The 123189-nt window shown below is 36.8% G+C and overlaps 11 protein-coding genes, 1 long non-coding RNA gene and 2 pseudogenes across 14 annotated transcripts; 8 read left to right on the forward strand and 6 right to left on the reverse strand.

Moving 5' to 3' along the window:
* Window positions 1-384: 384 nt before the first annotated feature.
* Window positions 385-5264, forward strand: LOC137740133 (DEAD-box ATP-dependent RNA helicase 24-like). The gene is made up of 6 exons (XM_068479946.1): window positions 385-1239; window positions 1413-2641; window positions 3790-3829; window positions 3972-4386; window positions 4478-4627; window positions 4921-5264. The coding sequence occupies exons 1-5, from the start codon at window positions 627-629 to the stop codon at window positions 4527-4529; spliced, it is 2349 nt and encodes a 782-aa protein (XP_068336047.1). The 5' UTR covers window positions 385-626; the 3' UTR covers window positions 4530-4627; window positions 4921-5264.
* Window positions 5265-6402: 1138 nt separating this feature from the next.
* On the forward strand, window positions 6403-7227 carry LOC137739262 (uncharacterized). Its single transcript, XR_011069088.1, has 2 exons — window positions 6403-6821; window positions 6998-7227. It is a non-coding gene; the product is annotated as an uncharacterized lncRNA (long non-coding RNA).
* A 155-nt stretch (window positions 7228-7382) lies between these two features.
* On the reverse strand, window positions 7383-16958 carry LOC137739261 (uncharacterized). 2 transcript variants are annotated; one of them, XR_011069087.1, is made up of 7 exons: window positions 16805-16958; window positions 15287-15558; window positions 14552-15200; window positions 14262-14461; window positions 13434-13678; window positions 11180-12907; window positions 7383-8339 (listed from the first exon to the last, which is right to left on the reverse strand). XR_011069087.1 is itself a non-coding variant. In XM_068478816.1 (6 exons), the coding sequence occupies exons 2-6, from the start codon at window positions 15556-15558 to the stop codon at window positions 11349-11351; spliced, it is 2925 nt and encodes a 974-aa protein (XP_068334917.1). In that variant the 5' UTR covers window positions 16805-16958; the 3' UTR covers window positions 11087-11348. The 2 variants fall into 2 exon arrangements, 1 of the variants encoding a protein (XP_068334917.1); XM_068478816.1 differs by lacking the exon at window positions 7383-8339 and having other exon boundaries at window positions 11087-12907.
* A 966-nt stretch (window positions 16959-17924) lies between these two features.
* LOC137741053 (transcription termination factor MTEF18, mitochondrial) lies at window positions 17925-19770 on the reverse strand. The gene has a single exon (XM_068480859.1). The coding sequence runs from the start codon at window positions 19768-19770 to the stop codon at window positions 17989-17991; it is 1782 nt and encodes a 593-aa protein (XP_068336960.1). The 3' UTR covers window positions 17925-17988.
* A 270-nt stretch (window positions 19771-20040) lies between these two features.
* Window positions 20041-22553, forward strand: LOC137741054 (uncharacterized). Of its 2 annotated transcripts, XM_068480861.1 has the most exons (3): window positions 20041-21322; window positions 21453-21516; window positions 22315-22553. In XM_068480861.1, exon 1 carries the CDS (start codon window positions 20049-20051, stop codon window positions 21255-21257), a length of 1209 nt encoding a protein of 402 aa, XP_068336962.1. In that variant the 5' UTR covers window positions 20041-20048; the 3' UTR covers window positions 21258-21322; window positions 21453-21516; window positions 22315-22553. The 2 variants fall into 2 exon arrangements, with proteins under 2 accessions (XP_068336962.1, XP_068336961.1); XM_068480860.1 differs by having other exon boundaries at window positions 20041-21516.
* A 130-nt stretch (window positions 22554-22683) lies between these two features.
* Window positions 22684-24911, reverse strand: LOC137741055 (beta-carotene isomerase D27, chloroplastic). Its single transcript, XM_068480863.1, has 6 exons — window positions 24783-24911; window positions 24432-24632; window positions 23896-24087; window positions 23722-23802; window positions 23497-23565; window positions 22684-23410 (listed from the first exon to the last, which is right to left on the reverse strand). The coding sequence occupies exons 1-6, from the start codon at window positions 24909-24911 to the stop codon at window positions 23273-23275; spliced, it is 810 nt and encodes a 269-aa protein (XP_068336964.1). The 3' UTR covers window positions 22684-23272.
* A 929-nt stretch (window positions 24912-25840) lies between these two features.
* LOC137740262 (pentatricopeptide repeat-containing protein At1g02370, mitochondrial) lies at window positions 25841-28068 on the forward strand. Its single transcript, XM_068480110.1, has 2 exons — window positions 25841-26209; window positions 26551-28068. Exons 1-2 carry the CDS (start codon window positions 25925-25927, stop codon window positions 27820-27822), a joined length of 1557 nt encoding a protein of 518 aa, XP_068336211.1. The 5' UTR covers window positions 25841-25924; the 3' UTR covers window positions 27823-28068.
* A 387-nt stretch (window positions 28069-28455) lies between these two features.
* Window positions 28456-31457, forward strand: LOC137740780 (phosphoacetylglucosamine mutase-like; annotated as a pseudogene).
* A 258-nt stretch (window positions 31458-31715) lies between these two features.
* LOC137740362 (uncharacterized) lies at window positions 31716-33857 on the reverse strand. Its single transcript, XM_068480232.1, has 3 exons — window positions 33720-33857; window positions 32653-33045; window positions 31716-31901 (listed from the first exon to the last, which is right to left on the reverse strand). The coding sequence occupies exons 2-3, from the start codon at window positions 32973-32975 to the stop codon at window positions 31892-31894; spliced, it is 333 nt and encodes a 110-aa protein (XP_068336333.1). The 5' UTR covers window positions 32976-33045; window positions 33720-33857; the 3' UTR covers window positions 31716-31891.
* A 1143-nt stretch (window positions 33858-35000) lies between these two features.
* LOC137740956 (uncharacterized) lies at window positions 35001-48918 on the forward strand. Its single transcript, XM_068480760.1, has 27 exons — window positions 35001-35247; window positions 35336-35401; window positions 35490-35576; window positions 35779-35835; window positions 35942-36006; window positions 36108-36277; window positions 36577-36638; window positions 36937-37020; window positions 37277-37436; window positions 38114-38229; window positions 39121-39249; window positions 39827-39898; window positions 40074-40169; window positions 40242-40319; window positions 40882-41010; window positions 41484-41660; window positions 41823-42026; window positions 42138-42251; window positions 42354-42601; window positions 42838-42883; window positions 42975-43223; window positions 43849-44079; window positions 46394-46485; window positions 47137-47365; window positions 47512-47865; window positions 48137-48210; window positions 48326-48918. The coding sequence occupies exons 1-27, from the start codon at window positions 35134-35136 to the stop codon at window positions 48429-48431; spliced, it is 3609 nt and encodes a 1202-aa protein (XP_068336861.1). The 5' UTR covers window positions 35001-35133; the 3' UTR covers window positions 48432-48918.
* A 348-nt stretch (window positions 48919-49266) lies between these two features.
* On the reverse strand, window positions 49267-53133 carry LOC137740957 (pentatricopeptide repeat-containing protein GUN1, chloroplastic). Its single transcript, XM_068480761.1, has 4 exons — window positions 51010-53133; window positions 50101-50317; window positions 49789-49973; window positions 49267-49704 (listed from the first exon to the last, which is right to left on the reverse strand). Exons 1-4 carry the CDS (start codon window positions 52947-52949, stop codon window positions 49440-49442), a joined length of 2607 nt encoding a protein of 868 aa, XP_068336862.1. The 5' UTR covers window positions 52950-53133; the 3' UTR covers window positions 49267-49439.
* Window positions 53134-57253: 4120 nt separating this feature from the next.
* LOC137739020 (7-deoxyloganetin glucosyltransferase-like) lies at window positions 57254-59172 on the reverse strand (annotated as a pseudogene).
* Window positions 59173-72459: 13287 nt separating this feature from the next.
* Window positions 72460-76668, forward strand: LOC137739622 (uncharacterized). Its single transcript, XM_068479258.1, has 5 exons — window positions 72460-72750; window positions 72857-72973; window positions 73360-73394; window positions 74745-74845; window positions 76230-76668. The coding sequence occupies exons 1-5, from the start codon at window positions 72572-72574 to the stop codon at window positions 76311-76313; spliced, it is 516 nt and encodes a 171-aa protein (XP_068335359.1). The 5' UTR covers window positions 72460-72571; the 3' UTR covers window positions 76314-76668.
* A 2329-nt stretch (window positions 76669-78997) lies between these two features.
* On the forward strand, window positions 78998-82479 carry LOC137739748 (stachyose synthase-like). The gene is made up of 4 exons (XM_068479438.1): window positions 78998-80912; window positions 81019-81196; window positions 81306-81673; window positions 81765-82479. The coding sequence occupies exons 1-4, from the start codon at window positions 79437-79439 to the stop codon at window positions 82338-82340; spliced, it is 2598 nt and encodes an 865-aa protein (XP_068335539.1). The 5' UTR covers window positions 78998-79436; the 3' UTR covers window positions 82341-82479.
* Window positions 82480-123189: the final 40710 nt, after the last annotated feature.

Genomic DNA, 123189 nt, shown 5'->3' on the forward strand with positions numbered 1-123189 from the left:
AGCTAAAATTTTGGCTCCACCACTACACATAATGCTTACATTTTTATGGTACGAATTTTTGCATGTGCTTGAGGATTTAGTTTGTAATTAAGTGCATAGTTCTACATTTTTCTTTACATATCAAAATTAAAAAAAATATAATCCCAAAAAGAAAAGATTGGAAAAACAATAATTGAATATTATTATTCATTTTCTAAAAATTTCATTGCGCATTCTTTGTAAATGTAATTTTTTTTTTTAAAATAAAAAGTTTGGAGTGTAGTGCGTGCGCTTGAAATTTCTATTTCCGTTTGCTACAAACTGGGCCTACCCAACATAGCCCAACGACATAAAAGAACCCAAAGAGAGAGGGGATCCAATCAGCACCCGACCCGAACTATCCCACGGCATCCGGTCCCTCCCAAATCTCATTTGATAATCGGCGGCCGTTGCCTCCCTCCGCCTCACTACTTCTCCTTACACCCGCTCTCTTCCCTCCTTTTATCTCCTCACTGCTCAAACCCCCAACCGATTCCAAACCCTACACGTTAGGGTTTATCAATTTCAATCTCTCTCTCTCTCTCTTTTTCTGAAAAATTCAATTTAGGGTTTTCGTCACTGTAACAGAAGCTGACCAATTTCCAAAGATGTCGAAGAGAAAATTCGGATTCGAAGGCTTTGGCATAAACAAGCAATCCACCTTCGATTTCGAGCGGTCACAGCAAGCCCCTCAGCGGCTCTACGTCCCTCCGTCGTCTCGCGGCGGAAACAGCCACGACAACTTCGAAGACACCGACCTCGACAACATTGATTACGACGACAACGATGGTTCCAATGATCCCGGGAATGACAACAGCCACGGCGACGGTGGCGGCGGTGATGAGGAAGTAGATCCTCTGGATGCTTTCATGGAGGGGATTCACGAGGAGGTGAGGTCAGCTCCGCCGCCGAAGCAGAAAGAGAAAGCCGAGAAGTACAAGGACGATGAGGAGGAGGATCACATGGAGAGTTTTCTGAGGGCTAAGAAGGACGTGATGCTTACGCTGGCATCGGATGCTTTACACGCCGGATATGACTCCGACGAGGAGGTATATGCGGCCGCCAAGGCCGTCGATGCCGGGTTGTTGGAGTACGATTCGGATGATAATCCCATTGTTCTTGACAAGAGGAAGATCGAGCCAATTCCAGCTCTCGATCATAGTTCAATCGACTACGAGCCTTTTAATAAGGATTTTTACGAGGAGAAAGAGTCGATTTCAGGTAAATTCCATTCAACCAACTGAGAATTTTGTTTTGGTTTTTCTGAATTTAGTTGAAATGCGTAGCAAAATATTTAAATTTGAGTGAGAGAGAACATAGATTGGTAGAAGTTCTTAAGGAGATATTTGATTTGGAAGACGAAAGTTAACTGATGTTTTGTTTTCGTTCTTTAGGGATGAGTGAGGAGGATGTTTTTGAGTACAAGAAGAGCTTGGCCATCCGTGCGTCGGGTTTTGATGTGCCGAGGCCAGTCAAGACATTTGAAGACTCTGGATTTTCTTCACAGCTCATGACTGCCATAAAAAAACAAGACTATGTAAAGCCGACACCAATACAGTGCCAAGCTCTACCCATAGTTCTTTCCGGGAGAGATATCATTGGTATTGCGAAAACTGGTTCTGGAAAGACGGCTGCTTTTGTCCTTCCAATGATTGTCCACATTATGGATCAGCCGGAACTTCAAAAAGAAGAGGGTCCTATTGGAGTGATATGTGCACCTACTAGAGAGCTGGCGCACCAAATATACTTAGAGTCCAAGAAATTTGCTAAATCACATGGGATACGTGTCTCTGCTGTATATGGTGGAATGTCTAAGCTTGATCAGTTCAAAGAACTTAAGGCAGGATGTGAAATAGTTGTTGCTACTCCCGGGAGATTAATAGACATGCTTAAAATGAAGGCACTGACAATGATAAGGGCAACTTACCTAGTACTTGATGAGGCTGATCGGATGTTTGACCTTGGGTTTGAGCCTCAAATTAGGTCTATTGTTGGTCAGATTCGACCAGACCGACAGACATTGCTCTTTTCTGCAACAATGCCTCGTAAAGTTGAAAAGTTGGCTAGGGAGATTCTCTCTGATCCTATAAGAGTTACAGTGGGTGAGGTGGGAATGGCCAATGAGGATATCACTCAGGTTGTTCATGTAATTCCTTCTGATGCTGAGAAGTTGCCCTGGCTTCTTGAGAAGTTACCTGGAATGATTGATGAGGGTGATGTTTTAGTGTTTGCTTCGAAAAAAGCTGCAGTGGATGAGATTGAGTCACAGCTTGCTCAGAAAGGTTTTAAAGTCACAGCTCTGCATGGTGACAAGGACCAGGCATCTCGGATGGATATTTTGCAAAAATTTAAATCTGGCATTTACCATGTTCTTGTTGCAACTGATGTTGCTGCCCGTGGTCTTGACATCAAGTCAATTAAGTCAGTTGTGAACTTTGATATTGCAAAAGACATGGACATGCACGTCCATCGAATTGGTAGAACAGGTCGTGCTGGTGATAAGGATGGCACTGCATACACTCTTATTACACAGAAAGAGGCACGTTTTGCTGGTGAGTTGGTTAATAGCTTGGTTGCTGCTGGTCAGATTGTTTCGACGGAGCTCATGGACCTTGCGATGAAGGTAATTTTGCACTACTATTAACAATTTTTTGTGGTTTATATAGCGAGTTTATGCATGCATCCAACTATGTTAATGCCTTCTTGTTTTAGAGATGTTGGTTATAAGTTATAACTTAACCATAGTTTTGTAATCCTATAACTTAACCAAGTTATTAATATGGCCTCTGGTAAAATGTTCTCTTTATGCAATCTGGACAAAAACATCTACAGGTGTTTGCCTCACAAATAAACTACATTACATTCAATATATAGGTGCATAGGTTGCTTCTGATTTATAGTGCACTTTGAGAGGCCAAGATGGATTTGATGAACCATTTGGTCTTCAAGGCCATATTTAGAAAAGCTTCAGTATGTCCTGCAATTACAGGGATCTTGAGATCTTTGACTTAATAATGTCAAGATAGTCAATTTCTGGAAAAGCACTTAGTTTGGATAGAGTAACTAGACGGTTTTTAGTAGTCCCATCTCTACTTCAGACCATGGTCTGCATAGCAAAGGAGTTGTTGGGGTGTATTTTGGCTTGTTGTGTTGTGGATTGATTCATAGAGATGAATTGAAAGATGAAGCTCGGTCTGGGGACTTAATAGTTTTTTATGTATTATAAAGCACTTTGGTCCTCAAAATACTTGCTCGCATTCTGGTCTGCCTATATGTCACTTGAGGCCAACTAATTTGCATTTGACAACTAAGAGATAATTGCATTTTGAGTACTAAATCACAATTACCAGGCATGAACCTTTAGTAAATTGTCACCTATTTTCCTTTGCGCCAATTTATTTCATAGGCATAAATGCACAGGTTATCATGATAGATGGTTGCGCATGCAAATGTTAGAAGTTTGACACTACAAGAGCCGCTCATGCATCGCTTCTTCAATCTTGTTTCTTTAATGCTTGCTTGCTTGCTACCTGTAGCTTTTGTGTTTCGTATCCATAAAAAAAATACACTGCAATACTTTTTGTATTTTTCTCTTTAATTGGTTTCTGTCTCCTACATGGTGGTGCATCTTGATAGTTATTTTGGGTGTATCTCGTTTGTGGAACTTTTGTTTCTCTCCTTTACTATGTTTCTTGTTTGATAGCTTTAGATGTTAGATTTCAGATCTTACATGCTTTATTTCTTAGTGGGATTTACCTTGTTTATTATCAGGATGGGAGATTCAGGTCCAAACGTGATTCAAGAAAAGGAGGTATAATGTCTGATCATATTAAAATTTCTATCGTTTGCAAGATAAGGATAGTAACTTTTACTGGATATTTGAAGGAGGTTCATTGCATATTAAATTAGTCTTTTCTAGAATTTCACATAATGATATTATATGGATTCTGCAGGTGGAAAGAAAGGTAGAGGGAGGGGAGGCAGTGGCGGCGGTGGTCGAGGTGTGCGTGGGGTGGATTTTGGTCTGGGAATTGGATATAATACGGAGTCCAATAATTCTTCATCGCATACCGTTGCTAGTCGATCTGCTACAGTAACTCCTGTGAGGACAGGAATGATGTCACAGTTCAAGACTAAATTCGTTGCTGCTTCATCCAACTCTCCAAGTCAAGCTTCAGGTAACAGCTATAGTGCACCCAGCAGACCAGCATTACGAGGATTTGTATCTGGTGGTTCAATTGGTGGGGATGTATATAGAACTCAGGCAACCAGTACAATTGCTCCTGCTCTTACCCCGGCTCCTACATCAGTGGTAAACGTATCTTCTCAGAACTCTGGAGTAAATGCAAGTCAGAAGCCCTCTGAAAGGTTAATAAAGGTTCTTCTTAATTAGAATTTTTAATGTCTTTTAATGCTTTTGATTGGTGCTGATCAGTTTCATTTGTTGTGTCTGTAGCAGTTCTAGAGATAAACCTAGAGAAAGGCGGAGGCGGTCTGGTTGGGACTGTTAATCATACAGTTGAACCACACCACTCTCACATGTATGAGAAGTTTTGTTTTTGATGTAGAAGATCCAAGTCCTGATATGCCTGTATTATTGTTGATCTTGGTAAGTTTATTTATTTTGTTTTAGTTGGGTTCCGAATTATGTATGCCTGTATTTTTTATTCCCTTTGTAGAAATCGGCTTTGGCAGCTTGATCAATCAATTTGGTCAATTTCTTTCTCACTGTGTTACCAAGTTAAAAGCACAGCAAACAATTTACTGAACTTAATTGGCTTGCTGCACAAATAATGAACGATCTACAATAGCTTGATCAGCCTGTCCCGTTCGTGTGTACTGATTTATAGCAAACCTCTGCAAGATTAGTCATGCCTCCTTTTCGTTTTCATGCTGTTGCAGATGGAGAAAGTTACTTGTCCTGAAATTAGAAGTTAAAAAGGACAGATAAGAGTGTTCCAGATCAAGACCTCAAGTGGTGTATACAAACGATATTCGATGTTTCCCCAAAATTTTAATTTCAAAGTAGGGAGGTTGTTGAGTGGGAAGAAGGTGAGTAGATATTACTTTTCTCTGTTAGAGTTAATTCGTTACTTGGCGTCACAATTCCCGTATGACATTTTCTTTGATAGTTCCTTACCACTGAGAGCCTCTTCATCGACTAGCTTTGGAGGTTGTAGTCTATGTTGGATGTTTTACAGATTTGTAATTTATAAGGCTTGGTTGTTGTTGTTGTTTTCGTTCTACCGCGTGGCTGCATTTTTCTACCAAAACACTCCTCTCCTCGTCCAAAAACCAACAAATCAAAGGTTTCAAGTGGAGCAGAGGTCACTCACCGAGCTATGAAGGCCAGTGTCGTCCGTAATTCTTACCAAATCAAAAGCGTGCGTGAGGCCGTCACGTAGTTGAACTTGTAGCTAGACGTACAAACATAGCATTTGTATGATCAAAGCCAAAGGAACGTATAACTGTGTATATATGTGTTGAGAGTATCAAATTATAAGTGTGCAAATGGGATTATGGTTCTTTTCCCTCTTCTTTTCGTCCCCTTTCATCCCTTTCTCTTACATTCTCTATTTTGTCTTTCTCTTACATTCTCTATTTTGTCTTTCTCTTTTTATAAAAAATTAATGTCAAATGTTAACTGTGACCGTTCAAATCGAAGAGGAGATAAGGGAAGGGAAAAAAAGAGGAGAGAATCCTATTCTGTGCAAATGGCATAACTCTTCAGCAACACAAGGAACGTGACATGTTATCCATCAAATTTCTGTACTTGATCCCATTCCATAAAAAACATAGTGGTCCATAGGAGACGTCCAAAATTCAATCCCTCTATTGGGTCTGCTCAAGTAGAGGTAGAGGTCGAGGTAAAGGTCTCGCCACAAATTTTCCTCCATGCCCATGACTTGATACGTAGTGGGCCCCTTGGTTGCACAGTTAGGCAGGTCTAAATGAATCCGGATCTTCGATGATTTCGGAAATTCATTAATCTTCCGTTTATTATATATTGCACGATCAGAAATTATTTTAAATATTTTTATTTAAAATTAAACACAAATAATATTTAACAAAAATTGATCGCACAATATACGATAAACGAATACGATTCACGAATTCCTAGAATCTTCATAAAAAAGATCTAGAGAGGGATCCAGATCCTGAGTCTAGGGTTCAATTGATCCGGCCCATTGAAATTTGATCTAACGGTTACAACAAACAAGAATCCCGTTAAAAGTTATAATCATGGTAATCATTAGATCAAATTTTAATAAGCCGGATTAATTGATCCATATGCTCAAGATCCTTAAATTCGGAGATAATCTGAATCCTCTATAGAGGATCCTGTTGGGTCATAAATCACCAATTAATTTTGGATCTAAATCCAACAGCTCAAAAATAAACCAAACCGACCCAAGTCACCCTTCCATTACTCCATCTCACTCACATCTCTCTCTCTTTTCTCTGTGATTCTGGCGAAGACAAGCATTTGAAGAAGAAGAGGAGGAGGACCCAAATGATCCAATTCTCACATCTGAAAATCTATAACAAACAAATCTGAACACCACCATATCCGATCAAACACTCCAATATTCCAATTATCTCGCCCTTTCTCGGTGATTTTCCGATGCACACCGCCTCCTACCTCCCTCTTCGGCCTCGAGGCGATCTCATGGTCTCTCATCTACCGCACCAACTCCTACAAGTCCCTCCGCTCCTCCATCGACAAAGCCGCCAAGAAGCTCGAGACCATGAAGACTGACTCCTCCTCTTCCGCCGCCACCACCACCACGGCGCTTAAATGGGTGACTTGGGGCTGCCCGGAGCTTCCCAGAATCCTCGTTCAGAAGCACTTTCGCCTTAGACAGGCCGCCACACTCGCACCCCCGTTATTTTTTTTTGAAAATTTGAAGTTTGATTGAAAATTGGAAATGGGTTTTTGAAGGTTGATCGAAAAGTTGTTGCTTGATTTCTGTTACAGGTTCGAAGATAATCATGTTCTCGTCAAGCTGTTGAAGCACATGAGCGCCCACTCAAAAGGGTAACTGATATTTGTCTTACATTTCATATTTTTTTTGGGGTTTTTATGTATGATTTCGTTCGGGAAATTAAATTGATAGCTTGTGTAATGAAGACTAAAAAATATAGAACAATTTGTAAGAGCTCAATGTTACCAAGACAATAATTTATCATAAGAACAATACTTAGCTACTCGAGGATGAGTTGGAATTCCTACTCAAAACGGTTCGTGTTCGAATCACAAAGTTTTGTGTTTATGATCATAACCGTTAATAGTATGAATAACTATGTTAAGATCTTATTTACAAAAAATGATTTAAAAATAAGGTCATTTAGCCAACTATTCTATTAATTACATAGACGGTTCGTAATACATTACCAATTCCATTTATTTGTTTTTTATACAGTTTGAAGATTAAATGACCTTAGTTTTAATTGATTTTGTATAGCCAATCTTTATAGTGATTTATAATATGAACGTCTTGATCATAAACACAGCGAACAGTTTTGAGTAGGTCCACAACTCAAACAAACAGCTGCAACCAAAATTTTCCCATCTTGCAGATTTGCTATTGCATTAGCTCAATCTCCATGGATAACTTTTTCTTAGCCAGAAAAAAGTTTTTCTCCTTGTGATAGTTTCTCTTATAGCTACTATGTAATATAATTTCTCTACAATAATAATAATAATGATAATAACCTTTTGTCAAACCTAGATCTTCAACATCATAAAAAAAAAGGTTTGCATTTTGTGACTTGACTGTTCATCAAAAGCTATACAAAAGCTAAAGTTGATGTATAAGTAGCACAAGATGGGTCCAAAGATTATAAGTCAATTTCCAATCTAAAAAGGTTTGCATTCTGTGACTTGACTTGACTGTTAATCTACATCGTACAACAACCCAAAGAATTGTTATACACATCAGAATCGAAGTTTACAGTTAGTATATCAAGATTGAGATGACAATGCAGATTATAACGTTTATCGATGATGACATCGGTAAAACAGTTATCACGGGGAATGATACTGAGCTCCAAAAACTTACTAAAGGTTGCCGATTCAAAATCCTCCACATTTTGTTCCCCGTGTCAACCGTTTTGTCGATGCCATCTCCGATGAATGTTATGTTCGGCATGGTCGTCTCAATCTTGATGTACTCCCTGTAAATGGCGGCTTTGATGTGTATGATTTTTCTTGCAGTCCTACTACGGCGCATATTGGACATGGTAGTCAGAGCCTTGGAAATTGACTTGTAATCTCTAGACCGGTCTTGTGGTACTTCTACATCAACTTTTGGTCTCGACTGCAAAAGCTTTCTGTTAGGAAATGGAAATCTTCTTTTATGATATTGATGATCTAGGGTTGACAAATGGTGGCACACTTGAGGTTGAGGGTATGTGGTTTAGCTTCTGTATGGTGCAGCGACTCTATAAGAATTGTACTGCAGCATGAATAGAACAGAAAAGAAGACAAGATAATATGCACTGAACTCCATGGTTTGAACTTTGAGCTATGATCTTCAGAGGGCCAATGGGGATGCTTTTTTTAGACCATAACTTGCCTTATGTAGAGCTTACGTGCGTTTAGGTAGTTTTGAGCTCTTACAAAATGTTTTATATTTTTTAGCCTTCACGTATTGAGAAGATATTTTTGTGTTTGATTATTGCATGGAAGAAGAAATGAACTAGAGTTTTGTACAGAAAGTCCTGATTTTTATTGTTCTTTTGGAATGAAGAAAGGGATGCAAAAACAAAAGGGTGACGTGGAATCACAATTTTAAGGCCTAGAGTAAATTGCAACAAAGGTCCCTCAACTTTAATCAAATTGGAGCAATGGTCCCCCGACTAAAAATATATTACCATTGGTCTCTCAACTCATCAAAACGTGTAATTATGGTCTTTTCGTCAACTTCATCAGAATTTTATCAAAATGAGTTATGTTGGAATGATAATTGCTACAATTGAGTTAAAGTTGAGGACTATTTCTCTAATTGACTTAAAGTTGAGAGACCATTTCTCCAGTTGGATTAAAGTTGAGGGACCATTGGTAATGAATTTTTAGTTGAGGGGTCATTTTTAGTTTGAGGGACCATTGCCCCAATTGAGTTAAAGTTGAGGGATCATTGCTACAATTTACTATATCACCTATTAATTGGCCCTTCTAGTTCCATATTAGTTCACCCTCCCACTTTCTTCCAGACCGATAATTGGGTTTTTCCTTTCCCAGTTATTAGTCTCTTACAGGAAGACCAAATCAATAGCTTGGATTTGAATATGAAAGTCAGGAATTTTCATCAACAATTGCTGGGATAGAATGACTCTCTCTAATGTGGTTGATCAAGATGCTGTTAATAAAATCTGTAGTATTCCGCTGCCCATTGCCCAGCAAGAAGACCGACTCTTTGTTTTGGGGCCTCAATGCTAATGGTAAATTCACTGTTAAATCAGCAACATGGATTCAAAATAATAACATTACTCATGCTTTGAACTCTTGAGTTGCTTAAAAAAATGTGGAATCTCAACATCCCAAACAAAGTTAACTTTGACGGTTCTGTAATTAACAACCATCATGCTGCTGCTGGCCTTGTTGTGAGGGTTGAAAATGACACCCGTATTCTTGTTGGAGCAAGGAGCTTGGGAGAAAACACCATCAATGTTGCGGAATGTGTTGGTCTGGGAGATGTGCATTGGATGGCTAGATCCTGGGGTTTCAGAAAAATCCAAATTGAGGGCGACTTGAAGCTTGTGATTGACTCTATTCTTGGTCGTTGCTCGATTCCTTGGAGATTAAAAATCATTATTGCAGATATCAAGATCTTGGCTAGCTGGTTTGAGGACATCTCTTGAAGCCATATCTTTAGGGAGGTCAACTTTTTGGCGGATGCAACCACAGATGTGGGTTTTAGATTTTGGCAACCTTCATGTGTGGGATAGAACTATTCCTAGTGTTGCTCATGGAGCACTCCTATGTGATTGTATGCAAATTGGATATACCCTCGTGGTCATTCTCTTTAATTTTATTGCCTTTTCTTTCAAAAAAAGGAAAGGAAAAAAAAAAAAAAAAAGCTTGAAATGAATTTGTGCCTGTCTGCGGGGCCAGGGCAGGTTTTCTTGGTTCAAAGTTAAAAGTTTTCGAAAGAGAAACATGCACAATCACGATTGCGGGATCACATCATATAGCAATGTTGTGTTGCATGTGATCATTTGGTTTAGTGATATTCAGTCTTCATTTCTTTAGAAGATATCTTTGTTTTATATTCGATCTTTTGCTCGATTTTTCTCTCCTATAATTTGCTTAACTCCTTATATCGAATGAGGATCCTGAAGATCCTACAATCACGTTCGTTTATCGTACATCATACGGTCAGTTTTTGTCAGGTACTATTTATATTCAATTTTAAATAAAAAAATTTACAATGATTTTTTATCGCATGATGAATGATAAACAAATGTAATTAGAGGATTTTCAAAATCTTCACAAAGATGATCTGAAAAGTATCCTCATTCCCTTATATCCACACGACATCTCATTGATTCTTGAAATCCCAATAGAGGCAGTCAGGCACTAAATTCTGTGTGTTATTATTAGCGCTCTTTTAGGTGGGGTCGCTCAGATAACGAGAACATTTCACTATATACGAGTTTTTAACTTTTTAGTGCATTGGAGATGATTTAAATTGGACAGCGATTCAAATTAGAAAATGGCAAAAAGCAACACAAGTATGAAGTTTCACAAGTGCAATAATTGATCAATTCATACCAACATTTATACTTTCATTGTTTTCAACATAGAACTGAGATTTTCTTCATGGATTTAGTTACAATAATTCACAAGTCACGTGCAATTAATTGATGACTAATAAGTGTTCGAGAAATGTTAACAAGACTGTCAAAAGTGGGACTTTCCAATGACACCTCATATCATATTGCCCAATCAAAATGTCCTCTTTTTTCCTCTTCCATTTCCTTCCTCTGTCTATTGCATTGGCACAATAAATCAGGTGAGTGAACAAAATTTCGACAAGTTCGAGAGAGAGAGAGAGAGAGAGAGAGAGAGAGCTTAATGCTTGCATTGGCTCAAGAAATCAGATCAGTGAACAAAATTTCTACAATGGATCCATATGCACACAAAGAAAAGCCTTACAGTTATTTGAATCGCCGATATTTTAGCTCCTTTGTTGGACGCCATACTTGTGAAAAGGCCTCAGAAGTATCCATTGAAACGTTTCCCTAAGCACAAGTATATATTGATGCCATTAACAGCTAGCTGCTTCATCACCTCATCGCTGCTGTGAATGCTTTCAGAGCCCTTCTTACACTTCACTCTTAGTAAGACGAGGTTCAGCAAATGAAGATGGGTTCTCAGAAGATCCAGTTCCAGTATCTCCATTCTCAATGGGCAGTTGTTCCTCGTTGTACCTCGATCTTGACGAGCATTTAATCAGTGCTTCTGGTTGTACAACCATCATATTGCCAACTGCTTTTGAGTCCTGACTACAATCAGAATCATTTACCAAGTTCTCACAAGGCCCGTCAATACTGGCAGCGTCATCAGCGGAGGATGGGTGATTACTCGTGCTTCCATTCTTGTTTTCAGTTTCCATTCTATCACTTTCTGAAATGACACCTGGAACTTCAGCCACTTCGACCACTTGTGATTCAACAGGCATAGATGCAGATGGAGCAGTCTTTGTATACACAGTATTGTCCTCAGATGTCTTGCAAATAACAGCGGGTTCAATATCGTGGCTGTGGTGATCATCAGGATGAGTTACTGTGCATTGCTCCACAAACTCCATTGTTGAGGAAGGGATATTCATGTCCTCATCCATCGTATTTTCTTGGCTATTTCTATTTAAGATGTCATCCTCAAATCCGGTTGGATTAGTGCGGGCATCATCAGCAGAAGGCAGGTCTTCAGGCTCTCTGTTAAACAATGACCTCTGTCTGCTTTCGGGGAAGACACTGCTAGACACAACCTCGTCAACAGAATGCAACCCGGGTGGGGAAATGCAGATGGATGACGGGTCGACATCCATCTCATCGCCAGTAATTTCTTCTCCATAACTCTCATTACATATGTCATCTCCACGTGCTACCAAATTACTAGATTCAGTAGCCACCTTACCCTTGGTTCTCTCAGCAGCTACATCTCCATCCCCACAGTTATTCTCATTTAGACATAATACTTCCTCATTTATTGGATCCTCATTTACTAATTCTTGATCTCGATTGGCAAAAAATGCCACATCCATTGCGGTATCGTTGCTTTCCAAATTAACTAGTCCACTTAATTGCTTCTGTACAAATACTGCTAAAGAAACAGCATGATCACGAATCAAAGAATCATGAGGTGGGCAGTGCAGCATGTCAATCAAGGCCTTGTGGTACTGCAAAAGGCTGATAGATGGCGTAGACGACCTTTTCCGGCAAACATTAATAACTTTGAGTATATGTTCACACAGGTTGCCCATTTCTGCCCAACGGCAGTTGCAAATACCGAACTGAGAACCAGGGTTCCAAACAACATAAACCCTGTCTTGGTCGAGCTCGTCAATAACTTTTGCACGTGTACCTTCTATGACAATATCGCGGTCAGGAATCTTCAAAGCCTTACGCCAAGATGTTAAACCACTCGCCCACTCATCTTTCCAATATCGTGCAAAATCATCCTTCTCAGAATATTCATCAAGCCAGAAGTAGGAATGCACTTTTGTACCCAGCTTATCAACCAACCAATCAACTCGTTTGTACACGCTAGGTTTCTTCTCGTTCAATAACCGAAGCTTTAGTTGGTTGTGGTAGAACTCCATTGCCGCAGAGGTTTCCTGGCTAGCAAGAGGAAGATTTTGTAGTGCAGAGATCCACATCCCTAAGTCAAAAGACATTTTTCTTGTATGAGTTATTCAAGATAAAAAGAGAAATGGTTCCTATTTAAAGAGAAGGGGGTGAATGAAAACGAAAAACGCCACTATCTCCAAGACCAAGTTTTATCTTGATCCGACACAATACACTGATCTTCTGCCACATAAAGGTTGCCTTAAATTCGGTAGCCCAATTGTTAACATAACCTATTCCCATCTATGCAGAGAAATATATCGCATGCAAAGCATTCGCGTATCAGCATACGAAGATACCATTACACAAACACATATACGTGAACATCCACACATTTATACACTTATATTGTAGAATTTATGAGCATACTGTTTGGGTGCATATGTTGACCTGTATGTATGCAACACACAATCAAATCAATCTTATGCATAACAATTGGCAGGTTAGGTCTTAAGAGATACATACATAGGCACAGATGTAGATTTGTAAAGATAAGAACCAATTAAAGGGCACTTGTTGCTTCGTATCATAAGGCTCTACTAAATATGATAGTGACTTACCAGTTCTAGGATACCAGGTTGCCTTAAAGTAATCCATAAAATCTGATTCATCAAGAAAATCTTCTATGAAGTCCTCAAACAAACGCTCGGTTCCTCGTTGTTGACAGATGTTATCCATTGCCTGATGAAGCCTTCTTGATATTGTAGCTCGCATCTCATTGTCCACACAGTTCTTTACTAAGTTTTTATGCCATGCATGACGGACCCGCCAAAAGCTTATCAACACTGAACACTGGAATACATCCCTGAGTAGAATGAAAAAACAATATTTACTTATCAATTCATGCATGTATTAATCCATTAATAACAAGAAGGAGAAATACTACTATGAATCAAGTCCAACTGCCTTGCTCCATGTCAGATAGTTGACTGTAATGTCACTAGCCCAAACCCCAAAATGGCATGGCATAAAATTGGATATCAAAACAAAGAAAAAGAATGATTTATTTTCCGGCCTTCAGCATTGATTTTAAACATCTGTTGGCATTCACAAGACTCTGTTGAATTAGATTACAAGTTGTAAAAACCATGCACAACAAATCACTCAATACTGATGCATAAACTAGATAGTCTGGCCCGATCAAGAGGAATGGCATTAATTTGAAGGAGAGCGACCCACCCGCTTAGCATAATAAAAATACAATTGGATATTTTATTTATAAGTAAACAACTGAAATCGAATATATTGCAATAGGTTAATCAGTAATCATGTAGTTGCTTCACATTGCCACTTCTGTAGGAAATAACCTACGGACTGTTTGCTACCAAACAAAACATTAGTGACTAAAATTGTCAGTATGAAGTTTGGACGAGAACTGAGCAACCAACCTGATGGTGAGCACATCAGCTAGAGGATCATCCACTATGAAACCAGCTAACTTCCATGCAGGATCTTTCGTTTGAACTCTATTGCAAAGAGCTCTCATCCATTTATGGGCATTGGAACTTTCAAACTTTGGAGCCACTATCCACGCTATCGGAATGGCCTTGTTGTCTTCATTAAATACAAGGAGACTATGCACGGGATACTAAATAATGTTGCAACATGAACACATTCAGTTTCTCATTATTATTAACAATTGTAGTTAATAATAAAAGGTTAAACATACTAAACGGACCTTCAATTTGGTTGTTCCGAACCTTGAATCAGAAGCTATAAGGCTGCGATTGCCGAAGCGAATCATCTGTTGCAACTGCCACTCTGTTTGAATGCCCAAAGTGAAAGGGTCCACATCAGAGAAATCCTCATAGAAGAAAACATGACTCTGATGGTTTTCTACCCACAAGCTAATACTAACCACATCATCAGCATCCAATTCATATATAGAACGTCGAATGACCCTCTCCTGCCTCCGAACATACCTATGGGTTAAAAGGTCATCACGATTAGATGGACCACCCTGTTTCTCTACTGATTCATTGTGTCTCTGCATTATAGTCTCCACGGACACCCCCACGTATAACAAAGATTGCACACGAAGACGTAGATCCTCAGAGATATAAGGGGCAAACATAGCACGTGTTCCAGCAGCCATCTTATCTTGGGGGCCATGGCAGGGCGCTCCTTTCCTATCTACATGCTTATCCTGATTATATATAATAAGTGCCACTGAGGGTTCAGCAATTAATCGTTTCACAATAAAGTGACAGGTACAACCTCTCTTGGTGTTCGGTCGACCAGCATTTTTCTTCTTTGGGATATTAATCCTGCTGGGTCGTACAAGCCCACCCTTCCTATGGTCATCAGGACCAAAGGAACACCAATATCTACACATTTGAAAAAAGATAGTTTAGGCTGATAGAATACAGGAATGCTGACTAAAATGGACACGGGGAGAGAAATTGGAACTTACAGAATATATTCAAGAATACCATCAACCTTTGGTTTGTAAGGCGTTTTTGGCTGCCGCCGCCGCCTCGCTTCAACATGAAATTTTGTTGGACATTCTTTACTAGAGGATTCACCCCTCAGAAAATCGTCAACTCGAGGAAATGGAATTAGAGCAACTCGATCTTTCTTGTCCCGCCAACCTTCCACCTTTGACCACACAAGATCAGAAGATGAAAACTCCAGTGCAGGTGGACTCTGTACAGGAAGGGACAGAATCTCATCCCATCTAGCCATCTACAATGAATAAACAGAAATGAAAAATTTAATAAAAACAATAATTCAATGGTCATTTTAGCAGAACACTCTAGACCAAAATCCGGATGTTAACCTTGATAGCCCTACTCTATAAGAAACTACTACTTAGGCCTTGTATTATGAATTCAGCTCAACTGAAGTAAAACAACATGGTCAAACTTATACGAATTGGCTGTTCAAATCCTATGCAAAACTCATGTCAATATAGTTTAACAACAGGCCTTCCCAACTTGAACATGTGCTTAACTGCTTATTGCCGTAGTTTTCATTCTAGTATCACTATCCAATTCCTTCAAGCTATCCTCAGTTAAACTCATCTCTAATTTCCCAAATACACATTTAACCCCTATTATCTGTTCCTCTTTGTAACTACACATCCAAGTTGACATAAATACTTCACACTGAGGTAAATAACAAATAATCCATGTGCACTGGCAAAACCGGGATTTCAATTTTGGCTGCAGTGAAACTTGGACTAAACTTTGGTGCTTCCTAAGCTAAAAAGTTTGTCAAATTTTGGCAACAATCCTTGTATTTCTTTGAAAATTTTCAAATTAAAATCGAAAATTTGCAGCAGCCACTTAAAGATCAAATATATAATGCGCTAAACCAAAATATAGAAAAAATTGCATATACATATTCACGATAATTACAGCCTCCATATCAAATTGCAACGAATCCTGAACATAACAACTCTAAATTCAACAAAATCACTGTCGCAGTTTGAATTTTAAACAAATTCCTAAAAATCACACCAAACCCTTCTCTATTCGTTGCATAAAAGGTTTTTCAAATCGAAAAACTGAACAAAAATGGCGGATTTTGCAGCTGGTTTCGTACAGTCGCACAATAACAGTAACATAGGTCCTTTTTGGCCTGAGGAGGACCAAAAAATGTCAAAAACTTCAAATGCGACAACAAGAAAACAAACAAACAAACAAAAAAGAAGAAACAATTTAATCCATGCAATACATTTCCTTCCCAACAACAAGCTCAAAACTTCAGCAAACAATTTAATTTATTTCTTCTGTTTTCAGAACTTCTCAGAGATCACACAGTCGAAAACACAAAATTAAAGGGGGAAAAACAAAAGAATTCTTTGAGTTTTCTGATATGTATTTAGTTGAGCTATATCGATTTACAGACACAAGTATGTATGTATATGTGTATATATATATGTATGTATATTTATATATTAAGGGGTAGAAGTTAGGGTTAGGGTTACCTGGTAAGAGAAGGGCAATAGGGAGAAGGAGCTTGCGCACTTGTGGTGTCTGCGGAGATTGGAGACGGAGAGAGAAGCAAGGACTGAACCCCCAAAAACCCTTTCGTCGTGTATTTTTCTTTTTCTTTTTCTACTTGTTGCTATTTTATCCAACTTCGCAGTATTTGCAAAAAAGGCCAACTATTCTTGAAAAACCTTTAGACAGACAAACACTTTATCCTTTTTAGTAAATAAGCTCATAATACTCGTATAATACACTTACGTATGTATTTAAAAACAAATTTCTTTGTATACATCTGTCATTCATACGGCCAAATACATGTAAGTGTGTACTTTCCACGTTGAAATAAAAATATTTTTCATACATTTTTTTAACACTTGCGCTTGGTACATGAGACATTTTCTAGAGCATTTTTGCTCATCATTCTAAACTTTGGTGTATGTTCACCGTACACCTAATCATGTGATATGTGTCATTTCACTTAACCTTGGTTATCTTTTTCAAAATTAAAAAGGTAACATTTAATAAGAAAGTTAATTAGAGTTAATTGAAAAGATACATGATAAATTATTAGGTGTATAATAAGCATACACCATAATTATGATGGTGAGCAAAAATGCTTCTGACATTTTTGCTGGATTTGCGAGTTTCGATACATCGGCCACTTAACTCAATAAAGTTATTGACTCAAGATCTCATCCAGCACTGATGACCTGGTCTTAATAAGTTTATCAGTGCTGGATAAGGAACGATGGGTTAACATTAAACAATCCCTAAAAATGTGGCCCAGTCGTAAGCCCTGCAATGTTAATTAGTAATATGATCTTGAGTAGTCTTCTTCACGTGAGAATTGCATTGCAGCTTTGGTTTTCTGTGGATTCAGAAATGGCGTATTTTATGGTACCGTTTTCCACAAGTTGGGATTCCAAAGCTTTACTCACTTTTCACTAGACGGACTCCTTGGGTTTAAATACAAAAATTAAAAAGAAAAATAAAACAAAAGAGGAAACCATCGCTTTGTGATACTTTTGTAACCGGGAAAGCTAGAATCAGTGCTACTATACATTCTGCACATCGCTTTGTGATATGCATTGAATAGGAAGGGTGGGAAAATTGAGGTTGAAGTGGAACCATTTCATCTATTAACTTGCTTGTTTTCTCCAACCACAAACTCTAGTCAATGTCACAGATGTCTCCAAGTACCTAAATATTTTCTGTACGAGAAACGCTCGAACCAGTGTTTCGGCGCAGCTGGATGAATTCCAGAAACCCGCGCTACAAATGTCTTCTCGCTGGTAGCAATCATGGTGGCAATAGAGTAGCTTTCAAAATGCAAACCTTTCTTCTCTTTGAGCCACACATAAAATCTATATCTGGGCATGATCCGGTTCTCCAAGTTGAAACAAAGAAATGATGGAAAAGTATTGAGGTACTCCAAAGAAGATTTCATTTCCTCACTAAGAAAGCTTACTTTTGCTTCTAGAAATTCTGGACTCTGATTCAAGATCTTCGGTTTCATTCTTATCATTGAACAAAGCCGTGAGAATTCAATGCCCGTCGAAAGAAGGATATCAAACCGCTTTTGTAACTCGCTGCTTCTGCCATGCAACTGGGATAAGCACATTAGCGTCAAAGGGTTCTCTCCAAACCCGATTCTATGCATGAAATCCAGTTTTCCCATTGTATGAATGGGAGTCGTCGTAGATTGGATCCTCTCCAATCCTTCACTAAATTCTTTCGCGATGCCTTCATCGAAGTCACTGATAACGTAATTAGCTAACAATTTATGTTCATTCTTAATCTTAGTGAAGAACCATTGATGAAGATCCAGAGCCCTTACTAAATGTGGTAAATTAGCCATTCTATTCTTTCCCATCACATGAGGGTACCTTTCACTCACCACCTCCAATTCTTTCGCGTTCAATCCAAAATGTTTCAGCAACCCCAATGCTGATATCTCCGGCGTTTCCAGGTCAAGGTTCAAAACCTCCGGACTTTGAAGAAGCAGCAACCCGACATCTTCCATCCTAACACCAAATTTATGAAAGTAGTTTGATTTCTGCAACAAAACCTCTTCCGAGCATTCAAGAAAAATGTCTTTCTTCCTCCCCATCAATTCCCCTACCTTCCCTTTCTTGCAACCCAAATCGTAAAACACACGAACTTTCTTACAAACACCATACCAAGCATCCACATTTCCCTCAACACAATTTTCCAAATTAAAATCCACAAGAACCCTTTTCAAATCAACAAGCAAATCCGCAGTATCACTGCCCGGCTCGCCCTCCAGCAGCAGCAAATGAGGGAAAGCCAAGCACATACCCACAACAGAATGGTTGCTGAACCCACATTTCTTCAACCTAGTAAGCCTAGCTTTCAACACCTCTGAACTCTCACTAAAAATCGAATTCTCCTCCTCATACAACTTCCCTATCATATTCCAAGGAAACCCAAACCCGGAAAGTAGCGAAGCAACATCCAAAAGGGTCGGATCCTCAGAGAAAAAGTACTTGTCGGGAGGCAAAAAGTCACGAACTTGACTGTAATGTATGCCTATGCTTTCAAAGAAAAACTCAAATTCGTTGATGGGGTGGTACCTGAGGAACCTCTCGAAGCGGTTGGAGAAACTCGGGGTCGAAAATTTGATCTGCTTGATGAGATTGGCGAGGGAGAAGGGGGAGTTTCTGCTGATGTGCTCGGCGGAGGGGAAGGACAAGCAGCGGGTGGCGTGGAGGTAGTCGGTGAGGACCTGCTGGGCTTGGCTGATGGCTTCGGACTTGTACCTTGGGGGGACATTGGGGAGCTTCGGGAGCCTTGCGGCGGCTGAGGCGGCGGCGGCGGCTGTTGCGGCGGAGAAATGGTGGGAAAGGAGGAGGGCGTAGAGGCATTTGGGCAGGGGCATGCTCTCACTCCTTCTAAAGGGCAAAACATGTAATTTCGTATTCGGCTTGGTTTTACATCCCATCCCTTCCGTTACTTAAGGCCGCCCCCAACTCCAAATGCCTACATTCCTAGTTCCTACCACCCTAGAACCCATACGCGGGTCCGAGTCCGCCCAATCGCCGTCCTGAAGCGCCGCCGTGAGGACGAGTTTGCTGCGGTGTGTGTAACACTCTCCGTTTCGTTTCGTTTCCTTCTCAAGCTCACGAGGTTTTCTATTCCATCTATTTTCCTAATTACTGCTTGTTGAATTCCTGATTCATTGAAAAATCAAAGAGACCACCAAACCTCTGAAACTCCGCAATGCTTACACATCTTAAATTTCGCCACATTCTCTGTACAGTTCAATCCAGCAGGCCAGAAACCCTAATCTCTTTTACCCAATTGGTTAGATATTGTCATTTTCAATTGAAAACGGGTTTCAATTCTTCGAATCCTTCCTCATGTTTGGCACCAAAGAAAATTTCTGAAAACAGTGTTGCAATTTTCTGGGATTTGGATACCAGACCACCCAAATCAGTCTCACCGTACAAAGCCGCCGTCAAGCTCAAGACTGCGGCTTCATCTCTCGGGATTGTCCGGCATATGATAGCGTATGCGAATCGAAATGCGTTGAATTATGTTCCACAAGTTGTTTGGGAAAGGAAAGAGAGGAATAGGGTTGTGATTAGGGATGGTGAGTCGAATACATGTCCGGTTTGTGGGAGAAGATTTTATACCAATGAGAAGCTTATGAATCATTTTAAGCAGATTCATGAGACGGAACATGTGAAGAGGTTGAATCAGATTGAGTCTGCTAGAGGGAGTAGGAGAGTGAAGTTGGTGGGTAAGTATTCCATGAAGATGGAGAAGTATAAGAATGCTGCAAGGGATGTTTTGACAACCAAGGTGGGGCGTGGTTTAGCGGATGAGGTGGAGCAGGCAGGGTTTTGGATTCGGAGTGTGTTGGATAAGCCACAGGGGGTGAAAGTCGCATTGAGACATCACATTGTGGACATGATGGATCACAGGAGATTTGACTGTTTGATGCTTGTGTCGGATGATTCGGATTTTGTGGATGTTGTGATGGAGGCAAAGTTGAGATGTCTGAAGACGGTTGTTGTGGGGGATTTTGGCGATGGGGCTCTGAAGAGGGCTGCGGATTCTGGTTTTTCTTGGAATGAAATTTTGATTGGGAAGGCTAAAAAGGAGGCAGTGTCAGTTGTGGGGAAATGGAAAGACCGTGATGTGTTGAAGAGATTGGAATGGACATACAAGTCAGATGAGGATCAAAGTTTGCATAAATGGAATGATGAGGTTTATGGTGAAAGCGAGAGATTGGAGTGGACATACAAGACAGATGTGGATCAGAGTTTGCATAAATGGAATGATGAGGTTTATGGTGAAAGTGAGGATGACGATATCGAACGTTTTGTTGGTGAGGCGAATGACAATTTGGGGAAGGATGATACTTGCAGTTGGTGGGAGCTTGACTCTGATTCCGAGGCCATTTCATCACAATCATCCCGATGACACACGACTCCTTGTGAAACCTGGTCGACTATCATGTATTCTACTGAGTTTGTGGTTTTGGTCAGGCACGTTCAGTTACCTATTCTTGGCTAGTGTATGCCCTATTTCAAGACATAGTGAATTGTGTGCCTGGATTATCAGTTTCTGTAAGTAAATTTTAAAAAAATTAGTGCCCAATTGGTTTGTGTTTTGTAGGTTCATGATGGGAAAGGTGAGGAAAAAGCATAGGCAAATTCTGTTTTGTGGTAGTACTCAACAGGTATATTCATCTTTTACTTTATTATTTTAACTTTCTTACCCGTTCGTTTTAAAAATCATCTAAGAGTCAGCAAGGAAAATGTTGTGTTATAGCTACTTTAGCATGGATTCGAGATGAAGTGATGGATTGTTGTAGTTATTCATCATGTGATAAGAGTTGTGATAAAAAAAAAAACAGAAATTTTGGAAGAAACATTCTATGAAATGCTGCCTAGAAAGAACAATCATAAGGATTTGACGTAAGATAGGAGTGTCGGCTGTCGACTACCTGATGCCCTCCCCCTCCTCCTTTATCCGGGCTTGGGACCGGCAATGTAAGATAAACTTACACAGGCGGAGTTGCTGCCTAGAAAGAAATGCAGACAAATATGTAAATAGTTCTACTTTAAATTATTTAATAGTTAATACATTGCTGCAAGAGTGTTTGCATTGCAGTTGGTGGTATTAGGTCCGCCGATATACAGGTAAAGCGTATATGATATTGTGATAATATTATTTTTACATATTTCAAAAGAAAACGAATAAGTTAATTAATTGTTGCAATGCAATCTAACTAGGAAAAACAGTTATTTCTGAAATTGGCGTAAAAATTATAATATTTGTAAACTACATTTTCATTCCGACCAAAAACTTTATTTCTTAAAAGGATTTGATCCTTTACCTCTCAATGAAAATTTTTATGATATAGTAATGCTATTTTTTCAATCTGGTTGCTTGTTCGAGAAACAAGCATGCTCGAACTTTTACTTTTAACAATGTATAAACTTCTCATTTTCATGAATCTTTGGGTGCGTACCAGGTGGCACAGGTAGTGCAGAGGGTTGATGAGCATATATTCTCAGCTGGTACAACAGCCTGGTGCTCAACAGCCATCGTGGGTTCCCTTTTGTTTACAGTTATTGTAGATTTAAGTATTGATATGCCTGTATTATGTTGATCTTCGTAAGTTAAGTTTTATTTTCGGCTTCCTAATTGTGTATGTTTGTACTTGTTATTCCCCCTACTGCTAGAAAGATGAATCAATTTGGTTAATTTCTTTCTCCATGGTGTATTTAAGTTGAAAAAGGTGATAATTTAGGAAGCTGATTGACCTGCTGCAGAAAGTGGATGATCTTTTATACTAGTGAAACTTTTTGTATGATACCATGCAGCAAACCTCTGCTTCTTTTGCTTGCCAAATCTTGATTTCAAATAAAATGGCTTCAGTTAAACTCGGTGTCAGATTAGTCATGCCTCCTCTTCGTTTTCATGCTGTTGCAGATCGAACGGTATTCGATGTGTGCCCAAGGTTCCATTTTTTTTCTTTCCAAAAAAGATAGGTTGCAGAATACATATTGTTCATTTCTCTGTACAACCCTTATGTCACAATTTAGGTCTGATAACATTGTAAATTTATGTCGGGCAAACAGAAAAACGCATTCTCGTTCATTCACCTCTCTCTACCCAGTATACGCTCGCTTATGACAATTTATTTGGTTGTTTCCTTGCCACCACATTGAGAGAGAGCGCTGAACTCGACTTCATTTGAAGGCTTTACAGAATTTGTAGTCCCTGTCGGATGTTATACAGAATTTGCAGTACCTGTTTTCTAGTTTGATTACCATCAAGGATCGATCGTTGTGTCGGACTCATTGTTATTTACAGCAGACTTTTGAACATACAAAAAGACCTGCACAAAGAGTTGGTTATGACAATGACCGTTCCCTTCGAATCTAGTATTTTGATGTCACCTGTAGCAAAGCGAATGCTGCAGTCATTCATGCCTTGGGACATTTCTCGACGTTAATGGTTCTGGCGATTTCTCTCCGTCGAGTGGCGTTAGGGCAGATTTCCAAGCAGGGTTCTTTGAGAGTGGCATCATCTTCAGGAAGTGGGGGGAGGACACCGAATTTAAACTGCCGTATTCAACTTCAGTCGGGTCAATTGCAGGACAATCAATGTGGAAATGAGTAGAGCTGTAGAAGAGGTCTCGGGGTTTTACCTGGCAGCTGTAATCGACGAAGTTCGGCTCCATCACTAACGGAACGCCCATATAATCTTTGATGAAAGCCTGTAGCAACCGTTTTTATGGATTTCGAACCAATCAGTTACTACTTAGTTTCTATGAAAAAGAATACTTTGTATTTCTCGTAGAAGCGGCCGTGAACAGGCTGTTACTGTCTACTTCGACAGTCCAGTATTTACTCGAAAAAAAAGAGTTACTGACCTGAGTGGGAAGCTTGCAAGTATTCAGACAGATACCGACGCATTTGCTTTCTTCCAAGTACTTGCATTTCTCTACAAACACCTGCATCAACGGCGGACCCTCCCATCCATTACGACAACCATTATCCGACCTCAGAAGGGAATAATGAAAGAATAAGACAGCGAACTCACTCACCCCACTGTTCCATGAAGTCCCGTCTGGTAAGTCGACTGAGTTTACTGTGCAAGGACCCATAAGCCATTGACAAGTAATTGCAGTCACCCTTGCAACCATGATGGCAGCTACTTTTCCTCCTTGTAAAGGTGCTACCAGCAACTTATAAAGGTCTAACAGTAACGGCGGGAACAAGGATCTCAATATTCTTACCTGCCATTTCAGCACAAAGCACATACATAACACTCGCTTATGGGATCATCCAGTCATTTGACGAAAATACTTGGCTCCTTACATCTAAGTGAATAATTTGTCGGTGTGAGGGTCACACCTCGCAACATATCAGCTATGTCAGCCCCCCATAGTATAACACGTGGGTTAATAGCTACATCTGACAGTGTCAGTTTTTTATTTTCTCCCTAACAAGTTACTTCACGTTACGTCGGTATATGTTTCAGTTTGTGATTTGCAGGTAAGGAATCGAGCAACGTTCTTTGTTAATTTGGGGATGACACTTACGCAAGGATATAGAAAGAGAGAAAGAGAGTAGCGAGTACCGCAGCTTCTTTAGCGTGAGAATTGGTTGGACTTGTGAGCATAAGCCGATTCGCCACATCAATGAGTCCGTCGTATCCGGGCTTTTCGGAATCCCATCCAACTTCCTCAGCCATTTTGCTTCTAAACACTTTGAGGAACAATTCATCCATCACTCCAAGCTTCTGCTGCTTCTCCCGGAATTGGGATTGTGGCTCTTTTATCTGAAAAAACCGAAAACCGAAAATTGTGGATTAGGATTCAGCTACTTTTGATATTAACTTCCACAACTGCGAGCGCTGGATTGCGCTGATGGATAAATTTTGTTTTTCAACTCACTGCATTCCGAGTTCAGTAACTAGTATTCTTCTTACCAAAGAGGATGAGACCCAAAAGCGTTGGTTTCGGAGCAGCTGAGTTTTGGGTTGGGATTGAAACTGTGGTGGCGGAGATGAGCGTGAGAAAATGGTGGTCGGAGGGCCAACAACAGCCGAAGCCTTCATTTTTTTGTGGAATCTCACCTAATACTCTGTATCATCGGAAGCATGGACCTTATTTGAAAGGCCAAATTGCACTTACAGTCCTCCTAGTTTGTTCAAATTTTCAATTTTTGATCGCGTAGTTTTTTTCTTGCACTTTGGCCCAAATAGAACTTTTGTTGCATTTTCTTATTTGATGGACTAGATTAAACATGATAACACGATTGAATACAAAAGTGAAGATCCAAGAAAAGAATATACAAGAACAAAAGTGAAAATATGAGTAAACTATATGGACTTTGTTGTAAAATTGTGAGAATGAATGCCCTCATGCTTTAAGTGAGGAAGACTTGAGAACAGTAATGTATTTGTTATTATGTGATGTTTTCAAAAAGAGCAATTGTTTCACTTTTTGGTTTATCACAAATGTGGCTCTATATAAAGAGCACTTCGTGAGTGATTACAATACACAGTAAAAGAAAAGAAGTGAAAACAATAATATCAGTATCCTCTTCCACTTTTTACCTGCAATCCTTTTATGTTATAGCTACAAAACTAAACAGTGTGATATTTTACACCCGCTTCTCTTCTGTCCCTAATAAAGGTTATCTCTCTAACTTTTACTTATTTATAATAGACTTCAGAATAATTCAATTTATTTCAAATTGTCCCACCAAAAAGGATTAGTGACTAAATAATGATCAATTTTTGACATTTTGATTGCTTAATTGATTGAAATCAAATGCGGACAACATAACAATATATAGTAACAAAATAATGGTAATATAACAACTACATGATAAAAACCGATAGTTTGGACAAATAAATGTCAATTTCGAGACAAAAATAAAAAATTATCAATTGAGCCGGTCCGGGCCTCAACCCATCATCCAGCCCAGTTTAATTAGTAATAGACAGTGATTTAAAACTAACTGTTCGAAATCCGCAATTCCCATTCGGATGAGAAAGCATATCAACGTTAAACCCTAACAAAACCCCTTTGGCTTTGAGAGACATAAAAATCGACTCCGACGAAAATGAATCTGAACCGTTCGATATCCACCGGAACGTGGCTGGTGAGGAAGCTTTGCACGGCGGTTGAGGCTGCTACGGTGGCGGAGGCTGCGACGGCGGCGAAAACGGGTCAGCATGGAAATCCCAATAGGCTGTATCGGAGGTTATCGGCTTTGGGAGCGACCGGAGAAAGCGTGGCCAAGACGTTAAACCAGTACGTTATGGAGGGCAAAATGGTCAGGAAGTTTGAGCTCGAGAAATGCATCAAGGAGCTCCGCAAATACCGCAAGTACCAGCATGCCCTCGAGGTTACGCCCATTTCCACTTCTACCCTTCCGCTTTCTTGTTTGCTCCTTTTTATCTCGAAATTTTCAATTGCAGACAATGTGAATCTATATAATAGAATTTTAGTGGCCGCTTGAAAACCATTTCGTTTTTAATTTTTATTTTAGACGTATGGAGAAAATAAGAAACGAGGGGAGTCGAGATGTAGAAGAAATGTCTTGGGAAACTAAAAACGAAATGGTTATCAAACAGATTCGTAGTTTTTTAGAGTGCAATTTGATCCAATTGCATTGCTTATTTGTTCATAGATTTCAAGGTAGTCTGTAGTAGCATGTTCGATTTTTGATTCGGTTTGTTAGTGCAGATAATGGAATGGATGGAGTTTAGGAAAATGAATTACTCAAAAGCTGACCATGCCATACGCGTGGATCTTATGTCCAAAGTCAAAGGGATAGGAGCCGCTGAGGATTACTTCAGCGGCCTACCAGAATCTTCAAAGGACCGATTCACTTACGGTGCACTTTTGAACTGTTATTGCAAGGCACTGATGGAAGAAAAGGCATTGGCACATTTTGAGACGATGGATGAGTTGAACTTTGCTTCCTCTACTTTGGTCTTTAACAATCTCATGTCTCTGCATATGAGGAAGCAGAATCCAGAGAAAGTGGATCCTTTAGTGCAAGAAATGAAGAAGAGAAACCTGCCTCTGGACACGTTTACTTATAATATATGGATGCAGAGCTATGCGGCCTTGAATGATTTTGAAGGAGTAAAAAGAGTCCTGGCTGAAATGGAAACACAAGACGAAGAGAAATGCAGTTGGTCAACATATAGTAACCTGGCTGCCATCTATGTAAAGGCAGAACTTTTTGACAAGGCAGAGCAAGCCCTTAAAAAGTCGGAAGAAATGATGAAACCCCTGAAACAACGCGAGCCGTACCATTTTTTGATTAGCCTTTATGCCTGCACTTCTAATCTAGGCGAGGTGAAAAGGGTATGGAAAACGCTTAAGAAATCTTTCCCCGCAACAAACAATATAAGCTATCTTGTAATGCTTCAGGCCCTTTGTAAGCTAAACGATATTGAGGGGTTGAAAGAATTGTTTGAGGAATGGGAGTCCATTTGCTTTAGTTATGATATGAGGTTGGCAAATGTTGCTATACGCGGGTACCTCAGTCAGGGCATGCATGAAGAAGCAGAATTGGTCTTTACAAATGCCTGTAAGAAGACTAAAGGGTCTTTCATGAAGGCTCGGGAAATGCTTATGGTTCATGCCTTGAACACCCGTAAGGTGGATTTGGCTGTTAGCCATTTGGAAGCTGCTGTTTCGGAAAGCAAGAATGAGGAATGGCATCCATTCCCAGATACCAGAATTGCATTTCTCAAGTATTTTGAGGAAGAGAAAATTGTTGATGGTGCTGAGAAATTTTGCCAGATTCTGAAGCGTCTAGGTTGTCTCGGTTGCAATGAGTATTATTTGCTGCTTAAGACTTACATAGCTGCAGGAAAGTCGGATCCTGAGATGCGTCACAGATTGATGGAAGATCATATTGAAATAAGCCCCGAGCTTGAGAATCTGCTTGAAAAGGTTTCCGCAAGTGAATTGACTGCGGAGAGCAGGCCCCTAGAATTTTGACACACTATTCAGTACTTGAACTTGTATAAGGGGATCTTTCGAGCTTTCAGTATTTTCAGGTTGATGCAACCTGTATTGTATCGATATGCAAGTATGCAGGCATAGATTTTTCTGTTTATGGTATCAAACATTTATTGCACTTCAATGCACATGCTTGTCATTGACTCTGAGAATTGGAACGTACGTTTTTAATCCCATACTTGTATTACATTCTGCCTGTACAGATATATTCAAATTCGTTATAGATGAACGCCTCTTTCTTTTTCATCCGTTGTGTAATATCATTGTCTGAATGTAATCTTACCCGTGTAGTTACATGACACGCATTTGGCATTGGGGGAGATAACTGTGATGGTAGAACTTCGTGGAACTTTGTTGATTAGGTTTTGGTTGTTCATAGTAACAGGCATCGTTGTGCAGGTAGGTCTTTTTTCCAGAGAACTGAGGAACAGATCCATTGCTACATAGATTAGTGGCAACGATCATATGAATATCGCCAACTACCACTACTTCGAAAACAAAACCCAGTTAAGTGATTGTAAAGATGTTGCTGAGACACGAAAAACAAAAGGCTCCTAGAACTGTTTGTTTTAGTAAAAATGTAAATTTCGAACAACATTGTTTCGTGGTGCTATGCAAGCCAACTACATCTTCTGCGACCGCTCACAAGAATGTGCTTCAGAACAATGGTGGCAAGAGCAAGTCTGCAAGCTGAAGATCTCAAATTCCCGACAAGAACATGTATGATATATTTCCTTCGTCTTCGCTTAGCTGGCATCGATTCCCATTGTTCCTCTCTGAGATGAGCAAGTTCAACTGCCTCGCAAAATAGTTCTGCTACTGGCTTCTGGCTGCATATAAATAAAATGCAACTAAGCACACGGCAAATTATCACTACATAGCAAAATAGAAAGAAAAGATGGTCATCGTAAAGTGGCAGGAGGTTGTGAACTAACCTCCCTCTAACAAAACCAGTGGTGACGAAGCCTATTGGTGAACGGTGAGTTTTTCTAAGAACAGTGTTCTCTGGTATTTGGAGTTCCCACTTACCAGAAGGTTGCTCTGCACAGTAAGATGCCACAGCAGATTGAGGCAGTTGAAGTCCACCATCGAAACCCTCTGACCTGCAAGACACACATGAAGCTTTTTTTTCAAAATTATTGGTCTGTAGAATGAATATTATTCTGAAATACGTGTAAACATCTTTCAAAAATAGCCACAAAATTTAAAGTCACTCCCAAGATTAAAACTTTCAACGGTTACAAAATTTCACGTCACTCCCAATATCTCTGGTCGAAGCTGCTAAACAGATATCTTCTCTATAATCATTGTGTAGCATGCAGTTTCTAAAATATTTTTTCACTACTATTTGGTTAGCATTTGTTCTATTGCAGGGAATCAGTTCAATTATAGGATCAGTTGCCCATGACTTGGGAATTATAACTACACCGCAGCTGCATTGGATGGTTCGTGCTAGAAATAAGGGTTTGCGAGTATCAGACATTGATTACTTCAAACAGCTATCAAGTTCGTTTAGGTTAGTTAGAGATAGAGGTTTGTTTTATGAGTTCATATGCTCTAAAAAGGAAAAAAAATTCATATTTTGTTTGAGTGGCTTCTATTTGTGTGGTTGGTTAGGTGCTTGCCTGCTTGGTAGATTTGATTCGCAGTGAATTTCATGCCATCCTATTTTGTTTGAATACGCGCTTTGTGTGGTTGGTTAGGTGCTTGGTAGATTTGATTCCTGGTGGAAATCATGCCTGCAGCATGGATGACAAGTTGGTTGTGGATGGGGCAAATGGTGTTGGTGGAGAAAAACTCGAAATCTTGTAAACGATGTTGAATGGATTGGCTATTGAGATTCGGAAATGTGGAAAAGAAGGAGGTGTACTGAATGAAGTAGTTGGTGCAGGTTATGTGCAGAAAGAGAAGGTTGCTCCTTGTAGTTTTGGTTCACAGGATGTTGGGATAAGGTCAGCCGTCCTTTGATTATAAGACGAATCATTTACTTTAAGTAGCTTGTTTGAAATGTCTGCATCACAGACATACTGTAAAATACATAAATTGCATTAATGTCGTAGATGGGAGAAAATCTATGAATTTTGGTGATTGATTTGTTATTATTATCTTGTTTGATTTATAGTACATCTTGGACGGCATTAATGATGTTTGTCATAATGGCATAACTAGTAGGAAGTTTACTGCTTTTAAGAACCTTGAACTTTTATCTGATTTAACTAGTTGGACTGCTTACAATGGATACAAATGATCGTTAGATCGGAAATAAGTTTGATGTAAAATGTTTCTTTAAATGATAAGAGGAGGGGATTAAGTATTTGTATGGTTCTAGCTTTTGAGGTGAGCTAGTTTAGATGATGACACTGATCGGCTTGTGTATTTTATTGTACGATCTGGAAGTAGCAACAAGATTGAACTCGTTGATGGGGACAAGATTTCATCTTTCTTTGCCATATTCATCAAGGAGCAACTAAGCATTTTGAATAAGGAAGTAGATGTGAATGGAATAACGGTTATCAATGTCGCCTTGGATCGCACAAACAGCTTATGCGAATGGAGCATCCACAGTCAGATTATCCCAAACAGTTAGGTCTAGATGGTCACTTTTACTCGTACAGGAGTGAAATACTTGCATGAGAAAGCTGCAGAGTATGATAATCGGGATTTACTTTGAGGCAAATGGCCATGGCACCATCTTGTTCTCAGAACATTACTTATCCTGGCTGGAGGCTAGGGCTGCTGAGATTTCTCGTGTAGCTAAAGGTCACGCAAGGCGTTTTATTTTGTTGGGGTCAAAAAAACCAGGCAGTATTTATTTTATGCACGAGTGCCGACTTGATTTTCCATTACCGATCTAAATGAAGTATATGATCGTTTCTTTCAGGTTCAGAACAGCATAAGGCTGCTTTGAGGCTCTTGGCTGTTAGTGAATTGATTAACCAGGCTGTTGGGGATGCGTTGAGCGGAGATCTCTTGTCGAGGCTAGTCTGAAAGATAGGGGCTGGTCAATACAGAGGTGGAATGAGCTCTATCAGGATCTTCCCAGTAGGCAGCTTAAGGCAAGTGTCCTTGGCCTTCTTCTATGTTACGGACTGTTTATTCTATTTGTAATTGTTTTTGTAGCATTCTTAAGTTTTATAATGATACTCGATTCAGAAACTAATTCTTCCCCTTCTTAATTACTAGGCCAAGGTTGTCGATAGAGCTGCTGTTGTTACAGCAAATGCAGAAACCGTGGCCGTGACAACCCCCCGGCATTCAAGAAGCCATCGATGCTGAAACTGGTAGGCATCATAAGTGGCCCCGTTGATTCAAAGCGATAATTGGCATGTTTTACATTTCAGAACTAGATGTCTGGTAATTGTTTGTTGCACAAGAAAATTGCCTTTTTCCTAACTTTACTGGTATATAATTCACAAATTTTTTTTTTGAGGATTTTCTTTGTTCCCATTTATATTGCAGTTAAATACCGTAGATGCCAATGTTTTATACGACCATCAGGTACTGAAGATGTTATATGTGTATATGCAGAGGCATTCACAGACAGTGCAGCAGACAGTCCAGCCAGCTCTATTGCAAAACTAGTAGACCAGTTTCTTGGGTTTGGTAGCTCATAGGTATCGAAAGTGATGGAATTATCATATCGTCAATGTTTACGACAGCTTACAGGGTGTTGTGGACGTGGTGGACCTTGGAATAAATTAGGGGCAGACGACGAGAAGCAGAAGCGTGAAACATTGAATTTTTCTTTACATTGTTTCTGTTCTTATTTTCCATTTGGCAGTCTGTTAACACATCAGTCACATAAGTAAATGTACAATTTTAAAAATTGAGCATTCTCGCAATCGACTTGTAGCTGATGTGATGAAGAGCGATGAAAAATTGATGCATTTGGAATAACATTTCTCAAATGTAACACGACGGTCTTAAAAAAAAATCCGAATAAATTATTCTCGTCTGTAAAACTAGAGTGGTGGTGGAAGCTGCCAAGCAGTAAGATGAAATTCCAGAACAAAAAGAAGACCATCCAAAATCAGCTCGAACGGTGTTCTCACAGGCCTCTGCAAAAAATAAATTCAGAACATGAGAAGAGGTAATAAAGAAAATACTTAAGAATCCAAAACAAGAAAGACATCGTATGAGTTAATAGTCACATAAGAAGGAAGTTTGAAAGACAAACTAGGTAAGCAACAAGTGTAAAAATAAGAACAAAAAAACCTCCATCGACAACATTATAACCTTGTGAACAGATGGCCCTTGTTTGGTTTGGGCCGTAGATCCTTGTCTACATTCGGAAATCTAGAAATCTAGTAATAACCAAACAGAAAGTAGGAGAATTTAATAAAATTTTCTCTTCCCTTTCAGTTTAACCATTGGTGAAGCAAACAAAACAAACAAATGGTTGAGTAAATTTCAAAGTTGTTTTTCGCTTTGGAAGGGTAGTCAACAAACTACAAGAAGAAACTAAGCACTCAAGTAAAAGTTGTCTTTCCAAGGCATAATCTCAAACACTTGAACTGCAAAACAAACTACAAGCTGGGAAAAGGCTTAAATACAGTAAAACCTTCCATTATTCTTAATCGTGGAGTGTAAACCTACAATAAACGCCCTAATCTCTATTCCAGCTATTGCAACTCACTTCACCCAATTACTAATCAATAATTCACGTTGATAATGGGCAAATAAAGCGATGGTAGCATATTGGTTTTGTCGTAAAATTTATGCATAAATCATAATCCAGCAATCCAATCACTGATCAATAAATTTCAATGAGAGCAAACAAAGGAAGTTTGTGGTTGTGAAACTGGGTACCTGACTTTCTTGAGGAGGACGGCCTTGAGCTTGCGAGCAAGGTCTTGAGACCGGAGCTTCTGCTCGAGATTCTTGCGAGCCAAGATTCGTTTCTCAGAGTATTTGAGGTGGTGGGTTTGCTCCCGCTTTATCATCCTCTCAATCCCACTCGACGTCATCTTCCTCTGCATAACCGTCAGGGCCCACTCCAGGTTCCCGTTCATCACCTTCACCCGAATCCCTCTCAATTGCTCATGACGATGGTACCCCAACTGACTCACTGACTCCATGCCCTGACTGGACCGTTTCAACACATTCCACGCACTCCTTGCTACCGCATTCATTGCTTCTCTTTCTCTGTGCTTCCTGAGAATTTGACTGAACTCTAATAACACTACCAGCTAATAATATTGTCTGAAATATTAATCAACACATAACACATTTCAGTTCGGCATGTAAATTATAATCAGCCACAACATTAATCAACACATTCATCAATCAGCAAATAATATATAAAGGGCACATTTCAGAATCCATAACAAGCTATCGGATTCAAGTTTCGACATATTCATTATTTCACACAATCTCTCCACAATTCAGTTCACGGTGTCACACGTTTCATTCCCACAATTGAAATTTGAAGCTAACCTCAAGCAAATGTCAAAAACCCAAATAAAATATAAATCACAAATTGGAAACCCTAATTGTTAATGCAACAGTAAACGTGATACAGATAGGGATATCAATGCAAAATGCATGAAAATCAAATATCCAATGCCAAAACAAATGAGAAATGTGCAAACTCCACCTCTTGAATTGCCATTGAAACCTCCAAAAGTAGAAGATTAAAAGTTTGATCAGATTATTACGACCAAACACCCCAAATTGCACATATTTTTGCACAAATAACAATTTACATCTTCTTTTTCTTCTTTTTCTTCTTCTTCTTCTTCTTCTTCTAATACAAAGATGATAAGACTTCTAGCAGCCAAAAATCTCCAGTGTCTGCCTAACTCCAATATATAACAAACGTAATCCCAAATAGAAAACCCTAATTTCAAAAACCAAGAACCAAATATGAATCTTACCTTGAATTAGGCTGGAAGTGGAGTCGATTTACGCTTCAGGGAGGTCCGATTTCGATGTGGAACTGTGGAAGTGGGACTGGTGTTGAGTGGTTGTGGAAGACGTAGGAGAGAGAGTTATGATGGTGGTCGACGGCAAGATGAATATAGAGGTGGTGGCGGGGAGTGCGAATTTTGGAGGTTGAATTTGAAGTGGGGGATATGTGAATGTGAGAGAAAGTTGCAGAGAGATGGGAGGCGCTTGTCGTCGAGAGTCTTGACAGATGGGTTGGGCCTTTTGACAGCTCATTGATGGGTTGGGCCTCCGTCAGTCTTGACAAATCTTTAGTGGTGTGTAAAAGCAAATCCACCCCCATTAAGAGATTAAGAGATGGTAACTTTAGTGCTGTAAGAGCAATTCCACCCCCATTAAGAGATGGCAAGGTAAGTCTGGCTTATGTCAACGAGCAAAATTGACGTCAGCATAATGTTATTCATATTCTTTAATTTTTTTTTTGTATGTTTGGTGCGTGCATTGGATGCCCAATGTGGAGAGAGAGTAGACATAAACTGCATCAGTGGGTTTCGCTGTAGCAGCTGCAACCAAAAAGCCTAACGCCTGTTGTCACCCACTAACGTGCATGGAGCTCCTTTGAATTTTATTTATTTTTTATTGTATTTTTAATTCAACTACTAAAAAAGCTTTATTATAATTATTTATTTATAACAAGTTCATAAAAAGGGTCAGGTTGTTTCTTTTGAATTTGTACTATTTTGCACTTATTTAATTCAAATTTCTTTTTACTCTTTAAAATTTGTAAGAAGGGAGGAGATTCTTATTATTACGAATGTTTCACCAAATTTCCTTTTTTTTTTTTTATTCTTTTCACTAGCTTTTTAGCACATACATATTGATGAATATGTTGTTCCAAACAAACGTATACTGATAAATATGCGGTTCCAACAATTAGTTTAATATATTAAACTCAAAAATTGAAATTGCCAAGACAAATTTTCCGACCCAATACAAGAGTTTGATTGCCATAAAAGTGGAATCAAACTTAATTTTTGGGCTACTTGTGAATGGCCTTACAAATAGGTGGTGTTAAGTTCCACTCTTGTTAACAATTTCAATGTCAACCATTACTAGCTCGTTGTGTTGGGTTTAAGTCAAATCTCCTTAAAAAAAGAAAAAAGAAAAAGAAAAAGAAAAAGAAAAAGAAAAAGAAAAAGAAAAAGAAGTCACTGTACTGATACTCGAGTCTCGACTCTCCAATCTCTTGCAGACTGATTCGGAAGCTCTCTCTCTCTCTGTTGTTTTAAATGATGGATCATATAAACTAGGCAGATCTGCGTCGTTGCTTTCAGAGAAACACATCTTTTTCTCGGCCCTCGCAAATATCTCAACTACACAACACACGCACACGACGGAGGCCAAATGGCCATCAAAGACCACGCCTCACCCTTACTCTTCTTTTTCTTCTTCCTCGCAATCTCTTCCCTCTCCACCACTTTCGCCGATTCAGTCCACGGCTGCGGCGGTTTCGTCGAGGTAAATAACTTCATCTTTTTCACTGTTTGAGTTAATGGGTTTTACCCTTTTACTTGATCGACTAAGGAATCGCACTGTAAACTTGCAGGCTCGCTCTTCTCTGATCAAGGCCAGGAAGCCCACCGATGCTAAATTGGATTTTTCTGACATCACGGTAAAACAAATTTTACTGAGTTTTCGTCACTAATGCAAATCCAGATACAAGATATCGAACGAGTTGCAAATTGATTTTGGGATTTTAGGTTGAGCTTCGGACAGTTGATGGGTTTTTGAAGGATAGCACTCAATGTGCTCCCAATGGTTACTACTTCATTCCCGTATATGACAAGGTGTTATTTCTTCTTCTTTTTCGAGGCTTTGGATTTCGCTGCATCTTTTCATTTCACATGCTCTCATGCTTCAGTGGTGATTTGTGTTGTTTTTAAAATTATCGGAGTTGATCACGAAAAGCCACACACTTGATGTTTCTTACTTGACTGAAACGTTCTGTTGTTTGTTCAATGCTTCTCGTTGCCGTTATTGATAATGCAGGGTTCTTTTGTTATTAAAATTAACGGCCCAGAGGGATGGTCATGGAACCCAGACAAGGTTTATTAATTTTTCTTTTCTCTGTCTTTCGATCTATTCCTATATGTGGTTCGTTGACTCAAAATTTGCGCTTGTCCTGAAATCTGATAACAGTAGTGTTTTCTAGGTTCCTGTTATTGTTGATGATTCCGGCTGCAATGGCAGTCAAGATATTAACTTTCGGTTTACAGGGTGTGTTCTTTTGCTCTTATTTGAGTTTGCATGATCTTATAAGCATTTCTGTCCTTCCTTTGGGCTTTTGGTATAAACTACCTTGTGGTATATGTGGGTAGGTTCTCCTTGTCTGGTAGAGTAGTGGGAGCGGTTGGTGGAGGGAGTTGTTCCGTTCAAAATGGAGGTCCTCCAAATATTGAAGTTGAACTTTTGTCTGATACTGGTGGTGTTGTTTCTTCTGTTATAACATCACCAGGGGGGAGTTACTTGTTCAAAAATATTATTCCAGGTACAAAACTTGAGCTTTTGTCTATATTACAATTCATAAATCCTTTCAATATATCACATACTTTTCAAAACAGATTATAATTTGATTATGTTTCCCATATGTCCTGTACACTTCAACAGTTGTGATTATATGTTTCCTTTGTGAAACTGCAATTTTCATCATGCATTATTTTGTATATCATGATTTGGTTTCCAAGACCGATTTTATGAATGAAAGATTTCCTTGTATTTGTCTCTCTCATTTAGTGCACTTTTCAGCAGATGAATAACTTTGTTATCAAATATCCGTCTTGTGTGCAGGAAAATATGAATTACGTGCTTTGCACCCTGACTTGAAAGTTGAAATAAGAGGTTCAACAAAGGTTCATTTATTATTCTTTCTTCTGCCATAATTGTTTTACTTTTCTTTTGGACTTGTGTGTTGTGTTTATCTCCCATTGAATTTCTCTTGCCCTTTCTTGCCAAATATGAGTATGTCATCTTATATTAGGTTACTTGGTTTTATAAAATTATAACATGTTACTGGTTTCATAAGATTATAATAATTACATGGTTTTGTAAGATTATCTTACATAGTTTCTTAAGATTATGTTATGTTACCATTGATAAGCCTTTACAAATTTATATGACACTCATGTGGAAATTATATACTTCTTGCAGGTGAATTTGGGGTTCGGAAATGACGTAGTGGATGACATTTTCTTTGTCCCTGGGTATGATATTCGTGGATTTGTTGTTTCTCAGGTAAGAATGTTACTTTAGAGATGACAATTGTTCATCATACATTTTGCTTTGTCTACAAGTCCCTATCTTAAATATGTGCAATTAATGAATTGAGAAATCTATCCATCAGTACAAGAGTTGGATTGCTTTATTTATAGTTGTTTTCTTCTAATTGATGTTGGTTCCCCTAATGTGGTGGTGGTCAGGTGAAATTGGACTTCTAGTTTGTCTACTTAGATTGTAGACTGATTTCTTTGTTTCTTCTTGTTTGGGATAGGGAAATCCAATATTGGGAGTTCACGTTTATTTATACTCAGATGACGTCTTAGAGGTAGATTGTCCCCAAGGTTCTGGAACTTCTTCTGGGATGAGGAAGACACTGTGCCATGCTGTATCTGATGCTCATGGGATGTTCATGTTTAAATCAATACCTTGTGGTAATTGTATACGTTTGCTATTTATTTGGTTTATTTTAGGCAGTTTCATTACACTTTTTCCCCAATATATGTCCTCTTTGTTTTATAACTTCTGCTTATTTATGCTTTATGTATTATTTAAAGTTTGATTGTTTGCGGTAGATGTTCCATTGAGATGTTTAACTGATCAGTGCATTTTAAATCATATAAGATTGTATACTTTTAGAGTTTGTGGTCAACAAACTATATAGAAGCTGCATTTGGGATTTCTTTTAATACTAAGTGATCAATGTTATACTGGTATTCTTTTAGTACATAGTTAAATGCTTGCAACTATTGCAGAAAACCACGATTTTGTTTTCCTTGGAAAACCTAACAGAAAAATCTGGTTGGCGGACAAAATGACACCTCTTACCCTCTAAAAGTTAAAAGAAAGGGGTAGTGGGTGCAGACAAAGAACAGAACATTTATATTCAGACAAATGTTTATATGATCTTTTTCGCTAACCACTGTCTTGCTACCTTATGTCGTATATGTAGTCACAAATCTTAATTATCGTGCCACCTTATTTTGTTAATGAAGTTTCAAGATTCATCTGGTTTGAAGCCCTCTTGCTTGGAAAATGCTCATCATATGCATCTCACTTTTTACTGCCTTCAAATTGAACCTAGTGCTCAGTTTCATTGAATCATTGGCAGGAACGTATGAGCTCATACCTTATTACAAGGGGGAAAACACAGTATTTGATGTTTCACCTCCTGTCATGTCTGTAACTGTTGAGCATCAACATGTGACAGTTCCTCAGAAGTTCCAGGTAAGATGTATAGCGGTCTGCAAGGTCAAAATTCAGACATTTGGTGTTTTAATATTTGTTGCACAATTTGTCTTCCCGAGATACTTCTGTTTTTTTCTACGGGCCTGTTTGGTTCACGTATTACGAGCTTGGGAATGGCTATGTAATTTCCCAATTGTGGAAAGTGCACTCATGGGAATTCTAATCATGTCACATGGGCTTCAAACTCCCATGAAGGGGGAAGTTGAAACCCTTGGGCCCCCTTGGGTTTGCTTCTCACTTGCCCTGTGAAAGCATTTATTGCTCTCTCATCCCTAAATTACCCTCATTATTAACTACAACTACAACTTTGTCTCTAAATATTCGAGGTGTTTCTTTTTCTTTAATAAGGTATTATTGGGAAGTAGGAAAAACTTTAATTCGTATTACTATAAAAACCAAACATTGGAATGGAAATAAAATGTATTTCCTTGTTACCATTTCCCTGCATTTTCAAGTAAAGGATTGGAATCATTTCATTCCCAACCTATTAGGAATATGTATGGGAAGTGTCCAAATAACTCATTCCGTGAACCAAACAGGCCCTTATAGTATACAAGATTAAACTGTATATAACCAACCACTCTAAGTCATTTAGCCTCATTTGGTTCGGGTTAAATCTATTGATTGGCTGCCCATCCATCAATGTGAAACTGTCATATTGCAATTATGTATACCTGTATAAAGTTATAGTAAAAATATGTTATTCACACTGATTCAATTAGATTAGACAATTGGAAGCCCCTTCATCCCTTTGAAAATGTTATCTAATTTATTTGTGTATGCTGACATTAGTTATTCTTGTGTTGTGTTTGGATTTATATTTGACAGTTTCATCTTTTTGTTTTGTTTTGTTTTTGTTTTTGTGTGTAGGTCACTGGATTTTCTGTTGGGGGACGAGTTGTGGATGGAAATGATGAAGGCATTGAAGGTGTTAAAATTAAAGTTGATGGTCATGAAAGGTCCATCACTGACAAACAAGGATATTACAAGCTTGACCAGGTATGCATCTACCTTTTTCCCTCCCTGTTAGCTTCCTTTGTTACACAATAAAATAATGAAAACGCTCAAAAGCTCACGGCTGATAATTTTATTGAAAATTCCTGGCATTTAGCTCAACAAATGGCCAATATTTGGCATTTTTACCTTCACCAAAGGAACGGCTGATAGTGCCTTGGAGTTTGCTATTAGCTGTTCCTTAAACAATTATGCGAGATGGGGGAAACACAATCTTACTTCCCTAAGCCTCCACAAAGAAACAAACTACATTTTAGCTTCACCCAAACACATGATCTGCCAATGGAAAGAAAGGCACGTATTCAGTCTTCTCGTTTGAACCATATTGCAATTTGCAAGTGATGGCCTTACTATGATCAATTGTCGAGGATAGAATGTGTACCTTGGGTAGTCTGTATCCTTTCAAATCAAAGGAGCAGGATAAAATTAGAAAGAGAGAGTTGCACTCAACCTCCTTGCAAAAGATTTACAAGTCCATCCCTGATGGTTCTAAACTAGACAGCATACTATTGTTATTGTTATCGGTAATGAATTTAGGTTACTTAGCTGTTGAATGTTGCAGATTACTTCCAATCGCTATGCAATAGAAGCCACAAAGGAGCATTACAAGTTCAGCAGTTTGAAGGACTATTTGGTATATTTTATGAGAACCTGTTTCTGAACTTTTACATTGAGTCTATAACAAGGTTACCATCTTATGTGTTATTAGAAGCTACAATGTTTAGTATTCTGCGTTTAACTAGGCGGTTTCCATCATTATGAATTGTGCTCCGTTATATTTTTCTTTCTTACTTTGCTTGCTGATCCAGGTATTACCAAATATGGCTTCAGTAATGGATATTAAAGCAGTTTCCTATGATGTCTGTGGTGTGGTTCAGATGGTTAGTGCTGGTTACAAAGCAAAGGTAAAGATCACATTCCCTATGTTCTTCTTTCTATGTTATATGCAGGAATAATATTTTCATATTTAAATTTAGGTTGCTCTGACTCGTGGCCCTGAAAATGTCAAACCGCAAGTGAAACAGACTGATGGAAGTGGAAATTTCTGCTTCGAGGTATGTTAGTTTGGTGTGCAATAAGGAGGTGGTCTTTATTTCCGGGCGTGTCTAGAAACAAGTAGTATTTTCTGATATTGAGATGGTTGAGAGTATGATAGAGAATGGGTAACTGGCCCAGTTCTCAATGATTGAAGCCAGAATTAATTACTCTGTGCTCCTTTTAATTTAATTTATACATGTTTGATACTGCAAGTGTGAAACTTACTACATTTGTGAAGTGATGCAAAGTTGTTTGTTCAATGAACTGACATGTTCCTGTTTTAGAATCCAGTTCTGATCCTAGGATTGCTTGTACCGCATTAGAATTTTCGATAAAGAAAAGTTCTTTGAACTAACTTAGTCTTTGTATGATGAGGTGGAGAAGGACAACTTCTTTATTTTTTGTGTAAGCAGTTATCAACATAGTAAATTTATTGTGTGCTGTAATTTTCTTTTTTTTTTTTTGGTTGCCTATTGTAGGTGGGTTTTCAGCCATGCATTCATTGGTTTATGTGTTGTGGATCCAAACTTAACCCCTTTTGCCTATGCAATTTACATCTTCTTTGCCTTTTATGCCCAGGTCCTACCTGGTGAATATCGTTTATCTGCTATATCAGCTACCCCTGACAGTGCTTCTGGCCTAATGTTTTTGCCGTCTTATATCGATGTTGCTGTCAAAGGTCCATTATTGAACGTCAAGTTTTCTCAGGTGACTTTTCTTAAATGATACGGATATTTGTTTTTCCATAAAATATAACTTTTTTCTTTGGGAATTTTTATCGGCACTCCATAAGTCTAATTGTGCACTGCAAACTTTCTATAGTCAGAAGGAAAAATGCTTTTATGAGGAGTGCACAATTAGATTTTTGGAGTGCCAATAATAGTTCCCTTTTCCTTTTTATTCTTATTTTTCATCTTTGAGTCTTCAATGCTTGTGCATACTTATATGCACTAAAAGCTGCGTTCTAACATGAATATAATACCTTTTCATATAAGTTCAGATTGATTTGGTTGGTCTAGTTATTCATTTGATTTATTACCGCATATGAGATGGACACAAAATTGCATCTTTCATCAACATAAAATCAGAAGTATTCTACATTGTGCTTGCTTACGTTAGTTATGCAATTTCTTACTATTTTTTCTTTTTTTTCTTTTTCTCTCTTTTTGTCATTAATTAAGGCATTGGTCAATGTACGTGGAACTGTAACCTGCAAGGAGAAGTGTGGCACATCTGTTTCTGTTATCCTTGTTGGTTTAGCTGGTAAACGTAATGAAGAGAAGAGGACAATTAATTTGACTGATGAGAGTAGTGAATTTCACTTCGAAAATGTCATCCCAGGGAAATACAGATTTGAGGTACAGTTATTCATCTCTGCCCATTGCATTTTATTGAATTATTCTGTGTTGCAGAATGTTGTTATGATACGATACAAAAAGTTTTAATGTCAGAATTAGCATTCATTTGGTATAATTGCTATTAATATGCTTATTTTCTTTGGATGTATGTTGTTACCTTAGGTCAAGCACAATTCAGAAGAACCCACAGCTGTAGAAGATAATTGGTGCTGGGAGAAAAGTTCCATTGATGTGGATGTTGGTGTGGAAGATGTAAAAGGAATTGAATTTGTTCAAAAAGGTTACTGGCTCAATGTCGTTTCCACCCATGATGTAGATGCTTTTATGATTCAGCCAGATGGTTCTTCCATTAATTTGAAAATTAAGGTTTGTTCTGTTATTTAATAAGCCTCCCGGTGATCTAAAGATTCTAAACTAAGATGCATATGCACCAGCATCTGAGTTCTTTTTTTTTTTCCTCCTCTGTGTGAATTGCAGAAAGGTTCCCAGAATGTATGTGTAGAATATCCTGGAGTGCATGAACTTCATTTTGTCAACTCTTGTATTTTCTTTGGGAGCTCATCAATTAAGACTGATACTTTAAACCCATTGGTATGGTGTTATCTTCCCTTTTGTGTTTTTTTTTTCACCACTTGTAGTGATCTTGCTTGAGTAAAATCTCCTTCCCCTCAAATCTTTTATTTATTTTTGCAGCCTATTTATCTGAAAGGAGAAAAGTATCTTGTCAAAGGACAAATCAGTGTTTCATCAAGCTCATTTGAGGGTGTCAGCGAGGTACCTGAGAATTTCATTGTGGATATTCTGAATGCCGGGGGCAGTATTATAGATGAGACCACAGCTAGGCTCACTTCCAGTGGAAATGATCAGAGTGCTGTAGTGTATGAATATTCTGCATGGGCCAATCGCGGAGAAAGACTTACCTTTGTTCCTAAGGATCCAAGGTTCATGGTTAATTGTTTCTCTTTATAACTAATCAGTCATGGCTCTTGCACATCTCAAATGTTTAGATGTGTCTACTACGAAATGTCTTTTGGTTTCTTATGCGCACTGAATTGTTACTCTATCCTTTTAAGATTTACTCTCTGTTGCAAAGAAAACTTGGTGTAGTACTGCATTTGTGTTACTGTTTGCTTTTACTTCATTTTTTGCTTCTGACTTGAGCTGTGATGTTTTGCAGAACTGATGAGACGAGGAAGATATTGTTTTATCCCAGACAACATGATGTATGTATTGGGTTTGGATTTTTCCAACTGAAGAAATGAAAGTCCATTATTTTTTTTATCGAAGATTAATCTTGCAACTTTTCTCCATCAGATCTTAATTTCAAATGATGGCTGCCAAGCTTCAATCCCTCCATTCTCTGGTCGATTGGGTTTATATATTACAGGATCAGTCTCTCCCCCTATTTCTGAAGTTCATATTAAGATTCTTGCTGCTGGGGATAGCCACATTGCTCAACTTAAGGACGGTGAAATAGTACTGGAGACTACCACGGGAATGGATGGCGCTTTTGTTGGGGGACCTTTATATGATGACATAACATACCATGTTGAGGCTTCAAAGGTTTGGAACATCTACTAAAACCTTAATTTACTTTCTGCAGTAAAGTGTCCAGCATTGTGTACTTTTTTTTAACCGTCTTGAAGGTGATACATTTGAATATTGTTGACTTGATAATTGTTGTTTGCTCTTTTTGGATTTTAGGTGGTGGTTTGTAAAATTTGTTTGGAATTTACAAGGATTAAAACGTGCTACATAGGAGGCCAAGAAAATCTAGTAAAGCAATTTAAAAGATATATAATTCAGATAGTACAAATCTTGGAGACCTTGCACTTTAATTCTCTTTGTCTTGAGATTGTCAGTATAAACCTCCCCAGGAAAACTTGTGATTCTCCAACCTTTTAAATTTTTGACATATTTGTGCATACTCTTACATCTTTTTGTTTTTCTCAATACGGATAAATTAAATGAAGAACAAAGGAGAGGTTGATATCTTTGTTCCATCGTTAAGATTCTCTCTTCCTGGCTTGTTACCCCGCACGCTTAAGATGGTCATAGTACATAGATAATACATATCAATGATTAAGAGAGGAATGAACTAAGATTATTTTCACTTGTGAACTGAGTACAAGAAATACGTGAAACTGCAATTCCTTGCTATCAACCTAATGTCTTCCATTTTGTGCAGCCTGGGTATCATTTAAAACAAGTTGGGCCTCATTCCTTTTCTTGTCAGAAGCTGGGCCAAATTTCTGTAAATATTCATTCTAAAGATGATGCTAAAGAGACTATTCCTTCAGTGTTATTATCTTTGAGTGGCGATGATGGCTACAGAAACAACTTGGTATCTGGAGCTGGTGGAGCATTCCTATTTAACAACTTATTTCCAGGGACATTCTATCTCCGTCCTCTGCTAAAGGTACCCTTCGAGGATATACATTCTGAATGCAAGATTCCTATTATCTTCCAGGATATACATGCTAATAATTCTCCTTTTCTTCCTATTCTGCCTTCTCTTTCTTTAATCTCCTTGTTTTCAATCTTCATAATGCATGAGTTAAGTATGCATTAGGATGTTACAAGGCGTGTTCAACAATCATCAATCATGTTACTAAAAAAATTTATGTTATTTTTGTCTTATATTTATGGTTGGTGACGTTGGTCACAAAACTAGTCACACTTGCATTGCTTACCTTTGCTTAGAAATAGAGTCTGACAAGAAAACTCAGTTCCACCATGCACCTTGCTAAAATAACATTGGAATTAAAATGACTGTAAAGCTAGTTTAGGCAAAAGTCCGTAGGATATATTATTGTTTTTACATTTTAAAGTACAATGACATTTTTCTCATTTTTATCTTTTGACTAGTCTAAAGAACAATGATATTTGTTCAGTTGAAGTTTACTGTATGTATCTTAAAGATTCTGTATAAATACATACATATAAATATATATATACATACATATAAATATATATATACATACATATAAATATATATATATATATATATATATATATATATATAATACAGTCACCTATGTTGTGTGTATGTGTATCTGACATATAATTCCTAAGGACTATGATGTTTTTGTAACACACACACTGGCAAGACATGTATACATCTTATTTATTTGTGTCATAATGTTAGGGTTCTGTACAAAGTTATATTATTTCAAAGATACCATCAAAAGAGAAATAAAAACTTGTTTATATCTACTTTCAAGAGTCAGTTTTTCTTTCAGGTACCCGTACCACATGCAATGGGTTTATAAACTTGTTATGGCTTTGACATTTGCAATTGAGAGTTTTGTTTATATAATTTACAAGCTAGTTAGCTCTATTTTTCTCATATTATGTTAGTGCTGTTATGCCTCGTTTGATGTTTAGGATTGGCATGGCTTGGACAACTCACTAAATTTAATGAATGTTTTATGGAAATATGGATGCCAGCTTGCATATTTTGTCCAAGTGAAGATAGAAGATGGAAAAATCATAATGAAAACTTATCCCTCCTAATCCCCAAAAAATGGTAGGATTGAGAGGGACCAATTTTCTTCATGACTTTTTCCATCTTCTACGTTCACTTGGACCAAACTTTGCAAGTTGACATCCATATTTTTATTCAACATGCATTGAATCTAGTGGATTATCGAAGCCAAGCCAATCCTAGACATCAAACGAGCCCTTATAGTGTAAGTTTGTCTTCATATAGAGAAAATCCTTGGCTGGCGATTGTAGATTGATCATAATACAAAAGAGGCTAAATATCCAAAATGGTCCATGAGATTTGCATAATCAATAGAAATGGTCCTTAAGATTCAAAATCAATAGAATGGTCCCTGAGATTGTCCACCATCCATGATTTTGGTCATTCCGTTAAAAACTCTTTGGGCAATTTTCAAAGTTTCGTAACCCAATCGATTCTTAACCAAATTCGACCCATAATATATCAAAATGAAGATAGGAAAGTGTAGAACAAGATTATACATATTTGGAAGCCCAATGGTTGCCGGAGATGACCGGAAAATAGCCTGAAAGGTGATTGGTTCGCGGGAAAACTGGAAAACTCGCCGGAAACTGGGTTAACTTTAAACATTCATAACTTCTTAAATACTTAAAGAAATTGAGTGATTCAAAAACGAAAATCATACTTCTCGATGAGACGAAGATAATAGTACCTTTCGAGTTAGCCACTTTCGAGCCGTTTTCTGGCCAAACCACGACTATTTAGCTGTCGAGAAAGGTATCATTATCTTCGTCTCATCGAGAAATATGATTTTCGTTTTTGAATCACTCAATTTCGTTGAGTATTGAAGAAGTTATGAACGTTTAAAGTTTACCCAGTTTCCGGCGAGGTTTCCAGTTTTCCCGCGAACCAGTCACCTTTTAGGCTATTTTCCGGCCATCTCCGGCAACCATTGGGCTTCCAAATAGGTATAATCTTGTTTTACACTTTTCTATCTTAGTTTTGATATATTATGGGTCGAATTTGGTTAAGACGAAGCTTTGAAAAATGCCCAAAGAGTTTTTAACGGAAGAACCAAAATCATGGATGGTGGACAATCTCAGGGACCATTTCTATTGATTATGCAAATCTCAGGGACCATTTTGGATATTTAGCCTACAAAAGATGGAACTACGGACAGGCCCCCTAAAGACCCCGATGAGTTATCTATATGCTAAGGCTATAATTAATCACTCCACCTAACAAGTGAATTTTTGACGTCCTATAGGAGTTTGCCTTTTCTCCTCCAGCACTGGCGATAGATCTTGGTTCTGGGGAGTCTAAAGAAGCTATTTTCTTGGCTACTCGAGTGGCTTACAGGTTTTCCATTAGTCTTCTCTTGTATTTGATTTGCATAATTTTTTTTATTTTAAATGTGATCCATGTACAAAGTTTATTTTTATTATTGCTGTTGCACATATAAATGTTGACAAACCATTTTCTCTTTCATATTTAGAATTTTGAACTCCATGTTTATTACAATTTGGAATTTATAAATTTGAAGTAATTAAGGATTTTGTTGGATCTGTGGATTAAACTATTTCCAGATTGTAGCAATTTTATCCACGGATTTCTCCTTTGCCAAGAATTGATAAAATTGATTTGAAACATGATATAATTCTTGTGCAGTACAACTTGCCTGATTGATTTTGCTTTTCTTCCCTTTTAAGTCATCATTGTTTGCTTTTGGTAATTATCTTAATACGAGTTTATGCTACTGTGATTTTGACTTTTAATCAGTTTTCTTTTTCTTTTTCCAAAATAACTTTAATCCATATTATATACATCGCAGCATATTTATCTGTGCATGCATGGTCCAAGTTTTGAAGTCTTTAAAACCAAACCTGTTTCATTTATACTGATGATAGTACTTTAGAATTTGTATCAGTGCAACCATGTGGAAACATACAGATTTGATATTCATTTATGCTTCTTTCTGTGAGATACTAAGTTGGTTTATACCCTTTCCAGTGCTATGGGTGTTGTTACTCTATTGTCTGGCCAACCAAAAGAAGGCGTGTTGGTTGAGGCCAGATCAGAATCAAAAGGCTATTACGGGGAAACAGTGACTGATTCATCTGGAAGTTATCGTTTGAGAGGACTTCTTCCTGACACAACCTATGTAATCAAAGTAGTGAAAAGGGATGGTTTGGGTAGTGCTAAAATTGAGCGTGCATCACCAGAATCTGTTCCCATCAAGGTTAGCAGCTAGAAATTTTTTGCAGTATAGTAGAACGAACTTCCTTGGAGTGGAAAGATCAGTCCAGTATTTAGAAATTAAGTCTTTGATAATGTTGCTTCCCATCCATGTGTATGTATTTATTCACGGTTTTGGTAATTTTGTAGGTTGGACACGAGGATATCAAAGGATTAGATTTTCTGGTTTTTGAACAGCCAGACACAACTGTTTTAAGTTGCCATGTTGAAGGAAAGAGAATAGAGGAACTGCATCCGCACCTACTGGTGGAAATCAAATCATCTAGTGATCTTTCTATGGAGTCCGTCTTCCCTCTTCCGCTTTCCAACTTTTTCCAAGTGAAGGACTTACCCAAGGGTAAGCACCTTCTGCAGCTTCGTTCTAGTCTTCCGTCAAGCAGCCATAACTTTGAATCCGAGGTTATTGAGGTTGATTTAGAGCAGAATACTCGTATACATGTTGGCCCCCTCAGATATGTATTTGAGGAGGATCACCACAAGCAGGTTTGTTCTACTTCTCTTTCCAATTGTTCTTTAACAATCTTGTAAGAGTGCAATGCCTTAAAGTTATACACCCCTTCCCTTATTTTCTTAAATCATATAAACATAGATGCTTCTAATTTATGGTACTTTCTGGAACGGCATATCACCTATTGTGGTGCTTACTTTTATTTAGGATGGTTCAATTTTTTGCATGTGAGGCTATGAATTGAGTTTAGAGTTAGGCTAACGAAATATTAATTTGTTTCTCCTCTTCCACTTCCATGACCTACAGGAGTTGACTCCGGCGCCAGTTTTCCCTCTTATAGTTGGCGTCTCAGTGATTGCTCTGTTTGCCACCATTCCAAGGTATTTGTTATATTATTTTCTTCCAACTACATCTGCTGCTTACTGGTTCTGGAACTTTTTGTCCTCGTGAACAAGCTGTAATTGTTGTCTACTTTTGTTATGCCTCACCTTGAAGCTTGAAGGACTTATACCAATCCACAGTGGGAATACCAACACCCGGATTCACTACAACTGCAAAGAGGGAAGTGCGGAAAACTGTTTTGAGAAAGAAGACTTACTGAATATCTGTTTGTGCCTAATAGAAATGCACCTCGGGTAATATCTAACATTGAATCGGATAATGCCCTTGCTGTGTGGAGGTTGAAGATGAGCTTAGCCTAGGAAAAGAGCTTAGAAAATTAGAGCCACTCGCTGTATTTCTCCTCGCGTCATGTAGGCAGGTACGGTTGTGTGATATAAATTTTGTATTTCTCATAGCAAAAACTTCCACCACGGTTGAGGTCCTTCATGACCAAATTTTTGGTCTAGGGTTCATGACCTAATTTTTGGTCTTGAATTTTAAGATGACTAATCTTGCACTTAACGGAAATTAGTGACATACAGGATGATTCATAAGGGTAGGATTGAGTTGGGGGGCCTGAAAGGTCTCACATTTCTTGACAACAGGGATGTGTATGTATGTTATGAACCTACATATCTTAACAACAGATTATGTAATGTTTATTGTTTTCAAATCACGATTAGACATCGTAGTACTTTTTATTGACATTATCGTTGTTCTCATTTATCTTGAAGTTCCAAGTGTTCGATTTTAAGAACACAATCAAATTTATAATTGTATTGTATGCGACTCTCCATCGTGTATAACTTGATCAGTCTTTCGACCACCTTGCTTGATTCCCAGGTTAAAACCACTAACCCTTGAGAAGAAACAAACGAAAACTTCGTTCTTTGGTGAATAGGGGAAAAATTTGCATACCGAAATTTTACTCTTTTTCTTTGTGCTGCATTGGTAATTGTTTGCGGATTTTTTAGACCACTCGTATGGCTTAAAACTTCTAGGACTTGCAATTTATAATTCTTTCACCAAAAAGCCTACAACCGCTACTGCAGAAATACACTGCAAAGTTCCAAATTCGGATTGAGAAAAGGGAGCATCAACCTTGTCCCAAATAGCTGATGAGAGAAAGCGCCGTCTAAAATGCTATGCTAGAACTAATCATACAAATATATTACATTTCGTTAACATGTTTACAAGAATACAAAAAATTTGCATATGTTACAAACAACTACAAGGCTAGCGCTTGAAAATTGGAGATTTGGTCCAAATGTGCACCTTTTGGGTAAGTCCTGTCATCGTGAAGAACGAGCACCTCCAGTGTCCCAGATTCTTTTAACCAGGCAGCAGCCACAGAGCCCGTCGATATAAACCTACCCAAGTTACACTTGGCAACGTGAAAGGGTGCACCCATGCTAGTAAGAAGTGCCTCAATAGCTCGTCGTAAGGTACTGTCACCTACTACTTTGCTGTGCTTCCCCCATCCTGTTAGAATGCTGCAGGGAGTCCGACAAATAAACTCAAGATTCTAACAAATATTATGCAAACAGTGACTTGTTTGATGAGAAAAAAATGCAAACCTTAACAGGTTCGGTAATTGTTGGCCTTTAAACACTATAGTGCGTATATTGAGCAACCATGCATGAACCATTGCCCGGGCAGCCCCAGGAGACATTAGATGCAAATCTAAGCACGAATCAGACCACACACTTTCCCATACATTTCGGCGTTTCCCTTCAAGCACAACCAGTTGTGCCCCTTGTTTCTATTAAAATACACGTTGATAAAAATGAAAAAACTTAATATGGGGAAAAAAAAATTTAGACCTTGAATTGTTTGGGGTAAGGGAAAAACATGTTACACCTGAAAAGGTGGCATCTTCTAAAACTTACCTGTCCGAAGTGCCATAGCATGTCGGTCAGAGCATTATAGAATGCAGATGCAGTCGAAGAGTCCATCTGCTTAACTTCATCAAACAGAGACTGAGCTTTAACCCATACATTATCCCGGTAACCCATAAGAAGTCCGTGGGCAACCCCATAAACTTGATTATCAAACAACCGGAGTTCCTCCAATAACATTGAAGCATCGTCAAATGAATTACAACGGCTGCATTGAAAAGCCAATGAAACCGAGATTAACCATATATTCTGGGATGCTATTGGACTATGTTTACATTAAAAACATAAGATTAGGGGAATGCAACGGAGATTAAAGAATCCACATCGTACTCAACATTAGATATCCTAATCAAAGCAACTGATCATTGACATTGTAGCATAATAACCTCAATGACACTACAATGAATAGTGGTTGTTTTTCACCTTCCACGAGTTGAAACGAAGTGAAGTAGGTAGAGTTTCCTTTGCTTGATTTGCTTCTTTTCTGGACTAACAACTTACTATGAGTAAACAGTCCTTAAAACATACGTCTACAATTGTTGTGTTTGAAAGGTTCCACTCTGCCTATATCAGTGCATATATTTAAGAAACCTCCAGTGCATATAATTCTTAACTGTATCATAGCCATAAATTTTACTTCGCGTACTCTCATGTTCTTGACATGCCTCACAACCCACAGAGCTCAACTGCTCCGTAGAGAAAATGAAAGAAAACTCTTGAGAAGCATGACCCAGTATGTAAGGCATACACCATAAGAAACCGAGACTGAAACACTTATGAAATATGTAAGGTACAAATAAATCTAAATTGCTAGTAATGCACAGTTTAAAAATTGACTTTAACAGATCTTCAAGCAACAAGGTCCTCAATATACCATATATGAAAGGTAAAGAGATGTACCTGCACGCATTTAAAATGGCAGAAAATGTGACAACATTCGGCTTGATGTCTAGCTCATGCATCTTCTGAAAGATTCCCAAAATGCACAAGATTTCTTGTCTAACCTTCCTATCTTTTATCGCATAACCTGCTTTCTCAGCTGCAAGTTGCCCAAACATCTTCATAAATCTGTTATCCTCCCTATCTCCCACCTGAATTTCAAAGACCTTCCTTTCAGAAACTGTAGATGAAGATCCGGTCTGTATCACAATGCCTCCTGGAGCAGCATCTTCTGCACATTCTGTAGCTGCTGACCGACCAAAGGCATCAATTATTGAATTATAAGTGACAACATTAGGTCGAATCCCTTCCTTGGTCATCTCATCAAGCAACGAAAGAGCAGATTCCACCAGTCCATTTTTGCACAAAGCATTGATAAGTTCACTATAAAGCACAACATCAGCCTTCAACCCTGCATGCTTAAACTCTCTAAAAACCTTCATGACCTCTGCATACAAACCACCTTTTGAATACAGATCAATCAATGTTGAATAAGTTAATATGTTTGGTGATACATGTTCTTCTATCATCTCATTGTACATTCTTTTAACTTCATCATACTTCCCTTGCTTCCCATACCCACCAAGAAGTGCATTATAAGACACAACATCCTTTGCAATCCCAACACTCTCCATCTCCTTGCAAACATTCAAAGCGTCCTCAAACCTACCAAGCTTCCCATATAGTGAAAGCAATGTGTTATATAGAACTCTGTCCAGACTGATGGCCAAAAACTTCATTTCATTAAATAAACTGAGTGCACCTTCTAATCTACCAGCCTTAGCATATCCATCGATAATAGTACTATAAGTAACCACATTGGGCAAAATATTCTTTGAAGGCATCTCTGACATCATCTGATATGCCAAATCCATCTGCCCACCTTTACAAATCGCATCTAGAAGCGTATTGTACGTGTAAATATCCTGATCAATCCCTCTATCCACCATCTCACGAAATAGGTTTCGAGCTGCCTCCCACAATCCCCCTCGACTACAAACCGCAAGGAGTGAATTATAAGTAATTCGATCTGGCTGAACCCCAATTCGCAGCATCTCATTGAAAATCTCCACTACCCTCTTAAATTCCACTCCCCCTTTTCCACACGCATCAATTACCGCATTGTAAGTAACCAAATTCGGTTTCAAGCCCGCATCTTTCATTGACTCGAGAACTCTTATAGCCTCCTCACAATACCCACTTCGCCCATAAGCACTAATCAACGCAGAATACGTATAAACGGTCTTTCCGTAGCCCTCATCAACAGCAGTTTGAAACACATTCTTAGCAAGCTCAACCTTTCCTAACCTACCAAGAGTACTAATCATAGAACTAGCTAATTTCCCCTGCTCAGTTCTCCTCCTCTCCCTCCTCACCGCAAACTCGAAACATCGAATTGCCTTCCAACACTCACCCCTATTCCCAAGCTCTCTTAGCAAAAACGTGTAATCATCAGACCCACAAAGCCTAGTCTCAAAACTAAGCAAAACATCATCAAGCGCCAGATTATTCTTACCGTATTGGACGGCGTGGTGCAGGGCCTCCTCTGCCAGCGCCGAGTGGCGGGAGCCCACGGTGGTCTTGGGGCGGCCCAGGTGCATTTTGGAGACGAATCGGGTGGAGCGGCGGCCCGAGAAGGCGGTGACAAGATCAGATTTTGGAGGAGGGAGAGAAGAGAGGGATGAAAAGGAGGAGGTGGGGGCGGGAAGCGGCGGCCTTGGGGCGGAGCGCGGTGGTTGGGAGGGTAAAGGCAGAGGCTTTGGGAGGGAAACTTGTTGGGTCGTCCATTGATTGGGTTGGCGGGAGTTGCGCTGAGATTTTAGGCGCTGGTTTTGGGGGTATTGGTGGCTCTGGTAAGGCTTAGTCGCCGTGATTGAGCAATGCGGCGGCGTTGAAGCCATTTTTGATATGTAAAGAGAGAGAGAGAGAGAGAGAGAGAGAGAGAGATGAATATACTGAGGAGGGTGAGAGAAAGAGAGAGATTTTCCTAATGGAGGTTTAGGTAGAGTTTGGTGAGGGAGAGGAAAAAAAGAAAGAGGGAGGAGGTGAGGAGGAAGGCATTTGGATGGATATGGCGGAGATAACAGAGAGAGAAAGCGAAAGGGTTTTAGAGATTGAGTGACAGTGACAGCTTACGCGTATGCGGTAAATACTACGTAGAGTAGACTAATCAGCTGACTCTCTCTCTCTCTCTGTCCCCTTTTTTTCCAATCCTTCAAAACAAAAAGTTAATCTTCACCTTTTTTCCATTTTTTTCTTTTCTTTTTATAGTAAAAAAAATGAAAAAGAAAATATTATATTTCTTGAATAAGGGATGAACCAATCATTAGGATACCCATCCTTCTAACCCGGTTTTAATTTTTCGAAAGGACCCTTATCATATCTCTTCCACCAATTCATGTTAATCAACAAAATTTGATCTTTGAAATTTGATCCAACAGCTAAAAATAGGAGGTTCCTTTAAAAGTTAAAACATGAGGCTTCTTTAAAAATTATAATAATTTTAGCCGTTAGATCAAATTTTAAGGGCCCAGATTGGTTGATTGATTGGATTTGGTGGAAGAGATCCGGAGAGGATCCCTTTCCTTAATTTTTAGGTTTTAAGTATTTCAAAAAATTTCACCCAACTTTTTTAAAATTAAACATTTGTCAAGTTACCAACGCTATGTGATGACGTTATAAATATTAAGTGATGATGTTGCTAGCACTAAATGATGAGATGAACAAATTCTAAAGCTTGTTTTAATTAATCATTTTCTTTGGAGCTCAAAATTCCCAATCGACTCCTTTTAGTCAAGTTAAACCGTAAATTTGTTTGGCTATGTGTCCATTTGGAGATTCCAAGCTCCATAATTGAGAGTTAAATTCCATTTTAATATTTGTCCATGTCATCACTTAACGCTAGTGATGACATGCCCCCTATCCCAATGTTCGGAGGACAGCGAGATGGCCACGTGCTGGCCGACACCCGAGGTGGCATAAGCCATTTAATGAATGCATATGCCAAGAACATGAGATAACATGCATATTAATTTTGCTTGAACTACATAATATAATAGTATTCGGCCATCCATAAAATGATAATGATAATGCATGACATGTTCAAAGCATATATCTAATTTAGAATACAAGCGGAAGGTGCTATTACAAATAAAGTCAAAGCAGAGAGGATGGCATGATATCATTGGTAGGGGAACGCCTCGTAGCTCGGATCGTATGCCTCGTTCCTATGTCATGAGGGGGGCACAAAAACAAACATGAGTGGACCAAATTGATATATATATATATATATATATATATATATATATAATACTGAAACAGTTATTCATCAACGTACTAACCCCCAAAGTTTATGAACACTCATATAGCATAATAAGTAATAGGTTTTCCGAAAACCCTAGTATGCCATAAAATCTTTCATAAAACATATGTCATATAATGTGCTAAATAGTAGTATCATGTATCAGTGTCATACGGCCGAAGCCACCAACCTATGCCCAGCTGAAACCAATATAAGTATCTCCCGGTTGAAGCCACCAACCTATGCTCGGCCGAAGCTAATATAAGTATCGTCGCCCATAGGCAAAACAATGACCACTAGATATGCACAAAAACATTGAATATAATCTTTCCAATATAAGTACATATATCTCAAAAACATCTTCACAGTATATAGTCATCCATCATATATACCACAAAGAGTGTGTAAAAACATGTTCATAAATAGCATATATTCATCCATCATATATACTACCAAGAACATAAATTCGATAAAGTATGGTATTCTAAAATATTCTCAGTTAAGCATGATAATCATAAAGTGTATATCTAATTTACTCATAAAACGCAACCATTAAATCATATTTTTCATATATGCATTTCTATTAGTAAAATATGCATTTTAGAAGGGGTCCACTCACAGATACTCCGTCGTGGAAGAGTCGTGCGAATTAGGAAGAACGGAATTGCCTCTAATGATTGCACTTAAGCACATAAAGGTTCCAATTAATAAAACTCTACCATAACGATTGAATTTCGGAAAGTGGATGTCATAAATGGATTCAGGATGTCGAAAAACATAAGAGGGGACTTCAGGTACCCCCCCCCGGAGGCTCCGATAGCCACATACCTCTGTGGGTTGCTCGAAAGTTGGCCAGAAAAGTAGCTAGAGCCGCCGTGGACGGCTCCATGGCAGCGCGTGTGCTCCACGCGTCGACATGGGCAACCTTTCATGCGCAACCCAAGCGTAGCCTGGGTTATGGGTTGTATTAGGTTTGGGCTTGGGCATGGGGTTCTGGGCTGAGGCTAGGGTCCTGGGCTTGGGTTCCTTGGGCCGTAGGCCCAAGCTTGCACGGCCTAAAAGCTTGGGGGTTCATTTGGGTTTTGAGTTGAGGGTTTAACGGGCTTAAGGACCGAGTTGGATGGCCCAAGGGTCTTGGTTAAATAGGGTTTGGGTTTGGGCTAATAAATGGGATGGGCTTGCCCAGCCCAAAACTCTGGGCTAGAGGACCTAGGCTTCTAGGTTTGAATTAGCTGACCCGTTTTTCGACGAGGAAAAAGGTCGGAGCCTCCCGAGTTTCGGTCAACGCCGATTCACCACTTTACCCTACGATCTACCTATTAAAATGAAGGTGGAGAAGAGAGGGAGAGATTCTTACCTTCGTGGTCCTTTGCCGTGGTTGGGAAATGGGCTTGAACCCTAAGCCGTCGGACTCACGAAGAGAGTTAGGTGCACTAAGCTCTGATGGGTGTGCTCAGTGTTTCACGGAAGAGAGCGCGAAGTGTAGGTGGTGGTGAGTGTGTCCTTAGGGAAAGAGAGAAAGACAATGAAAGCTAAGGGAGGGAGGTCTACGAGAGGGAGAGAGTGCGAGCTGAGAAAGTGACTCAAGGGAGAAGAGAGAAAGAGGAAAAGAAAGAGGGGTGAAGGAGCTGCCATGTGGCAATCAAAGAGAGAGAGTGTTAGGAGAAAATCCAAAAGGGAATCCGGATTGGGTAAAGGATAGAGGACAAAAAGGTAATTTCATCAATTTAAAAATGTGAAATTACAATTAACTTTGGGGTGGGGTTTCACAAGTGAACCTAACATGTATGCAATTTTCAAAATGTTAAGTAGTTATTTGAAATGTTTTAAAAGGTTAGGACCAATTTGGAACCACCCCCAAAGGTTGGATAGTTATTTGGACTTAACCTAATTTAATTTTTATGCGATATATTTGCACTAAAGGGTGGGAGAAGCAATTGATATCGAACTTGTTATTCATGATATTCGAACATAAGACCACTCACGAAAAAAAATATCACTAAATTGTAATACAAAGCAGCAAAAGTTTGAATAATTTCTCAATTTACGCTTGTTTTACTTACTAGAAAAAAAACTATTTTCTCATTCTCTGATTTCTTCGTTTATGGCAATTGATTATCATGCAAAACATGAAACATTTATTTTTATTGAATTTTGAGAGATTACATAAATTGATTATTATTATTATTATTAGAGATTTGATTAGCTTCTGTCATTTTCTCAAGGCATGCAACAATGATATAGTTGGTAAAGTGAATAGTTAGGACACCTTTAGGACAACATGACTGCAATAATCATGTATATTTGTTGATATTTGTCACAACAAGGTGATGGCATGGCCAACTTTAAAGGCCTACATTTGCAACCGTTTGCGGAAAGATTACAGTGCAATACTAAAAAGGATGCAGATCTCATCTCGAATGTATATAAACACTATAATTGGAAAAGAACCTTCATTACTAATTGGTGTGTTGTTTGTTTGATGATAAATGCTAAGGAGACTCTCTCAAAGTCAGACTTTCTACGGCCTCTCTGCCACCTAAAGTATAACGTAAATTTCTGTGTCAACATTCTAAAGCATTGTGCCAAAGAACATGAGCATTGCCTTCGTCCATATTAATCATGGTGGTTGAGTTACCTACAATAAAGGATTAAGTATTTCCAAGCGAGAGAGTTTAGCCATGGAAAACTCTCAAGGTTCAAGGATAGGCTCTATTTTTCTACCTTAATTTCTAGGCTTCAAAGCCTCACAATTAGATGCTACTAAGCTCAAAACTTCCTCCTAAATTAATTAACATCAATGCGTGGACTCAAAGTAAAATTTTGACTAAGATAGTTTGAGATTTTTTCGTCTCAGCAATCTTTACAAGAATGTTCGTTAGACATTCATTAAGCCAACAGATGTTACTGTTTGAGCTGCTTAATCAACACATCAAAGTTAGTGTAAGAAGACCCACCAAGTGTCGTAGCTGCTTCTGCTTTCTTTTTCCATTCCCTACTCTTTTCCCTCATCTTCTTCCCTTTGTCACCCTCCATCAATTCCCTCACAAGCTTTTCAACCTTGTCCCTCTCAACCTGTGTGTCAATCTCCATCCCAAACCCCCACTTATTACACAAGTAAAAGCGGTTGGTTTGTTGTTCTGCAAAAAAAGGCCAACAAATTAAGGGCACTCCTTCACAAATGCTTTCCAATATGGAATTCCAACCATAATGTGTTAGAAACCCTCCAATTGAAGGGTGGCTGAGCATTTTCTCCTGTGGGCCCCACTCCAAAAACAAAGCTCTATCCTTTGTTTCCTCTATGAAATTCAAGCTTGATATGATCTCTTCCCCACCATCTACCAGATTTGGCCTTATCACCCACAGAATTGGATACTTGCTGTTAGCAAGCCCCCATGCAAACTCGGCTAATTGTTCCTTTGTCATGATCACTAAGCTTCCATAGTTCACATAAACCACAAATTATCGCGATCTTTTGTCTAACCAATCCAAACATTTCTCGTCTTCCGTCCACAAATTGGCTTTGATCGAGTCCAAGTAAATAATCCTGGATGGGTGATGTTGAAGCAGCGAAAGCGGACCAATGGTGTAGAGGTTGGGGAACCTGGTTTTGATCACGTCCAAGACTTTTTGCTCCAGTTCATCAAATGTGTTGAGGATTACACCTTGAGCTTTCATAGCAATGTTAACTGCTTATAGATTATATATAGTTGAACATTGTATCATCACTATCGGTGGTCTGTAAGAAGGTGGGTAGATCTTTCAAACGAATTCCCTTCATTGCTGTATCCAATCAATCGCCGTATCAAGAAAGCCATTGCTCAATTGGCTTTCATCTGCACATCATAAAAAATAGAAACATGATATGGATTACGATTGAGAAGCCTTTAATAGGTGTATTTCCATTATGATATCAATCAAAACTGAAATTACTATTGCTCAAAAAATGAGGTTACAAGTTTCAGAATGTGGTTGTGTTATTTATAAACATGGTAATGTTCTCTTAGTACAAGGATGTTACCAAACAAATATTTCTGTTATGGACTGTGAATCTTGACCAGAAATTCATGCAATGATCGAATTGGTTAATGATTCAGATCCATAACTTGACAACCTAAGTTTTTATCGGACAACATTTCCATAGAGAGTAGAGATCAAACCTAAATTATACTGCACATAAAGTGAATACAAGTACTGTCTCAAAATTATGTTGAAAATGTTTTCCTAAAATAAATTGGAAAAATTGATAGGCAAAATAAGTGTGTTTAATTTGAGATCAATGCAATTGTAGTTGGAAATTAAGAAAGATTTGTACCCTTCAATCGAAAATAGCCTCTTTCTACTAGATCTTCATAGTGTAAATACCCTAGCATACCACAACCACTAGGAGTAAAAAAAAGCATCTCCGGGATGCCAAATTCTTGAGCAACTTGTTAAGTAAATTCCATCACCCCGTCAGAAATAATACAGCTGACGGCAGACACATGATGATTCAACGATGAAGCATAATTGAGTTTAGTGACGAGGTCTCTGAATGAGCGCTGGCCATCAACCTGTATCTTTGTGACCAACCCTGGAAGGTCAAGTATCCCTCATTCGTTCGTTGGTGGTAAGTCATCGGATATGGTCTCAAACCGGAAATCGTTTGAGCTCTGGAGGTCATCTAGACTAGATAGTAAACGCCAAGCGTTAAACTCCGTGTTCACGAAGGTGATGCAAAAGCCTTTGAAGTGGAGGAGTTTTGCAAGTTTAAGCATTAGGTTTATGTGGCCTTGCGTTGGAAGAAGAATACAAACGACATGAGGCTTCGTCATTGAATTCATTTTTTCACTGTTAACTTTGCAAATGAAAGTCGAAGCATTTATCTTAAAGATACGTAACAGTGGGAATCTCACCAATCTATACAAAGACAAAAAGAATAGACAAAGTAAAAAGCATAAACTATAAAACAAACGCATGGTGGGGGTCTCACCAATCCATATAAAGCCAAACGGAACTTTTGTATAAATCACAATAAAGTTAAAAATAAATATTATAATATTTATAACAAGGATAGTAAATTATTCAAACAGTTAGTCGGCCCCCACCTTTGGCCAAAAAAAATAATATAGAACATCTATGCATGAGTGGAAAATAGAGGATCTGGACAGGGAGAAAGACTTCCATGGAACGGGATTTGTTCTAGTTGTATTCCCTCCTTAGTCAAATGGTTGATCATTTCGACGTCAGTGCCGCCTATAGACTCCAAATAGAACAAGCCCTTACATTTTGTCATTTCTATGCCAATGCTTCTCAACGGTTTATCAACAAACTTCAACTTTAACCAACTGATCATAACCCCAAATAAGTGATTCCAATGATCTGCACATGGTCATTAATCTTTGTGCAATTATCTACTAAAACAGTCTCCAGCCTTCAGTTTTCTTGTAGGCACAGGCCATGGCGAACCGTCATAATTAGTGAACTAGTGTAAGCTTCGCTGCCCGACAGTATGAAGTACTGACCACCCCGAGGGAAGGGCATTGGGTTACCAATTAGATACAAATAGATTGCAGTAACTTGTTGTTCTAGTGTAATTAGGAATGTTACTGGGAGGTACTTATTTTTCTTGTTTCTGACCAGTGTATTAAAAGCGTGAGGCATGGGCGAGATGTTCGAGGGATAGCCCAGCCAATAGCGGAGTCATGAATTATTTGGTGGGTGTGCTAAACTAAAATTATTACTAGGAGATCAAATGGTTAAATTTTTTTGTTACTTAAATAAAGTTACACAATGACAAAAATGAATCAATAGTTCTTAACCTCTTCATTAAATGTTAACCTAACAAATTGAACAACAATTATGCAAGTTTATATAATAAGTTATATTTCTAAGAAATCTATCAGACTATCAGAAAAAATATATTAAACTTGAAATTGAATTTTTAAAGCACGAATTCTTAAAATTAAAACAAATAAAATCATCAAGACATAAGAATAAAGTGGTTAAAAACTTACCTATTGATAAGAAAAATAAACAAGTTTTCTCACTTGTATTGTATGCTTGGTTTCTGTGAACTGCAGTGCAGAGACAAGAGGTCGAGACGGGACAAAGGCTTTTCTGAAAGTCAGAAAGTGAAAGAGGGTCACTGTGTTGTACCCCAAAAGTCGAAATAAAATAATAAACAAGTCTACTCCTAGGAAACCTAAATTAATAAAATATTAAATTTACTTTTTAAAACCGGATGAGATGACTACTCTACTCCTAAACTAATCACTATACTACTCCCTAGAAACTAATCAAATAAAAAGACTTAATAGGATGTAACTGCCAGTGTGTGTGTGTACGATTTGAAATATAATAATAATAATAAATTTTGATATTGATTAAAGTAAATAATTTATTTAATATTTATTAACTCTTACTTTTTCTAAAAGTAGTCCTATTGTTCAGAACTTTTACTTATTAGGTGGGCTATAATAATTAAAATTAATAAAATTATCTAAATTATCAGTATTTTTAACTTTAAACAACTAAAACTCTCCCTATGCTAGAGCCCACCCTAGCCCTGTTACTAGCTCCGCCGTTGAGCCCAGCTTGGACCTAAATTTTTTAATATATACACTGAGAGTACATATATATTATATTAAAAAAAATTATTAATCAATAATCATCCTGAGCACACACATATATCAAAAATATATATCCACACATATATAGACATATATTATATTATATTATATTATATATAGAGGATGAAAAGAACAATGAGCACACATATATCAATGCACACAGACAACACACACATCCATTATATAAAAATAAAAATCAGAAAAAAAATGTAGAGAGATGATAGTGCAAGGAAGGTATGAAGCAATTAAAACCCAACCCAAAATTTGGATTTGGGAGTTAAAAAAAAAAAAAAAAAAAAGCCTTGAGGTGTGGCTTCCCCCACCTAGGTGGCTCCGACGACGCCTTCCGTCGCCTAGGTGGCTTCGGTGAAGCCGTATGCCCACTTCCTTAAAACAGAGGCGACAACCCTCATGCCCAACCTCAGAGAGCGCCTAGGCGCACCTTGAGGCGAGCCTTTTAAAACATTGTTTCTGACACAAGGTAAACTTGTATACATTTACCTTCACAACGGAAAGAAGTATTACATCAAAAAATTTCCAATTCAATGAATCTAGGAAAATCTGAGAGTTAATTAGTGTTGTTCATGGTTAACTTGGGGCATTGTCATTCATGGTTTATAGGAATAATATCTGAAAATTGATTTGCATGCATATGTGTCATGTGTGGAGAAGAATCCTCTAACTAACCTTTCACCCCTTAAGTCACCTTAATTTCGTGCAACCTTTACTTAGTTCTGCAACTTATTAGTTTTAAGTCAATTTTCATCCAAACAAACCCCCTTCATGTTTTGAGTCAAGTTAGTCAATTTTCGTTCAAATCATCCTCTAGTTCATGTTTTAAGTCAATTTAACTTAATTTTGTGTTATTTGAGTCAAATTAGCTTGTTTTGAGTTGTTTGAGTCTAGTTTTCTGTTTTTGAGTTAAATAAGTGTAGATTAGCATCTCTCCTAATCTCCGGCCTAGAACGATCCTTACTTACGCATACTACAATTATCTAAAAGAGGGTTTAATTTGTGTGTTAGTTTATATCACATCATGAAATAATAAGAGTACAAAAATAACTTTCACTATTCTCTCTCTTCTTTGTAGTCTAGCTCACTGGTATTTTCTTCTGTATCTCTCTTCTTTCTCTTTTTCCTTTCCTCTTCTTTTCTTTCTCCCTTTCTTTCTTCCGTTTGTTGTGTGTTCTCCTTATTCTCCTCTCATTCATTTTATAGTCAAAGGAATCACCATTCATGTGGGCCATCTATATATTATCTATAACACTTCCCCTTAGATGGCCACATGTAAATATCGGTTGCCTTGTTAAAATCTTGATCAATTTTGGATGCTCCCCCTGATTTTGAATTCTTTATTTTGGTTGATTACTAAATTAATGTAATCCGATACCATGCATGACAGTTGGAGTGTTAGCTCTGAAGATGGTTCATAAGCGCTCCAAAATTTAATGGACCGCAACTATTAACCAAATACATTCATAACTAGCTTCATGGAGATATGTATTTATGAGAGATATGAAGATGCGGTTGATAGTTGCAGAACCAATCTATTTCCATATGTAAATACAAATCCTTCTTGAGAGTGATTTGTATGCAGGCTAGAGAGGTATTCAAATTTTGCTTGCCCAATAAGACCATGACTATTAGTGAGTTCCTTTGAATAGAACAAGCACATGTTTATAATTTCCTGAAAATATCAATAAATAAACTTTATTTCATTACAATACCCATTTGTTGGTATTCTGCTCCACATGAAGTGTAACATCTGATTCAATGTATTGTGCTAAATATAGTAACACACATACTTCACTAAGATATGGTACTCTTAGACCAAGTATCAATTCATCATTTCCCTCATGAGGATGAATGATTTTTCTTAGTGTCTAAATATTAATTAACCATTTGAGTGTTCAACTCATGATCTTCAATCCATATGGTTCTTTAATACCATAAAACATCATGGATAAGACTTGTGTTGGCATATTGTTCAATCTCCAGCTCCGGACAATATTCATTTCAACACTTTATAATCTTTTTAGACTCTTCAAAAGTCCCATTCTAATATTATCAATTCTTGCAAGAGATTTAGTATGTTGCAACAACATCATAATGATAGTACTCATTAAGGCAATTTATACCATCTATTGGTATTGAGTACATAATTTATGCTTTACCTTTCCAGGGCTTTCTTCAAGCAATCTGAATCCTTCAGGGATTTTCTACACTTCATGACACATTCTCCTTTGGAATTTATATATAGCAACTTGCTTCTATGTATACTTGAGGGATTTACTTTTGGAGACATGCTTCGGGCATATATATAATTCTCCACTGAAATGAACAAGTTTCACAGTGAGAAATCATGTTTTCAGGAGTGTATTACAATTTCAAGTTTCGACTAGGAACCATGTGTCATATCATGTGAGTGTATTTCACTGTATTACAAATGCTCATACGTAACCTTTTGGGTTCAACATCATTTGGCGATTTGTACAATAGGTCCATTTTTCCACGTTTTTGATAAATTGTAATGGAATTGCCTTTCTCCATTTTGGCCAATAATTTTGCTTTTTGTCGATGAACAAAAAAACGTGGCTCAATATCAACACTTCTCATTGATGAATTTAGTAGCTACTAAAAACCAAAATTAATATTGGTAATCATCAATTTGTGATCCTATAATTCCCATGTGCATGCACATGCATATTTATAATCATTTCATTACTTTGGATATCCTTGCCTCTTCAGAGCTTTACATTGTCTCTTTTAGGATAGTTATATCTTATTAGATGAATTGTTTGAGAATATGGATCATAACCTCCTTTAGAGCATTATAGAGCTTCAATTTTTAATCTCCACTTCTTGGGAGTTGAATAATTGGAACCTACACATCGATCATGTTTCTGGCATGAGACATCCCTTTGAAACTTGAATCTATTCGGTGACTGTCATGCTTCGGGCATGCAACAGTTCAGTAGTGCCAAGTCTATGGATAGTCTGACTGAGATTTCAATCCGTGTAGCATCTGTGTAACTTGTAATCAATTAGTAGTTTTTATTACCTTTTTGTACATCATGTGAATGATATAAACTGGTAGAGTTTGTTGGGGCTATGAGTAGGATTCCCATCATTGAACTTTGGTCTTCCAATCACTCTGTAAGCCACCAATTTTCTCATTTTGGACTTTTATGGGCTCATCGTTGATCATTTTGCGTCAGTCTCTTGCCCAGTAGAAGTGGTGCGCAACCTTTGCCCTTAGATGGTCCATCATTTCTTGATGACTCGTCCATACTTGACAGCTCCACCATACCAATTATTTTGCGGTGTTGGTGACTTGAGGCCCGACTCCAACAACAGTTGAAGATGACTACTCGAGAGCAATGCAAGGTGAGCAATCAAGGAAAAATTCCAGGCAGTCGGTTCCTGACCGGAAGTTTGATTTCAAGTTCCAACTAATTGCTTTCTTTATCCTTGCCTTGTAGGCCATAATGCAAAGGAAAAGACAGGGAAATAACATGATATGAGATACTCTTGCTCTCGACCCTGATGATATAAAATACTTTTGCTCTTGAAGGAAAACAATAGAAGGATTTGATGCTAAGAAAATAAGTTTGGCATTTTGAGGGAGTTGGTTGAAGAGGTATTCCCATAGAGAAGGAAGACTGGATATATTGAAAGGTTTGGTTGCAGATGCATTCTCGGCAAAGAATATGAGTTAGGCATCTTGGAGGTATGCCTTGCCATGGAGGACGAATGTCGACATATATAGGGATTTCCAAATAGCAGGTAGTGGTGCGGATGTAGCTTTGTCACCCACGCTTGTTGGCAACAGTGGCGTAGTTGGAATAGTGAACTTTACGCGTTTTAAGTTTGCTAGAGTTGTCCTTGATATCCAGAAACTTGAGATTGTGTTTGAGAAAATGTTGACGAACTTTATGCAGGAAAATCTATCTTTTAAGATTCGAAGATTTGTGTCTTTTCAAATTTTGAACAAGTGGCTGAGTTGCCTCTCCTTTTATAGAGGTATCAATTGTATCCAAAATGCACACTTTGAAGATTGTCCGTTTGTGAAAATTGTCTCTGTTGTTTTTTTTGTTGAGATTTCCCTATATCCAACCCTTTTCTTTCATTATTTTTGAAAATGGCTTGCCTATCTAACCTTTGTTTAGGTTTGAGTCTTAGGAGAGATGCACACGTCATGCGTCAGGATAATATATAGTGCCCATTCTTCTTATCTTCTAATGACCATCTTATGATTGGAGACTTTGTGATGAGGGATGATATAACGGCTATAGTAGTAGTTATGAACTTTCTCACTCCTAGAGATAAAAGAATACTTTCAAAGACGTCTGATGAATTGGATATTCAAGACTCTTTGGCTTTTAATGTTCAATGTGCTAGTTCTGTATCCAACATGGGCCAACACTTACTTGCTCGAACTCGCCAAGTTGAAACATTAATGGCAGAGGTGGCAAGTCTTAGACAAGTGATCAGAGGGCTCAAGCACAAGAATAAAGAGTTGCACAAACTTGCAAATATTTACTCGACAAGCATGAAAAGAAAGCTTGACCAGCTGCAGGAATCCGAAAGTCAGATTCAAAGTGATCACCAAAGATTAGTGGCCAGATTTCGAAGGCAACCGGTGCCTTCCTCTTCTGGTGTTTTTCCAAGTAATGGGGTGTCATATGATCAATCTCCAATGCCTCCCCCTTATGGGGTACTGCTAAGTAGTAAGACTTCACATGAGCAACCTTTGTGAAGGTCCCTCTATTTGCTTGGTTTTGTAGTTGTAACTCATGTGTATGCGCGTGTATTTATAAAGTTTTTTTTTTTTTTTTGTGCTATTTGATTTTATACATGTCTGAAAAACCTTCTAGTTTAGCTTGTTATATATGGGAACCCATGGAAACTTCTAGTTCCATAATTAATGAATTAATGAAGAGATGATGGAAACTTCTGGTTCTATGAATATGATTCAATGAGCTTTTAAGTAAAGATATTTTCTAATATCCTATGCTTTCACATGAATTCTTAAGCATTATGAATTCATGAAAGTATCTCTTGTGTAAGATGTCGATGGTCACATAATCGGGTTTTGCTAAGGTCATCATTTTCTTATTCCCAAAGGGAAGAAATTCAGGTATGGCAGAAATTGCGATAATTAACTCATACCACATATAACATATGTCTACATAAAATGTTAGAACTTCAGGTTCTTAACATTATTCAAATTTTGAACTTCAGGTCAAAACATTATTCATATGTAGCCGAGATTTATTCTCAATATTGACATCATTAGAACCTTTAGGTTCATATTTTGGAATTCATGGCCATACTTAATCTGTACATGGATTAAAGAATTTATGGTCCCCATTTACATGAATCACAGAACTTTTGGCCCTCATTTAATAGTTTGTGGACTAAAGCACTTGTGGCCGTCATTTTAATTTAGTTAAGGAACCGCTGCTCTCTCAGTTGATGACACACCCCGACTTGGAATGTCCACTTGGACTCCGAATCGAGCTGTACTGGCCGTCACTCGAAAGGTGACGAAGCCATATAGTGTATTGATGTGGGAAAACTAAGTAAATTTAAACCTAAAAGTGCCTAAATGGAAGAGTGCACTTGTGAGTGGGAATGAACCAATTCATACGTGATGTCAGAGCATAAGTAAAGTACAATAAATGTAGGATAAGAATTAAACCGTTGAAGGTAATCATCTATACCAAAGTTTACCAAGAACCCTCATCAACACGAAAGCTCAACATTAAAACCTAGAGAGGCGAAAAACAAGGGTGAGTGGGCCTAAAAATAAAGTTTTATAAAAACCTTTTTGGAAAACATTATAACCCCTCGCTGTAAAATAAGTATAGTTTCCAAAATACTACATATAGTATGAACATACTTACCGTAGCCTACAATATCTCAAGAATTCAATACGTCACAAAATCCGTAAATAGGCATATAACTTCAAGTAATCACAATATCTCGCAGAAATAAACATATCACATAGAGTGCTCATCGACATATGCTGGCACACGAATTCATATAGAGGTATTTTGACATGAACATGATTGGGTGTAATAATGATTTACGCTTTAGTACTACAATCACGTGAAGACTGGCGCTATGCGCATCACATACGTGTCCTAATTGCCTATAGCAATCTAGGACAGGACTAGCACCTACAATGGATCCAAAGTGAGCTTACGGTGCGATGTAAACATACACGTGAAAGACTGGCCCTGACCTGGGCGAGTACTAACACCAGTGCAGCATACTACGAGCAGATAACGTAAATATGATCATACAATGGTAAATCAATAATTCGATAATTCGATAACCCTAGTCAATGAAATACTAATCAGAACCGTAAATACTATTAAAGTATCCATACTAGTACGTATACTTGTGAATCACGTGGGACGTAGTATAATTGCATGAATTTCGTCAATGCGGTAAATTTTATGTACATTACAATAATCTAGGTATGACGTAGAAAATTCTTTTTCAAATATATTAATGGAAACTAACAAATATATATATACTATATAAAAGAAAAGACCCACTCACAGATCATGTCGTTGTGTCAAACCCGTCTTGCGGGCTTTGAAGATCCTTGCGATGTGTTTCACCTGGAAATGAAACCATTAACGTAAATATATAACGTACTAACATATAAATACTTTTTTCTACAAAGTATGGCTAATAAAGGAACTATTTCAAAATGATCAAATTTTAGAAAACGGATGACGGATTCGAGTTTGGCACGTCAGGAAACCTAATGAGGGACCTCGGGTTCCTCCATGTGCCACCTCAAGGTGGCTGCACTGGCAGCCACGCGCCGCACGTACTACTCATAGTGGCTCTTTCATGAGCGCCCACTATATCGCCCGACTGAAGCCATATAAAAATATCTTCCGACCGAAGCCACTACATCACCCAACCGAAGCCATATTTAAGTATCATTCGTCCGTAGGCACATAATATGAATAACCATTAAGTAAGCACGCTAAGGGTATCTAAACTTCTTTTATCAACAAAGATGTTGTCTTCCACAATTATTAAATCCCAAAAGTTCTTTTGGAAGAGATAAGATGTCTTTTAAAGATACCATTAAGGAGGTCGAATTCCAAATTTATCTCTCAAGTATACCCATTACCAAAAAATGGCAGAAGGAAAAAGAAAGGGGTTTACAGTCGAAACCACATAAAACAAAGCTTACCCTTAGGGGCCCTATGAAATAGAAAATCATGAACATAGTCTTTCCAAAATATATCTCGTCGGAGCTCAATAGCTCAAACACCATATCATAAATCCATTGTTCCTAAATATCTCAGTAAACATAAATTCAATATAGTATGATATCTTAAAAAGCGTAAATTTGATTTACTCATAAACGTTTCATAAAACGTAGTCATAAAATCATGCTTTTCATTATGCATTTCTAATAGTAAAAATATGCATTTTAGAAGGGGTCCACTTACAGATACTCCGTCGTTGAAGAGCCGTGCGAACTAGGGAGGAGGACAGAAACGCCACTAACAAATGCACCTAAGCACATAAATGGACCAATTAATAAAACTATACTAAAATGAATTGAATTTCAGAAAACGGATGTCGTAAACGGATTCAGGACATCAAAAAACCTAAGGGGGAACCTCACGCATGGCCACGGGGTGGCAGTCTGGAAGGCCACGCGCCAAGTTGGGTCGTCGAAAAGTTGGCAGGAAAAGTCGTCGACTCCGCCGTGGACTGCGGCAGAGCATAGTACCTCCGACAGAAGTGCATGTGCTCTATGCGCTGGCCATGGCAAACACCCATGAGCTGATCTGGAAATTGGGAACTGATCGGGTTGGGTCAAGTCGAATCTAGGTTTTGGGTTTTTTGGGTTGGGCCAGTTTCTGGACTTGATTTAATGAGCCAAACTTTTGGGTTGGGCTGGGTAGTATGGTCCAAGGATTTGGGCCTCGTATGAAGGTTGGGTTGGGATCTAGTTTATGGGTATCAGGTTGGGTCGACTCGGTTTTAGGCCGTGGGTTGCCCGGAAATTAGGCAGGAGTTCTAGAACTTCTTTCGAGCTCATTTGGTCACCATTTTCAACGTACAAGCTATGGAAATGAAGCTTAGGATAAGAGGAAGAACTTTATACCACTTTGGAGATGTGTCGTGGCCGGAAAATTGCCTGGAATGCACGAGTTCTCGTCGGTATCTAGGGAAAGCTCACTTCGAGCTATTTCTGCGTTTAACAAGTATGTACAACTTAAAACAAACTTCAATCTAACCTTAAAACACACCCCAAAGGTTTTAAGGGACTTACCCATGTAAGAAAAGCCACAAAACACGTCGGAGTTCGTAGGGGAAGGTGTGAACAATGACTCTATCATTGTTGGGGTTCCACTGCTTGGCACAGGGGTTTCGACGTCTCCACGTCCAGTTGGTAAGGGTTGTGGTTGTTGTTGTTGAGCTCGGGGAGGAAGATGAGAGGTTGCAAAGAAGAGAGAGCTCGAGGGAGAACTTAAGGGAAAGAGAGAAAGTGAGGGGAGAAAGAGAGAATGAAATTAGAAAAAGGGGAGGGAATCTGGATAGGGACATGGATAAGGGGACAAGAATCCCTATGTGGGTCCCATAGTTCACAATTTAAGATTGCATGATACGAAATGCAAAACATCCGAAAATGTTCGACGTTTCAAACGTATAATCTTTGTTACAAATCCAACTTCGAATCTGTTTGTGCCTAAACATTCATGGTGATGAGTATGATACGAATAAATTACTAAAATTAGAACTACGTGTTTCGACGAGATGGTCAATGAAAGTCAACTCAAGGGTAATTCGGTAATTTTATAAGTTCGATAATATGAAAATACAACAAATTAAAAACGGGGTTTCACAAAACGGCTTTCTCCTACATATAGATTACCAAGGCTGAGCACAAGGCTCAAGGCCATCTCTCTCAACTTTGATTTCATCAAGAAAGGCGTCGTGAGCAAGGCTATGGCCATGCGGGCAACGAGAACTTGTATTCCTCCAAGGGGTTGCAATGCCATCAAAAGATGACGGACATAGGCACCGGGTCAAGCAACCTAAGACTCAAGGCTAGAATTATCTTGAGTCCTCGAGATCCATCGAGAACGACGCGATCTGGGTTTCAAAGTTTGATGAGATTTTTCTGGATCTTTGGAAATTAGTTTTCAAGTACGAGTTTTCTCATCTTGTGATGACTACAGGTCGTTGTAAATTTCAATTCTCACAGGAATTCGGTGGGGGCGCTTCTGGCGCGGTGGGAGAGACGAAAATAAATGAAAAAATGGAAATACCTAAGAACGATGTCATCTTGAACCATTGTTTCGGGTCAGAATTATGTGTAGTGTTTTCCACTTAGGCGAGAGCTTCTTATGCGGATACCGTGTTGTAAAATCGATGGTATGTGTGCAGTGGAACACAAAGTAAATGAAAAATAATATTTACGAGATTCGGCAAGTGTGCATAGGTCATCGGGGCAGCAATACTTCTTTCTTTTATTACGTGAAATAAGAAAAGTACAAAGATAACTGTCACTATTTTCTCTCATCTCTAGTCCAACTCACTGGTAATTTCTTCTATATCTCTCTTTTATGTCTTCTTTTCTTTCTCCCTTTCTTTCTTCCGTTTGTTGTGTGTTCTCCTCCTTCTCACTATTCATGTGGGCCATCCACATATTATCTATAACAAACAAGTTATTTCTGTATTATTACTGTACTGATATATATCATCCATTGAAATGATTGATAAGATAAGATATTGAATAGTCGTTTATGCCATCTAACAACTCCATATCCATTTGACTGGATAGGAATAAACCAGAATCCAACAACTTTTGGGGGAATGAAAAATTACTGATCTCTTAAAACCATTCCTCTGAGATCTGCAACATCTCTAAGAGCTCGTCTCCACTCCTCCACCTTGTCCATCTCGTCCTCGAAGCACTCTTCATGTCCACAAAATGATTCTGCAAAACTCCCACTTTGCTTCATGACATCATAGAAAACTAGCATAACCATGTGTCCATTTGTTCTTGTACTTTCCATGATGATAGCAAGTTCATTTAGGCACCTCCTGGAATGATTGTAGTCCATTAAGAAGACAATATTAATACAACTTGAACTAAAGTTCAACATAAAAATGCCTTCTTGCATTATTTAGTACAACCCAATTAAAAATTTTACGTTTATCATACTAAAACTAAAGTTCAAACAAACTTCAACATCAAAATGCCCAATGGCATTAGTAGTACAACACGAAAAAATAAATTGCTCATTCAATTCAACAAAAAGGTTTTGGTAATACAATTTTCAAGTCATTACTTTGCATCGTTCAACCCTTTCTCATACCATTTCATTTTGGACACTTACTTTTCGAAGATTGAGGAGGCTTTTGAGCTTGTGGACGGGTTGAGAAAGCGATACTTGAGAAGAGTTTGGACCTTGTGACAGGGAAACTGATGGATGAGGAGCCATTGAACCTTGTGAACTAGAAGCTCGAGATTGCCTTGAAGCTTGTTGTTGTGGTTGTGGATTAAGAGTAAGAGAGGCGTACTTGAAATCAAATTGGCCAACTCTAAACAATATAAATTACATTAGTTGTTATAAACTTTAAAAGCCTACAAAAGTAACAAAACAAGGTAACAAAACACATTAAAATAATAACACAAAGAAAGCCGACAATATAAATTACCTACTATTGGTATAAATATTTAATTAATTTTTGCACGCGGTTCGGTTTTAGATGTTCAAAATTGAAACCAAACCATGTTTCCATGTTGTTGTTCAGTTCAAATTAAAACCGTTTCAAAACCACAAAAGCGGTTCAATTTGGTTCGTGTTTCAGTTTTTGGATCCAAGTGGCCACCCTTAATGGGCGCTATGCACCCCTACAATCTTTTACATTATGTCAAACCACATATGTCATATGGTAACCTTTTTTATTCTCTTATTACGGGTATTACACATTTTTTTTTTAATTATGTCCAGTCCACATCCGTATTTTCTCTTAATCTTAAAAGTACTCATACCAATGCCCCAAGTTCGGATCCCTAAATTATCGAGTTCATGGTTTACAAATACCATTCAGCCCAAAATCCAATCCCGATTTGTCAAAAAATACCAAAAACATTTAAGAAATTCCACAATTCAAGAATAACAAAATTCAATTCGGGATCGGTATTTGGATTCTTGTCTCGAAAAGGGTCGGTTCGGAATTCGGAATCCCATTTCTGATTTGAGATTCCATACCGAAGTAGTCCTAGTTAACTCCAAAAGGAAAAAGACTCGGTTGCTGTTTTGATATCTCCTACATAACACATCTTAAAGGGAGCAAGCGCCGTGATTTAAAAAAAAAAAAAAAAATCCTTTGCACAAGACCTCTTTAAAGGCGCGTAACTCCTGTGATTAAAAAAAAACCCTAGTAAATAGATCAAACTTATCCATTTTGTTTCCCTATTTTAATGAGCTATTTACAATTTGGGGCGGAAGTTTCAGTAAGCACAGTATTTCCGCATCATAGCAACAAAGACAGAAACAGAAACATGTAGAAGGAGAAAGAGATAGACACAGAGACAGCGAAATCAAAGATGGGGTCGAGAGCGAGAGCAGCCGGGGCATTACCAAACCTCATTCGGACCCTCCGGAAAGAAGCCCACCCGAAACCCACAACCCAACAATCACTCCCGTCTCTCAGACGCGCCTTCTCTCTCTACGATCAGATCAATCTCATCGACAACGTCCCCGACGACCAGCTTCGCTTTCAGCGGTACCCGCCTACTCCTTAATTAATTTTTGATTAGTTTTGATTACTCCCTAATTAATTTCAGTTTTAGCCACTGATTATTACAATTCTGCCATTTGTGTTGGTGAAGGTACACAGAGAATGGATTCACAGTGAATGGTGTGGACTACGAAGGAAGCTTGCTTTGTGTTGGAAATATGTTAATGTCTTGGGCTCCCACCAAATTCTCTGATGTCACTCCTGATAGGTACTCGCTCTGCACTTTTCCACCTTCATTTTTTTCAAATGTATACATGGACGCGTTGGCTGTCATCTATAATGTGTCGATATATAATTGTCCCAACACAATATAGCACCATGTTATTTCGATGTATTTTCTACGAATTCTGGGTTTAGATAGAGTACTGGTTAAGATAAGGGAAGGATGTGGCTCAAGATTGCTCTTAATTTTGTGTTTTTCTGTGGAAATTATACCGAATAATCTAATTGGTATAAGACTTTGGGTTGCCTATTTGCCGTTGTGGTATATGTTATGTTATGGATATGTATGTACTATGTATATATATTTACTAGTTGAGTTGAGCAGTGAGCTAGCAGTTTTATCTGAATTTCATCTACATTGTTGTGATGCAGCTTGTCAATCTTCCAACTTGTGCGGCCTATTCCTGGTAAGTTTCAAACTCTGGTTTAATACGGGATTTGTGTCTCAAAGTTTGTTTCTTCTTTTCCTTCTTGTTATATGTGCCTTGTTTAAGATTGGCCTAAGTCAATTTCTTAAGGTAGACTCCTAGGCAGAATTAGAAGAACACATTTCGTTTCTTTAAGAAGCAGTAAGCCAATATGTGACCAGTTCATTTGTAGGAAACATGGGCAGCCAGCTAACCATTCGTATAGAGAGCATTTGGTGCAAGCTGTTCACTTGTATAAAAAGACTCTTTGTATGGCGCATAATTTTTGGGGCGTGTTTAAGTGTGTTGCAGTAGCTTGCTAACATATTTACATATAACACCTCTAACATTCATACAGAGAATGGTTATCCCGGGTTCAACCATTGAATTCTAAAGTCAGCTTATAATTATAATACCTATAACATTCTAACACTAATAATCTAACATTCTCATGATAATATCCAAAGCAAACCAAAAAGGTCTTGGATCTTCAAGTAACTGAACCGGAAACCTTTTTATAACTATAGGCTACAGGGAATAGTGCTCTTCACATAGCATGTGACTCAGATAGAATGAGGCCGACGAAGAATAAGCATGTAAATATACATCCTTGTGTACTGATCTCCCTTGTGTTGTTAACTTGTAGCATTGTGATCCTGTGTCATCTTTTGCATCCAAATCTGAAATAGTAATGACCTACAAGTACATGTCATTCATTCTGATGGGAAAAATGTCAACTAAAGTAATATGTACAACCTTGGCTTCAATCATGGGGATATTTTAATTTTCTTTCCAACTGATTTTCTTTTCCTCATCTCCCTCACTATGTCTGGCCATCCCCTCCCCACTCGAAGACAAAGTGACCTAAACTACTATATATATGGCTCTTAAAATGATTATACTTGAAACAATGTAGAAATTGTAAGAAATTCTAAGGCGTAGAAAGGGAAATGTAGAATGTGGAGCCTCAAGTTTTGTCTCTTACAGATTTTGTTGATTTTTGTGATGATTCAGGCAAGGGAACTGTTATTAGCACTCCAAAAATCTCATTCTACACTCCTCACAAGTGTATTTTTCTTTCTAATTATAGAAAATTTGGATTGCCAAATGAGATTTTAGGAGTGCTAATAACAATTCCCTTTAGGCAATGAAAATTAGAAGATGAAGGGGTATCACTTTTTCTTGAATTTTAAGAGCTCTTTACAAAGTTGAAACATAGCGGATGTAATTCCTTTTTTCTTATAATGTACCCTACTTTTTGTCATAACACTGGAAACAATAGGTTACTCTTTAATTTGAAATTATTCCTTGTTATTTCTCTTGTGACATTAATTTGATAATTTATTTCAGAGATTTTGATTCTCGGCTGTGGGAGAAACATTGAACCTGTAGATCCTGAACTACGACGCTACATTCGTTCTACGGGAATGAAGTTAGAAGCCGTTGACTCGGTATATTTCATCTGTGTGTCTATTTTATTTCCCTTTCTTGCACATTATTCTTATTGTGGTGAATATGTAACATAGCTTGTAAGAAAATGATGATGCTACTTTATATATATATAATGTTAGGAAAGGATATCATGTGAATAAAGTAGCATCATCATATATAGGATGTATTAGGAAAGTAGGGGATATATCAAAATTTCAAAACATGATCAAACTATTATGGTAGTATGATAACTGGCCACTTATAGTGTAATTTTGCTTCTAGGTTCCATATGGACCCTACAAATCTTAATGTCAATGAATAAGAATTAAAACTCTAGAGGGGCGGAAACTTTCTTCCGGCATCAATGGTTTTTTATGTTTCTTCCATCTAAAAGTTGGGATTAACAAGGATTTGTAGCTTCCCCCTCCCCCCTCCTCACACTTCACACCACCCCAACCCCCCCCCAAAAAAAATAACACCACAAAAAAAAAAAAGACGAATTTGATCGTCTCTTGGTAATTAGTTTTGTATTAGCCAACTTAATTTTTGTCTTAGGAAATGGCCACCTCTAGTTGAAACAGTCCAGGGTCATACTCGTTGAAACAGTTAATGTTTTGAGTTACCAGTGAAGGTGTTATATATGCAGGGTTACAATTTGTATTGAGAATCTTTAACATCGTTTTATATTTCTCAGTTTTTTTGCTCCCATGTAATCTGGGCTGTTTTTAATGAAGAGTATTTTCCGCATCTATTAGTTTGTTGTTGGTCTTTATGTCTAGTTGGAAATTTGTGCAAACATTTTTATTTAACAAAAAGAAGAAAATTTTAGTTTATTATCCCCAGAGTCCATAGACTCGAGAGTCCTTAGGGGGGAAATTGTATTAGGAAATATCCTGACTACCGCTGTTTTCTGTGTGAGGCCACAACCTACTATCTCTTTCTTCAGTTTATTTGCATACATTGTTCTAACTGGAACACATTCTACTGCAAGCCCTGTACTAATTTTCAAGATCAAATTGAGGCATGAAATCAATTGCTGGATTTTTACTGTAGGCATGATGTGAACTTTAGTTAGTGTCCGGTAAAATAATAGGTTGAATTCAAGCGTCGGTTCTTGTTTAGTTTCAATATATAGAGTATTCGTACTTTTATTTGGATCTCTCAGTCTAACTCTCTCCCTTAACTTCTATTGACAAGTTTTGTTGTAACTACTATATTTGCCTCTTCAAAGGTGTGATTGGGGCCTGTAGTTCCAATTGGTGGAGAGTTAAAAAGCTGATTTGGATGCTTCATTTCAATCTCTCTATCAAAATGATATGACAATTAGTGCTCCATTTCAACTGGGTATGATCACAGTGGTGGGTTCTACTACCAACTTCTTTATATTGTGTGTTTTTGTCTCAGAGAAACGCTATATCGACTTACAACATACTGAACGAGGAAGGTAGGATTGTGGCTGCTGCACTCGTGCCATACGGAGCTGCTTAATGATGCCGGAGACTCAGTGCAAGATGCTTGTTTTCCGCGTCGTAAGAATCACTCATCACTAGGTACATACAACTTCGAGAAAACGAATGCATTGATCAAGTAACTAGTGTATTTGGGAGGCATTGATTACATAAAACGTGGAAGTATTTTATCAAGCATAAACACGTCACATTCTGAAAGAATTGCGTGTTACGTGATTTTATTCTGTTTATGGCTTGTGTTTTTTAATCGACAGGCGCAGGATGATTCGAACGTTTGATCTCTTTAAATGGTCTGAAGAGTAATGTCATTAGACGAAGAGCGAGTTACTGTTTTTGTTAAGGTTTAAGTGGCATATGCCTCAAATAAAGTTGGATCAAAATAAATCGTAAACATGTGAAAGGAAAATGGAAAATAAATAAATAAATTGCTAAAGGTTGAATGTTAGTAGTAAGTCGGTGCTATTTGTCAACCTTCTCCTCATGCCGACACGTTTATCATTAAAAAATTGGAATTTTAACGAAGGATCTACGGAACTGTTCATTTTAACGAAAAATTATATTTTTACATTAAAAAGTTAATCTAGGTACTATTTATTTTACTCTTTATTTTGTTCTTATTTTTAAGATTCAGAGTTTTAAAATTTTTTTTATTAGTTTTTCTTTAAAAAGATGACCTATAATTGAAGAAAAAGAAATTTGGATAAGACTTGTCTGATTAGGGAAGTTGGTACATAGTGAGATAATATTGGGTGATAAGACATGTCGAATATGTTGTAGGGAAGAAAAATTCGATTTCAGGTTTTTTTCTTTTTTTCTTCTTCGTTTCCCATATGATATCAAGTTAATATGTCAAGGAAAAAAAGAAGATGGATAAAGTCTTTCATTTCAATTCACTGTGTCTTAAGTTTAAATTATTTTTTCTTCCCTTAGTATAACAAATGGATAACGCCTTTCATTTCACCTCACCACGTCTTAAGTTTAAATTATTTTCTCTTCCTTAAACCATCTCCAACCCTTGACCTAAAATCTAAAATTTTTAGCCCAGAAAATTTGGGTTTTAACCCAAAAACAGTTTTTCTGTTTCATCCCGTTTTGCCTAAGATTTTAACCCCAGATTATTAAAGAATGAGTTTAGACTAATTTTTTTCTTAAAGTAACTTTTTTAAAATAAAAAATTATTTAGACTATCCTAATTTAATTTTATGAATATTTTAACTTAAAAATATTTAGATTCTAACAAATACTGAAAAATGACTAACCGACACCATAAAACTCGTTAAACACTATGAAAAAAAATATGAAACAGATGAAATTATTTTTTTATAATTATTTTAGCTGTTAATTTTAAATTTGGACCGTTAAATTATTTTTTTTACCGTTGAATTTCATCAAATTAGATCTTAACCGTTGGATTCAATGAATTTATAAATATAAAATTAAATAAAATATACATATATAGTGGGTCAGCCCTACTAATCCTGGGCTAAATTTAGTTTCCATTTGAATATTAGGTTTTAGGCCACATTTTAGCCTTGGATTGGGTTGAGTTTTGAAAGGGGGAATAGAAGTGAAAATTTAAGTTTTAACCTAGAGTTGGAGAATGTCTTTTAAGTATAGCTTGAGTAATAATTTCTATCGAAGCAAAAGCCTGAATTCTCGTTCTTTTGATTACTTTGTAACGGTGGCTCATCTGTGGCAAATGTGCAACAATCCCATCTGGCATCTTCCATCTTCCTCTTAGTGGGTCCTGCATGAGGAAATTTGAGTGATGGGACTGCAGTAACAAAAGTCAAATGATAAAAATTGACCATTCGATAATTATAATTATTTAGTTTTTAATTTTTTTTTTAAATTAAAAACTGAAATATTGTTTAAATTTTCCTTTTTTTTATTTTTATTTTTTAAAAATAAACTCGTGGAAACTTCCAGTTTCTGATTTTTGTCTTCCTTCTCTTTTTCATTTAAACAATGCTTGAAACTTCCAGTTTTCTGAAATAAATAGAAAACCGCCTACCAAAATCCAGAACTTAAATTCATCATTACATTCAAGACCCACGCATGCTTCGACATCATACATCAACTTGTCCAGCTCTTGCCTCTTGCCTTTTAATCTGGTCTTACTGGTCCCACTTTCTGGGACCTGACATAAGTTTCTAGTCATTGTTCCATGGGTCGGTTTGCTTTTTTCATGTAAAGAAATTCTAAAAAATTAAATTTGTAGAATTATTTTACAAACTAAATGACGTGTCATCAATAAGAAATGAGCACGTTTAACAATGTTTAAATAATAATTCAATCATCAATTTTTATGTTTTTAATTTACAGAACAATAATGCTATTCTTACCATAATTTTATACCACATTTCTTTACCATCTTAGGTGGCAAATGAGTTGGACAGCCGCATCATCTAAATTAATTAGCATTTAATCAAAATGTTAATTAATAATTAATAAAAATATTGTTAATTAAATGATGATTATGGTATACGAGAAGTCTCATTCTTCCACGTAAGATTATTTAAGTATTTTAGTTAATGAAAAGATTGAAATTAAATGATGTAACTTATCCAACTTATTTGCCATCTAAAATGATAAAAAAATATGGTATAAAATTATGATAACAAAAACATTACTCTTTACCAAATTTAATCTACAAATGTAAGCTCCATAGCGATGCTCAAGCGAAAACAAAACTCAAAAACCTCAAAGTTTGCGAAGGACCAAACACTCTTATCCTCAGCTACCAACCGACCACCTCTTTCTTTTTCTGTCACCCTCTGCTTATACATACGTGCATAGCCCTCCCTCTTTCTGTATTAACCAAACCCCTCGCTCACTCCAACCCTGCATTCGAGGTTCCGAGTTCGGTTCCAGTTTCCAACTCTCTCCCGCTCTCGCTTGTATCACAAACAAAGAAAAATCTTCATGCACTCACTTCCAAAGCTAAGTAACGTTGCTCATTTCATTACTTTTTTTTTTTGGCTTCTCTGAATCTTCTTTGTGATCTCCCTTTTTCTAGCTTTTAAACCATATATTTCGAGAATATAATCAAATTCTTGTTCTAAACTTTAGCTATATACCACCTTAATCTTTTGTTTTAGCTTTTTCTTTGAGTTCTAGCCCTCCTGTTTATCCTCTGCTCATGGCACCTCGTAATGATCCTGTTAATCCGATCCCATTCGCGTGTCGGTCTGACAGTTTAGAACAATACTTTGATTTGTCTAATGGAAGGTTTAGTGTCAAAGGAGTTCCGTTGCTCGCTGAAGTTCCAAGCAATGTCACTTTTAACCACTTCCACTCAATCTTCAAGTCTTCTGATGCTCCACTTCCTGTGCTCGAACGCGTTCGCGCCTTGTCCCGCAAGGGCGGGTTCCTTGGATTCAGGAAGGAGGAGTCTTCGGATAGGTTGATGAACTCCTTAGGTAAATTTAGCAACAGGGATTTCCTTAGCATCTTTAGGTTCAAGACATGGTGGTCCACCATGTTTGTGGGAAGTTCAGGGTCAAATTTGCAAATGGAAACCCAATGGGTCCTCTTTGATGTCCCGGAAATTAAGTCCTATGTTATAATCTTACCTGTTATCGAAGGCAACTTTAGGTCCGCTCTTCATCCTGGCACTGATGATCATGTCATGATCTGTGCTGAGAGTGGTTCTACCCAAGTGAAAGCATCAAATTTCGATGCCATCGCTTATGTCCATGTTTCGGACAATCCCTACAACTTGATGAAAGAAGCATATAGTGCTCTTAGGGTCCATCTTAATACCTTTCGGCTGTTGGAAGAGAAGACGGTCCCCAATCTGGTTGACAAGTTTGGTTGGTGCACTTGGGATGCCTTCTACTTAACCGTAGAGCCTGTTGGTGTCTGGCATGGTGTGAACGAATTTCTCGAAGGAGGTGTATCCCCTAGGTTTCTCATCATCGATGATGGGTGGCAAAGCATCAATTTGGATGATGAGGATTTGAATGAGGATGCAAAAAATCTAGTTCTTGGCGGGACGCAAATGACTGCCAGGCTTTACAGGTTTGAGGAGTGCAAGAAGTTCAGGGAGTACAGAGGCGGTTCGATGTTGGCGCCGGATGCTCCTTCGTTTGATCCCAAAAAACCAAAGTTGTTGATAGCCAAGGCAATTGAAATAGAACACGCTGAGAAGAATCGTGACAAGGCCATTCGATCTGGAGCCACTGATTCGTCGCAGTTTGAAACAAAAATTCAGAAGCTGAAACAAGAGTTGAATGAGATCCTTGGCAAAGAAGAAAGCGCTGCTTCTAATGAACGCTGCGGAAGCTGTTCTTGCAGCGCCGAAAACTACGGAATGAAGGCTTTCACGAAGGATTTGAGAACCAAATTTAAAGGCTTAGACGATATATATGTATGGCATGCTCTTTGTGGTGCCTGGGGTGGTGTTAGACCAGGTTCAACACATCTTAAATCAAAGATCACTCCATGCAAAGTCTCTCCGGGACTTGATGGTACCATGACTGACCTTGCTGTGGTGAAAATCGTTGAGGGCGGAATTGGACTTGTTCATCCTGATCAAGCTGATAATTTGTATGACTCGATGCACTCCTACCTTTCCAAAGTTGGCATCACAGGAGTTAAAGTGGATGTTATTCATGTAAGTCTTGTATATATCACCGTCTTAATTTCTGCTATATTGTCTTGTTTAGATTATATATATTCAATTTGTGCGCTCCAATTGTTGATACGAATTTTCTATACAGACTCTGGAGTACGTATCTGAGGAGTATGGAGGCCGCGTGGAGCTCGCAAAGGCGTATTACAAGGGGTTGACTCGCTCTCTTGAGAACAACTTCAAAGGGAATGGACTAATTGCTAGCATGCAGCAGTGCAATGATTTCTTCTTCCTTGGGACAAAGCAAATCTCTTTTGGAAGAGTTGGTAAGTAACTTCAAACCAAACTGATTTTGTGTTCAACCAATAATTTTCTTTTAAACCGCGGGACATTCGATCTTAATGAGATCGTGTGGATGTTATGCTTGTGTTGCAGGTGATGATTTTTGGTTCCAGGATCCAAACGGAGATCCGATGGGAGTTTATTGGTTACAAGGTGTTCATATGATCCATTGTGCCTACAACAGCATGTGGATGGGTCAGATCATACATCCCGATTGGGATATGTTCCAATCAGACCATCTGTGTGCCAAATTTCATGCAGGATCTAGAGCTATCTGTGGAGGTCCGGTGTATGTAAGTGACTCAGTTTCTGGCCATGATTTTGATCTCATTAAGAAGCTTGTTTACCCGGATGGTACCATTCCCAAGTGCCAGCATTTTGCCCTCCCCACTAGGGACTGCCTCTTCAAAAACCCTTTATTTGACAACAAAACTGTTCTTAAAATTTGGAACCTCAACAAGGTATGCATATGTTCCTTAGTCTCAAGTGCTTTTGTAGTTTGTAACAATTTAGACGCTAAACGTATCTACTAAATTTGTTATTGTTACACAGTATGGTGGTGTGATTGGAGCTTTCAACTGCCAAGGGGCTGGTTGGGATCCCAAAGAGCAAAGGATCAGAGGATACTCAGAGTGCTATAACCCGAAATCTTGTTCACTGCATGTTTCCGAAATTGAATGGGACCAAAAGATAGATGCAGCACATATGGGCAAGGCTGAAGAGTACGTAGTCTATCTCAACCAGGCTGATGAACTCCGCCTAATGACCCCGAAATGTGATGCAATTCAAGTTATTATCCAGCCATCTTCGCTCGAGCTTTTCAGCTTCGTGCCAATTAAAAAGCTCGGACACAACATCAAATTCGCACCAATTGGACTTACAAACATGTTCAACAGTGGAGGTGCCCTCCAAGAGTTGGAGTACAAGAGTAGTGCGGCTGAGGTTAGTGCCATGGTGAAGGTCAAAGGTGGAGGCAATTTCTTGGCCTACTCAAGTGAGTCTCCAAAGAAATGTTATTTGAATGGTGCGGAAGTGGCTTTCGAGTGGTCGGCCGAGGGTAAACTGGCTCTGAACCTTGCGTGGGTTGAAGAAGCTGCTGGCATTTCCGATGTGGTTTTTGCTTTTTGATAATTAATTAGATTCTAATTAACATTGCTTAGGGTCTAAGAGTGTGACAAATTTGTATAAGAAACAATGTATTTATTTGGTCCTGTATTTTGTGTACTTAATCCAAACTTCGTAAAGATTTTATTACTGCTTTAAACTTCTCTTCGACTTCATATTTTCTGCTCGTTTCTCCACGGCAAAACGAAACAAGCTCTCTCTTAAGCACAACGGCTTCATCTTTTGTACCACGTAGTGCCCACATTTGTTGCATCATATCCCATATGAATCAACGGGGAATTCAAAGTCCGCAAGATCCTTGCCGCTAGTAATACTACTGTCTCCTGATATTTATGTTCATCTTATAAAAGTGAGAATTAAATTTGAGTTGTTCAACACTCAATAATGACGGTGCTAAATTATTATGACGGACTACAATGGTTGAATGAGTAGCTGGAGGCCTAAACCAAAAGGAAACTTGACATGGCCCATATGTTATTCTAACAAGGAGAGAGATTCGGTCTTAGAGCATTTTTAAAAGAGATGTCAAATATAATATATCAAAATTTTATCTGATGGCTAATGTAGCCAATTGAATACAAATATCAAATCTTCTTTTTCAATACATACATCAAATATTAATTTTTTTATTATATTGGGCCTCATAGTTACATTAACTATTAAAATTGATTTAGTTTTTATTTTAGGATTTTTATCATAAATAGTCCCTAAGATTTAACAAACTCATCATTTTGGTATCTCATTTTCAAAATCAATCAATGTCATCCCTGACATTCACTACCCTACGTCAATTTGGTCATTCCGTAAAGATTTCGTCAACTATTATATTAGTTTGTATATGAGACCCACAAATCCAATGAAATGGTGACACGTGGATTTACACAAATAAGAGTTTTTATCATAAATGGTCACTGACATTGATCCAACTCCTCATTTTGGTCCATGAGTTTCAAAAATCGATAAATTTGGTCTCTGACTATCACTATCACACATCAATTTAGCCCTTCCGTTAATATTTCTCATTTATGTGTTGATGTGATCCCACAAATCCAATCATATGGCTCTACATGGATTAACTATAACAAACTATTTTTTTTAAGAGTGAACCAACAGACGAGTATTTCGCGCTGACATTGTCCTTACATCCCACAACCCTAATCAGGAAAAAATTCAATCTCAATTCGATAAAATCGAATTCAAATTCAATTCGAATTTGATAGGATTATAACCAACTAGAGAGAATGAGGAGTGAGTTCAGGAGACCAAATCTTTCGTGGTGTCATGGTGCCTTCCTTTTCTTTTTGAGCATACCCTGATGAAGATGATGATGACTTTTCTTTCTCTTAGTTTTGGTTTTTAGTTTCTTATTTCACTTTTAGTTTCAGTTTTATATCTTAAAAAATAGTTTTTTTTTTTATAGTTAATCCACGTAGCACCATATGATTGAATTAGTGTGACAAAAGATATTGACGAAACTTTAACAGAAGGGTTAATTGATGTGCAGTATTGAAAGTTAGAGACCAAATTTATCGATTTTTGATACTCTGAGACCAAAGTGAGGAGTTGGATTAATGTTAGGAACCATTTGCGATAAAAACCTTATTTTGTGTAATCCACGTGTCACCATTTCATTGGATTTGTGGGTCTCACATACAAGCTAACAGAATAGTTGATGGAATCTCAACGGAATGGATTTGTGGGTCCCACACACAAGCTAACAGAATAGTTGATGGAATCTCAATGGAATGACCAAATTGATGTGCGGTAGTGAATGTTAGGGATGACATTGATGGATTTTGAAAGTAAGGGACCAAAATGATGAGTTTGATCAATCTCGTAGACTATTTGTGAAAGGAAAAAAAAAAAACCTTTATTTTATTGGTTGTTAATGAGATCCATGCATTAAAAAATTAAATTAAATTAAATATATTTGACTCTTTATTTGTTTGCTATAAAAATACACCTAAAAAGCATTGAGTCAAATAACTTAGCTACCACATCATATATGACATATTTATTAGAGAATACCTAAATATCTTTTAGTATTTAACATCATTTGGAGATGGTCATAAGCACTAAATTCAAAGGCTAATCGTGATTATGTTCTTGCCAGTTACTTACTGGCATACCAAGTGGCTAATTCTTTTGGTTTTTAAACTTGTCGGCTGACTCCTTGTTTTTTCTTCGGAGGAAATTTGTCGGCAGATATTTTGCAATAACTAATTCATAGTTTGCCCCTTGATAGGGATGAAAACTAAAGGTATGCCATTGTCGATCAATTGGTCAAGGAGAGAGACATAAGAAGTGGGTTCTTAAAGTAAGCATTTTTCTTGGACATGAATTATAATATCTCAGAAGATTTTCTTTGACAAATGGTAATTAGTGGATTAAATAATTAGTCATTAACGAAACTTGGTGAGGATCGAATCCGCACTAAGATGTATAAACATGATTGGTTTCAGCTATTGCGGTAAAATATCATATACGACTTCTTTTAGTTACAAGTAAAAATATTTCTCTTCAACGTTCCGCATTTTGCATGAAAACATCATTTATGTTCAAATCCGTTTCCTTCTTTATTCACAGAGTCTAAATTAGAAAGCATTATCACTTAACAAAAATAAATAAAATAAAATAAAAATTACCCCCTAAATATCTCCCAATCAGAAATATATCACACTATTTCTAAGTTTGTATTGCCTGGTATATGGTCCTACTTTTCTTCTTTTTGGGCTTAAAAAATAAAATAAAATAAAAGTTAAACCCTAAATATCTCCCAATTAGAAATTTATCACTTTATTTATTATAAGTTTGTATTGCATGGTATATGGTCCTACTTTTCTTCTTTTTGGATCAAAACCTAGAGAAGTCGGTCTACTTCTGCTCATAAATTTCGTTATTATTTTAACATTGTTATAACGAAAATACTAGTTTTCTCTGGATAAAGCTAAAGTTGCTTCCTCTAATTCTTCATTTATTATTTCTTTTAGCTAACCTGTTATCATTTCAATTGATAGTGGAGAAAATAAGGGTTTTGTAGCAAAATTTGAAAAGTCAGATTTTAGTCATTGTCTTATCAGGTTGATGAAACCCCCCGATTTTCCCAGGAATCAGACAAGAGGGTGTTATTCCAATCAAACCAAATGAAAAGGCCAATCAGAGGGTGAAACAAATTCAAGTCAATAGTTAGTTAGTAGTAAAACTCACGACCTTGTGAAGACGCGTTTCCTCCGTCTGACTAGAGTACTAGATTTATCCATATCTATCTTTTGGTCGGCACGATGCCATGCAATTAGACCACTAATTAACTGCCATCCAATAGCTAACGAACTACAACAATCATACGGGTGGTTCATTCATTAAAGATGAATTTCAGACCCATATTTCACACGACACGTCTTAAATTTATTTTTTAATGTTGGTAAATCACAAGATAGTGATTAGAGGAGATTGAAATGCTATATGAATCTTTTTGACTCTGAAAGCATAAATTACTATGGCAAAGTTATTAGCTAATCCCTTAAAAAAAAAAATTATCAGCTAATCCTTTTCAAAAGAAAAAAAAAAATCTAACAAACTAACACGTAACATATGGCTTGGAATTTCCTATTTAAATCGTTTTCTCCATTTCTGTATAGAATATAGATTTATCCGCTTCAACTTTTGGTCGGCGCAATGCCATGCAATTAGACCACGCCAATTAACCGTCATCCTAACTAACAAACTAACACGTAACGTATGGCTTAGAATTTGCTGAACACATTGTTTTCTCCATTTCTGTGTAGAGTATTGTTTTATCCACATTTATCTTTTGGTCGGCGCATTGCCATGCAAATTAGACCACTAATTAACTGTCATCCTAACGAACAAACTAACCTGTACACAATCAATGTGGTCCTTGACATTCACTACCCTGCATCAATTTGGTCATTCGGTAAAGATTTCATCAACTATTATGTTAGTTTGTATGTGAGACCCACAAATCCAATGAAATTGCAACACATGGATTTACACAAATAAGAGTTTTTATCGTAAATGGTCATTGACACTAATCCAACTCCTTATTTTGGTCCATGAGTTTCAAAAATCGATAAATTTGGTCTCTGACTATCACTATCGCACATCAATTTAGCCCTTCCATTAAAATTTCATCAATGTTTCTCATTTATGTGTTGATGTGGTCCCATGAATCCAATCATATGGCTCCACATGGATTAACTGTAAGAAACTATTTTTTTTAAGAGTGAACCAACGGACGAATATTCCGCGCTGACATTGTCTTTGCATCCCACAACCCCAATCAAGAAAGAATTCAATCTAAATTCGATAAAATCGATTCAAATTCAATTCGAATTGATAGGATTATAACCAACTAGAGAGAATGAGAAGTGAGTTCAGGAGGCCAAATCTTTCATGGTGTCATGGTGCCTTCCTTTTCTTTTTGAGCATACCCTGATGAAGATGACAATGACTTTTCTTTCTCTTAGTTTTGGTTTTTAGTTTCTTATTTCACTTTTAGTTTTGGTTTTATATCTTAAAAAACAGTTTGTTATAGTTAATCCACGTCGCAGCAGATGATTGAATTAGTATGACAAAAGATATTGACGAAACTTTAACAGAAGGGTTAGTTGATGTGTGCTATTGAAAGTTAGAGACCAAATTTATCGATTTTTAATACTCAGAGACGAAAGTGAGGAGTTGGATCAATGTTAGGAACTATTTGCGATAAAAACCCTTATTTTGTGTAATTCTTTTGGTTTTTAAACTTGTCGGCTGACTCCTTGTTTTTTCTTGGGAGGAAATTTGTCGGCAGATATTTTGCAATACCTAATTCATAGTTTGCCCCTTGATAGGGATGAAAACTAAAGGTATGCCATTGTCCATCAATTGGTTAAGGAGAGAGACATAAGAAGTGGGTTATTAAAGTAAGCATTTTTCTTGGACAAGAATTATAATATCTCAGAAGATTTTCTTTGACAAATGGTAATTAGTGGATTAAATAGTTAGTCATTAATGAGATTTAGTGAGGATCGAATCTGCACTAAGATGCATAAACATGATTGGTTTCAGCTATTACGGTAAAATATCATATACAACCCCCTTTAGTTTCAAGTAAAAATATTTTTTTTCAACATTCTGCGTTTTGCATGAAAGCAACATTTGTGTTCAAATCCGTTTCCTTCTTTATTCACAGTCTAAATTAGAAAGCACTATCACTTAACAGAAATAAATAAAATAAAATAAAAGTTACCCCTTAAATATCTCCCAATCAGAAATATATCACTCTATTTCTAAGTTTGTATTGCCTGGTATATGGTCCTACTTTTCTTCTTTTTGGGCTTAAAAAAATAAATAAAATAAAAGTTAAACCCTAAATATCTCCCAATTAGAAATTTATCACTTTATTTATTAAAAGTTTGTATTGCATGGTATATGGTCCTACTTTTCTTCTTTTTGGATCAAAACCTAGAGAAGTCGGTCTACTTCTGCTCATAGCTTTCGTTATTATTTTAACATTGTTATAACGAAAATACTAGTTTTCTCTGGATAAAGCTAAAGTTGCTTCCTCTAATTCTTCATTTATTATTTCTTTTAGCTAACCTGTTATCATTTCAATTGATAGTGGAGAAAATAAGGGTTTTGCAGCAAAATTTGAAAAATCAGATTTTAGTCATTGTCTTATCAGGTTGACGAATCCCCACGATTTTCCCAGGAATCAGACAAGAGGGTGTTAATCCAATCAAACCAAATGAAAAGGCCAATCAGAGGGTGAAACAAATTCAAGTCAATAGTTAGTTAGTAGTTAAACTCATGACCTTGTGAAGACACGTTTCCTCCGTTTCTAACTACAGTATTAGATTTATTCACATCTATCTTTTGGTCGGCGCAATGCCATGCAATTAGACCACTAATTAACTGCCATCCAATAGCTAACGAACTACAACAATGATACGGGTGGTTCATTCATTAAAGATGAAATTCAGACCCATATTTCATACGACACATCTTAAGTTCGTTTTTTAATACTGATAAATAACAAGATAATAATTAGAAGGAAGCTGAAATGCTATAGGAATCTTTTCGACTCTAAAAGCATGAACTAATGTGACGAAGTTATTAGCTAATCCATTGATCAAAAAAAAAAAAAAAAGTTATCAGCTAATCCTTTTCAAAAGAAATTTTTTTTAACAAACTAACACGTAACATATGGCTTGGAATTTCCTATTTAAATCGTTTTCTCCATTTCTGTATAGAATATAGATTTATCCGCATTCAACTTTTGGTCGGCGCAATGCCATGCAATTAGACCACGCCAATTAACTGTCATCCTAACTAACAAACTAACACGTAACGTATGGCTTAGAATTTCCTAAACACATCATTTTCTCCATGTCTGTGTATAATATTGTTTTATCCACATTTATCTTTTGGTCGGCGCATTGCCATGCAAATTAGACCACTAATTAACTGTCATCCAAACGAACAAACTAACCCGTACAGATGGCTTAGAATTTCCAAAACAAATCTGTTTCTTTTGTCCCTCAAAACTTGGTCCATGATTCTGTGTAATGGCCGAGCTAGAAATTTTTTATCGAATGGCCTAACTTAAAAATTTTAATCTTTTTAAACAAAGAAACTTGATACTATATTTTTTACAGTATCAGCTAGCTTAAGAAAACTTTCACAAGGTGAGCCAACAACTTTCATTATTCAAACAAATTCAAACTTGTACATGTATAAGAAGCAATGAGAAAAAAGATGGGAGAAGAAGAGATGATTTGTAAACTGTATTATATAATTAAACCGAGAGAATTCGAATCAGTGACTAAATATATAGTGAGCTATATTCGAAAATCAATAAAAATTACATGTAAAATTATTTTCTACCGAAAGCTGCCTGGGCTACAGCCTAGGGTAGCCCTTAATGTGGCTCCACTGGTGATTATGTGATATTTGGTGTATTACTAAATGAATTTATGCGTGTACCTTTGACGTAACATAACGTGCATGGTATTCTCATCTACATGGATGATGGATGTGACCATATATATTTAACATAATGTTATTCACACACTCATTTTTATCTCACACACCTTTATTAATATTTATTTATTAGCCTTCTCTAATTCATTTGATCTGACAACCAGAAATTAAGAAGGGTATGTGAGAGGTATAAATCGATGTGTGGATATCACTATCCTATATTTAATTTTACCATAAATGCTACCTTGTTAATGTGCACTTGGATTGTTATCAAATAGAAAATTTGCGGTAGTCACAAGTAAATCCTTTAAACTATATTTTGCAATTTGGACAAGTCGTATTTTAAACTACTTTAATTTACAAAGAGAGAAATTCCGACATTGGTGCAAGAAAAAGGCACACTACTTGGCTGGCTACTTGGCTAGCATGCCTAACCAGTATCTACAACTACGTTATTGCACGTAGTTGTTATTTCACCATAGATTATATGTTGATAGGCGGAACATTTTTTTTTCTTTCTATAATTTTATTTCTAAAATGTTTTTTTTTACTAACGTTAACAACTGTCAAAGGTGTTATATTGATTAACTAAAGAAGAAAAAAAAAAAAAAAAAAAGGGTCTCAAATTTGGTTAATTGCGGCAGCCTATATTTGCTTTAATTTATGGGCCGTAAAAGGCTTCAAGTCCGAGAAGAAATTTGGGCCACCCTGATATCGACTTGCCCTTGATAATCGGCATCTACTCAAGCCAATCTAATAGGGACTTGGGCCCTCTCTCTCTCTCTCTCCCCCCCCCCCCCCCCCCCCCATCTAAAACCTTCTAGTAATCGTGTTTAAATTATAATGAAACAAGGATTAACTTATGATCAGAAAGTGTTTGTTTCTCAAACACGAATATCAAGTAGACAAGGCTTGTCTTTATTTAAGAGCATCATTGGTAAGGATGGACAACGGTTAGGCAGGTGGGTAACTACGTTTATTTACCTATAACCATTTAAATTTATACCCGTTAACCGTTTACTCGTTAGGTATTGTATAAATGAGTATACTCATACCTATAACCGTTTATAAACGGTTAATCGTATCAATAACCGTGTACCTATTTAACCATAACCGCATACCCGTTTACCTCTTTTTTTTACTTATTTACTTGTTTTTTTAACGGTTGTCAATAAATGTAATATAATATATTTGCCAAGAATTGATCAAGGGTTATTAACAAAAGACCTTTCATTACTTGACCAAGTAAATTCAAATTTCATAATAGTATTTCTTCTTACAAACTAAAGTATATTGGAAATAAAATTCATGCATTTTCAACATACTTTTTCGCTACGCCTAAGCAAGTCTTTAATTATAACATCTAGACCAAGAGTAAAATAAATCAAACTCCATATGGTCACAAAGTAAAGCTTCTAAAATCTCAAGGTAATCATTATCTTGAATACTAGATGATTCAAAGCTCCCAAAACTAAACTTTTGAACACTCTAATGCCTTGGCACATTCAATCACAAAGTCTCATTGACTCAATTCATCAAAATAAACGGCTAAATGGATACCCGTTTTTAATTTTTAATTTTTTTAATTATATATATATTAATATAAACGGCTAAATGGGTATCCGTTTGTAATTGTGGTAATGCCCATAATAACCCATTTAAATTTTGTGGGTAAACGGTTATACTCATAACCGTTTGTTTGTTTAAACAGTTAACCATAACCCTAACCATGAATTTTAAATGGATGGATAACCACGTTTACCCATGCCCGTGAGTATTTTGCCCATCCCTGATCATTGGATTAAGTCCTAAATTAAGAGAATATATTTAGTTTTCATGCTACTACTTGTTTCCTTTCTTGCAACGATTAATTAGACAGAGAAGAGGGAAATCTCCAATTCTATGAAAGCTACAAATGTGACTCTCTAAATACATTAGAAAACTTAGGGCATGTTTGGTATCCTACTAAAAAAAAAAAATTATAATTCTTAAAAACAACTTGGATGAACTTCTCTCAAGAACAGTTTTTTTTACAACCCAGAAACTTGTTTGGTATCTAACCTGGAACACTATTTTAAATCTTCAAGGATTTAGTCGATATAACCCAAAAACTTGTCTATACAAAACCATTAGGTGGCAATGGCTGAGGGAAGATATGAAGGTTGGGTCAAGATCCGAGAAGCGACCCGGAAAATACTCACCAACGCCCAATATCTTGACGACTTGATTTGGAACTCTCAATTTCGCACTTCATACTATGAAGTCATGTTGTCTTCAGATGTGTTTTGTTCACATATATGGTGGTAGGTTGCTAATTTCAAATGTTGCCATTGAAATTGAGCAAATTGAGTTTGAAATAAAGCTTTGGTAATGGCGGAGAGGTGAGGTTGGGGCTTACGGGTGATTAGAGTGAGAGGACGGTGGGTTAGGGATGGTGGGAAGAAAATATCTCAGTCATCGGAAAGATCCATATCACGGTCGCTGGAACATCTCTCTCAGTTGCTGGAAACATATCTCTCATCACCGTTACTCTCAGTTGATGTTTGGTGTCGCTGGCCTCGACGCCAAAGTCTTGCAGATGTCGTGAAGAAGAAAAAAAAAATAGTAAAAACAGACTTTTGTTGTTCTTAAATTTTAGGCTAGTTTTTGAGTTATTTTTGAGTTCCAAGTTTTGCAAAACAGACTTACCAAACAAATTTTTGAGTTGTGAATTGAGAAACAGTTTTTGAGTTAAAAACTTTGAACTCAAATAAAATACCAAACAAGCTCTTAAGAACCAGCTATCAGAAAGAAAGGAGAAGTGAAGAACCTTCATGTTGAGGCTATAACAAAGGTAATCTCTAGTTGCCTTTTTCTGATGTTCTTGTTGCGCTATGTTGATCTACTTGTTTCTTTTTTCTTTTCATTTACACCAAAATTCTTTTCAACTCTTCTCGTCTAGTCTTTCTTTTTCCTTGATTTGTTGTTATCATGTCTACTCAAATTAGTTTCATGTTGATCATGGTCTTCTGTCCTAAATTCTTTGTAATATTTTAGCATGCTCACTTTGATCATCATACGTAATCTCTTGATATTTTAGGTTAGTTTTTTTTACACGGTTCAATTCATGAAACAAAAAAAAAAAGTACTGGAAACCTTGATGTATATTATGATTGGTTGAACTAATTATAAATGAAATCGTACTGGAAACCTTATCACGCATAATTCTTAAAAAGTTAATGCAACAAGAAGAGCACATCCTTGTTTTCTTCAAGTGATAAAAAGTATAGTAGTGCAAGTATGCCCAGTTTTCTGTTATCATGTCCACTTATTGCATCAAATCAGTTTCATGTTGAGTGCAATGTGTATTTTAGCACGCTCACCTCGATTATCATGCATAATACTCTTAATATGTCAGGTTATTTTTTTATATGGTTCATGAAACGAAATCAAAAGTACCGGAAACTTTTATGTAGATATGATAGGTTGAAATAATTATAAATGAATTCATACCGGAAACCTTGTCATGCATAATCCTTGAGCAGTTAGTGCAACAAGAAGAGCACATCCTTTTTTTTTTTTCCTTCAAGTCATGAAAATTCTCATCAACATTTTCATCATTAGGACACATACAATGTGTGTCTAAGTCTTTGAGAAACATAGTCAACGATCCATACTTTGTTACCCTACACACACATTTGCTTGTTGCTACCAAAGTTATTGTTGAAGTACCTCGAGAGATTCTAGCTATGGACTGGTAAAACTGTAAAAAATCAAAAGGCATTCACCACTTGTAGTGACATTTGATCTAACAAAAGCTACTATTTACAATTGTTATTTACTACCACCCCTCATCAACCACCCTCTCTTAACCTTGTTTACAGCTCCCCTCTCTTAACAGCTCGCACCTTTTATATAATTTTTGCATATTTTTCCACATACAAATTGTTAGTCCTGGTCACAACTGTTTATAATTTAATGCTCGTCCTTTCACAAGTTTTTAAGGCTAAATCTTTTCTTTAACAATCAATTGAACTAGCCAGTTTTTTTAAGTGAAATTTTATTTGAACTCAATAATTTATGGGGCATTTAGACTTGAGGACCTAAATATGAGTGGTAAGGTTTAGCTAGTATCTTTTGGTTTTCTATAACAATGAATCGACCTGATTAGTATCTTATATTATGAGGGGTAAGATTTAGCTAGTAACTTTTTTTTTTATTCAATAAAAATTTTTTTAAGTGAAATTTTATTTGAACTCAATAATTTATGGGGCATTTAGACTTGAGGACCTAAATATGAGTGGTAAGGTTTAGCTAGTATCTTTTGGTTTTCTATAACAATGAATCGACCTGATTAGTATCTTATATTATGAGGGGTAAGATTTAGCTAGTAACTTTTTTTTTTATTCAATAAAAATTTTCTCGTACCGTTGAAGTTTTCATAAGACTTAAGAACCTAAATGAGTTATTTTTTTACTGTGACCTAAATATTTTTATAAATTTAATATTAATCCAATATTTAATTATCATTCAATTATATTAAAGCACCTTTCCCCATTTGTTACTAGCAAATTTGGCCAAATTCCTTCATTTACTCCCAAAATGACGTTTAAAGTTTTAGATATACTTATCAAACTTTGTTTACCATTTGTTTTATTTCCTATTTAAACTTTAAGTTCTTTTACATTTTGGTTTTATGTTTTGGACGTATATATACATCTCTTAGGTGTTGAAATTGTTATCTTCCGACAATTATCAATAAAACCTAATTTTTAAATTTTCTCTCTATTTCTTCCTAGTTGATTCTAGTGAAGGAATATCGTTTGATTTTTTTTTTTTTTGTTATATCCATTGCGTCACATAATAAAGTAAACTTTGACAACCTAAATTAAAAGTCACATGCATCCATATATGTACAACAAATTAGTACCATCCAATGTCATGATTATTAAAAATAATGACCATTTTACTAGTTGAATACGAAATGTACTAAACTATCGGTTTATATGATCAATAAAATTAATGTATTCATAGACTTTGTAAATAAAAATTGAAAGTTAAACCAAATAAAATAAAATAAAAAGCAACACAAAAGGTCATCTCGATTGTGGTCATCATGTGAACGACAGTGCGGGCATGACGCTCGATGATGGTCATCATGTCGGGACAAATTGAGGAATCGGAGTTGGAGTTGTTGTCTGAAGCATTAGCAATTGAGGAGGAAATAAGAAAAAAAAGTGAAGAAAGGCCATGCTTTTGCAGCTTTTCAAAAGTTGTTCTATTGTGGAAGATGCAAGGATATAGACAATGGTTAGGATTGTGCCACTTGTCACAAGATTGTAAGCCTTAGTTAGTTAGAGAGTGTGTTCTCTATATAAATACATCATTGTAATAGCTTGAAGGTTAAGAAAACCAATATAACAATTATGCAGTTTCTCTCTCTAAAACCTTTCTCTCTTTAGTTCTTGAAGTTCTGATCTTCTCTCTCTATCTCTCCCTCTCTACATTAACATGGTATCAATTGTCATTGTTGCTCACGTTGCTTTCTCCGATCTTTCGGCTGCTTCCACTCGACTTCTTGATCTCTGATTCTTTCTATTTCTCAACGACAGTACATTTTTGCGTTCTTGGATGAATTCTGGTATTTTCTTCCTACTGTGATTTCTAGGGTTTCTGGATTTCTTGATCTCCTTCTTTATGTGATTACAAGATTGTGCATACCAGGTGTTTGTGATATCTCTTCTATCAATTTTCCATCTCAATTATGCAAATATGGTTACTCCATCTCAATTACAAATTCCAAAATCGCCTATTACTGGTCTTATATCTACAATTTCTACATATATGAATGTTAAGCTTGATGATTCTAGTTACTTGAATTGGCAATTTCAAATGCAATTGTTACTTGAGGGACACGATATCATGAGATTTGTTGATGGCTCCACTCCTTGTCCATCTTGTTATATTACTTGTTCTACTACTTCCAATGCTTCTGGTGTTGATGCTGAGAATTCTTCTACTTAATATGAGAATGAAGATTACATTGTTTGGAAGATGCACGATCATGCCCTTATGCAGTTGATCACTACAACTTTGTCACCTATTGCAATTTCCTACTTCCATAAGTGCCTGTGATCTTTGGACCCGGTTAAAGGAATAATTTTCTGCTCTCTCTTGGACTAGTATTTTTTAGCTCAAGTTGAATCTTCAAACTATTAAGAAAGGGGTTGATTCTGTGTCTCAATATCTACAAAGAATTAAGGAAGCCCGAGATTACCTCTCTGCTGCTGGAGTTACTTTTGTAGATGAGGATATTGTTATCTTAGCATTAAATAGTCTACCTTCTGAGTTCAATACTTTTTGCAGTGTTATAAGGGATAGTGATAATGTTATTTCTCTCCAAGAATTCAGGGTGCAACTTCTTGCTGAAGAATTGATTGTTGACAGCAATGTGAATTCTCATTTATGTCTGCCATGATGGCTAATAACTTTGGTGGTTCTAAATTCTCTACATCTCAACATCAATCTGATGGTGCTAATCCTGATTTTTTAGGTCATAATTCTGGTTCCTCAGGTGGGTATCGATCTTTCAACAATAACAAGGAGGGTAAAGGAAAATATAATTAAGGATATAGGTATCCTAATCCTAATCCTAGACAGCAGTTTCCCAATCATGGTTCACATTCAGCACCTGTATTCTCTTGGGCCTTCTCCATCATAGCAAGTTCTTTGCCAATTGTGTAATCAACTTGACCATACTGCTCCATTTTATCATGCAAAACAGTTGGAAAGATAGGGGTGCCAAATCTATGGCAAGACAAATCATACTACCTGGTATTGTTTTTTTAAATGATAAAGGTCCTAACTTTGGTGGTCCACACTATTCTCAAATATCCAGCAATGCTTATGCTCATTTAGCACCAACTTTTTCTCCTCAGACCAATATCCAGGCTATGCAGACAATATATTCTTAGTCATCTTCAGCTACCACACCTCATCATCAGCCATAAATTTGGCTCACTAACTCAAGGGCTACAAATCATATGACTATAAATCTCAGTAACTTGTCTTTGGCATCTCTTTATCCTTCTAATGAGATAGTGCAAATTGCCAATGGTGAAGGTTTGAAAATATCACATATTGGTAGCTCCATTATTCAAACATCTGTGCAACCATTAAAATTGAATTCAATTATCTATGTGCCTAGACTATCTCACAATTTGTTATCAGTTCATCACATTTGCCTTGATAACAATTTTTGGTTCGTGTTTGATGCTTATTGTTTTTGGATTCAAGACAAAACCACAGGGAGGATATTGTACAAAGGACAATTCAGTAATGGACTTTACCCTATTCCATCCCTTGTCAATCATCATTCACTTCATTCTCAAGGCAATTCTAAAGCTTATGCATTACTTGGATAACTTGTTAGCTCTAATATCTGGCACAGTATGATAGGGCACCCTTCAAATAATATTGCCTCTATAATGCTAAATAAGTCTTATTTATCTTGTACAAAGGATACTGTTCCTATGCTTTGTCATAGTTGTTTAGAGGGCAATTTCACTAAATTGCCTTTTTAGTCTAGTGAACACAAATCTGTAATTCCATTTGAAATTGTACACAGTGACCTTTGGGGTCCTTCTCCATGTAATTCCATTGATGGTTACAAGTACTATGTGACTCTTATTGATGAATGTACTAGGTATTGTTGGTTGTTTCCTCTTGTTAATAAATCAGATTTCTTTGAAACTTTTGTTACCTTCCATTCCTTTGTGCAAACTCAATTCTCTGCTTGTATTAAGACTTTGCAAATTGATGGTGATGGGGAATATAGTAGCAATAAACTTCAAACCTTTCTTCATAGTAAAGGGATTATTCACCATAAGTCTTGTCCACATACCCCAAAACAAAATAGCTTGGCTGAGAGAAAACATAGACACATTGTTGAAACCACTGTCACACTGTTACAATCTGCAAAATTAATTTCTTCTTTATGGACCTTTGCTTTTCAAGTTGTTTTCTATCTTATAAATAGAATGCCTACACCAGTTTTGAAAAATTACTTACCATTTGAAATACTTTTTAGGACTCCTCCTGTTTTGACATATCTTAAGGTGTTTGGTGTTCTTGTTTTCCTCTATTGAGACCTTACATTCAAAAAAAGTTACAAGCTAAAACCACAAAGTGTGTTTTTCTTGGGTATGCGTCCAAATACAAATGATTTATTTGTTTTGATGTGTTAAAGGGTAGGTTCTACATTTCTAGACATGTAGTGTTTGATGAGTCTAGATTTCCCTACACTCATTTGTCTTCATTACCTAAGCGCAAACCTGTGACGTCTTTTTTCTCTCAGTCATTATCACCACTTGCAGTTCTAAATATGGACAATGTCTTAGTTCAATCTCTGATAGCACCATTATCACCACCACACCAGACAACATTCTCACCAACAGTCGCACCTCCATCAATAGACTCTTTACCCACTGAAATAATATCCTCACCATTAGTTTCTTCTGCATTACCTCACATTTCACCATCATCACCAGAGAGTATCTCTTCTCAGTCCATCACTGCTACTACAAGTCCTACTCCTCAACTCCTTGTGGACTCTAACTTTAGTCTTGATCTACTTCAAGTGGTTTTACCAATTGTTCCAGAAGTAGTTGAATCTAGTGATGTTGATTTAACTTTGGTGGAACCTGCAACCTATAAATCTGCAATGAAGGAACTAGTTTGGTTTAAAGCTATGCAGGAAGAAATTGATGCATTGAATAATCAACACATTTGGAGTCTTGTACATTTGCTTCCTCACAAGAATCTTGTTGGCTGCAAATGGGTTTTCAAACTCAAAGGGAATTCAGATGGGATAGTGGCTAGGCATAAATCTAGACTTGTTGCAAAGAGGTTTCGTCAAGAGCCTGGCTTGGATTATGGTGAAACCTTTAGTCCTGTGGTTAAACCAACCACTGTGAGACTAGTTCTAGCTTTGGCAGCTCACTTTAATTGGACTCTCAGACAATTGGATGTCAAGAATGCTTTTTTACAATGATTGTTAAATGAAGAAGTGTGTATGGCTTAACCTCCTGGTTTTGGAGATGTTGCACATCCTGAATTAGTTTGTAAGCTTCACAAGTCACTGTATAGGTTGAAACAGGCTCATCGAGCCTGGAATGACAGATTTACAAGCTTTCTTCCCTCTCTTGGGTTTCAATCCACATATTCTAATTCTTCTCTATTTGTTAACTGTTGGCAGTGATATTGTGATGCTTTTACTCTATGTTGATGATATTATCATCATTGGCCGTTCTACTTCAGTTCAACATGTGATTCACTCTTTAACCTTTGAATTTGACATCAAGCACTTGGGAGAGCTCTATTATTTTCTGGGAATTCAAGTTACCAAAACTGCCAAGGGGTTATTTCTGTCTCAGTCCAAATACATTCAAGATTTGTAGCAGAAAGTTGAGATGGTTGATTGTAAGGCTTGTGACACTCCTTATTTACCTTACAATTGGTTAATTGAATATGATGGTACTCCCTACAACAATCCAACAGTATATAGAAGTATAGTAGGAGCATTACAGTGTCTCACATTCACTCGACCGGATATTGCATTCTCAGTTCATCAAGTTTACCAATTTATGCAATCTCCAATGGTATCACATTTTACAGCAGTTAAGAGGATTTTGAGGTATCTAAAGGGGACATTATCTGTTGGCATTTCTTATACTTGAGGAGATTTAACCCTAAAGGCATTTAGTGATACGGATTGAGCTGGTAATCCCAATGATAGGCAATCAACTACTGGTTTGGTTGTATTCTTGGGAAATAATCATATTTCTTAGTCATCAAGAAACAAAACACTGTTTCTCGTTCATCAACAGAAACAGAATATAGAGCTATGTCTACTACATCTGCTGAGATTGACTGGGTTTAACAATTGCTGGAATTTATGTATGTCAAGTCTACTGCTACTCCTGTTCTCTTTTGTGACAATCTTTCTGCCATAGCATTGTCCTTTAATCCTGTTCAACACCAGTGCACGAAGCAAATTGAGATTGATGTGCACTTTGTGTGTGAAAGGGTTGCTAAGAAGAAACTTTTTGTTCAGTTTGTCTCATCTCGAGAACAATTTGCAGATATCTTAACTAAGGGTCTCACTGCTCCTCTTTTTCGGTCTCATTGTTTGAACCTCATGCTTAGATCATGCAATCATGAGTTTAAGGGGGCATGTGATATAAATAGTGGCTAGGATTGTGCCACTTGTCACAAGATTGTCAGCCTTAGTTATTTAGTTTGTTAAAGAGTGTGTTCTCTATATAAATACATCATTGTAATAGCTTGAAGGTTAAGAAAACCAATATAACAATTCTGCAGTTTCTCTCTCTAAAACCTTTCTCTCTCTAGTTCTTGAAATTCTGATATTCTCTTTCGATCTCCCTCTCTCTACATTAACAGAAGAGACTACCTGTTTCCTACTGGTGACTTAGCAATCCAAGTCCAACTTGTATAACAGGTTTAGTAATCAAGAGCTAGACTTTGAACTTGTACTTTTTTTAGGATAATAGGACAGGAGAACTTTGAACTTGTTTTGTGTATAGATGAAGCTTTTGAAGGACCAAAAAAATAAAAAAAAATAAAAAGAACTAGCTAGACTCAGTTATTATATATGTGTAGGAATGGGCATAAAAACCGTGGAACTGAATTGAACCGCAACAAACTAAACTGTGAAAAACTGTGTTGACTAAAAGAAGTCAATTTAGGTTCAAGAACCAGACCGAACTGTTCTTACCGATTCCGGTTCTGTTTTTTCATCTTGGTAGAATCGCCAGAATCAGACCGAACTGCTTATTTATTTTTATAAATATCTAATTTACTTAGTCCATTTTATATATAGACCCAGTTGTAATTTAATTAAGTCCCAGAATAAAAGCCATAACTAAACCCTAATATTTAAAGCTGGCATTATTGTTTTTTTTTTTTTCCTCATCTCTTTCTCTCTTCTTCTTCTGCACCGCACCACTTTCCCATTTTCTTCGGTTCTTCTCTTCTTCATTTTTTCCTTCAGTTTTTCTCCTCATCCATTAACCCAACACATGGCCTCCATCTCATAATACTCCAAACATAGGTTTTCTTTCTTATAAGCTTTGCTTGATCTTTTCTCATGATTTACCAATATTAGAATTTATTTTAGGGAGACTTTGGATGCGGTCCTTAGTTATGAATATTTTTTTATTGAAACCTTGTTGGTTTTTAATTTTTGATTGAGGTCCCTGAAATTAATGTGATAATTTATTTCTATGTACATTACTATATTTTTTAAATTAAAAATTAGAAATTTAAGTTGTTTATATAAATGAGATTTTAAATAAAAAAAACCATAATTTGTGGGATTAAAAATATTTAAATATAAATATACTATTGTGTGTGTGTGTGTGTGTGTGTGTGTGTGTAAACATGGGTACATTCATCAAAATTAACCAAAAAAATTATTGTATCAAAACATGGGTACATTCTTCAAAATCACAAACAAAAAAAAAAAGTAAAAAGATATTAGGCTTAATAACATTGGTAAATTTCTTCGATTAAACTTGACATGGATACATTTTAAAATCAAAGAAAAAAGAATGTATATTTAAGAATGAGTACATTTTAAGATTAAAAAATTTTACATGAATGGGTACATATAATTAGCATGGGCACATTTAGCAAAATAATTGTTAACCATTAGTTGAATTTATATTTCTTGTTGACACAGATTTGTGTATGTATGACATATGCTCTTGCTCGGTATTGGGGAGGAGTAAAACTAGCTAGGATGGGCATAAAAATCGGGAAAGTAGAAGGTTCGGAAAAATATAAATAATTGGTTTGAACAGTAAACAGGTATAAATCGAACCGGAATCTTCATCAACCAAATCGTACAATTTTGGTAATAAATTTGAGCGGAAACACATCAAACCAAACTGTTGATATTTTCAATTCCGGTTCTGGGTTGAGAGTGGAACCAGACCGTGCCCACCCCTATATATGTAAATATTTTTGTGTGGGGGTGAATTTCTTTCAATGCACATTATCAAAATACAATATTCTCAAAAACAATATAATTAATTGGATACTAATAGAAATATACAAACAGTGCATAGCAAGATAATTACACATAATGCAAGTTGAAACAAAAAATTACTCTTTCATGACTTGCACAACTACAATATCCTCATTATTTGGAAGCTTTCATAGAATAGTAGAGTTTCTAAATGTATTTTTCTTTGTTTTATTTCTACTTGCATAGTTGCATACGTATAAAAGCATGATAGTTAATATAAAGATAATTTAAGCCAAGATAAAAAGAAACATTACTCATGAATTTGACTTGCCCTATTATTTTCATGACTTAAACGAAAGAAAGGATGTGCTCTTCTTGTTAAACTAATTGTTTAAGAATTTTGTGCAACAAGGCTTCCGGTATTAGTTCATTTATAATTAGTTCAATCGGTCATATCTGCATCAAGGTTTCTGGTACTTTGTTTTTGTTTCATGAATTGAACCATATAAAAAACTAACCTGAAATATCAAGATATTACGTATGATGATCGAGGTGAGCGTGTTAAAATACATGATTTGCATGACATATTACAAAAGAATTTAGGACAGAAGACCACGATCAGCATGAACCTAATTTAATGCAATAACTAGACATGATAACAATGCCACCTAATATGCATGTAATTTTACAAATAATGATGTCTAAAAAGTATATTACCACCTAACATGCAAAAGCGATTACGTAGTAATAAACGCCACAAAGTTTTAGCTCTTGATTGTATTTTTAGTTTTGTTTTTAATCTTTTAGTTTCCAACAAAAACAAGATCTTTTAGTTGTTTTTATCCTATAATAAAAATGTACTGGGTAGAGTCAATGTTATAGAAAAGATTTTGCGTCATGGAGTTGCACAAATGTCAGGAACTGGATTTTTTAACAGTAGCCTACTAACCATGCATGAGCATTGAGTTTTAAAAGACCAGTCGTTGTGGAGCACGACTAACTATATACGTGGAAGTGTTTGAAAAACAAATATAGATATGCAAAATAATTTCCACACACCATGATTTATACATATACACATTGATTTATAGTCACTATATTGAATAAATCAATTAGTATAAATGTGTACAAAGATTAAAAAAAAGATATGTGATAATCATTTCCCTTACAATCCATACCCAATACAAAAGATAATTACTCAACACATCGCATCTTATCAACAATGTCTGTTAGTATCCAATGAATTATATTATATCAAAGAATATTGTATTTTGGCATGCACTGACTTATGAATTGTACTTAATAATAACATTATGAGTGTACAATTAACTTAGCTTGAAAGGAATTCACCCCCAAACAAAGATATTCATATAATAATCGAGTTTAGCTAGTTTATCTTTTTTATTTAAAAGTTTGGTCTATGCACAAGACAAGTTCAAATTTCTCCTGTCCTATAGACCCAAAAAAAAGAACAAGTTCAAAATCTAGCTCTTGATTACTAAACATGCTATACAAGTTGGACTTGAATTGCCGGTGTAACTAGGTATATCATGCAAGGTGACAAACCAATTCCAAAACAAAATATTCATCAAGCACGCAATTGAAAAATTAAAGAAAAAGAAATTAAATTATAACTCAAACGATTTCTTATGTATTCATATTTAGTATCTTTCTTCTTTGAGATCATTAATTTTCATTCATGCTCCACGTTTAAGTCTAGAGGGCATGCTAGCTATATATTACCACGTACCAGCAAAAAATGGGCAGTCTATTCCACAACACAATCTTTTGAGAAGCTTTTGAGATGTTGCAAAAGCATGGGCTTTCTTCTCCTATTTTCCCTTATTTCGTCCTCCTTTATTGCTAATGCTTCAGACAACACCTCTAACGCCTAATCCTCAACGTGTTCTGACATGATGATCATCATCGAGCGTCATATCCACACTACATTTACGACGAGACGCACATGGCAACCTCGCTCCTCAACCTGCTCTTTCACGACTGTTTCGCGAATGTGAGTATGCTTAGATCTGCATGTTCATTCAATCTTTATACAAATATTTTGCTAAATTGTATATTGGACTATACCATGGCTCTCTACTCATCTAAATTTTGAATTTGCGGAATTTTCCACAATAAAGGCTCAGCTTCAATTTGAACAACTTATGAATATGTTAAAAGGATGAACTACGATTATTTACTGCGAAGGAGGAATGTGATTTATGTTTGTGTTGCTGTGTAGGGGACTTAAGGGTTTTGGTTTAATTGTTCAATGTGGGATTATGTCCTGATACATCTTGTCGACGGGTAGATTCGTAAGTTGCAATTTTGGATTTATTGTGTGTTAAAATCATTCTGGGATCGATGGTACCCCTTCCATAAAAATTAGTGAACTAAGACCCTGATTCTATTATTTTCTAACAGTAGGTAGCTTTTAAACTTCAAGTTCGCTTTTAAGTTTTTGGTGTTTTCTATTACTTACCAAATTTCTAAAGACTACCTTATCATGTGGCAACATGTTTTTCTTCTTAGCAGGGTGACATGTTTCTCTTCAAGTTTTCTTTTTCTTTTTTTTTATTATATGGATAAACCCCATGGCCTGAAATGAATTTGAATAGATAATTCAAAAAGAAAAGAATTTGAGTAGATAATTCAAACCTTAATTTTTCTAAGGGAAATTTTATTTGAACCCATCTAACATCTTTTTACACCCAACTTACTCTCTCTACCCATATTATTTTTAATTAAGAATTAATATCTCTTTAAACCCAAATTTACTACCTAAACTACCCTAACAAACCCAATTTAAAGTATAAATTTATCTTTACTCCCATTTAGAAAATAAAATCCCAAATGAATAATTTGGTAAAGTTTCTACTTGTTTATGAGAATGAAAGCTTTCTGGAGTTCGACTTTTGTGGACAAGTTGAATAATTTGGGGAAGTTTCTACTTGTTTATGAATATTCCATATCTTGTTTTCTTGATATCCATGTCCCCATATTTTTATTTGCATAAGCATAAAGTCCCGTACTTTCGTATGCCTGCTTTCATATTTTATATGGGTCTTGCAACATTCCTGCTTGTAATTGATAGAGTGCAAGGACCATATCTGCAGTTCAGTCCAAAGAGATGGGGTCCCATCATCGGCATAAGAGGATACTTGACATCTACTTTCCTTACCACGAGATTCAAGGTCATGGCTCTTCTGTTTGCTGTTTATTTAACCTGGCCATTGCTTGGCTTTCGGCCTTGGTTTCTGTCATTCCCTTTCCAGTTGGCTGCGTTGCTCAACTTGCATTTGAGACGGGTCTTGAAAAGCGTCAGTCATCTTCCTGGCCTATAGTTCCCATTATTTTTTAGGTAGTTATAGTTATTTTAGATTCATCAATGTTCTTTGTTTTGGAGTTAGATCCAAGGATTTTGGCATCTATTGGAATTCTTCTTTTGTCAAGCTTGAAGATTGAACTTTATTTCCTCGAAATCGACCACCAAAATTCAAGGCAGATTAATGTTTTGCACAAGCTAATCAAGTTAGGACCAAAGAATTTCTCTAATGCCTAAAATGAATTTAGTTTAGAAGTAAAGATGTAATACAAGGCAACATTCATAGGGCACAGAAGTATAAGAAACTCTACAATCACCGAATTTTGTTCCTAAACTTAAAAAAAAAAAAAAAAAAAAAAAAAAAAGGAAATCAAGTGAAAAAGACTTGCATAAATCGATTCATACCTTAGTTCGAGGATTTAAAACTTCAAATTACCATCCATTGATAAAAGAACTTGTTTTTCCTCTATGAGAGCTCTTTGAGCTTTAGCCATAATTAACATAGGATAAAGATTGCGTGATGGTAGGTTTGATTATTCGGTGTGGGTTTATTGAAAAAATTTAGTTTTATTGTTGATTCATATTGTACTTGATGGTAATTATGCAATAGGGTAAAAGAGACAATTCACATTTAAAGTTTAAGTTGGATGTGAAAAGAGGTTATATGGGTTCAATTAAAATTTCTCTTTTTCTAATTAGTTCAGGATTGAGAGTAATTATCATGATTTAGATTCCTTACCATGAATTTTGAAGCTGAAAAGAAACCGATTTTATTTCTTTAATACAAGGAATAGTTACACTTACACATTTTGACTATGAATCTATAATAACATTTATTAATTTTACCAATTTTCACCAAGACACTTTGCTTAATCAAAAAATTCTATTTCAATCTTTGAAGATTACTTTTAATATTAAACCGTGCATAAGATTAAAAACTAACTTTAATCCTTGGCATTTAATTGTAACATTCAAATATTAATTGGATTGTAATAATTATTGAGCTTTTTATATGTAGGTTATATGTTAGTAGGTTATATGTTGATTCCCATAACAACAAAAAATTATTTGATAATTATTATTAAGTTTCACAACAAAAAAGAACTATATTTTATCATATATTCTTCATTGTGCATGAATTTCTCTATATATATGTATATGCATGTTACGTACCTATGTATGTACTATAGTTATGTACTGAGATATGTTGTACCAAAACTTATGTACTAATACATTCGCAACAAATTTATGTACTGACACATCGTATCGAAATTTATTTACCGACACAACATATCGAAACTTATGTACCTCGGTAATTGTACTGAAATTGACGTACCAATACTTTCATACCTGTGAATTTGAATAATGCTTTATCTATTAACAAACCGAAGTACAAAAAAAAAACACATTAATTATGAATGGGTAGAGAACTTCGGATGGTAAATTGATAAATAATAAATGTACAATAAATACTTAAATATGATAAATTTTAATAATATGATCTTAAATTAGATTTATAAAATCATCCAAGTTAAAGACTAAAAGGAATCTTATATAAACCCTAAAATCTAAAAGCATCTTGTTTAATTGTGCTAGATGTTATAAGAACTAAAGTTAAAAGTCTGTGAGAGATCAGAATAATTTTTGTGGACAATTGAGACTTTTCTTCCAAAGATATAACCAAATATCTAGTGAAATAAGTCCATTAATATCAGTTTTGAAAAAACATTTGTTTTTCATGATTTGTTTCTTTGTGTCATGGACTCCATATATATTATTCATTTTTTTTTATCGGTGCCCTAACATTTATTTTGCTTCTAGCGTGTTGACCGACCCTACATGGGCCGTCCATTTGGGCCGGAGGGACTCCAGCAACGCCAATTTCTCCGACTTCGGCATTAATATCCCATTCGCAAGCTTCAACCATTTTAAGTTAATCTCTGTATTTGAGCGCATGCGGGTTCAAAATTAACAAATTATTGTTTTTCCGTTGGATTATGACACATTTTACATGTCATAAAATGTTGTGATGTGGGACTTATTGCTGCTTCTTATCAGGTTAGTATCATGAATCGTAATGGGATAATATTTAAACTGACTAACAAGTTACATAACTACATATCCTCGGTAGTGGACAATGAAGCAAGTATTGTATGTTTTGTTAGGTTGCCAAAGTTCAATTTATTATGTTCTAGTTTGGCGGCCCGGGGGGGGGGGGGGGGGGGGGGGGGGTGGGGTGGGGGGGGGGGTCGGGTGGGGGAATTGGGACAGAATTAGTATTTAGTTATGTAGATTGTTTTGGAGACGAGATTTTGTAATAATGTTGATTTATTTATAAATTAACTACTTGGTTTTTTTAATGTAGGGGCACACACCTTTGGAGAAGCACATTGTGCCTCCTTTTATCACCGCGTGTACAAGGATAAGGATTTAAACACAAATTAACAAGAAAAGAGTTACAAGAGTTACATAAGAAGAAGGCTAAAAGGCTCCAATCTTAATCTCACTCTAACAACAAATTATTTATTTATTTATTTAATATTTACAGCTCATTTGGATGTGCTTTTAAAATGACTGAAAATGTTTTTGGTAAAATATTTTTGAAAGCAAATCCTAGAAAAAATGCTACTAAATCCTTGAAAATCACTTAAAGTGCTTCTAGAAAATAACACATAACTGGTGCTTTCTGAAAGAAGCACATAACTGATGTTTCTTGGAGAAAACACTTAAAGCGTTTTCGGAACCAAAAACATTTTATTTAAAAACGCTTTCAGTCATTTTAAAAGTATATCCAAAGCCCGTAGACAATTATATAACCAATTATCACAACATTTTTTCAACTTATACTATAAAACTCTAATTATGTCGATAAATACTACTCACCCTAATTATGATAAGCAACTAAACCCATATTAAAATTATACCTATCTTGTATCATAAATATTAGTGATATATAGATTAATTTACCCATATCATAAATATTAATAGGTATCTTTCGTATGAAAATATTTCCTTTATACAATCAATTATTTGGAATCAAATATGTTTGATACAAAAGGCAAAGAATCAATTAATATTCTTTTATTTTGTAGGTAAATTTTTTGCATGCACTATTACATATATTAGGCACTTTTTAATGTTATTATTTATGCGTGTAAAAAATAATTTATCTGTATTTATATGTAAAATATAGGTAAATTAATTTTGAATCAAATAACATTCTTTTATTTTGTAGGTAAATTATTTTGCATGTATTTTTTTTTTAACAAAGGGTAGCGTTAATAGGTTAAATTGTTAGTTGTTACGAGGGAGGGGGATTTGTGAGGATCGAGCTTGCAAAGGTTGCATAGACATAATTGCTTTTGGCCACTGCAGTAAAGAACCATTTGCAAAATTATTTACTTATATTTATATGTAAAATATAGGTAAATTAATTTTGAATCAAATAACATTTCTTTATTTTGTAGGTACATTATATTGTATGTACAATTACATATATTAGGCACGTTTTATTGTTAATATAGATGTGTGATTAAAATAATTTACCTATATTTATTTTGCATGTTCATGTATTCAATACATTTTATTGTTATAATATGTGTGTTTAAAATACGTTATTTATATTTATATATAAATAGGCGGATCTGTGACACCACTTTTTTTACACAAAATTTGACACACTTTTTTGTGGGGCCTACTGTGTAATGTAAACTTAACGATCTGAACCGTCTATCTTTTAGAAAATCATTTATGGATCATCCTTGGCAAAAGTTAGACAAATAAAAAAAACCATTTAGACATTCATCTGTAGTGAAGAAAATGGACAAATACGATTCTACAAGAAAACCTTGAACCTTTACTCCAATGGTCATATGAGTTTATATTTGGTGATTTATGGAAGACATGATCTTGGCGGAAAGACCTAAAAGATAGGTAGTTTAAATCATTGAAATACATTACGGATTGCGCTCCACAAAACTGTGTAAAAAAATTGCGTAACAAAAGTGGTGTCATGGATCGTCCCAATGTTGGGGGACCTTTTGGTCGAGTTGGATTTGGTCTTTCGTGGAAACTCTCAGCTCCCCTGGTTTATCAATACCTCGAAAGAATTGGCGTGGCTTAAGAAAAAGGACAAATACGATTCTAGAATAAAACCTTGAACTCTTACTCCAATGGTCATATGGGTTTATATTTGGTGATTTATGGGAGACGTGATCTTTGTGGAAGGACTTAAAAGATAAATGGTTCAAATCGTTGAAATACATTACGGAGTAGGCTCCACAAAAATGTGTGTAAAAAACTTGCGTAAGAAAAGTGGTGTCATGGATCGTCCCAATGTTAGGGGACCTTTTGATCGAGTTGGATTTGGGCTTCGGTGGAAACTCTCAACTCCCCTGGTTCATTGATACCTCGAAAGAATTGGCGTGGCTTAGGAAGTACCTTAATTGAATTAATGATTCAAAGATAGAATAATTGCAATAAGTTAAAACTTGCCTGAGTAAAGCATGGTGTGAAAGCTAAAAAGTTTATCGGTTTAGTGTGAGAGAGCACTCAACTCATGCTTGGATGGTTTTGGGAATGCTAATCTAGGGTTCTTAATGTGCTAGGATACTTATAGCGGCTAAGGGAAACTTGAAGAAATCCCAAGAAGGTTAGGAGAATTCTCATTTCAAGAATCAAGGTTTCCTACACTTAAAGAAAGCTTGTTCTTCCTACTGCAATCTTGCCTTGATCATCTACATTCTCTCTGTTGTTTCGCCCACATTGTCCCCCTTTCTATTATGCTAACTTCTTTCTAATTTTATAGGCGTATGGCTATTTTCCAGCTTTCCTTAAGGACTCCTTTGATTCCTTTCTTCTTTCTATTTTTGCTAAGTCTTTGTTCTTTATTTCCTTTGCGTAGCTATGACTTTCCTTTTTGGTGTAACATTGAAAAACGTTGCTAGCCTCATGAAGAATGGGATGCAGACACTGCCCAGAACACCCTCTTTCATGGTTAGTTCCCAGAACGTCCTTCCTTGTTTTCCTTCCTCATTTTCCTTCCTCATTTTCCTATGTAAGCTTGAAAGGGAAAGATCTCTCCTCTCCTCATTAAGGTAGTGTGATGCGCTATGTTGAACGTGATCTTGTAGGCAATTCAACTTTGGGTTTTTGTTTCTTCCTAAGTATCCTAGTTGGTTTGCAAGGGAAAAGGAAACTTGGCTTTGTTCTGTCTTAGACTTACCAACATGAAACCAAAAGCTATGTACTTGGACTTTTGGTCCTCCCAAGCAACCCACAGTCTTCCATAACCTTAGTTTCACATAGGTCCAATAAACTTTGTAACCATACACACCATGATCCCCTTGGCAAGATCCGATATGTGGCTTGGGCTCGCTTTAGAGTGTAGCATATTTGACGTGATTTAATTACAACGTTGGTGTCATAACATTGCTTGGGGTGATAAATGTGCATAGATTTGTTAAGGCTCGGCGTGATTATACAAACGTCCAATATATAAATTATTATTTTATTGGCATGGCATGATCATAAATTATTATTTTATTAGCATGGCATAATCATGGAGGGCTAAAGATAGTTTGGGTTATGCTTTATGTATAGCAGGAGTTATATGTTATTCGTCACCAGTTATACAAGGCTATATATAGACTATTACTTTTTAGTTTATAAAATGTTTAAGTAAAAGTTAAACATAAAGGATAGAGAGAGGGGAGTAGGGGACTCATGTGGGAGAGATGGCCGGAGTGCAGAAATCGCCACTCTTAGGATAGTATTACCAATTATCTACAATTGAAAACAAATTAACTTATTAGTAGAACGGAGAGAGCATATAAGTTTTAGATTTTGAAGGAAAATGAAGATGCACGATCCATTAGGAATGCTAATGAAACTAAAGAGGAAAAACATAAATACCAAAGGAGAAATAATGATGTTTCATTATTGAAAGAAAAAAACATGTTTTCTCATGTGAGCACGCCGCCATGCACATGAACATGTGGAATGTCGATAGGTAGAGCAAGCTTTCCTTGTGCGACGCAGGTGGCCACCAGACCACACCTGCACCTTACTTTTGTTCCTAAACTACCCTGCATAAGCATGACAATGCAAACATAACCCCAAAATTTCAAGGAAAAAGGAGAAAAAGAGAAGAATTAAGGCCAAAAAGCCACAATTAATACTAAGCACATGGAGAACATTTGATTGCTTGCTTACTCCTTGATTACAAAGGGAAATATTGTATTGCATGGGTAATCATAATTAAGATGAGACTTATATATATGGTCACAAAGCTAATAACTCATTAGAGGGAAAAAATAATAATTAAGAACATAATTAAGTGTCTGCATATGTCTGGATGATGGTTTTAGGGGAGAGGTGTAGCTGCCCATCAAGTTGGACACGATTGTGCTAAAGTGTAGGTTATTATTTTATCTGTTTCAATTAAGTGTCAAGCTTCCATGTTCACTGAAATTAAAATTTCTACAAAATTATATTTCTATTCGTGCAGAATTCATCTAACAATATTGTTAAGATAGAGATATGTGAACAAGTTCGTACCTAATTTTGTTGTGTATTGGTTTATTTCACAGTATTTCTCATAATCTAAACTGGTTGTCTTTTAAGTTATAATTGACAGATCATTCTTGTAAATATTAGCATAAACAAGAAGTTTAGTTATCTAATTGTGCAATAATTGTTGATAAAAACAATAAATAGACACATTAATAATCAAAGGCCTAAACATATTTCTGATTCAGTGAATTTTTGCAAGTATGATATTTGAAGAGGTACTTAAAAAATGGATGGTTCGGATTAGAAAAAATATTTTGTTGAACAAGCTCAAACGAGTGGTTTGCCGTATTAAGACGTTTGAGCACTCTATCACGAACACACTCAACAAATGAAGTCCAAATAGCAGCTTTGCTAGAAGAAATGTTTTTACTAGTTCATATTTACATGGCCTTCCAAAATTAAGAATATTGATGAATCAATAATGCTTAATTTGCATGACTACTCGCTAGGGTTAGGATGATCCATGTGCATAGCCATCACAAATTAGTTTATTTGTTTTGTTAAACCGAGTTTATATTTTCCAATTAGTATACATTAAAAATGGTATGTAAACACCAACCAAAGGATGACAAGAATATCAAGACACACTAATTTCTTATCCATTGGTCGATCCATATATATTTAATAATTAGCACAATCATTATAATTAGGGAGATTATATTCACACATCCCAAATTACTTCTCCCACATTCTTTTAATTTTTTAATATTTTTCTATCAAGTATTAGTGATGTGTAGAAAATATTAAAAAAATTAAAAGAGTGAAAGAAGTAATTTGAGATGTATAAATATAATTTCACTATAATTAAGTAGCCCTAGCCACGTATGGCGAAGGCATATACTAGCTAGGGGCTAGCTAGGTAGAGTCCTGTTCTAGGTTTTGCTGTGTTGCATATTTTAGAACCGTTCGATCTATGGACTTGGATGATGCTGGACAGATATATGGGAACCGCATACAAGAAATTTTAGTTGTGACGGGAATATAAAAGGTTTACCACGTGTTTTATTAGAAGTGGTGGAAAATTTTATTTTTTAAGTTATTAACTTTTTAGCATACATATCTCATCATTTATATAGTAACACGTGATGTACCATTCTAGTACCGGTCACACTGAAAAATCTCTCAACCGCATAAGCATGTGCATCATGTTCTTTGGCTTATGCTTAATCCCAAAGCTAAGCTATAGCTAGCTTGTAGCTAGATTAATTGAACCACCAGGAGACATTAATTGAAGTAGTTCGACCGCTAGCTCCAAAAGAATCAATCCCGAGCTGAAACGACGTTGTTTGGTATGAAAGGGTTAAGTTTAATTTTGAGGTCTAGCGATAAACGTTTTGAGTTTAGGGTTTAGCAGTATTTAGGATTTATTGGAAAAAGAAATTAATATATTGAAGTTTGAAACAGCATCATTGTAGACATAATATTGCGCATGCATGCATGCATGCGAACTAATATTGCGCACTAATATTGCGCATGCATGCATGCAGCTGAAACATTGCTCCTCCCCTTAATTTTATTTTTGAAAAATCATTATATAATTTATACTGCTAATAATTTTTGCTGAGAATTAAACAAGAAATAATTCACTAATAAGGGCTCCGCCTATATATATCCAATCTCAAGCTTGCATCTGGTATGGTATATATCTCCACCGAAAGTATATGAGTGACAGAAGATGCATGCATCTTTGTCTCTGAGATTGTCCAAGTTTAACGTTTCGTGGGGGTACTATGATATACATAGACATGCATGTTACAAAACATGGCTTAGGAACCAAGAATAATTATTTTTCTAAGACTTGAGAGACATCAATCATCACTTTGATGGAAACTAGGGTTCATGAATGTCAGAACCAAATCTACCTTATCCCAACATCAAGATCTAATTTGTCCACCCAATTCTCAACCCAAATGGTATTTTTGCAGCTTCTCCAATTCCTTTTACTTTTATTTAATATAGGTTTCCTGCCTGGAAACAAGGCCGGCCTAACCACCATGAAACCCTAGAACTAGAAAATTATATAAAATATGAATTGCCATGTTTGATTGAGCTGGAATCATGAGGAAATTAAGGACCCCAATAGCAGTTCACATATATGATTATCGAACGGCATTGAATTTGGAAAGGTGGGAGAGGAATAATCCAGGGTGTTTTCCATGGGATAGACGTGATGAAAGGTGGTGGTTTGAGGGAGGGCGCTTAGGTGGTGAAATTACAAGAATCATGTGGTTGCATGTGCATAAGTTAGAGAACATGCCCAAAGCAACAAGCTAGCAAACACCACCAATAGCTCCACTTGGCACCATCCAATTCATTTATCCCCCTATTCCCTTGGAGTCCTTCTGTGAAATTGTCCCTTGTGGTCCCTACCCGTTCATTCTTTCATTAGTTAATTTGCACAAATTATAATGTATTATCCTTAATGGCGTTCAATTCCTTTTCCAGTTTATACCCTATAAAACCCCCCACCCATTGTGCCATTCTGTCATCCTAGTCTTTTCATTTCAGTTTTCACAACCAAACTTAGCACTCGGAAGTTTTAAACTGTGCATTAAGCCATCGCAGGATCATGGGTTCTCAACAGCCTGTCCTTGTTTCCCTTGGTTTAAAGGGCACGGTCCTGGAAAACGAGGGAAAGTCCTACACAAATGGGGCATTGTGGAATATCACAAGGGAAAGTGGTGGAGTGGTTGTGAGGAACAAGAGTTCGCCAAGAAGAAGGATCTTGAAGAAGAAGAAGAAGACGGGGACACGCCTACAAAGTGCAGGAAGGCGCAGCAATAATATTGGAATCAAAAGAAGGGTGCAAACTTTGAAGAGACTGATTCCAAACAGTGATGATTCGATGGGGTTGGATGGACTTTTCAGAGACACAGCTGATTACATTTTATCCTTGCAAACTAGAGTCAGGCTCATGCAGATGATGGTTCAAGTATTCGCAGCAGGTTCTGATCTGCAGTGATTGCTCAAAATTCATTTGTGTAAATTAGAGAGTAGTATTCTTTATTTTTTATTTATTTAAAAAGATCTTCTTTCTTCTTCTTTACTTTTCTTCTGTTTTTCTTGTGATTTATAGTAATAGAGGTTTGTTTGGAAAGCCCAGATACATGCTCTAGCTGTCTACAGTTTATAACAGAGCTTGATCATTTTATGTTTAATTGTGTTAAAAAGAGTAACTTGAGTTGATCATTGCGTAAGTGGTTTAGTGAATGTAGTTTACATTTATTTATGAATCTGAATTTTGCCTTATCTGCTTACATATATGTATGTATTCTATGGGAAGTTTGGGAAATGAGAAACACTCTTTTTAGCTTCTCACATATTCATTCTAAAAAGTATGTGAGAAGTTAAAAAGAAGAATTAGGATTCTCTCCCCTTCTCTTTCCATCCTATTCCATCTCCTCCTCTCACATTCTCTTATTTTATCTTTCTCTTATTATAAAAAAATTAATATAAGATTTTGACGTGGCTTAACCGTGACCGTTCAAATAGAAGGGGAGGGGAGGGGAGGGAAAAAAGAGGGGAGAGAATACTACTCCAAAAAAAAAAGTGTAAAAATCACCTCTCTAAATGAATAATAATTTATTCTAATGTGTATTTTTTGTTCCTGGTTTGATGATTGACTCTATGGTGACGAGTCCAAACTTAAGTTAGATTTCAACCCAAGTTGTGATGCGGACTATAAAGGGTGATAATTGGCCTCTCAAACACTCTGGTGCGGCCCCCCCGCCCCACGGTCCTTATTTCAAAATACGAGATGTTATGTGAGTGCGAATGTCATGTAAGTTGTTCTATTTTGTTTTTTATGATTGACTTGGATAAGATAACTCACTATATTTAAAGAATCTTAAATGAAGAATGAGATGTTTAAATGAAGATAGAAGATATATAAAATGACCATGAAGAAAAACTCTCTCTTCCAGTCCAACAATAGAAGATATATAAAATGACCATGAAGAAAAACTCTCTCTTCCAGTCCAACAATTTTCGTAGGGATTGAAGGGGATTAATTTTCTTCATTGGTAATTCAACTTCTACCTTCACTTGGACCCAAAATACAAGTGGCCACCCAAGTGGACCTCTCAATTTTGAACGTTAACATAATCACGATAGTAAATATTAATTTGATCCGTGTTAGAACGACACTCTACTTATCATTTTATTACTCAAGATATATAGTACACTTGCGATTATCACAAAATGATCCAATGGCCACTCATTATAGCCTAGTCGTGCGGGTTATTATTATGGGATGAGGATCCTCTTCGGATCCTCTTTGTGGGGATCCTAGGGATCCTCATATTCTAGCCATTCATCGTATATTGTGCGACCAGTTTTTGTCAGATAGTGTTTTCGTTCATCATATATGGCGTGACCAATTTTTGTCAGGTAATATTTGTGTTTAATTTTAAATAAAAACATTCAAATGATTTCTGACCGCACGATATACAATGAATGATTAAGATGTGAAGATCTCTAGAATTCCCACCATTTGGATCCGAAGGGGATCCAAATCCACCAGAGATAAGCCCTTAGAGCAACTCCACCGTGGGAGTTTGCTCGGGGGACAGGCCAGGAAAAAGGGGCCGAGACCTCGGCTTCATTGGTCCAGCGTGGGGAACCCGATGAACAGTGGAGGCCCGAGCACCAGGCCTATGAGGAATTGCCAGCCAGCGAGCCCGAAGTAGATCTAATGCAAGGCTGACGTCATCCAGGCATCAACCCAATTTTTTATTTTTTTCTGTCAGGCGCGTGCCCCTCACCTACGCGTGGGGGCACGTCACCCGACACGGTTTCAACGCCTGGGGCCCATGGCACAGTTTCAAAAAGTTACCGTTGGGAAGCCACGTGTCTTCCCATGGTCCGTTGGATCTTAACAGCTATATAATGTGGACCGTCCGATTTTTAACGGTAAAAAAAATAAAAAAAATCTTATTTAATATCAACTGTTGGATCTGAGATCAATGGTTGATATTATTCTCCTTTAAAAAAAATAGTTTTAAATTTTAGAAATGTTACCGTTGTGCCACATGGCACAATCTGAGTGTGTTGGAATTCAAATTTTTTTTTTTAAATCCAACGGCAGAGATTAATTAGTTGAATAAAAAAATTAAAAAATTGTAAAAAATGAATAAAAATCCGAATACCTTCTCATTATTATCTACCTTACACCACAATTTCATATTTTCTCAACTACTTTCAACCACATTCCTATCTTTCTCTCAAAGTTTCAATCCAATTTTTTTTCAACTAAATGACTACTAATGCAGGTACGAATTGGGCACTTCTTGAAGATATTGCGTTGTATACTAACTGAGTTGAAGTTACTCATAGTTCACTTACGGGTAATGAGATGCAGTTGCGAGAAATGTGGAGTCTTATTCATACCAATTATCTTGAGAAAATGGGTGGGAAAAGAACCAAAGAATCGATGTCCAGTCGTTTGAAGTTACTTAGCCAATCGTTTAGTACGTGGAGAGACACCTTGGCACAAGCTAGTAATAATATTCGAATTGGGGAAAATTAAGTGGATCAAGTAACAATATATTATTTATTTGTTTGTATTATTTATTTGTTACCTACTTTCATTATAATTATTTGTTTGTATTCTTTATTTGTTACCTACTTTCATTATAATTATTTATTTGTATTCTTTATTTGTTACCTACTTTCATTATAATTATTTATTATCCTGCATTGTGTAGCAAATTCAAGCACAAGCTTGGTATGGTGCCAAAACCAAAATAAAAAATAAATCATTCAACCGGTGGGAATGTTGGAATATTGTCAAAGATTGTCCTAAATTCAAAGTTTTGCATGTCGGTCCAGAAGTTTTCATGAACAGCACCCATCTACACTCTACACTTGATCATGGCTCGCAAGTTCATGAAGATGAAGCAGAAGAAGTGCTCGAAACGCCCCCCTGAACAAGCGTCGGGATCGATCCATTATCCAATTAGGCCTGAAGGTAAGAAGTCTTCAAAGAGAAAAGGGAGTGCTTCGAAGAATGATTATGCAAAGTATATGGAACAACTTGCTCGCCAAGGTGAATCGACTTTGGCGCGGGAAATGGCGAAATTTAAGGCTGATAAGGCTAAAGAGGAGGCAAATGCTGCAGTTGTTGAGAGAGCATTTCAAGCTAATGAGAGAGAAAGAGAGCTACTTAGGCAAGAAAGGGAACATGTTAGAGAAGAAAGAATGGCTCAACGAGATCGTGATTTTATGAACACGCCTTTAGAAGGGAAGTCTCCAAATTCTAAATATTTTTGGAAGTCGGAGAAAGTGGATGTGGTGCGAAAGAGGCGTGCAAGAGAAGCGAGAGCAAAAGGAGATGGTCCTAGCACGACAAGAGAAGATCATCCTAGCACCACAAATTGGTTAAGTGATGCTGAATAGAGTACTTTTTGTAATCGAAGCCCATAATTTTCCAATCACTTTGGGTTGTAATTTCTTATTTGTTGAATAGAGTACTTTATGTTGTTTCCAATTATTGATTTTAGTACTTTATTTAATTTGGTAATTTATTTATACTAAGAGAATTTTTATTCAAAAGACATGTAAACACAACAAATAAAATTACATAAACATACCAAATAACAAAAAACTCACTAAATGAACTAAAAGAAACACACCAAAAAAAAAAAAACAAACACACTAAATGAACTAAAGTATCTTGAGCTTGTTTCAATCCCACTGGTGCTCTATCAAATCAATTTGTCGGGCATTGTGCATATATGGCATTTGAAGTGCAGTACATCGTTGAATAATCAATTCATTGTAACGTCCATCCATTTCTAGTGGCTTATGTTGCACGGGTTCTTCGGTGGCGTCATGAGCACAATATATATACGTGTTCTTGAATTGTTCATCGTGTCTGGCTCATATTCATCAACGGCATCATAATCGTACTCATCTTCCACAATTATGTTGTGAAGAATGATGCACGTCATTATGATGGATCAAAGTGACTCTACATCAAACAATTTGACAGCACCCCTAACGATCGCCCAGTGAGCTTGGAGGATACCAAAACAATGCTCCATATCTTTCATGCACCCCTCTTGACAACTTGCAAAGTGTTTTTCCTTTGCACTTCGCGGACGTGGCACTGTTTTAACAAACGTTGACCACCTTGGGTAAATGTCGTATGCTAGGTAGTATGGCCCGTCGTACATATGTATGTTGACGCAGTACGTGACTTTTGGTGCCTTTCCTTGCAGGACATTGTTGAACACTGGGGATTGGGCAAAGGCTTTGAGGTTATTCTGAGCTCCCAGAACCCTGAAAAAGGCGTGCCAAATCCATGTATCAAAAGATGTCACCGCCTCCAAAATGATACTTTTTGCTCATTTTCTGTCCTCATAAGCGCCTTGCCATGCACTTGGACAATTTTTCCACGCCCAGTGCATACAATCGATACTTCCAATCATTCCAGGAAAACCTCGCATCTCGCCCTTCTTCAGAAGCCTTTACAAGTACATGTCAGTAGGTTTCTAGAGGTACTCTGTGGTGTAGATAGATTCGATTGCTCTGTAAAACCTCATCAGGGACTCAAGAATGGTTGACTTCCCCATCCTCGTTATCTCATCCATTTGGTCTGCAGATGCTCCATATGCAAGCATCCGCAAGGTATCAGTAATTTTTTGTTGTGGAAGGAGACCCATAGCACCAAAAGCATCCTTCTTTTGCACAATGTAAGAATCATGGTTGCAAACAGCAATCATGATTTTGTTGAACAAATGTCATTCCATTCTAAAACGACGTCTAAAGTACGTATCAGGGAATGCACTATTATGGACAAAATAATCGTCCAAGAGTTTCGTACCTCGTCATTGCCTGCTTCTATCAAGGTTTTCGGAACGGCTGGGCCTGTAGATCTGGTCCACAACTTGGATGACTTGACGGGAATGTGAGGCTCTTGCCATTCTTGCTTCGTCATCTCTCCTTCTACGCTCCTCATCCTCTTCCCTCTCATTTTGGGCCACCTGAAGATTAAACATTCCTTCTGATTAGTTAAACAATTTTTCCTCTTGCTGATCGATTTCCCACATCATCCTTGAGGAAGAAGAAGACATTGTAAGAAAGAAGCAGAAACTATGAATAATGATAGAGATCTTGAGAAAATTGGTCTGAGATTTGTGAGGATGGATGGTGGATTATATGGAAGATTCAGAAAGGATTAGGTTGTAGATAATGCCACGTGGCATGTCTCGTTAAAAATCTGATGGAAATTTATCCTCAAAGATTGTAAACAGATTATGACACGTGATGTGATGTGATTGGTTAATAATCTTATTGGAAATCCATCACCAATAATTGTCTTTTTCGGATTTTATGACAAGTAGCGCAAAAATGATTAAAAATCTTATCCAAAATTACAAATAAAATTATTTTGTATTATTTTATAACTTTTCGGATAATGACACATGACGCAACGAGAACGATTAAAAATTTTATCCAAAATTACAAATAAAATTATTTTGTATTATTTTATAAAATAAAAAAATACTAATATTTTATTACCTATTACCAGGGCTATTGAAGTGCAACGGTGGAGATGCAAAAGACGATTACTATTCATTAAAGGTAGTTACTGTTCACTTGATGGATAGCATAGTGTATTACCTGAGGAAAATGCTCCCACACTGAAACTGCTCTTATGTGCCATAAACGGGCCGTAAAGGACCAATATACTTTCAACATCCGTGCTCGGCCTCTATAGTAGGATAAGTGGGGTAATTTGTAAATAAGAGTGTGTGGTGCTCAAATAAATATGGCGTTCACAAATCATTTAGGTGCAAACATAATTTCTCTATGTGGAATATCGATCCGAAGTAAAGTTGGGACAAGATTTGCTACGGGCAGTCTTATCCATGCTATTTTATCTATCTTTGCGAGTTGGGTTGGCATTTAGCAATAAGCATCAACAAAATAACAAACTTCATAATTTTGTCACAGTAACTGCTTTGCATTAACTAAAAAAATTATAATAAAAAAAATCGCATTAACTAAAGCTTATGGGATTAATCATAAATAGGTGACTTGAAACATGTAATTCTACTGTTATTTTAACCAGATAAAATATATACTTATCTATCTATATATGTGAGTTAGAATTCAAGATGCATATTTTTGGCACCTATTTTGTAAGATTCACTTCGTAATATTATTTTAACGATCTGAATTATCTATATTTTTATTACTTCATTCATAGATCATCTTTGTAAAAAATTAGACAACTCCAAAACTATTAAAATATTTATTTATAATGAAGAAAATAGATGATACGGTTCTACAAAAAAAACACTAAACTTCATCCAACATTCATATGGCTTCATATTCCTATCTTTGTTTGGTCAGTGCATCATTGAAGCCTTTCCGAAAGTTCTACTAGAGCACATTCTCGGAGATTGCTGATCAAAGAATTACCCATCTCATTCACAAATATCTAACGTGTGTGTGTGTATATATATATATATATATATATATATATATATTTGACATGATATTTGAGAAAATACCGAAAAGGTAAACAGTTTATATCATTAAAATACATTACAAATTAGGCCTCATAAATATATGTGTCAAAAGCGTATCCCCAAATCCCATATAGTATTATTTTGGAAAATTGATTTTGGTAGCCATCTTATAAAGTCACCAATAAAAAATAATCTTCCTCCTAACCTGCACCAGTCTTCAACCATATACAATATTGATAGTATTATCGAGCTGATTGTAAATTGATATATAATAGTAAATTGAGAATATTATCGCCAAAGAGAACTAGAAGTGATTACTGTATTTGCACTGTGAAATGGACTGAACACGATTAGTTCGATGAACCACGACGATGGAATACAACATGTGTTTAGTTGAGTGAAACAAAATGGGATATAATGTTGAGACCGGCCGACAAATGGCTGAGCAACTTGGGTTTCCCGATTTCACAATTTAGGACACAAAAGGTATGTCGGCAGGCACCAACCAAATTAGTACAAAGACTAAAAGATGTCAGCTGCTGCCATCTGCCATTATGTTATGCATGCATGTGAATCAGCTTTAGGGGGCTTCTTTTGGGATCCTGTAATATTTTCCGGATATAGAGTCCGTCGTTCACCCAGGTATGGGGTTCATGGGGCTTTTCCCTTTTGCCTTTTTTCCTTCTCCGTGAAATATGCTTACGGGCAGTGGCTTACTTACGTCATGTACAAGGAATGCAATGCATGCTACTATATATCAATCAACAAGTATGCAATGTCATGCTTTGAATTAATGATCCATCTCTTGATTTTATGGATAAATTAGGTTTTCATTCTTCACTTTTAATGTTTTTTTTCATAAAAACTCCATATGTGCTTGATTTGTCATAGAATGTACCCACATGTCAATACTGTCAATACTCAATAGGTCATCTATAGAGACAATTTTTTTAATACTACGGATAGATTTGTTTGAACATTATGGTTACATTCGTGTGTGTGTGTGTGTGTGTATTATATAATATATATATAGGTACATTTGTTTGAAACTTTGAAATTTGTGTTATAAACTTTTTATTTAAGTGTAATTGTGTAAATCCTAGATTATATTTGATTCTAGTTATTCTTCCCTATTAGGACTTGTATTCCTTGCAGTAGAAGTATTTCATCTCTCCCTTATTATTATAAATAAAGGCATTGCGTAGGGGGAATAACACATCATATACACAACCCTACAAACGCATCTCTTTCTCTATATTTTCTCTGTGATGTCGGCCCCCTCTCTCCTGTCAGTTAAATATAGGCCACAACACGTTATCAGTATGCTCCTACTGCTACGCTTAGGAATCTGACATGAAAGGTTTCTGCATCAAACCAGTTCATCAATATCATCACGCAATCAGGTTATTTCAAAACAACGGTTTTTATCTTGATATTTTTGCAACCCTGATAGCATGAACATTCACCATAGTGCATGACCCAACTTTACGTTTTTCGAATTTTAGATTCTACATAAATTGTGTATGCATTATATCCATAATTGTCGAATTATGTGAATTTATATTACCATGAATTGCATCATATATCTTGTAAATAATATTTCGGAAAATAATATCGGTGATAGGCCCAAACTAAACTCTTGTTTAGTTAACTACCATTAATCACGATTCTCTACTTCAACTTCTTAATCCCTCACAAAAATTTTATGACCAACATTGTGACATCCCACATCGCCCAGGGGAGTGATGCTTATATGTATATTCCCATCTCTACCTAGCACGAGGCCTTTTGGGAGCTCACTGGCTTCGGGTTCCATGGGAACTCCGAAGTTAAGCGAGAAGGAGGCTTGAGCAATCCCATGATGGGTGACCCACTGGGAAGTTGCTCGTGAGTTCCCAAAAACAAAACCGTGAGGGAATGGTAAGCCCAAAGCGGACAATATTGTGCTACGGTGGTGGAGCGGGCCCGGGAAGTGATCCACCCCGGGCCGGGAGGTGACAATTTGGTATCAGAGCCTAACCCTGGTCGCGTGTGTGCCGACGAGGACGTCGGGCCCCTAAGGGGGGTGGATTGTGACATCTCATATCGCCCAGGGGAGTGATCCTTATATGTATATTCTCATCTCTACCTAGCACGAGGCCTTTTGGGAGCTCACTGGCTTCGGGTTCCATGGGAACTCTGAAGTTAAGCAAGAATGAAGCTTGAGCAATCCCATGATGGGTGACCCACTGGGAAGTTGCTCGTGAATTCCCAAAAACAAAACCGTGAGGGAATGGTAAGCCCAAAGCGGACAATATTGTGCTACGGTGGTAGAGCGGGCCCGGGAAGCGATCCGCCCCGGGCCGGGATGTGACAAACATTTATTTACCAAAACATAAGGTTAAATCTCAAATTATTTACCAAATTCCTTTTCTTAGTTCAATTTCTCAACAAAAAAGATTTGTCTTGATTATTTAAGGTTGC

The sequence above is a fragment of the Pyrus communis genome, chromosome 7, assembly GCF_963583255.1.
Source record: "Pyrus communis chromosome 7, drPyrComm1.1, whole genome shotgun sequence".
Taxonomy (NCBI): domain Eukaryota; kingdom Viridiplantae; phylum Streptophyta; class Magnoliopsida; order Rosales; family Rosaceae; genus Pyrus; species Pyrus communis.

Excerpts from the sequence above, each read along its gene's own strand:
- LOC137740133 (XM_068479946.1), top strand. The coding sequence starts at position 627 with ATGTCGAAGAGAAAATTCGGATTCGAAGGCTTTGGCATAAACAAGCAA. Across the intron at positions 2,642-3,789 it reads TCATGGACCTTGCGATGAAG|GATGGGAGATTCAGGTCCAA; the intron begins GTAATTTTGCAC and ends GTTTATTATCAG. Across the intron at positions 3,830-3,971 it reads ACGTGATTCAAGAAAAGGAG|GTGGAAAGAAAGGTAGAGGG; the intron begins GTATAATGTCTG and ends TGGATTCTGCAG.
- LOC137739261 (XM_068478816.1), bottom strand. The coding sequence starts at position 15,558 with ATGGCTAGATGGGATGAGATTCTGTCCCTTCCTGTACAGAGTCCACCT. Across the intron at positions 13,679-14,261 it reads GCTGATGTGCTCACCATCAG|GGATGTATTCCAGTGTTCAG; the intron begins GTTGGTTGCTCA and ends CATTCTACTCAG. Across the intron at positions 12,908-13,433 it reads AACCTGGTATCCTAGAACTG|GGATGTGGATCTCTGCACTA; the intron begins GTAAGTCACTAT and ends CTTTTGACTTAG.
- LOC137741053 (XM_068480859.1), bottom strand. The coding sequence starts at position 19,770 with ATGGGATGTAAAACCAAGCCGAATACGAAATTACATGTTTTGCCCTTT.
- LOC137741054 (XM_068480860.1), top strand. The coding sequence starts at position 20,049 with ATGCTTACACATCTTAAATTTCGCCACATTCTCTGTACAGTTCAATCC.
- LOC137741055 (XM_068480863.1), bottom strand. The coding sequence starts at position 24,911 with ATGAAGGCTTCGGCTGTTGTTGGCCCTCCGACCACCATTTTCTCACGC. Across the intron at positions 24,088-24,431 it reads CTCACGCTAAAGAAGCTGCG|GTAAGAATATTGAGATCCTT; the intron begins GTACTCGCTACT and ends CTGAAATGGCAG. Across the intron at positions 23,566-23,721 it reads CTTGCAAGCTTCCCACTCAG|GCTTTCATCAAAGATTATAT; the intron begins GTCAGTAACTCT and ends CGGTTGCTACAG.
- LOC137740262 (XM_068480110.1), top strand. The coding sequence starts at position 25,925 with ATGAATCTGAACCGTTCGATATCCACCGGAACGTGGCTGGTGAGGAAG. Across the intron at positions 26,210-26,550 it reads AGTACCAGCATGCCCTCGAG|ATAATGGAATGGATGGAGTT; the intron begins GTTACGCCCATT and ends TTGTTAGTGCAG.
- LOC137740362 (XM_068480232.1), bottom strand. The coding sequence starts at position 32,975 with ATGAATGCGGTAGCAAGGAGTGCGTGGAATGTGTTGAAACGGTCCAGT.
- LOC137740956 (XM_068480760.1), top strand. The coding sequence starts at position 35,134 with ATGGCCATCAAAGACCACGCCTCACCCTTACTCTTCTTTTTCTTCTTC. Across the intron at positions 35,248-35,335 it reads GCTGCGGCGGTTTCGTCGAG|GCTCGCTCTTCTCTGATCAA; the intron begins GTAAATAACTTC and ends GTAAACTTGCAG. Across the intron at positions 41,661-41,822 it reads CAGGGAAATACAGATTTGAG|GTCAAGCACAATTCAGAAGA; the intron begins GTACAGTTATTC and ends TTGTTACCTTAG.
- LOC137740957 (XM_068480761.1), bottom strand. The coding sequence starts at position 52,949 with ATGGCTTCAACGCCGCCGCATTGCTCAATCACGGCGACTAAGCCTTAC. Across the intron at positions 50,318-51,009 it reads GCCATTTTAAATGCGTGCAG|CCGTTGTAATTCATTTGACG; the intron begins GTACATCTCTTT and ends TTTTCAATGCAG. Across the intron at positions 49,705-49,788 it reads CAATTACCGAACCTGTTAAG|CATTCTAACAGGATGGGGGA; the intron begins GTTTGCATTTTT and ends GACTCCCTGCAG.
- LOC137739622 (XM_068479258.1), top strand. The coding sequence starts at position 72,572 with ATGGGGTCGAGAGCGAGAGCAGCCGGGGCATTACCAAACCTCATTCGG. Across the intron at positions 72,751-72,856 it reads GACCAGCTTCGCTTTCAGCG|GTACACAGAGAATGGATTCA; the intron begins GTACCCGCCTAC and ends GTGTTGGTGAAG. Across the intron at positions 73,395-74,744 it reads ACTTGTGCGGCCTATTCCTG|AGATTTTGATTCTCGGCTGT; the intron begins GTAAGTTTCAAA and ends AATTTATTTCAG.
- LOC137739748 (XM_068479438.1), top strand. The coding sequence starts at position 79,437 with ATGGCACCTCGTAATGATCCTGTTAATCCGATCCCATTCGCGTGTCGG. Across the intron at positions 80,913-81,018 it reads TTAAAGTGGATGTTATTCAT|ACTCTGGAGTACGTATCTGA; the intron begins GTAAGTCTTGTA and ends TTTTCTATACAG. Across the intron at positions 81,674-81,764 it reads AAATTTGGAACCTCAACAAG|TATGGTGGTGTGATTGGAGC; the intron begins GTATGCATATGT and ends ATTGTTACACAG.